Below are 144179 nucleotides of genomic sequence, written 5' to 3' on the forward strand. Positions count from 1 at the left end.
ATGCAACAAGTTCCACTACTTCTCTAGTAGTAGAGAAATTGCCAATTTCAGTCATCGAGTTCCTATGTGCACTACAACTTTCATTTAATCAATTTATCAATGACATCGGCAAAGGAACTCGGAGAAGGTTGGTTCTTGAAAGGAACAACCAGTAAAAAAAAGGTATTGATTTTTAGGAGACTCTCACTCCATTAGCTTGCTTATAAGGTAATTATGTATAATTTTATGTTGATGCACATATGGGACTTAGGTTGTTCCAAACAGAATATGACTTCTTTTTGCCTATAAGGAACAATGTCAAGTTCCTTCTTGAAAAATGATTTTAAAATTACTATTTTTTGTTTTCAAGAGAAACTGATTCATTAGTATATATATTTACAATGATATATATACATAAGTGTAGATCCTAACGAATTTTTTTAAAGGGTTCATGAGCATAAGTGTTTATATTAACATGATGAAGGAACTTTTGAAGAATGATTGAAAATATTCGAGTGTAAGTGAAAGTTTCCATAAGATATGAGGGCATCAAGATGATGGAACTAGCACTCAAGGAACTCGAACATAAATTCATCAAAATTAGTCCAGCACCTCAAAGTAATCATACACATGATAAAAAATTATATAAGGTACATTTTTCTTATTCATATCATATCATGTTTTAATGTGTTATATTGTTTACTTATTAATTTAATTGTACAAGTCTTGAAATGCATTATGTGATTATGCTTTCCTTATGATTTCTTCTATTCATGGACTGTTTAGAGGATCAATACTTAATGAAGCAATGACATGAGCATAACCTAGTCTTTTCTATGAGTTTTGTTGATTTGGAACTCCTATACATATTTAGATAAGGCAATTATGTATGCTTAAAGTAAATGTGTCGCAGTTATATTTTGTGCTGTAAAAGGCATACTCACTTGCCCAAAGAGTATTAGAGGTCTCATAATAGAACTATATGGATGCTATCAAACAAGAAAATCCTAAGTTGCCAAAGAAACAATGGAAGAAACATTGATGGAACTAGGCAAGTAGATTCCCATAAAAATAGTTCTTTATCTTGCTTAATATTTTCAGAGGGAACAAACCTATATTTTAACCAACTTCCACTTATCCACACCATATGTATTTGAAGAACAACATCTTTCCACAAGACTGGTTTGTGTGTTCGTGATTGGGTTGAGCATTATACTACATTCGCAAAGAGTGTTCTATTGTGCCGAGCCATTAGCATTATTCTACAACCTTTGGGTTGTGTGTCCGTGCTAAGTACAATCATACTCTACAATCCAGTATTGTATCTCTACGTTGTATTCTTTATTCCTATCATTAACATTTCATAACTTCGAAGATCCTTATTTCCAAAATTATCATTCCACTCATATCCCGACACTTCAAATATACTACTTCCCACGAGCTCTAAGTTAATATTCATTGATTTGTATGGTTTGATGATACATAAAGAGTTATAAATGGATGGATACATTTTGAGGGGGAAGTTTGTGGAAGAAGTGAGAAGCAAGTTTATTATACTTTATCAATTGATATTTCGAGGGAAATCATTAGATGGAGCTACACTTACAAGCTCCAAAATGAAGAGAGGAATGGTAAGAAACTCTGGGGGAATAAGAGAGGAACAAATGTAAATGATTCATATTTGGTGGTGGAACTCAAGTATATATGAATATATTTTCTCTTTACTGTTGTACTTAAAAACTCTAGGAAAGTGCCACAACGTGTAATGACACCCTTGTTTCAAAAAAAAAAAAAAAGGTATGATGAAAAAAAAAATGAAAAAAAAGAAAAAGAAAAAGAAAAACAAGGGTGATCAAATCTTTATTATTTCCTAGATGACATATGATTCTGAAGACGTTTACTCATGGAATCAGTTGAAAGGGGAACATAAACAAAAATTGAAAAGAACTTGATGAAATACGTTCAAGTTCCTTTTATCAGTGTGTTTCTCAAGGAAAGTTGGTGGTTGAAGAGAAGTGAACTTGATTGGTACATATCATGGTGAACGTGTGTTATGTTTAGAAGAAATTTCAAGATTGTGAGGTAAAGTGATAAACTCTAATGATTGTTAAGAACCTCACTTTGAAAACCTAACTATAGAGCACACTATCTATCTCAAAGTTCCCTCTATTCAAATTGTTCCATAAATTTCTCTCATACTTCTTTGAGCCCGATATTACAATATCATACTCTCTTAATCCATTTTTGACTTTCAAATTTGATCTATGCTTGACTTTAATTTATTATTTGTCAAGTTCCTTCAGTAATTTTAAAGTTGGATCTTTGGATTGTGAATTGGAAATTCGTGTAGCATATGCATCCTTAGTTTGAAAATTGAGCATCTTGAGACTTTTAGGACTAACAAGTGTTTAACCTTTATGGTGGTAATTGTGGCATATAGCAATATGTATATATGATTTACCTAAAGCAAATATGTGTAAGAATGTCCTTTTCGATAATGACAAAAGGGGGAAGATTATGTATAATGCTTATTGTCTAATGTAGTCAAGTCTAAATCCTCTTATGCATGACTTGTTCAATAGTTTCCAGTCTGTATTATTAAGGGGGAATTAATGTACATCTTTAATGTCTAATTTGCGATAAGCATCATTTGTTTGTCATCATCAAAAAGGGGGAATATTGTTGAGTAATATAGTGTTTTGATGATTATGAACAACTGATGATTATCTAACTAATGTGTGTATTGTTTAGATGTGCATAAACAAGTAATGAAGGTTAATAAAGATCATTTAGTTGGAAATTTCTGAAGATATATACAAGAAGAAGTGAAGTTCCTGAAAGGAACTCAAGAAGTGAAGGGAACTTCAGAAGAGAAGTCTAATTATATAAGTATACCATTAGACTTAGAGTTTGTGTCCTTAACTACTGCATACTTGTTTATTAGTTTGGTTTTCTTCATCTTGCTTGTATTGGTTGTCATCACTGACTTTATGGTTTTGATGACAACTAGCAAACGACTAACCTATGTTTGAGTTTCAATATGTATACGAAACAAATATAGGTTTGATGAAGAAACAAACATGAAGAGTTCAAGTCAATAAATCAAGTATCCAAGCTGCAACAAAGTTCTTCAAAGGAACACAAACAGATCAGTTCCTCAGCAGATCCTACGAGGAACAACGAGTATAAAGTTCCTGAGTAGGAACAAGCATGGAGAAGTTCCAGAGGCGGAACTATCAACATGAGGCTCTTGAGTTGGAGCATCATGAAGCATGAAGAAGAAAATAAGAGTTTATTTTCTAGGATTCATGTAAGTATGTAGAAACTTGAATAATTGAGGAACACGGTGCCAAAAGGAACTTGTCGGAACTTATGAGAAATAACGTCAGTTTATCTTCCTAGAATACTCCTAGTTTTAAGGTAATTTTAAGTGTCAATAACGTGGCTTTTAACACTCCTAGTTGTTAGGGATTTACCTTTGACTTTGAGTATTTATCTCCTAGTAAAACTCTATTTATTTATGTTTTTAAAATAAAAGATAATTTTTATAAAATCTTATTTTAGTTAGGATTCTGATTTTTATATCATATATTTATTTATTTATTATTTAAAATTCGTTTTTAATAATGTCCTATTCATTCTAGGATTTGTTTTGAATATCTTTTGTAGTTTAATGTGTTTAAAATTTTATTTTTAATAAATAAAAAATAATTAATCTTTTTGTAAAATAAAATCTGATTGTTAGTTATTTTATTTTAATAAAATTTATTTTTCTATTTTATTAAAATCAGATTTAAAAGGTTTTGTTTTAGAAAATTAAAATCATTGTTTTACGTTGTTTTGGAAAAACTACATTAGTGGAGAAATAATAGGAGATCATGGAAAACCTGATTATGCTTAGCCCTAACTCCATGATTTTCTCTACTGACTAAAGTCATGGGATCATGCCTAAATTGAAGGGCTTAGTGGTTGTTAGTGGAGAAGATTATGGAGAAAGTGGTTGAGGTTTCTTCCTCTATAAAAGGAGAGCTTTCTCATTCATTCAAGGGTGTCTGACTTCTCGGTCATTCCACAGAGTCTGGTTTACGTGGAAGGTAATTAAAGAAGATATATGTGTTCCACGTTTTTTAGTCAGTTCCTGCAGTTCCGAGTTCCTGTCAGTTCCGAGTTCCTTTACAGTTATTCACTCTCTACATATTAGAGTTTAATCAATTATCAAATGTCAATATTTTAAGAGTTGTTCAAGGGTTGAGTGAGCTCTTGTAATGGGTAATTTGTCAAGGGTTTGAGTGAATTCTTGTATAAGTTTTGGGCAGGAACTTGAGTGAGTTCCTGATGTGTATGGGGTAGGAACTTGAGCGAGTTCCGGTTGTATTTGGGTAGGCTTTGAGTGAAGTCTATGAGAAAGAAGCAGAGAGGCTTTGAGTGAAGCAAAAGAGTCAAGAGAGACTTCTAGGGAAGTCAGTGAGAGCGTAGTTGTTTGAGGAACAACTATTGGGAACTTGAGTTCGTAGAGGAACTCAAGTAATGCCCGAGTTCCTTATAGGTTTGTAACTGAGTTGTTGCCCTATAGTGAAAAGATTTTAAGTTGAAATCCCTAGTGGGTCGAGGTTTTCTTTCTAGTTGGGCCTAGAAAGTTTTCTCGTAAAATCTCTCTTGCATTGTTTCTCTACTTGCTTAAAGTTTCTTTATAATTCCGCAAAATTGGCTAGAAAGTTCCATACTACAATTCACCCCCCCTCTTGTAGTGTTCCATCCGAATAACAGTAAATAATATGTATTCCTGGCTTAATGGTTGTTTCCGCATGATTTATGTATTGTCATATGTATCATAACCTAACAGTGGTATCACGACCCCCTTATTATTTTCATAATCTAAATTGCATGAACATGGTTAAATATTACAAATTTTCAAGAATTAAAAGGGGTGATTAATTTTCGTAATTGTTAATTAATTGCAAATTGCGTTTATTTAATTATACGTACGCAGTTTTTCGGCAGTTTCTTCGTTACTCATCCAAATCGAGTGATTTTTGTGTCAATTCCGCATGTAAAAGGCATTCTAAAATTTTGACAAAAAGAGTCTTTTTCTGCCGAACCCAGAATTCTCAAATTCGAAGCCTAACTATGACTTTTCGAAGGTTTTAGTTTTTCGAATGCAAAATTTCGTAAATTTAAGATGTTAAATTAAATATTTGAGATTCTTGTTGATAAATCTTGAATTTTTGATTGACCTACTGTATATGTTTTAACAAGTTTGAATGCCTAGCCTTGTTAATTATGCAATCTAATTTGTAATTATGATTAATTTGTTGAAAATTAGAATAATTTAGAATTAATTTGATTTTCATAATTAATTATAATTTAATTAGAAACCTATGATTAAAAACCACCATAAAAATTGTAAATTTATGATAAATTTTAAATTTTTATGACCTAGACTTGAATCCATGACAATCGGAAATCAATTGAATAATAAATTTTCGATTTTTCGCCCTAAAATTATGAAATTAATATTATTTATTAATTTGTCATTAATTTTAAATATAAATTTTAAATTTTTATGCGATTCGTTCATATAACTTGCACGCACAAAGCAATGGACGCTTCGTGTAACCCTTAAGGGGTGTTGTATAGTGCGGGCATGCGACGACGAGCAAGGGAGCTCGTCGCCCGTGCGGCACGAATGCAATGAGCAAGGCATGGTGCACGAGCACAAGGCAGCAGCCCTGCCTTGTGTCGTGGGCCACGAGCTATGGACGAATGGGCATGGGCGAAAGGCAAGCCATGAGAGTCGCGTGTGGGCAGCAAGCGAGCTGCGCCACAACGCGCACTGCCTCGCGCAAGCGCGCGCAGCCTCGGGCGCAGCGAGCGCAAGCTCGCGTGCCACGAGCGCTGCGCCCAGCGTTGATCGCGCGCAATTGCTCGCGCACAGCGAGCGATGGCTCGCGCGCACAGCGAGCAATGGCTCGCGCGCGCAGCGAGCGCTGGCGAGCGCGCACAGCGAGCGATGGCTCGCGTGCGTCCAGCGCTGGCGCGCGCGCAGCGAGCACCACAGCGTGCGATGGCTTGCGATGGAAGATGCAGCAGCTATGCGACGAGCGCATGGGCTGCGCGCACATGGCCAGCGATGGCTGTGTGCGTGCGGCCCATGGGCGTGCAATGCGTAGGGTGTTTGCGTTGCGATTAAATCGTTTTGAATGTTTAATTTGAAATTTTTCAGTTTACGTAATTTTAATTAATTTTAAAATTAATAATTTAAATTATTTTCTTGGATTTTAATTTTAAATATTGTAATTATAATAAATTTTATTTATTCTAATTATTTTACTAAAATTAAAATCATGAATTAATTTAAATACGACTGAAATTAAATTAAACTTTTTGGATTCAATTATAAATTTATATGAGCTTTAAATTTTAATTAAATTTGTATGTTTCCGGTTAGACTTGAAATACATTTTTATGTTTAAAATTAGTAAAGCATATGAATTTATTGGTTTAAGTGGGAGCCCTTTTAGTCATAAAACTCTTGATTAGGTCTACAAATCCTTAAGGTTAAAACAACTTGATTAGAATTAATAAGAACTGAATAATTGGTAGATTATTGGTGCCCTTGATTAATTGCTGCAAATGTTTACGTGATGCATAATGTGTTTTACTAACCAGCTAAGTGGGCCATTCATGATAATGAATGGGTGAATGGTATATATTGTATATGTACTGTTTTGCAGGTTATGAAGTGACTAGTATGGCCCAAATAGGATAGAAAATATGGTCTGCGTACCATTAATTTGAATGTAATTGGTCTAAAGCACCAAAGTTGTTTTTCAATTCAAATATGGTCTGCGTACCATCAAATAGTTGTAAATAGTTATAGCTTATCCTATTTGAAGAAAATGGTGCCTCCCACGGAGATTTTCAAGACGGACTTTGAAGTCAAAGCTTCAAGATGAAGTCGGGCCATACTAGATCACATTTATCTTATGCATGCTTTAAGTTATTTATTGCTTTAAATATGTCTTAATTATGCATGAGATTGTGGCTTGATTATGTTGCATGATTAAGGATTTTAGTTCACTTAAAATCTAACCAACATAGTAAGAGCCTTAAGTTCCAAACTTAAAAATTGAGTTAAAAGGTGCCATGCCAAAATATACACTTGCTTGGATATCCTTTACATCAATCTAGTAATAGTTTTCGCTCAGCGAGGTGTTACTTATTGGTCCTAAAGGGGCAAGGTACACAAATAATTGTGAGTACACGTTAGTTTTGGTGAAACTCAACGATATAAGTAAGGAGTCCTTTTATGTCGTGGCAAAATCGATAGGTTTACCTAATAAGTTCTTAGACGTACCTATCAACCAAGAATAGTTTCTAGACTATTAGCAAAAGGTTTTTGCTTACCTAAGATGTTTTAGAATTAAGTCGACAAACTGTGCTTAATTCTTCAATGATTTTAAGATCTTGGAATCATTTTATTCACACCTGCCGGAACAATAAATTCGAATAAAATTCTAATAACTTGTTGAAATTGCATGATTGCTTTAATTTTCAACTCATGATAAATGTTTAGACTTTGCATGCTTCAATGTATGTTTTAATTATTGTTTATAATTAAATATCTTGCACTGCAATAAAATCCTTTTAGAAAGGTAACAGTAAATTTCCTCGATTGGTAGTGAATCCAAGAACGATTCACGGAAATGAGAGAAAATGAGCAATTTAAAATATACGTTTCTTTTAGCGACTTTTATGGTTGTTTTCGAGTATCAAAATCGAATGGCAAACCAATTGGTGCTTGTGAAATCAAGATACAATGTAGTTTTGAGATCATAAAGCATTGAGTTTAAACGCTCAGCTTTACCAATGGTTAACAACCTAATATCTTTGTCCATTTAATTCTCGAATGAGTCTAGTCCCTAGACATTCGAATAGATCGATACTTAGAGAACTTTAGAAGCTTTTGGTAAGATCATCTAGTTGAAACTTAATATTCAACATAAATTAAATGGTAAGAACCTTGTTGGGGTGACATTGGACATGTCTAACAAAGTATAAAAGTCAACACTAAAAAATTCAATTCTTAAGACTATAAGAAAGGGTACAAGAAATAGGAAAACGAGGAACAAATGAAAGGAATTTACGATTCCGTTTCTACCTATAAGTTTATGTTTAAAGAGAAGTGACCTAGCAATCAAACTTCCTTGGTATCATATACCGCTTGAGGTTCTTACTTCGGTAAAAACTCAAACAATGGAAGCTAGGCTACACTAATGACCTACAAGTGGGAAATGAAGCATGGCAATGCTACATTAGTTGTAGTGTCATCTAGTTTGTTTTAAAGGCTGGAACTAAATGGCTATTTTGTTCCATAATCGGCATACCTAAATTTCTGCTTCAAACACAGAAAGACTCACATTCAAGAAAAACAAAAACAATGTTTGTTTGTTTATTTGAATGAAATGGTCAATTACAGGTTGAGTCAATATGCTTGATTAAAACAAACAACTCTTTAAAGAACTTTACTAGGTTCAAATCAACCCCTTGATTTGAGTTCCACTAATCTTTGGCATTGTTGCTTAGACCATATCAACAAGTTAACATTCATAAGCTCTATTTTGATGGACTTTTGAAAGTTGATTGATTTCTAGATCATTTTAAGACAACTAGTCTTACTTGTTGAAAGTAACAAAAGATATGAACTATTGTTAGAACGCCTAGACGATAGAGTTCAAAGCTAAAGAAAGGTTTTATGACTTTATTATTTCACATGGATTTGAGTGAATATAGGTTTATTTACTCAAAGTGATATAAGTTTGAATCTGTTTGACTAGTTCAAAAATTCAGAAGTATAAAATCCACTTGGCAAGAAATCATAAAGATCTAGGTTAGATCATGTTGATGATTACTTGAGACCAAATATGATCATCAATGATTGTGTGTTGTAATTTCACAATCTAGGTCCATAAGATATGGCATATCTTAGTTGGAATAATCGAAGTCAAGTAGTACTTGATTCGATTAATGATGAATCATAAAGACTTTTTCTATAATTTCTAAAACAAAATGCTCAACTACCACCAAACTAAACCAAATTCGTCAAAGCTATTGAAAAATAATTTCAGAATATATATCTAAAGAGTTCCTAAACTCAGTGGGAGCTTAGTGTTTGTTATTCAACAAACTAAGGCCCAAGTATAGATATATGTTTCATTGTGATTTATTCAAATGAGACACAAGGATATTGTTTCTACCACAAATTTTTGAGAACATAATGTTTGTTTGCTCGAAATAATGTCCTTTTGGAGATTCGTTTCCAAAATGACAAGTGGGAGAAAATAGACCTCGAAAGTTTTCAAGGCGAACAACAAACATAAATGGACATTCCGGAGGCTTTTCGAAGTGCTTCAAAAACCCGAACTTATTCTTTAAGGACTTTAGAAGTGGCTTTAAAGAATAGACATCTCTTAGAAGACTTTACAAGTGCTTCAAGGAGAACAGAATATTCAAAGGACTTTTAAGTGGCTATTGATATTCTATTGTTTGATGTTCTATACCCAAGTAGGCATAGAGTTCAAGTCACTGGAACTATGAGATTCTTCTATTAGATAGTAAAGAAACATAGAGTTCTGGTCAATGAAACTATGAGATTCTTCTATTAGATAGTGAAGAAACCTACAACTTGCAGTCAAACTATTATCATGTAGATTAATGAGTTTGTGACTTGTAAGAAAGCTATGACGAAACCTAGATTCCCTAAAATGGTTAGAGGCCATATATAGACTCAAATGTTTTAAATGGTTAGAGGCCATAAAACATACTCAATGTTTTGATGACAAAATTGAAATTTTGTTGATTTGCAAGAATAGGTTCACACCTATTGGTTGCAAGTTTGTTTTAAGGATAAAAACCATCAAACATGAAATTGTGTTCACACACAAAGCGAGATTAGTTGCTAAAGGTTACAAGCAAATTCATGGTGTGAATTGTGTTGAAACCTCATGCATAATCATAATGCTCAAGTCTATAATTCAAGCAATGATTGCATATTGGTACATATAGCAATTGGATGACAAAACGTATTCCTCAATCAAATGTTGGAATAAACTATGTACATGGTATGTCATAGGACTTGTGGTTCCAAATAAATGCTTGAAAGAGAAAGCTAGCTTATAAAATCTAAGTACAGATTTAAGCAAGCAATTGGGAATTGGAATTATATTTTAATGAAGCTAATAAGTATTTTAGTTTCATAAAATATACATGATTCTTATAGATATATAAGAAGTTTAGTGGGAGTACATAAAAACTTAATTGGTCCTATGTGTATCACACACATATCTCTCTATTGTAAAATAACATTCAAATGCTAATGACTTAGATTTGAGATTATTCATCAATGATGGACCATGGCGAAACTTAGTACATACTGGGTATTAAGATCTATTTACAAAGATCTTATGATATTGTTTTGGATTAAGTAATGACATTTACTAAATCAAACACGAAAGTCTCCATTGGAGATATTCGACCCATGTGAATAAATCTAAGTAAAGGATGTTTGAACTATGTATAAGCATTTACTAAGTTAAACATCAAAGAGTCTAAATGAGATTCATAACCTATATTATATGTCAAAGAATTTAGCCGAATTTAGTATCTACTGAAACTAGATAAGCTAAAGTTACATGAATAGAATTCAATTGGGAATTATTCTGCAAAAGAATTTATCATGTATGATATAATATGAGGATCGCCAAAAAACGTATCGTATGACTTTAGCCATGACGAACATATACCAATCTCTATTGATCTAAGTAAAGATCAACTAGATTGAGATCAAGAATACTTATGGTACTTGAAAAGGTACATAGGAATAGTTCTTGATTCAAGGAAATAAAGATATGCTAAATAATGATGCTACACACATAAACACTGGCAAAGGATCAAGCAAGACCCTTTGGAGTTAACCATTGATAAGGACGAGTTATAGAGCATCGTGTTTTGAAATGGCAACATGGATTGGAGACCATGAGTTGTTGCGTGGGAAATTAAAATATTAATTTCTATGTTCTAAGATACAGCTGGAAAGTCTTCCACATGTCTGTGAACAGCTTGGATAAGTAAATCCAAACAAAGCATCACTAGCAACCTAAACAGTTGAAGTAAAAGTACTTATTGCCTAAGAAGCAATAAAATAGAGTTGTTTATATTAATGAGTTCTTCATTGAACTTGGGTGGATCACATGTCTGCTAACTTGATGGTTCTTCATTGCAAAATACGTAGAACCACTATCGAAGTAAGAAAGACTAGATCACATAATGAACAAACTCAAAAGATCTTATCATCTTATCTCGAAAAACATTCGATGAAAGGGATATTAAGATTGGCAAAGCATGATAACTAAACCTATGCAACAAGTGAGAAGCAACACTCACATTGTAGCACTGGAAATCAAACATAGCTTTGAAATTCCATGAACTGTTTTAAAGATGGGTTTGAGGCCCATGGTTGTAAAACATTGGGGTTGAACATTTATCATATATGAAATGCATTTTCATATTCCATTTAATCTTGGTTTAGTATTAAATGATGAGTCCCTTCAATTTGACGATATATTCAAGATAGACTGTCAGGACCAGTCCTGTGACTAAGAAATGTCTATCAAGTGAACTTGAATGTCAAAAGTTGAAAATGGTCCCTAGTCGGAGTTTTCTATAAAATTGGACGCATAGAAAACGTTAGACGATTAGAATGCAAGATGACTAGTAGTTCTGTTTCTTGAACTATGTGGACATGGCAATGTCATAATCATTTGCATAGATACTTACTTTGGGAAGACTAGTATCGGACAAGACCTATGAAACTTTACTGTAAGAGATGAAAATCTGTCATAAGTAAATTTCATTAAATTATTAGACACTAAATCCTCAATACCTGAGTGATTTGAGATTACTTGTTTGAGAACTGGTTGCTTTGACGTTGACCAACCGTCGCACCGTAAAAGGAGGCTATAAAGGCAACGCTCAGGTAATCACCTATCAAACGAAGTCTAATCTCAAGATCGCAAGATTGGGATTGTCCTCCCATAAATCGGGATGAGATGCTTAAAAGTTGTACAAGGCCACTCGGAGAGCTAGAAACTGTGAAATGCATGGCCGTGCTCGGATGAATCATAGGCTATGATTATCTGTTTATTTGATCAGTTGAACTCTGAAACCGAGGAACACCTCTGGACATAATAAGGATGACAACTCTTACCTTATGTTCAAGAGCAAGCATCGAGCGACAAAGGAATTATGAAATGCACACTTGTCCCTAAGGACAAGTGGGAGACTGAAAGAAATAATGCCCTTGGTCCAAGTATGCATTCTATGTTAAGTCTAATAAATGCGGTTCAGTATTAATTAACAAGTTAATAATTCAGTGAGATCAAGTGAGCTGAATGCCTAGCTAGAGGTCGCTTCAGTTCAAGTGGAATTAATGATATTAATCCACATCTTACTCTTGACTGAACCCGTAGGGTCACACAAATAGTACGTAAACGGATCAAGTATATAATGGCATTAGATACTCCATCTATGGATATTCGGAATCGACGGATCTTGGTTTCAGTGGGAGCTGAGATCGTCACAGGCAAGAAATGAATACTCCGGAAACGATGATATTGCCGGAAACGGAAATATGGATCGTATCGGAAATATAAATATTATCCAATTCGTAGATGTTGCCGGAAACGGAAACATGGTACGTATCGGAAAATATTATCGGAAATGGAAATATTGCCAGAATCGGAAATATTGCCGGAAACGGAAATATTGTCAGAATCGGAAATATTATCGGAATCGGAAAATAATTCCGGAAACGGAAATATTAAATATTTGTTCGAAACGGAAATTGATTCCGGAATCGGAAATATTAAATATTGTTCGTATCGGAAATGAATTCCGGAACCGGGAATTTAATCGGAAGCGTATCGTACGAATTAGCATCGGACGAGGCATGCCGGACGAAGGCCCAGCACGAAGTCGGGCCATCGCCCAGCAAGCCAAACGCGCGCCCAGCCAAGGCAGCGCCCAGGCCCACCGCAAGGCAGGCCCAGCGCGCGCCAAGGCCATGGCCTCGCTGCGTGGGCTGCTGCTCGCACGCACACGCATGGGCGGCCCTCGTGGCTGCCGTGTGTGTGTGAGTTTGTGTTCATGCATGATTCCTAAAACTATTAGAGTTAGTATATGATTAAATTCCTATTCCTAAAAGGATAAATTAATTAATTAGAGTTCTTGTAGGATTCTAAGTTTAATTAATTCGTGTCCTACTAGGATTCCAATTCCCTTTCCATAACTCTATAAATACGTGCCTAGGGTCACATATTTTCAGAGATTAATTCAAGTATTCAAAGTGAGTTTTGAGAGAAAAATTCAGCCATATTTCTTACCTAAGAGTGCCGAAAATTCTAGTACCTTAAGGGCGATTCTAGTTGGTCAATCTTAAGGCGGATCCGGACGTGCTGTGGACTATCTACGGAGGGACGACACTTGGAGTCCTAAAGACTTGTTCTTGTTCGGTTCGGGCGCAGCTAGGGAAGGCACGCAACAAAGAGTATGCATCTAAATTATGCTATATGATTATGTGTAAATAATATGTATTCCTGGCTTAATGGTTGTTTCCGCATGATTTATGTATTGTCATATGTATCATAACCTAACAGTGTATGCATCTGAATTATACTAAATGATTATGTGTGAATAATATGTTTCCTGGCTTTATGGTTTTTCCGCATGATTTATGTTTTGTCCAACACTTTGACTTTTGTGTACTTCTAGACTCAGTCGAAGTAGGGGAATATGTAGACACCTAAAAAGTGTCTCCCCTAAGTGTAGTATGATCGAACTTGCCCTGATTGTTTAATTGGTCCAGAACTTAAATATGTGGCCCCACACTCGCTAATTGGACAAACAAATTATCTTGTATTTTCATAAAACACTTTATTTGGGCATAGTCCAACTATTAAGCCCTAAAAACAACACGCTTAAACACGGTTTAACCTAATTTCAATGTCGTGTTAATTATTCTTAAAATCTTTCAGGCTTAACCCAATAGAAAGTGTATTACTTCTCTTCAATGTGTGATACGGTTGCTGCTGGTGTGGACCGTTGGTGTCTCCGAATATTCCTAATTAATCATGGTAATATTTTGCTTCTATCTTTGAAAAATATTTCACCGCATCTTGCTAGAAGCATGTGTTTTCATCCTGCAGCAAGCGTATACCACCTACACCAGACGTGCCACACTTGGTCCTAGCGTGCCACGCCTACTCTAGCGTGGCACACCTGTTTGATGGGACATATCACATTTTTTCCCTTATTATTCCTGTTTTGCTATAAGTATGAGTCATTTCGTCAAATTTGATACACTGTTATTTTCATCCTAAGAGGCGGAAAAATCATTTCGTTTCTCTCTCAAATTCATTTCATTCAACAGTGCATTAAAGCTTCATTAGCATTCGTTAATCATTCATAATAATTCATCCCTTAAGTGAGTGCGCCCATACAAGACCCGTTCATTCTTAAGACTTAAACAAACTCGGTAGTAACTCTGAGAACCCTTAAAAAAAAAAATCAAATTTACTCATTTCATTATTTTCATTGTTTACATTTAATTGATGTATTATTATCCTTGTTTGATGTGACTGTTCGTGGTACTAGAAGGCGTATTTATTCATTATTAACATCATTTTTTGGTAGGTTTTAGAAGGTGTAATTAATATGCAATTCGTATGTTAAATATCATTTTCATATACTAAATTTGTTTATTTTTGTAGATCAAATTACACTAGCTGTATATTTCATGCATTATCATTTTTATTGCGACTAACATTGTTTATGTGCACAAGTGAGACCACAAGAAGCAGGTGTGGTGCGCTAGTAGCAAGCACACCACGCCCGCTTTCAGCATGGTCTGCCTGGTACAAGCGTGGCCCTCCCGCCTCTGGCATTGTGCGCTTGAAGCAGGCAAGGCTCGCCTGTTTTTGTGAAGAGCAATTTCTTCATTTTTTATAATTGGGCTGACCTTTTTTATTTCTAATAGGTACAATTCGATAGCAATGTACAATTCTTACACTTAACACAATATTTATCCTAACTTGATTTTATTTTGTAGGTACGATTTAATAAAAGTATACGAATCATGCATATTTATTTATTCTTGCAATTATTAGTTATGTAATAACCCTCTTTTTTGTAGGTTATTTTAATGTTGATTCTTGTCATATTATCATGTTTTGCATCATTTGGTTGTTGTGCATTTATCACCTTTTTAATTGCTAAAGAAGATCTATTAAATGCATTCATGACAAATAAGATAAGTCATGCCAATTGAAATTAGGATATATCTTTGTAATTTGATGCTTAAGTGAAGTGATCACCCGATAATTAGTTCATACACATATATGCTCAGGTACTCCATACATATAGCAAACAGGAAAGGAGATAGGGCCCCCCTTGTCTTAGACCTTTCTTTGTAGAGAAAGCAAGCAAATGCTTGCCATTAATGAGCACATAGTATAACATAGATGTAACACAAGCATGGATCCACCCTATGAACTGACCAGGAAAACCAAGTTCCCGCATAACCATAAAAGGAAAAGGCCACTCTACATAGTCAAAAGCCTTCCTAAGGTTCACCTTGACCATACACCTAGAAGACACATGAGCTCTATTGTAGTGCCTAATCAACTCAGTAGCCACAATGATGTTATCAACTTTTGATTATATTATTTCTTTTAAAAAATTCTTTTTAATAAGTCAGTGATAGCCTAAAAATTACAAATATTCCACAACATTCATGCATTATACAAGACCTAATCTCAAAAAATACATCTATTCCCATTTCATTTATAGCTTTGTTATCTAGGTTGGAATTTGTTAGACCCATGACTCCATGGAGGAAGTTCTGGCCTCAAGTGGCTTGTGTCCATATAGACACACGTGAGTGCCAATACATAATCTTGAGTACCAATACATAATCTTGAGTACCAATATAGAATATGTTAGTACCAATAACACAAAATGACTTGTATTTGCACTTCTTAACAATTTTGCATTTTTAATACTGACATGTTAAAATGGTTGTATTAAAAGGCGTTTCTACTAACGTATGCGTGTCCCAATAAGATTCAAACTTGAGATCTATTAAATGAAAAGTTAATATCTTACTATATTAGCCAACCATAAGATATGATCTTTATTGCACATAAATATATATAACATAGAACACCCAAGCGTATAATATATACCAAACTTTTTACATAATACATACTACACATATGATATTTAAAGTAGCAACCCGGACATCGCCCGGGCACCAAACACTAGCTATAGGTTTAAAAATCGCCCGGGCCTCTCGAGGAAGTCTTTGTAACAAGTGACTTGTGTCCATATGGACACAAGTGAGTACCAATACAGAATTTGGAGTACCAATACAGAATATGTTAGTACCAATAGAAATTATGTGAATACTAATAACACAATATGACTTGTATCGGTGGTACTTCTAAGCAATTTTGTATTTTGTTACTGACATATTTTGTGTTGGTACTCAAGATGATTGTATTTGGATCACGTTGCCACTTGAGGTTTAGAAACCCTCCGAGCCTCTAAGACCTCAGTTTCATTTTAGCTTACTTGCAAATTGCGTCGTTCTCGTGGCATGACACATGACATGAGCCCGAGTTTCAATTTAGCTAACTCCAAAATTACCTCTAATCCCAGCAGAACTTAATCCCAAGAACTCTTCCTTGCTTAACAAATCCTTCGGGAGAACACTAAATTCTTGTGCTGGATGATGCTCCACTGTCGCTGTTCCAAAGAATTGGGTTACAATAACGACTTCAGCAATTCATGTAAGCTCAAAACCTCTCAATCTTTCTTTAAAACTTCTTGTATTTCCTTAGGTTTTAATGGGTTTCCCACTCAGAATTCACCAAAATTGTTAAGTTTCATTGATAATTCTCACCTAGACCATAGAAATCCTAGGCAAAGCTCAACTGGGTCGAGGTTTAATTTAGGGTTTAAGATTCAATGTGTTTCAAATACATTGGGTTTGCCCTCGAAAACCTCGAATTTCATTAATGGTAGGAAGAAGAAATATGGTGGTACTTTACCATCAGTTTTAAGGTCATTAGATTCTGAAGCGGATGTTGGGAAAACCCTTGATTTGTATGTGGGTAAGTTGAGTCCTAAAGAATTGACAGTGATATTGAAAGAGCAGGGATGTTGGGAGAGAGTTATGAGAGTTTTTGATTGGATGAGGTCACAAAAGGATTTCGCGCCGAATGTTATTCACTACAATGTGGTGTTACGGAAGCTCGGTCGAGCTCAGAGATGGGATGAGTTGAGGCTGTGTTGGATTGAAATGGCAAAAGACGGTGTTTTGCCTACGAATAATACTTATAGTATGCTTGTTGATGTGTATGGAAAAGCAGGTCTTGTGGAAGAGTCTCTTTTGTGGATTAAGCATATGAGGGTTCGAGGGATTTTCCCAGATGAGGTGACGATGAGTACGATTGTCAAGGTACTTAAAGATGCTGGAGAGTTTGATAGGGCAGATAGGTTTTATAAGGATTGGTGTTGTGGGAAGATTGATTTACAAGGTTTTGAGTTGGATGATTTTAATGATATTCAATCACAATCTAAGTTGAAATCTTTGAGTTTGAAGCATTTCTTGTCAACAGAACTATTTAAGACAGGAGGGAGGTATTTGCCTTCAAAGGGAGATGTTTTAGAGATGGAAAATACTGTTAGAAAGCCTCAACTTACGGCTACCTTTAATACATTGATTGATTTATATGGCAAGGCTGGTCGTTTGCATGATGCAGCTGATGTTTTCTCTGACATGTTAAAATCGGGGGTTGCACCTGATACAATTACATTCAATACTCTTATTCACACTTGTGGAAGTCATGGGCATTTATCAGAGGCTGAGGCGTTAGTTGACAAGATGGAAGAAAGGGGGATTTTACCAGATACTAAAACTTATAATACTTTGCTTTCTCTCCATGCTCAGGCTGGAAATGTTGATGCTGCCCTGCAATGGTACCAGAAGATTAGAAAGGTTAATCTTTTCCCTGATGTGGTAACACAAAGAGCTGTGCTTCATATATTGTGTGAGAGACAGATGGTTAGCGAAGCTGAAACTGTGATTAGAGAGATAGATAGATGTAATAAACATATTGACGAGCATTCCGTACCAGATATTGTAAAGATGTATGTGAATGCAGGACTGCTTGAGCAAGCAAGAACTATGTTTGAGAAGTGTCTGGTGGATGGAGGATTGTCATCAAAAACATATGCAGCAATTATGGATGTCTATGCTGATAAGGGATTGTGGGCTGAAGCAGAGGACATTTTCCATTCAAAAAGAGACAGTAAAGGGTCGAAGAAGGATGTTTCAGAATACAATGTGCTGATCAAAGCTTTTGGCAAGGCAAAGCTTTATGAGAAGGCCTTTTCAACTTTCAAGAGCATGAGGAATTTTGGAACCTGGCCAGATGAATGCACTTATAATTCTATTATACAAATGTTTTCTGGAGGTGATTTATTGGACCAAGCAAAAGAAGTTTTGATCCAAATGAAGGAAGCTGAATTGAAGCCACACGTGCAGACTTTTTCTGCAATAATTGCTTGCTATGTACGTCTAGGCCTGTTATCTGATGCCATCATTGTCTTCCAAGAAATGGTGAAGGATGGGATTAAACTAAATGAAGTTGTTTATGGGGTTTTAATTAATGGCTTTGCTGAAGCTGGTAGAACAGAAGAAGCTTTATACTACTACCGGATGATGGTTGACGATGGGATTACTGAAAACCAGATCATCCTGACTTCTCTTATTAAGGCATACAGCAAGGGAGGCTACCTAAAGGGGGCCAAAGAGATGTATGAGTCATTGAAACAATTGGAAGGTGGTCCTGATATAGTTGCTTCAAATAGTATGATCAGTCTGTATGCTGATCTTGGTATAGTTTCCGAGGCTAAAGCTATATTTGATAATTTGCGACAAAAAGGACAAGCAGATGGTATCACATTTGCTCTTATAATGAACTTGTACAAGAACATGGGGATGCTTGATGAAGCTGCTGAAGTTGCTGAAGAAATGATACAAGCTGGATTACTCACAGATTGCACTTCATTCACTAAGGTAATGGCATGCTATGCAACAAACGGTCAGCTAGCTAACTGTGGTGAACTGTTATATGAGATGGTCACCCGAAAAATCTTGCCTGACGCTAGTACCTTCAAAGTATTATTTACTGTACTGAAGAAGGGTTGGATGCCAAGTGAAGCAATCCAACAGCTAGAAGCATCTTACCAACAAGGGAAACCTTATGCAAGGCAAGCTGTCATAGCATGTGTTTTCTCAGTTGTAGGGTTGCATGCTTTTGCCATTGAATCATGTGAAGCATTTACAGAGGCCACAAACCTTGATTCTTTTGCATATAATGCAGCAATGTATGCTTATACAGCATGTGGAAATACTGACAAGGCTTTGAATCTCTTTATGAGGATGCAAGATGAGGGGTTTGAACCTGACATTGTTACTTATATTAATCTCGTCAACTGTTATGGAAAATCCAATATGGTTGAAGGAGTTAAACGGATTTACGGTCAATTGAAATATCAAGAGATTGAGGCTAATGAATCTTTAGTCAATTCCATTGTAAATGCTTATAAAAATGCCAACAGGCCTGATCTTGCTGAACTGGTAAGTCAAGAGATGAAATTTGGTTTTGACTTGAATTCTGAGTCTGAAATTGAACTGGATTCTGGGGAAGAAACCTGAATTGTCAACAGCTTGGAATATTATATATGTATGAAGCGATTACTCCACTTGGATTCTTACTGTACAGATGTATTACCTAGCATGATACTTTAGAGTTAGTGAAACATGTGCAGTACGATCAGTTTCCCATCCCCCATTTTCGTTTCAATTTTCAGAAAATTTTGTCAAATGATTTGTAGCAAGATTTAGGTCCTTAATTCCCTTGACATCAAAGAACAAAAAAAGCAAAAAGAAGGGATTTAACATGCTTGTCAGCGTTGTAATAATAGTAATGCTGTAGCATGATTTTTGGAGTATAATATTTAATTTCTGTTGTTTCAGTTAATCTTGCTCCCCCTTTACGCAGTGTGCTGTTTGTAACTGCAATATTCTGCAGAGAGATTCAACAAATTTCCCAGAACCAGTGATCTGCTTGCTTCGTATGTTACTCGGCTTTTCTTTCATCTCTATTACTGGTGCTGACCCTCAACCCTAGCTTGACATCAATGACATGGGCACACAAACTTATCTCTTCAATTCACTAAAAGCATGGAAAGTCTTCTACAAATACTTGAGCCTGACATAAGCACCTAAGTCAAAGTAATAATGTTGCCTGTGTTTTATCTGGGGAAAATTGAAGATTTAAAGAGGAGAATACAAATGATACAGAAGTGTCAATCTGCATATTCACAATGATGTCAAAACAAAATTCAATTTCTCTCAAAAATGTGATAATCACTACCTAAGTACCTGTTTCACCGTTCGACACCCTTCACAGATGCCATTAAAAAACCACAACTTTATCACCATCGCTTAATTGTTTACGAATCAACATTTGAACTTTTAGGCTCCTCTTTCGTGTCACCGAATTAAACTGTCGATATTGCAGTCACTCTCTTTCATGTCACCTATCTGACCAAAACCAAATGCATTTTCAACCCAACTCTTGCCAGGTAACTTTTCTACTCCTCTAACTTCCATCAATTTTCTTATCTTTGTTGCATCAATCCAACGACCATCATATTTGTAAGCATTGATAAGGTGCACATAACTTATATGGTTTTTAGGTTCCAGTTTCATCATTTTTAGTGCAATGCGCTCTACAGCAGCAGAATTTCTGCTGGTTGTACACGCACCCAGAAGAGCTGGCCACAGAGAGGAAGATTCTTTGCATTCAGCTTTTTCTATCAATTCCTCAGCTTCGTTTATCAGCCCAGCTCGACCTAAAAGATCAACCATGCAATTGCAATGCTCAGTTCCAGGTTTGATTCTGTATTCCTCAGTCATAGAGATATAATACTCCCGTCCCTGCTCAACCAAGCCAGCATGACTACAAGCAAAGATGACACCAAGAAAACTAATGTAATCAGGCCGAATACCCTCTTTAACCATCTTATTGAATAACTCGATTGCTTCAACACCTCTACCGTTCTGTGCAAAACCATATATCATTGAGTTCCAAGAAATTAAATTTCTTATACGCATCTGCCTAAACAATCTATGTGCAGAATCAATGCATCCGCATTTTGCATACAGATCAACTAAAGCAGATTCAACAATAACATGTCCCCTCCCACCCTTTCTTATATACTGACAATGAACCTCTTTCCCCTGTTTAACAGCAGACAAGCCCGCACAAGCCCTAATAAGGGTTCCAAAACTGTAAACATCAGGATCCTCCATCATCTTAAAAAGCTTAACAACATTCTCAAATAACCCATTTTGACAGTACCCATTAAGCAAAGCACACCAAGACACTGCATTCCTTTTCCTCATTTTATCAAAGACGCGTTGTGAGTCTTCAACTCGCCCACATTTTCCATACATATCTATCAGGCTACTCTGTGCCACCACATTTCCACAAAGCCCTGCAGTGATAACCCTGGCATGTACTTCTTTCCCTTGCTTCAATCTCTCCAAATTCCCACAAGCTGTCAAAACCGACCCATAAGTAAACTCATCAGGCATTACCTTATGCTCCCTTTGCATCACATAAAAGTATGATAAACCTTCCTCGTACATATCATTCTTTATCAAAGCCGAAATGATCGAAGACCAACAAACAGGGTCTGGTACAGACAATTTATCAAACACATTGCGGGCATACTTCAACCACCCATTCTTACCGTACATATCCATCAACGCACTAGCAATTACATCATTCAACTCAAACCCCCCTCGGAAAACAACCCCATGAAAGCATCTACCTAGCTTAACATCCCCAATTTCAGAACACGCCTTAATTCCAGCAGATAAAGTAAAAGCATTAGCTTCAATACCATCATCCAACATAGCCCAGAAAAATTCAATTGATTTCTGGGGTTTCACCCTTACATACCCAGAAATCATTGAAGTCCAAGATATCACATCTTTAGTACACAATTCATTGAATAAATATGTTGCTAAAATCAAATTCCCGCTCGATTTGAAATACAAAGACAATAAGCTATTACCCACAAGACTGTTTGCAATAAGCCCAGATTTTGTGATGTAACAATGGAGTTGTAAGCCATGATTGAAGCTCTGGATTTTCGTAGCTGTTTGCAGGAGAGATGCATATACTAAGGGTTTTACACCTAAGCTAATTTCTGCTGAATTAGTGGTGTTTAGGACTTTTAGAGATTCGAACAACGAGCCTGATTTGCAGAAGGCGAGGATATGAGATACTTTGGCAGATCGAAGAGATGTACGATTGGGTCTAATGAATAGATTCATGAAATTCAACAGTAATCCACAATGCTCAGAATAAGGGAGGGAATTTTGTATTTCAACAAATTCAAGTTTTCTTGTTTGTTTTTTTTTTAAAATTTTTTTTTTATAATTTATTTTGGCAACGAGACAAACAAGACAAACACAAGTACACTACTTTCCCACAGATTCTCAGGGGCCGTTTGGTTGTAGAGGAGGAAATGAAAAAAAAATGAGAAAGAGAATCAAGAAAAAGGAAAAATTACTTTTAATAATTCAACCTTTGGACGATTTTTCCATTATAAATCCAAGTTTTGGATTATTATCTAATAATCCAACCTTTATACCCTATAGACTTTTATTGCACCAATATGACCTACAACCGGTTGAGAAGGTAAACTTTTATGAAAAAAAATTATATTTTTCCTGCCCCCTTTTTACTCCTCTCTGTTTCTTTTACTGTCTTCTACGGAGTATGTATCAGTTGAGCTCCCTTCTACATTTCACTATTTCAGTCATGGACTAATGGAAGAATACCATCTGTTTCGCCCCTTTATACATTAACCACACCCAAAAATCTCCCCACAAAATACCATAATTTGCTAATATAAAAATAATTATCCAAAAAATAGCCAGACTACACCCATCGGGCCATCACCCTCGCATATCCCCTCTCTTTCTCTCTTGTTCCCCTGCTTTTCTCTCTCCTCCGCAACGCTGTAGCCCCCTATGATCAGCCTCGTCCCCCCCTCCCAGCTACCACCAGCCTTATCAGAAAAGCTACCCCGCCTCCATGAAACATAGACCTGGCCATGGAAGTTGCAGAGAGAGAAATTGAGAAGTCGTTAATGGCGACAACGACGATGACACACAAGAGTTCATAAGATTTTAACTTTCTGCAAATCTAGATGAAGAAGCATCAAAAGCCCAGAAAATCTGAAGAAGCAAAAGGGTGTACTGGGATTTGATTTGATTTGATTCGATTTTAATTTTGATTTTGATATTGTTTTTTTTTTGAGGGGAAATTTTGATTTTGATTTGGATGAATAATGTTTGAGTGATTTTGATTGATACCAAATGCCTGGAGTTTAATTTCATTCACAAATTAGCAAATTTCGAGTATTTAATTTGATATTTGTTTATATTGATTTTGATATGGATAAATAGAGTTTCAGATATATTAAAGGTGGAGGGAGGAAGGACGAAGGACAAAGGAGGAAGGAAAGAAAAATAAAGATTTTTTTTTTAGTTTGCAAATTATCGCGAATGGTTATACGACACGTGGGTAGGTTACCTGCTATATCAGGTTAATGATCGGTAGGGTGCAATAAAAGTTAATGGGGTGCAAAGGTTGGATTATTATATAATAATCAAAAGGTTGAATTATTAACGGAAAATCGTCGAAAGGTTGGATTATTTAAAGTAATTTTTCCCAAGAAAAATGGAATAAAACTGCTTTGTTTAAAAATGGTGTTTGGTTTCTCCATTCTTCTCCCCTCTCTCCCCCAATTAAATTTAAATAATAAATAATATATTACAAACTTTTAGGAAAGACGGTCTAACGGTTAGACCACTTTTATGTATGCACTTTAACTAATTAGTTAACCGCTGAAACCAATTAGTTAAGCTTGAAATTCAATTAGTTAAGCAACGAAACCAATTAGTTATGTAACCGAACCTATTAGTTAAGCACTGAACCAATTAGTTAAACAATGAAACTGATTAGTTAAGCAATGAGATCAATTAGTTAAGATTTTATGAGTTTTAGTTACTAATAAGTTTGTTCGAAAATAATAACTATTCGACTCTTAAATTTAACTATTTCTCTTTATGCCTTAACTATTTTGTTATTCAATTAGTTATGATTTTATTAAATATAGTTATGTTTTACACTAGTTTAGTTAGTATCAAAAAAGTGGTCTAACCGTTAGACGGTATTACACAAAAGCTTTTGATAATATATAATAAATAATAAATAATAAATAATAAATAATACTCCCTCCGTTCCTAAATAAGTGTCCACTTTGGACATTTACGCGGGATTTAATAAAACTGAATTGTGTGTAAGATGTAATGATTGAGAATGTTTTATTTGGGAAAAGGAAAAAATATATAATTGTTTAATGTTAAAGTACAAATAAAAAGGGATGTGGGTATTGAAAAGTGGGGATTGTGTAGAATGTGTAAGAAAAAGTAATAATGATTTATAGAAAAGTGAAAAAAGTGTGGAAAAGTGTAGGGATGTCAATGAGCCGATACGCTCGTGAACAGTTCGTGAACAAGCTTGGTCAAAGCTCGTTCATTAATAAATAAACGAGCTTGAACACAAATTTTAAGCTCGTTTAATAAATGATACTAGCTCGAACAACCTAGTGTTCGGCTCGTTTAGGCTCGCGAACAACTCGTTCATGTTCGTTTCCTAGCTCGTTCGTGTTCGTTTATAAGGTCGTTTATAAGCTCGTTCAAGCTCGTTTATATCAGATTTCTAAAAAGAATATAACTAATTTTTATTTATAGTAAATATAAGTTGCAATTATTTTGTTAGATTTTGATATTTAGAGTATTTTTATTTTAGGAGATTATAATTTATAAAATAGTATTAGTAAGTATGCTATGCTTACTTTTTATTTGGGTTTAATTATGTTTTTATGTTTTATAATTTTTTAAAAATAATATTTCGTTTATTAATATGATCATTTAAATTCGATCTTGCTTGCTTATTAAGGCTCGTTTGTTAAAAGCTCGTTTGTTAAGATTCATTTGTTAATAGCTCGGCTCGGCTCGAGCTTGAACTTAAACAAGCTATAATTAATAATTAATAATTAATAATTAATAATTAATAATTAATAATTAATAATTAATAATTAATAATTAATAATTAATAATTAATAATTAATAATTAATAATTAATAATTAATAATTAATAATTAATAATTAATAATTAATAATTAATAATTAATAATTAATAATTAATAATTAATAATTAATAATTAATAATTAATAATTAATAATTAATAATTAATAATTAGTAATTAGTAATTAGTAATTAGTAATTAGTAATTAGTAATTAGTAATTAGTAATTAGTAATTAGTAATTAGTAATTAGTAATTAGTAATTAGTAATTAGTAATTAGTAATTAGTAATTAGTAATTAGTAATTAGTAATTAGTAATTAGTAATTAGTAATTAGTAATTAGTAATTAGTAATTAGTAATTAGTAATTAGTAATTAGTAATTAGTAATTAGTAATTAGTAATTAGTAATTAGTAATTAATAATTAATAATTAATAATTAATAATTAATAATTAATAATTAATAATTAATAATTAATAATTAATAATCAATAATAATAATCAATAATTAATAATTAATAATTAATAATTAATAATTAATAATTAATAATTAATAATTAATAATTAATAATTAATAATTAATAATTAATAATTAATAATTAATAATTAATAATTAATAATTAATAATTAATAATTAATAATTAATAATTAATAATTAATAATTAATAATTAATAATTAATAATTAATAATTAATAATTAATAATTAATAATTAATAATTAATAATTAATAATTAATATAATAATAATAATTAATAATTAATAATTAATAATTAATAATTAATAATTAATAATTAATAATTAATAATTAATAATTAATAATTAATAATTAATAATTAATAATTAATAATTAATAATTAATAATTAATAATTAATAATAATAATTAATAATTAATAATTAATAATTAATAATTAATAATTAATAATTAATAATTAATAATTAATAATTAATAATTAATAATTAATAATTAATAATTAATAATTAATAATTAATAATTAATAATTAATAATTAATAATTAATAATTAATAATTAATAATTAATAATAATTAATAATTAATAATTAATAATTAATAATTAATAATTAATAATTAATAATTAATAATTAATAATTAATAATTAATAATTAATAATTAATAATTAATAATTAATAATTAATAATTAATAATTAATAATTAATAATTAATAATTAATAATTAATAATTAATAATTAATAATTAATAATTAATAATTAATAATTAATAATTAATAATTAATAATTAATAATTAATAATTAATAATTAATAATTAATAATTAATAATTAATAATTAATAATTAATAATTCATAATTAATAATTAATAATTAATAATTCATAATTCATAATTAATAATTAATAATAATTAATAATTAATAATTCATAATTAATAATAAATAATTCATAATTCATAATTCATAATTAATAATAAATAAATAAATAAATAAATAAAAAATAATTAATAATTAATACTACCAACGTTCCTTAATGTTCTTTACGCTTACTATTTGCACGGACTCCAATGCAATATTTAACGACTTATATATCCATTTCCGTATGTGAAAATATTATAAAAATTTTATATTTTGAAAATACATAACGAGACCAATCTAACAAGATATTACATGATAACGTTTTGATGTATATAACAGTGAGAATCCACGGTCAATGTTTTCATACTTTGGACACATATTCCCAAGCGTAAAGAACATTAAGGGACGGAGGTAGTAATAAATAATAAATGCTTAATATATAATAAGCAATAAATAATAAATAATTAATTAAATAATTAATAATTAATAATAAATAATTTATTTATTATTAATCATTACTTATTTATTATTAATATTTATTATTTGTTATTTATAAATAATTAATAATATTTATTTATTATTAATTATTTATTATTATTATTATTAAATATTATTTATTACTATCTCTATTTCACAATACTTGCAACATTTCTTTTTTCAGTATTCCAACACGCTTCTTTACACATTAATATCTCTAATTGTGTTTAAGTAAATTATAAAAGCTTGATATTTGGAATCCTCGAATTGATATGAATTTAATAAAATTTCACTTGAGTACGGATATGGTCGATGTCGAGGTCGATGTGGTTCTTTCAAGAACTCGTATTCCCACCAAAAGTGGGACCATAAAAATGGTAACAAACAAGAGAAAGATAAAAGTAAGAATGTGACCAATGTATGTTATCAATGTGGAGGAAAAGGTCATTGGTCTCGTACACCAAAACACTTGGTTGAGCTCTATCAACAATCACTGAAGCAAAATGGAAAGAAATTAGAAACAAATCTTGTGTAAGAAGATGGCAAAGGTGATTTTGATTGTAGCCGTACAACTCACCTTGAAGTTGCTGATTTCTTTACCACCCCTGAAGGGAATAATTGAAAGTTTATTGTCATTTAAAGAATTAAACTTTTTTTTTGGATCCATGTTATTTTTTTTTTGGATTTTATTTGTTTGAACTATGATTTTAGACGACATTGTTAAATTTTTATTATTTAATTATTCTTATACATTATTGTCATTTTATTTTATTTGAAGAACATGAATACACCTCAAGTTCAGTTAGCAATGAATGGTGAAGATTTATGTCTAGCAGACATGTGCAACTACTCATACCAAACTGAAAAGCAAGAGATATTTCTCTCATTTGACAATGAAATAAACTAGTGTGAGTAATATATCAAGTAGTACAAAGATAATTTGAAGGGTCCGAAAGAGAAAATATGTTATTGCCTATGGGAACAAAATTTGAAATCATTGATGCATTATACTCTCCCAAGTCTCAAAGAAATTTATTGAGTTTTAAAGATATTCGCCATAATGGATATCACGTTGAGACAATAAGCGAAGAAAATGTTGAATACCTTCACATCACAAGTATTACTCAAGGCACTAAGAATATTTTGGAGAAATTACTTGCATTCTCCACTGGTTTGTACTACACTAAAATCAATACAATTGAAACATATGCTATAGTAAACCAGAAGTTTACAGATAATTTCACTGTTTGGAATGACCGATTGGGCCACCCCGGTTCAATAATGATGCGAAAAATAATTGAAAATTCATGTGGACATTCATTGAAGAACCAAAAGATTATTCCTAATGATTTCTCATGTGCTGCTTGCTCACAAGGCAAATTGATAATACGACCTTCACCAACCAAAATAAATTTTGAAGCTATCAATTTTCTGGAATGTATACAAGGAGATATTTGTGTGCCAATTCACCCGCCGTGTGGAATATTTATATATTTTATGGTTTTAATTGACGCATCGAGTAGATGGTCACATGTATCCTTGTTATCAACTCGCAATCTAACGTTTGTGAGACTACTTGCTAAGTTGATTAGATTACGAGCACATTTTCCAGACTTCCCTATGAAGGCAATTCGTCTTGATAATGCTGGTGAATTCACTTTTCAAGCCTTTGATGATTATTGCATGTCCATTGGGATAAGGGTTGAACATCCTGTAGCTCATGTTCATACACAGATTTGTCTTGTTGAATCATTAATCAAGAGTCTCAGGTTGATTGCTAGACCATTACTTATGAAGTCCAAACTCCCAATCTCTGCTTGGGACATGCTATATTACATGCAGCAGCATTAATTTGCATTAGGCCAACGAGTAATCAAAAGTTCTCCCCATCACAATTGGTTTCTGGTCAGGAACAAAATACTTCCCATCTGAAATTTTTTGGATGTGTTGTATATGTTCCAATTGCTCCACCACAACGTTCTAATATGGGTCCTCAAAGAAGGTTAGGAGTAGATGTAAGATTTGAATCTCCATCAATAATTAAATATCTAGAGCCATCAACAGGGGATCTATTTTAAGGCTCGATTTACAGACTGTCATTTTAATGAGTCAGTCTTTCCAACATTAGGGGGATAAAATAAACAACTAGAGAAGGAAATCAGTTGGAATGAATTATCATTGTCTCATCTATCCTCTTACTAAGCAATGTGAGTTAGAAGTACAAAAGATAATTCATTTACAAAGTTTAGCAAATCAATTTCCAGACCCAAATAGAGTGACCAAGTCACATATACCAGCTGTAAATGCTCCAATTAAAATTAATGTCTCAGCAGGACAATATCAACTGCTAGTGAGTCTACCGCACGCCTGAAGCGTGGTAGACCTATTGGTTCCAAAGATAAGAATCCTCGGAAAAGAAAAAGAGCGGCGATTGATAATGGCCAGACCGAGGAAGTAAAGAATTTTGAAGGATCTCCAGAAGAGACTTTAGACATGAATAAAGAAGAAATTCAGGTACCTGACAATGAAGAGATCTTAACTAATTATGTCATGACTAGAATAAAATGGAACCGAAACAAAATCGACGTCGATGAAATTTTCGCATGCAATGTAGCAGTTGATGTTATGGATGAAAATGAGGATCAAGAACCGAATTCGATTGAATAGTGTACACAAAGAAATTATTGGCCAAAATGGAAGGAAGCAAGTGAGGCAGAATTAAAATCTCTTGCAAAGAGAGAAGTACTATGGACTAGTGGCCCGTACACCAAAAGGTGTAAAACTAGTGGGACATAAATGAGTCTTTGTGCAAAAGAAGAATAAGGATGGTGAAATTTTGAGATACAAAGCACGTTTTGTTGCACTAGGATTCTCACAAAAACCTGGAATTGATTATAAAGAAACTTACTCTCTTGTGGTGGATGCAACTACTTTCAGATTTCTTATCAGTTTGGCAATAAGATAAGGACTTGATTTATGTTTGATGGATGTAGTCACAGCCTACTTGCATGGGCCACTGGAAAATGACATTTATATGAAAGTGCCGGAAGGATTTAAACTTCCAGAAGCAGCAAATTCTAGTTCTCGAGAACATTACTGCATAAAATTAAATAGATCTCTTTATTGATTGAAACAATAAAGGCGTATGTGGCCAAAGAGACCCTTAAGAAAAGACCCATTGGTTGAGATAACGGGTCTCTTTAATATAAGAAACCCAATATTAGAGATAACGGGTCTCTAATTACAGAAATTACCCACAATTTATCTGCGAAAAATAAGATGGAAAAAACGAGAGACCCCTTATTTTAAATAACAGGTCTCTAATTTATCAAAGGGCCCACATTTTTTGGACAGAAAATCAAAAGGGGGAAATGTGAGACCCGTTAGTTTAGATAAAAGGTCTCCTGTGTACCCTGGGCCCACAAAGCCAATTTACGAGAAAATCATGAGAGCCCTTATTTGATACCGGGTCTCTTTCGTTTCCTTCTTTCGCATCTTCCAACAACCTTGTTCCATTAGAAAACATTAGAAAAAAATGAAACCCAGAGCTTTTCCTTCCATCTCTTCCTCTGCACTTCCCCTCTAGATCTGGAAACCCGATTGAGAAAATAATCTGCGATAATGGCGCCTCATTACTTGAAAGAACCTGGAAGCGAGCATCCAGAGTTCAGCAAGCTACACTCTCGCAGATCCAAACCGGAAGAACCTTTTCCAGGTCTGTAATTTTTTAGTTTCAATATCCGATTTTGTGATGTTTTGTTGATTTCATTTGAATTAAGTTCATGTTGATTTAGTTGCTATTGTGTTGCGTTTTTTTCTTATTTGTTCTGGATTTCACGGAATTTAAGGTTTTTTTACTTGCACGGTTATGTTTTGTGAGATTAGGGTTTTTAGGGATCGTTCTTCGGGAGGATTTGAGGGGAATTAGGATTTCAGATTGGTTAAAAGCTTCGTGGGTGTAAAGGCAATCTAGGTAATAATCGGAAAATGAAGAATTGCGGCTAAGGTTGTGTGTTCTGCGAAATTAGTAATTGTTATTTTCATGTGGGATTTTCGATTTTAATTTGTAATTGTTGTTACAAAGTTAGGTTTTTCTTTCTTTCTGAATTTTTCAAATTCAATTTCAACTACAAAGTTAGGTTTTTTCTTTTATGAGTTTCTACAAATTTCTAATTGACTATGTGAAATTGTGGCTTTAGTCGAATTTGAATTCTTCATGCTTGTCAACTGTCAATTGGATGTTTTAGATTCATTTGAAGTATTCATGCCAGAATTCTAATCTTTATGTCGACTCTACCACAAAAAAGTTAGTAGGAAAATCAGATTTCGTCTGATGACTTGTAGTTTCTAAATGGTGTGGATGTCATGCTTAATGGTGTTGGTGTCATGCTAAATTTGTTTAGAGGGATTAATTTTTCTTGTGGTGTGTGATGCCCAACCTGGCTTCTTTCATGAACATAATTAAGATTCAGTATAGTTTTTCTGGTTTGGAAACATCAGGTTACTTGCTGCGCCTCATAATTTATAGTGTAGTAACCGTACCACATGACTGAGAGCTGAAACATTAAATGTTCTGAACCCTAAGGCAGTCAAATAATATGAATTAAGCCATAGATGTTTGGTTATATGCCTCATCATATGTCCTTAAACTGAGTGTAGTAGCTTAGAGTTCCACAACTTTAGCATTGTTTAAAATTTAGCTCTCGACAAATCATATAATTAAGAACTTATTCTATCCTTCCTTTAAGACAATGGATTTGGTATGCTATGTCTGATTTCCAACAATTTATTTTGGGTTTTAAACATGGCTTCAGAGAAGATAATGAGATAGGTGGTGCACGAATGAGATTGAGGCCTTACGAGCAACTCAAGTGCTGAAGGAAAAGCTTTAGATGAGGTATATATTCTGAGATACTTTGTCATATTTTTTTATTTAACCTCATTTGTTACTTTTCCATGATCTTCAGCTAAGTCTATATGCATTGTGTATTACTTTATGTATTCTCCCCCCTTGTACAACTCAAAATGAACTACGAAAAGTTAGATGAGAAACTTACAGTCACTGAAAACTTCCTGTAACTAAGGTATTTATGTCGATTTTCAGATGTTAACTAAGGTTTCATGCAAGTAAAAGGAACCAAAGAAAGTGACAGTGGTTGTGTTTGGGAACTGATCAAAATGCATAATCTAGAAATGAAGAAAGTAGCTGACGAGAAGAAGGATGCTTTGGCTGCACAGTTTGTAGCTGAAGCAGCCCTTAGGAGGCTACACACAAACAACAAGGAGGAGGATCTTCTACCAATTGATTCGATCATCGATCCTCTTGAAGCTGACATCAAAATTTACAAGAATGAGGTACTTACTACAAGTAGAAATAATTTTAGTATCAACTGATGGCCTGCTAGATACTTATATTGAATTCTAAGATCTGTCTTCTTTGGCAGATTGCAACTTTGCTAGAGGATAAGAAAGCTATGGAACGTCATACAAAGTCAAAAGAAGCAGTTGTCCTTGAGACAAGGAAAATCTTGAGGAGTTGAGGATATATAAAACCAAAACCTCGAGTTAAGGAGACAGATCGAAATCTACCTGGAAGAGAACAAAATACTCGAAAAGACCAACCATCAGAAAGTCATAGAGGTTGAAAAGCTTAGCCAGGCGATTCAGGAACTTGAGGAGGTCGTTTTGGCTGGTGGGGGCTACTGCTAATGTTGTTATAGAAACGCAAAATCTCTGAGCTCAATGTAAGATATAATACTTTGACTAACAGAAGGTTATAAATTGCATCCAGTTTCTCACTTTTGTTTGATGTTCTCAATTTTCATAATATATGATTTGCTGGAATATTTATTGGTGGTGAGTGTGTTACGATTTAATTTCTCTTTTATACTCTTTACTGTAAAGAATAATAAACTAGTTCAATGTCTCAAGATAGAGTAGTTTTTCTAATGTCTGATCATAAATTATCTTTGGTGATATTTAGGAGGAGAAGATAATTCGTGAGGGGGAGCTTGCACGAGCTAAGGTGTCAGCAAACAGAGTGGCAACTGTAGTTGGCTAATGAATGGAAAGACGGGGTTGATAAGGTAATTCCAGTGAAGCAATGGGTTGAAGAACATAGGGTTTTGCAAGTATACAACTCCCTGTACATGGAATTCCTCTTATCGACCATATAATCTCAGTCAAACAAATGACACATGTATGCCAATTTTCAAGCAGAGATGAAGCGTTTAAAGGACAAACTAGCAGTGACTGAAAAAACTGCAAAGGCAGAATCATAGATGAAGGTAAATAAATTAGCTAACTCTAACTTACTGATATTTTTATTGGTTAGATCAAGTTGGAGAAGGAAAGGAGATCCCCTAGTTCACCAAAATGGTCATCAATGAGTATGTATTAAACTGGAGTTTTTTCATTTTCCTTAGCTTTTGACATCAATTTTTGCATTACTTGTTTATATTCCGATTTTCTGAAATGATATAGAGAGTATAGAGTATGTTTTAAACCGGAGTTCTTTCATTTTCCTTAGCTTCTGATATCATTTTTTGCATTAATTGTTTATATGCATATTTCTGAATTGATACAGAATATAGAGATATGTACCTGTGATCTTTGCAATATTAGTATGCCACAACTTTCTTCTTCCTAGAACTGGTTATGATCCTACTGCATTCTTCTTCCTAGTACTGCATTATCTTCACATGTTCTAAAACTACCAATCGTCTTGTCGTATGATTTTCATATTGGTGATTATGGATAATATGTACGCGTGTAACTGAATTCCTTACAATAATCAGTTTATATGAAATTCCACACTTTAGCTGCACTCTGTAAAAGAAAAATCGGGAGTACAATTTCTCCCTTTGTTTTGAAAAATATATCACCACATGCAATTCTTTACTAAGCTCATTTGTTCCTCCAAAAGAATCTCGGTTACTCAAAACTTCCCAGTTAATTTTATACACTATATTGAAAGGTTCCCTGGTAAGTGGGTCAGTTTTATCTATAAATTTTCCTTAGTTGGTTCAAGGGCTGGTAAATTGGCACTTACGTCAGTATTTCTACAACTTTTGTAATGGCGGTCCTCTCACATGTGTAGCTTTATTGATTAAAGGTGTGCGGCATAGCACCTTGATGTCCTGCCGTTAAGGAATTCACTGTTGTAGATGATAATCAAATGTTCTTAAATTCTTCTAGCATGCTTCTTTTGTCTGTTAATTTCTTGTCCTTATAGATCTTTCTCCATTGTGTCTTTCAGATAAAATGGTCTATGACAGGAGAGAAACAAACCAAGATTCTACGATTTAATATAATTTCGCATACAAGGGACATGAAAGGTTTGTTGCTAGCTGGTTATTATGTGGAATATATTTGTTATAAGTTCCTTTAACTTTTCTTATATGAATTATGTGACATATCTTTTGTAACTTTTGATGCGTTTAAACAAATTGATGGAAGTAAATTTGAGGGAACTAAGGAGGGTTCTGATGGATGGTGGAGCGTGGAAGAACTTTTCATAACTGGCGGCCTCAAAGAATAGGTGGTGGACTAGGAATAAATGGAGTTGGAGGTGATATGCTTGTGCTCGCATTGCTAATGATGATTATTGTCAATTTGTTTAATATTGTCACAATTATGTAGATTTTTGAGCTTTATTATATTTTGGAGATTATAATTGATGTAAAGTAGAAAATAATTTTTTTTGGTAATTGTAAGAATTATTTTGGAATTTATTAAATGGTTAAATGCTGATTTTTTTAGGCCGAAAAATGGTTTATTTATGCTGTTTTTTTTTTAATAAAAATTAATGAAAGAGACCCGTTAGGTATAAAATGGGGTCTCTCGAGTTCAATAATAAAAAATAGTAGAATATTCAAAGAGACCCTTTATCCTACTTATGGGGTCTGAATTGTTAAATATAAAAATATTAAAAAAATTCAAAGAGACCTCCTATCTTACATATGGGGTCTCAGTTTGTTGGATAAAGTAATATTAAGAAAATCGAAGAGACCCCATATGTTAAATATGGGATCTGAATTTTTTTACAAGCATACCCCATTTCTCTAAAACGGGTCTCTTCCCCTTATATATTATTTTTTGTATGGTTAACATAACAGACCCCTTTTCTTAAATAAAGGGTCTCTCGTTTTAACAAAGAGACTCCCTCTAGATGGGGGGTCTCTTTATAAAAGAGACCCCCCCATCTAGAGACCCCCTTAAATGGGGTCTCTTAGGCCATTTTGGACGGGTCTCTTTGCCCATTTTTGTAGTAGTGTCTCTTTATTGATTGAAACAATAAAGGCGTATGTGGTATAATTTCCTGAGTGAGTACTTGGTAAAAGAAGGCTATAAGATATGGGGCAGGACTTTCACAGAATTTTTAATAATTCAATGTTTCAAGTCGTAGGACGTAGGGTATTTCAAGTTTAGCATTCAAATGTACATAATCGAGGTATAATTAATCATGAATTCAAAACGGCTCCCTAATAGGTTGGATTGTAAAAAATTAAGTCATTTGGTACACACATAATTTTTCATACTTTAGTTGGATTTTGAGTTTTTTACATTTTGTCAAAACAATTTATTAAACTCGTAAAAATCCAAATTTCGTAAACTTTGTAAAAACGGACTGAAAATAATCATTACACACTTTCATTTGGCCCTATATCTTGTTATCAATAATGTATTATGTCATCTTCAAAGTATGTCATCTTCAAAGTTCAAATACCAACTTTTTAAATGGTTTCCATTTTCAATATCTTAGTGTGTAAGATTTGACTATTTCACGTTTAAATGAAGGGAATTTCCTTAAATATGGTCCCATTAAACCGTGAATCCGTGATATATTTCCCTCAAACAACAAGATCAATCCCATACTTAACAAGGAAGTTGTCTTAAGTACATGCAGTTGTCATTTCATGTGTCCTTCACTCCCTCCCAATTAATTGCAAGTTAGTATCCGTCTTCATCATGTCCACTAGTCCAGCCGTCCCTCCTATATTCGTCTTCCAATTACGAATATTTTTTTGGTACGTTTTTTTTGTCCTGAAATACTAAACTCAGGCCCGGTCCTGATATTTTATGGGTCCGGGTGAATCATAAGAACAAGGCCTCTTATATTGTTATAATATATAGAGTACATTACATATACTAACTAGGTAAGATGCTATGTTTCCTTCATTTTTTTTTAATAATTCAAAGTGAATAGTACTCCATCTGTATTTTAAAAAAAGATACATTTTCCTTAAACGACTGTATTTTAAAAAGAGACACACTTTCCTTTTTTAACATATTTTGATCCTCTCTTCCACTATGTTAATATTTCTCTTTTTCTTGTAGTCCTCACACTTACTCACATCATCTTTTTACTATAATAAATAATTCACACAATACCCCACTTTCATCTTATTTTAAGACATTCAACTCACTATCCTAAAAGTATGTGCCGATCAAATTATATTTCTTTTCAAAATACGGAGGGGGTATATGTATTTTAAATAGAGTGTAAACCCAAAATATTTTTGAAAATAGAAATAATATTATGTGCTACGTATTCCCTAAGAATCATTTTCCATAAATACAAAATACACTCCATATAAATTTTAAAAAATCAAGAAGCAATTATATTGGAGATTTAGAGTCACTAAGAAAATCACCTAAAAAATCAAAGACAAAACAACTCTTCTTATCAAGTTATCGACAAAAGAAGCACATGTTATACTAGTAATTCTCGTAAGACCAATATATAGTAATACACTGTTAAGAAGGAAGATAAAAACAAAAACAAAAAAAACAGTTGGTAAATGAATACAATTATACAAGACAAATTATACTACGGGTCGTGATAGAGAATAGAATTCTCTTTAATTTGGATATAAATTATACACTTATAGTTACATTAAGTGTAAGAACTATGACTAATAAGAACAATAATTAGAACAAGCTTATCTGTAACAATGTCGTGGCGTGACACCAATCACTGCCCTAAAGTCGAATTTGCCCCGCTAAGTACACGCGGACTCGTAGCAACCGACCCCCAGGGATACACGACTCCAATCCTTCGGTGTACGACGAAGAACTAGATTGAGAACACCCTTAAGCAATGCCCAGAACAATGGTGGTTTTGTGTTTTCATTTCGGAGAAGAGGAAGATATTATTTTTCTGTGTGTATTTATCTGGAAGGGAATGTCGTGTTTTATAGCCAAAACGGTTAAGCTAAAAACGGAAGCACAATCAATTAGTCCTTGATTGATTCCGTAACTGAAGCAATAAATCGGAATAATATCTTTGACGGAAATCAAATCGTCAAAGAAAATCAATTAACCGTTACGTCAATCTTGCAAAGATTACGTGACCAAAAATAATAACGGTTAAGAAAAAGGAGCCCCATCCACACCCGCGAACGCACCGCGCCACTGCCCTCGCCCGGCCCAGCGCGCGTGTGGTTACTAGTCCCACCTCTCTAGTCTTCTAACAAATCATTAAAGGGTAGTGGGATATTTAAATAAGGAAGCATGTGGGTTTTTTATCAATGTGGAACAATTGAGTTTTTATTCTTTTGAAGCATCACTTGAAGAGGAAAACTCCAACATTAAGTATTCTAATATAATTAGGATTAATATTTGTAACACTATAAATATGAACAATATACTCCAATTCAGGGAGTTTTTGCAATATCCAACAGAATGCTAAACAATATGGAATAATGCTCCTCTTAAAATTTAATGGGCTACAAGCCACAGACTATGCAAATGAAAATATTCATTGCAGGATTACGCTAGCTGTACTGTAAGTATGCAATTCCTTAACTTGCATATTAGAATTAATTATATACTTTTGTATGTTAATGTAAAATACAAAATCATGTCCTTTATCATATATTGTTTCATGGAACAACTTAATTAACTAACACTAGTTAAATTGGTGGGGAACTCACCTTATGACTTATCTCTATCATATAAAAGAACAGCTGAGGTTAATATAGTAAATTAACTTTTCGTGTCCCCAAATTAAATGTCCAAAATACCCTCCTCATCTACACAGCTCATTCAATCTGAGGAGCGTACATTCAACCCTTCCTCCCCGTTTTCCTCCCGTTTTCTCTCTCCTTGGATCTTCTTCGTCTTCCTCAAATCCTCTCATCCCGAATAGAATCGTCTACCCTTCCTTCGTTCATTCCCATCCTCTCTAGCCCTAAAAAAAACCCCAAATTTCGAAAACCCTCCCCGCAGCAAAACCTCAATCCCAAACTCTAACCCTAAATCAATGTCGATCAGCTTGAGAAAAGCCACCACTCGGCTACCTTCCAAAGTAAACCGAGTTCTATATGTTCGAAATCTTCCCTTCAACATCACCAGCGAAGAGATGTACGACATCACCAGCGAAGAGAAGTACAGAGCAATTCGCCAAATTCAACATCACCAGAGAAGAGAAGTACGACATAGGTGAATAATAGTATATGAAATTCTTGATTGCTTGGGTATTTTGTAAATTAGGTTGAATTGGTTTGTTAATATGTGATTTGTTGAAATGTCTTTGTTTCATTTTGACTAATCCCAATTTCTGGAAATTTGCTGATTAGTCTTTGATTTCCCTGCATTTTGGGAGTTTAATTTCTTCAGTAGAAGTTACCTGCTCAAATTTCAGCCTTCCTATTTTCCTCCTAAGTGAATTAGCGATTTCGATTGCTATGATTTGATATTTTAATTTCGCTGCAATTTCAATTTGTTTGATCGTAATAATTTTGCTAATTTTGGCTATTTTTCATGACAATTTATGCGTCTTTTGCCGTTGAAAATTTTCAAAATAGTTATTTGGAATAATTAGGTTGAGATGATTGTCACGAGTTTATCTTTGAAGCTATCAATCATGGACTAAAATCGTGAAATGCTGTTTCTTAATTTGATTCCAGACTTAATAATCATAGACATCCAAGACTTATGATAATTTTTTCTGTATTTTGAGGCTTATGGAATGCTGTAAATCTTTAGAGTGTATCCATGACTTCTTTTTTTCAGAGTTGAAGAATGATCTGGGTTGTCTTCGCATAATTGAATTTTTGATTGAATTTTGGGGATTACTTTCCAGGTTCGTTCTTTTTCTTTATATTGTTTTCAATTTATGATTTTTTTTAATTGATTTGAACTACTACTCTTGAATCTCTCCAAAAAACCCGATTTCAAAACCCTAATTTTACGTTTCCGTCACTAAATTCTCTCAATTTTGATGTTTCAGGTGTTTCGTTCGACCATTCAGATAAAGAGCTTTTCTGCCTGGTGAAGTGGTATTCTTCTTTTACTCCGCCCTGTAAATTCATACTTTAGTGTGCTTCAATTTTAATTTCTCGACTTTTGCTTTCTCGGTTCGAATTTTTATTTTTATTTCATATTGTAATTTGTTTGATTTTGGTCTGACAATGGAGTTTTTTTATGTAACAGGCGAATATGCCGGCGAAATTGAACCAGTGTAAGCTTGATGCTCGCCGTGAACAATGCCTTTCGCAAGGTACTGCATTCATTTTCTTTTCTATTTTTAATATTTTACAGTTCTGTATTTTTCATGCAAAAAGTAAATTGGAATCTTGCATCCACTAATTATCTAGAGCTTGCTCTCTTTTTTTCTTTCACAATGAATTTCCTGGGCCCTTTGATTGTATTGGCATATCTTTCAATTTATTGTGACTGTCAGGAAGACGTAGAATAACCTTGGTTATTATGGGTGCTTCATATGTAACCATATCTAACTTGGATGTTGGATAACCTTTATTTTTGGTTGTTTCTGGTTGGTAGTCTTTGCGATGATCAGTTGGAAAGTGTATATATGCCTGCTTGCTATGGTTGTTTTATTATTAATGAAACTTGCAAGTGTCCTGTTTATTTCAGTTCCCAAATGGACAGTTCGTTAAGTTAACAAACGATTACAATGTAATATGATTTGTTTATATCTCATTGTAATATTTCTTTACTTTGTGTGGTAGTATTACAATGCAATATGATCTGTTTGCAGATTGTTTCTATTGGTGAGACAATGGAATCGTTCATGGAGCTTCAGACTTTTGAAGATAGGATTTTGAGGAAATTGGCATACTCACATGTATGGAATTCCTGGTAATGTCCATCCTCAGTCTACTCTTCTCGCAGTGTTTGTTGGATGCACTTTATTAAAACTGTCCAGGCTTCAACAAAGTAGGAAGTCTATGAACCACCAAACATCTAAATAGACCCAGTTATAGGTAGCCAGACTAGATGGAGGGGGGAGGGAATGTGTTCTTGCAGGTAAGACTAACTTAACTTCTAGATCATTTTCTTAGCCAAAGCCAAATGGGCATAAAATCCTTGAGATAACTGGAACACAAAGACCATTACAATGCCTGAGAATTTGGGAAACTTCCAGGATTTAAAATATGATCCAAATTTGTTGTTTTATGAAATTTTTGGAATTTAATGGATAAATATGAGTTCTTATTTTCGTCAAACATGGAGTAATCTGATCTGGGGTTTGTAGTAATTTGATTTTTGGATGATTGATTGGCTTATTGGATGGTTCTTAGCTCGCGTACTTTTCAAGAAATCCGATATAGATTCTAGAACTATAACTCTATGAATGAAACACTGATTTTGAATTTATAATTCTTTTCTTGCATCATACATGTCTTATACCACATTGCTGAAATTTCTGTATGCTACCATGTTAAACCGCGTACTTCATAGAAATATGATGTCGCCAGAATACTGCAGCTGTTAAGACTCTATTTCTGCAATGCAGTTCATTTCATTTAACAGAATTGCCGAATCTTTTTACAAAAAAGCATAACACAATCAGAATATTTACCTTGCAGTCACTAACAGCTGTTGTTTATTCTGATGAAACAGAGAGCAGGTTGCGTAGGTTGTACTATGGCTATCATGAAGAATGTTTTAAGGTATCTTCCGGTGAGTTTCTATTGCTTCAACTGTTGTAGGAGCTTACAACTCCAATGTAATACAGGTGAAGTTTATTAAAAGTTTGTAAACTAGAATTATGAGTTTGCACTTAGGCTGAGACTACTTTGTTTCTCCAACAACAGATTTACATTGATGCAACCAGTGTGTCTGATAATCTGATAATCTATAAACCAGTTTGTCTGTTATTAAGGTATTGACTAATTTAAACCTGGTCCATTTGACAGTGTATCAGATCTCCTTGATTTTATTAGTCCTGATCATGATCCTAAGGGCGGAGATGCTCAGAAGAAACATAGGTGTTCAAAGGTATCTGTTCTGTCGTTATAACTATGTCGAATGACTTAACTTACTCTTTCTGATTAGATTTGTGCATTATAATTACTTATGTGTCTGTAGACTGACTTCACATAGTTCTTAAATGCACTATGCGATATTCGTGTAGTTAGATATTACTCCCCCTTTTAATTTTATTTTGCACATAAACAATCGAGTTTATCACCTGTATATTGTATCACCTGTATATTTCCATAACGCTATATTGTTTATTTTCTTTGTTATGTATGATGATTTTACCCTAATGCATCTCCAAGCCTTTGTCTATCTGTCTACCACCCTTTCTAACATTTCCAACTTACTGGACAGGGATTCTTTTATGAAGCATTTTATGGAGAAATGAGCTTGAACGAGGATCACTTCAAACGGATAGAAGCAGCGGCAACAAAAGGAGGAACTCAAGAAATCTTACCATGAGCTTGAAGGGGTCTTCTCCACCCAAGAAATCAAGAACTCGAGTTCAATCGAAGAAAACTCTTACTGCATCAATGGCTTCAAAGGCAATTTCCTACAAAGAAGTTGCCATGTCACCCCCATGAACTATCTTCAAGCCTGTGTAGCAGAAGGAAGAAGTAACTAATGCAGAAGAAATCCAGAAAGTTCCTGAAACTTCTTACAAAGTAGTCAGTCCAGTAGGACTGAAGGTAACAGGCATACCAGGCTTCAACACACCAGTCTCAACACGTCCTACATGCACAGTTCCAATACCTCCAATCTAATAACCTTAATTTTTTAATATGAACTTTGTGAACATATTTTTATCTAATTTTATATTTAGTGGTTGTAATACAATTTAAACTTTTTATATAATCCGCACGTATCGCTTCCTTCTATTTTAAGTTTTTTGTCATATAAGGTTACGAGTATGGTATGACCCCCTATCGCAAAATATGAACTTTGCGAATGATTTAGTGCTTAATATTTGTAAAATTCTGAACGCACCGCACGCATCGCGTGCATAAAATACTAGTAAATTACATAGTCGAGCCTAATCAACAGACTAATACTTAGAAGTGGCTCAAACATAGACGATTGTGTTCATCTTACCTAATTAAACAAATCAAACAACTTAATAATTATAATTCTAATTTCTCAGCGGACATGCGCAACGCATGCGTGCCTCTAACTAGTACAATTCCTCTGTTCATTAAATATTATACCATTTTGCTACTCACACTAAGATTATGGCCATTTTTTCTGAATTATACGTAAGAAAAATTATAGTCATGTGGAGTCATGTTAGATTCGTATGGATATATATATTTACTAAATATCAATTTTGTTTTAATACTTGATACTTAAATAATTTAAGATATTAAAAGTCAAATGAATACGTTAGATGAGTAAAAATCAACCATGATACGATATTTAAGGAAAATAAGAACTTAGCAAGAGTAGGCCCCCAGTGGGAGGGAGTATTGAAGTGTTGACCGCAAAAATGTTTCCACTCAGCCCATGCAGAAAAGGCGTCATTAACTATGGCTGGCTGACTGGTGATGTCATCAATCAATCTTACTCTTTCAAGTTCCCATACCGCAAAATGTAATAAGCAAGTAGCAACTGCCAACTTTGAATCTATCTAAAAAACAACTGCCAACTTAATTGCATAAATGCAACTTTTATGCCTCTATAAATACTCTACTCCAATTCCGTGTGTCTCATAACATCTTCAACAACAACTATTACTAGTAGCAAACCCAATTAATATTTCATCCCAACCAACAAACCTTCCCCTGCTTTTACAATATCATCAAAAAAAGAAAGAAGCTAACATAACTAAAGCAGCACAAATAAAAGTACAGATTAGTTGTACTACCTTTTGAAGAAAATAAGCGAGAAAGAAAATGGTGTGTTTTTGCTTCCTAGTAGATCAAAAGCGTCAAGTAAGGAAATCAAAACCAGCTGCGGGGACGTGTTCACGGTGCGGTGGCGGTGCTAGCGTTGCCGATATGAAGACAGCCACTAGGTTTTGTCATGTCCCCTTTTACTGGAAGTCTTGGAGAGCTATTATGTGTACCTTTTGTGGATCAATCCTCAAGTCTTACCATTGAAATTCTAATTTTTTTTTTTTTTTTTATACTTATCTCTTGTAACATGGATTCGTTATATATAATAATAAAAAACATTCTTTTTATTTCATCTTCTCCCTTTTTATGGATTTTTTTTTTTTAATTCCTCCGTATTTCTTTTGAGATTTTTGTAGCTGTTTTAATAGGGGAACTTGATCCAGGCTTTTGGGCAGCTTTTACGCTAGTTTGGGGACTATATTTGTGCGCGTAATTTAGTGTTCCATGTATGACGTATCTACTCTCTCTGTCCCTTTTTATTTTCACACTAATTTTTGAATTCTGGCAATGCTCCGGATTATTACGCGAATAACAATTAATTATTATAAGTTTTAATAAAATTATGTTTGAATTTCTTTTCACTAGATTATTTTTCAGTATATTAGTATTAATTTTGCAAACATAACATGTAAGATATCATCAAAAGTCTTGCACGCACAAGGTGTGCGATAAATTTATTGTACATCAAGATAACTTCTACACAGTTTTTTGTAACTTTTACCTAGTTTTGTGTAAATATGTTTTGATTCACTTTTACTCCGTATATTATTAAAAAAAAATTGATAGATAAACATTTTGAAAGTTAAAAGCAAAATTTGAAAAACATAATCCAATATTTGACCGTTCTTCTAAAAACTATATCTTCTTTGAGTAACTCTGGAATAATCCAAGCTTTGGATTTTATCTTCCATAAACAATCCTTAACCGATTGGTGACCAACAAAATAGGTAAATATGACACGTGTCTCTCTTTAGTTGGTCTAATTCCTTTAATTTTAATTTAACCACAAAATCCTTTTAATTTCTAAAAATTTATAATTATTTATGGAAGATAAACCTCAAAACTTGTATTAATCCAGAATTACTCAAAGATGATACTGATTTTTGAAGAGCGGTCAAATCACTACAAGAATTTGTATCTTTAACGACAACCTAATTACGACGGGTCAAAAATCCCGTCGCAAAAGCCTTTTGCGACGGGGCTAACAACCAAACAATGACGGGAATAACCGTCGCAAATGTCTTTTACGACAGGTTTACGACAGATTTACGACGGATTTACGATGGGATTTTCTATTAACGACGGCCCCCTTTTATGACGGGTTCGCGACAGGAAATCCCGTCGTTAATCAACGATTATTGGCCTTTCGCGACGGGATTTCCCGTCGTTAATAGTACAATTTCTTGTAGTGAATGTTGGATTATTTTTTACAAATTTTCCGAGTTAGAATGATTAATTTTATACATTACTATTGATTTTGGAGAAATATTTTTATTAAAATGACAATTTTTTTTACTAAAAGCTACAATTTTACATATATAAAGGTAACTTTTAAGCATTTTGACTCAACTTTTAATCCGGTGTACGATATTTATTGTACATCACTTGTAAATAAGAATTTGTGAAATATCATAGCTTAATTGGATAATGTTCTTGTGTTAAAGTGGAGGTCGTGGTTTCAAATCTTCTGCAAATCATCTATCTCATTTGTAAATGAAAGTGGCATAGATTGATAGCATGGATTTACGGATTGAGGGAGAGCACGAGACATTTATAGAAACTCCATATATAATATAGATATTTCATTTTCGATGTCCCTTTTTAATTTTTACTTTTGAGATATTTCTTTTACGACTCGGATTATATTGTAACATACGTAACTCTAATATTCTGTCCAAAATCGTGTCAAGTGATTATTTTAATTCAATCAAGTTTATTGAGGCATTGAAACTCTCTCACTTTTCCTATTGGGAATTAAATCTTTCATACTTGCCCAACGTAATATTTTTATAAAAGTAAAAGTATTATTAAAACATAATTTATATTATATTGGTCAAATAAAAAAAGAATGGTTATCCGCATTAATTATTTGTTAAATCACGTACATGACACCAAACGTAAAGATTAAAAAGGGACGGAGGGAGTGACAATAGTACGGTTAATGGTAAGAGAAAATAAGGGAATTTGAAGTTGGCACGACATAGAATCCGTCGATGATGGAGCATCTCGAATTTGTAGATGATCGATTGATCGGCGAAGGAAAAAGATGAATAAGAAGTTGGTTTTACCTCGCATTGGAGTTGGTGTTGTTGTACTTGCGGTGGTGGAGGATGGTTGTGCGGGTAGAGAAGGTGAAGCACGGTGGTGCTTAATTGGTTGGTCCCTATGGAGTTTCTCATGCGAATGGTCATGCACGGCGGTTAATGACCCGACAATCATCAGGACTTTTGGAGTGTGTAGTGGGTGGAGGAAGCTATTTGTCGTTGTTGTTGGTGTTTTCATTTCGATTTAGTTATTCTTGGTTTTAGTTAAGCATTGTATTATTTTAGATACATTTTTGTTATATTTAGTTATGAAATGAAATAGTTTAGTTAATTTATTTTTTTCTGAATTTTTATTTTAGTTATACTTTTGTCTTACTTAGTTCAGAAATAAAATGGTATAGTTGAATTTTTCTCAATTTAAGTCGATTATTGCTTTGGTTATAATTAAATTGGGATCTAAGAGATCTGTTATAACTTAGAACCGGTCTTTTAGGTGATACTATGACTACATAATAAACCTAAGAGTCCAGTGCTTTGAAACAACCGACCTCCTAAATTTTTGGGTGCGGATTAACTCCCGTGTTCAATTCAAATCTAAGTGACCATATATTTTTCTTTTTGGTTCTACTACGAGGAGTTCCCACCGTCTTTGGCAATGTAATCTCTTGTGGGAGTTTGCATGGGTACCTCGATGGGTAGCATCCTCCCAGTTGAGATTTTTTCCATTCCCAAAGCTCGAACCCGACACCACTCATGACAACCCGAATTGGTAGCATATATTTAAATAACTAGTCTATAAGAGTTATTCGTTTCACCATTCATATGAAACCCGTAGAGAATAATTGAAATAATTTTGTAGGTATTTGATTGTAAAACATATGTTTATTACTTTAGGACGATACTTTTTTTACTATATAATTGTGCGTTATGGACAATGGTGACATAACACCCTAAAAATCCTGATACGCCACTGTCGAGAACTTTGGGGGGAAAAAAAACAGGCTCCGCCAATGCTAGGATCGGGCCTGAACCAATATACTTCATACACCATTATAGGCGCCCCCTTTGACTTTTTACACGAAGCCGGCCATTCCTTTACATTAAATGTACGTTTAATATTATGCAGAGATGAATATCATACTTCTCAAACGTGTATTGGTTATCAGTGTACGGAGTATGTATCAAGAATAAAAGAACAAGTAGTGCCCATTTCATGCATCTAGATAACACATTGAATGAAAGGGCGGACTATTTCCATAATTTTGACTTTAAAATTGGAAAAAGTCAATACCGTGGTCTAGTGCCAAGTGTACAGCATGCCCATGCTAAAGAAATTAATAAAGTGATTTATTTTTTCTAACGTAAGTTAAAGCGTCCTGTCAAGTCGGAATCTTAATGTGTCAACTCGGTATGGGTTAGTGGGATAGAAACTTTAAGGGAGCGGGTAAAGATATAAGGGAATCCGACGTAGGATAAAATATTAGTAAAGTCTGGCTCAACATGTATGTGTCAATTGGGTGCCTTATTGGCTACTTTATCTTTTTTGCGTGGACCATTATGCCACCTCATTAGGTGGTCCTTTTAATACTTTTAGGCCTACGAAAGGTTCTTTCCTTGTCTGGCCCAAAGCCCAAGTAAGAATACTGATTATTAGTTTTCTCAACATTTATTTTTTCAGTGTTCTTATGCAGCAGCAGTTTGGAGCCTAGTGTTGCATGAGCTGCATTGTAGTAGGCATCCTTGTCAGTGGGATGAGGAAGTTGCCTTTGCTATTAAAATGTGCATGAAGCAGGATAATAGAAGCAAGTTATATGGTAGTTTCTTTTGTGAAGTTGTTCATGGAATTTGGATGCATAGAAACAACATGATTTTCAATGGTGTGAAGCTTAGCGGTACTGCTCTATTTAGAGATATATCCTTTAGAGTTGTTGTTACGTGTTCTGACAGTATGCAAAACATGATTTGTATTATGCAAAACAAGCTTGCAGGGCAGTCGGGTCCTAACAATATTGAAATCGAAGATGAAGTGCTGGAGAAGATAAGACTCCACCCGAGAGACACTTAAGAGCAGATGCTGAAACAATCTTAGAGGAGAATCTTGACTTTCCCCTGTCAGTCGAATAGCTTAAAGAAATCTTGGTCGGGTTCAAGGAGCATATGCTAAAAGATGAACTTAGGTACATTCGTTTCCAGTCTTATGGGACAAGGGCATTTCGAAATGGTACGGCTAGGTCTAATGTCTGGCGGCCAGATTAATCTAGAAGTATTGAACTAGACAGGCGACTCGACTGGACAAGAGTGCTCCATAATCAATCGAGACCTCGACGAAATCTAGATTATGCCCTCCCGCGCAGAGCCAATGCCGTCAAGAAGAACTTCCATTAAGAATGACAAACCCCTTAACTGTCAGACACTAGTTCAACTCTCGTCATGGGCGATGAACTTTTGCCCCTCATTCTCGACAACCTACTCGGACATACTTGAGTCAAACGGTCAATGATCAGAGGCGACAACCCTACCCGAGGAAGCAAGATCTCATCTATACTATTCAGGAAGGTGTACCTAACTTGATACTAGCTAGGATATGCCACTCCCTTCTATACAGATATCATGAATTCTCCCTAAGGAGCCCAAGATCAAACCACCATCTATAGATACTTATAAAGGGACCACCGATCCCGACGTTCATATACTGTCCTATCGGCATTATATGTATGTTCAGGGAACCACAGAAACCACCTGGTGCAAGTACTTTTCATCCACCTTAAAAGGGGCTGCCTCGAAGTGGTTTGAAAAGTTGTCGGCCATTAACATCTTCGCCGAATTGGAAATGTTCTTTTATACCAGATTCATGGCCTACAAGGAAGAGAATAAGACGAGCATGTATTTAGGAAGCATTCAACAAGGAAGTATGAGTCCCTTATGAGTTACGTTCCTCGCTTTGATCTAGAATCCAGATAAATCCCAGATCTTCCGGACGGGGTAGCATTCGACAAATTCTTTCGGGGTCTCAAGAAGGGATCCTTCAAGTTTGACCTTGTCAAAAAAGTGTGAGGATTATGGCTGAAGTACTAATGTTTGGTGGTGTCTCCTTTCGAAATTCAATGTACAAAGCCGTAAGGGCACCTTTTTTATTGAATTTCGATTTTCAAATTTTCAAAAACAGATATGATTAACGTCACTAAAGCGGTGTTTAATGGCTCTTTACGTAAAAAGTTGGTGTATATTATACGCTTCAATGTTCCAAGTTATATTTATTTGCAATAAAGATCATATTTAATAGTTAGTTAAGATAATACGATGTAGATATTAACTTTTCGTGTGATAGGTCCCATGTTCGAATCTTGTTGCGATAAAGTTTTGATGTGTGTTATATGTGGTATATATTCCTTGATAAGTAGATTGCGTGGCATATTTTAGTTATTAGAGAGAGTTCCACGTATCACGCATATGTTATTAGAGGTGCCTTTAAATATATTAGTATAGATACCAATCACGTATTTGATATCCCATAAAAGGAATTTAACAAGCTATACAAAACATAATGCTCAACACAATAGCTTTATCCTCTACATAAATGCATCATTTCAATTACACCCGATTTATATATTTATTTTGCCTAGGGCTGCAAACGAGTCGAGCTAAGCTTGTTCGAGCTAAGCTTGATAAGGATTTTCACTGTTCGAGCTTGTCTCGAGCTTAACCGAGCTTTGTAATTTGTTGTTCAAACTTTGTTCGCTAAGCATTAGGATGTCTCGAGCTCGGCTCGAGCTCGCTCGTTTAGCTCGAGCTTGAACCTGAGTTCGATCTCGAGCTAAACAAGCTTCATTCGAGCTTAATAAACGAGCTATGAGAAATCATCAAATTGATTTAAATCATATAACCAAGGAGAAACTTCACAAAACAGATGTGTGACTGAAGTATTCCATGAGATATTGTAGTGCATGATAGATTCTCTTCCGTTTTATACATGTCTTGACATTTAAGAGTCATATTTTTTATTAAAAAAAAAACTTATATTTTATTCCATTATATCATTTTTTCGAGATTGAGCGAGTTATAAACGAGCTTATAAACTAGTAATTAATGAGCTATAAACAAGTGCTCGTGAACATTAACGAGCCGAACGTAATGTTGTTCGAGCTTGGCTCGTTTACTTATCGAGCCTAGAATATTTGTTCAAACTCGTTGATTAATGAATAAACGAGCTTTGACCGAGCTTGTTTGCGAGTTGTTAGCGAACATATCGGCTCATTTGCAGCCCTAATTTTGCCGATATTTTATGTCTTTTCGGATTAATCTACATACCCCAAAAAAATAAAGCTTAAACAACAGAAAATCGCTAAACAAAAATTGAACTTGCATATTTAAACCCTTAACACTAACATACCCAGTAAAAATCAACTCAATTATTGAGGAAAAATTTTGCAGCAGACAAGTACATACAGTACATACGTTTCATAATTCGTGTGAATTTTCTGCAATTTCCACGTTGGTGTAGCTCTTGCAAGCCGCTTGATTCTTTGACAATGGAGAATTTCGAGTTAAAGAGGAAGATGAATCGAGCGAGAAAGGAGATTTTTTTGGTACCAGGAACGCCATCGTTTCCTTGTGTGTTGGAAAGCCAAGGTTATCTTTCTCATGCTTGTGAGTAGTGCGAGGCCCATATTTAACTCACATTTGGTTAACAATGACCAAAATTCTTATTTCAAGTCCCAAATGGCGAGTAAATAAAACACAGGTCCTAACTAGTGATTAAAACCAAAAGATAGGTCCTTATTTTGGGCTTAACTCCAAAATTCATAAGGTAAGCAAAGCATAACGAACACATAGGGCATATCCAAACTGCAGCATCAGGAGACTACTTCACCTCATACATCACTCAAGGGGAAGATTGGCAATGGAAAAGGGGAAAAAAAAACATGTGTTGGTGACATTATTTGCTCAAAATCCATTAAAACAAAAGATATTAAAACGAACATACAGTATGCTGCCCTAATTTCCTCCAACAGAACCAGTAGACCAGGCAACATCATGCAAACAAATTATGGTAATTTCAAAGTACAAGGAGAAGCAACACTAATTTTAGACAATAATAAATTTAGTGTCAACATTTCAAATTGTCAAAAATCCATTTCTTCACATTTGTTTACTCCAAAAGCTATCTAACCAGCAACAATTTGGAATGCCAGAAATATCCACCTGGTTGAACAGTTTCGAGTGCTGACTTTATTGCAAAAGCGTTTTGAGGGTCATGAATGAATGTTCTACTGTGAAGCCTCCAGCAACTTCTGTTGTATAGCAGAGTAAGAACAACAATCAGTAAATTATATGAGGCAAATGTTTATCCAATAAACAAGTACGGTGTATATCAGATCCACACTTGCAGAATCTGAACAACAGGCTACATTTTATTAGGAGTCGCCGAGTCATTTTCAGATAATCAATTAAAATACAAGAACTACCTTCACCACATTGTACAACTCAACCTTCCATAAGTTTATCGTCAACAAGGAATCGAGTTAATAGTATCAATAACAGTGCATTTGTATAGGGTAATATGGAGGAAAAGGGAGCAAAGAGAACGACAAAGGGATTGATTCTCTCTTGTGTGGATGTGATCATGTGATTTGGGGAGAAGGGAATTGGAGGGATTCATATTCCTTCCTTTTATGTAAACCAAATCTTTCTAATGTTGGAAAGATTTGGAAGGAATATACAAGCTCACTTTTACCCTCGCCTTGCCACTTGCTTTTATCTCTTCTGCCTTCTTCTCCCACTAATGCGGAAACTTCCAAATTTATCTTACAAAATATAGTGCCCTATTATTTTGTGACAGCTTAAAACAGAAAGGGAATACTACAGAATAAGTTGAGAAACTATTGTTTCTTAGCATGCTTAAGATTGTTTCACATGAAAGGTCAGATATCATCGAATGAATGAATCAAGATGACTCCCATGCATATCCTAGCAAGCAGCGATTTGGATCTCAAAAATATAAAGAAAAATACCTCCTCGGTTTTGCCTTTTCCCCTAGTAAAGAACTTGTAACTTCCACCGATAGCCAATGCCCATCCAGTGAGAGATACAATGACAAACTGCAGAATACAACATAAACTCAAGTTAATGGAGGAAAAGGAACATCTCATGATCAAAGGTCAAACAAATCAGCAGAAGATAAACAAATTTTATTTCCATTGGGTTTTTTTGTCACTATTCTTGTCTTCCACACATGTCGAAGAATATATTGGCACAATTGGAAGGCCTCTCTTAAGATATCCTTCCCTGTCCAGTGTCCACCACATAATGATTCATCTTGCCTTATCTTCCTCGTAGTTAAAAAATGATGGACCAAACACAGAATAAAGACTTTTCCTATACAGAAAATACATAACTTTTGGGCCTGCCCGGTAGAGCTGAGCCACTTTCAAAAAAAATTACAGGAACATCAATTGTTTGACCACTCACTACTCTGAATGTGGTCCGCTGGTCAGGGCTAGGTGGTGTTCCCCCAGATTAATTTATCAGATAAACTTTCCAAAAAAAATTGAAAATTAGCAGCAGGCCTGTCGATCATAGTTTGTAAGAGGTGATCTGTAAAAGCCACTCTGGTAGCCCTTGACCAGAAAACATTATAAAGTGCTATAATTGAACACTTCAAGCAGCATCTAGTATCTAGTAAATAAAACAAAACGACGTGAATACCCCTGACGAAAATTTTAAGGTTATTTTTGGTCAGGGTTCATGGAGTTATGCAAGGGTTTCGGCCAAGATTAAAAAAAACACCTATCATCTGCGAAGCAGAACCCAGCTCAAACATTATGACCCATCCCGTATACTGCTCTACCTACCTTGAGATCACAACTTCAACATAATATTACAATGTAAAATCATTATACAAACATTGTAAAATGAAACTTTGGTAAGAATGTAAGATAAACGAAAGCGAAAACAGGCAGAGTAAAAACCAACTATGTTCGTCCAAGTGTCCAACAGCTTCTCTTGACTTAAAAGTTCAGATCATCCCAAACACTATATGAAGGTGCATCTCTGAAACGTCATAAATGGTACTACACCAAGTCAACAACCAGTTACTAAAATAGATATTTAACTGGAGGTGGTGAGAGGCATTGTTCCGAATACTTGCTCTAAGAAAATGGGACAACTAACATAAACATGTCCGTTACCTAACTGTCCTATACATATCACTGCATTTAAACACCACCTCCCCAACCAACTTTATCCCGTCTTTTTTGTAACCAAACATTACTATTTCAAAAGAAGGGCGAAGTGCTGCCAATTCGGACATTTTGAGCATCCCAATGGAAATATTCTCTCCATGCAAGACATAAATTGAGGGGCCGTATTGTTAATGTTAACTAGTCCGAATCAACCATACAGACTTTAAAATGTCTACTTGGCTATTAACAAATAGCCTTAATGATCCTATCTGGGATTAAAATCAAGAGTTTGTTAAGAGATAAATCAGATAACAATTAACAAGTCCACTGCAGAAGCAGAGTAGAAGACTATCAGAAAACAGGTGGGGCGATAAAGAGAAGGAGAATGTAATTCTATGGATAATTGGATACATTCAGTTTGTTCAAGAAATTCAAATCAAAATCAGTAAATAAGCTGCTCCAATATCATCACATGTTAGGCGGTTTTCAACAATTGACTATCATCAAACATAAAACTGAAGAACCAAACCAGAACAGGCAACACGGCAATTTATAAGTAACTTCCGTAATTATTTACATTTAAACATACGAAGAACATCACTTCAGGCTTGGTAATAGAAGTACAAAAGAAAGATATATAATACTCCAGATTAGAGACTCACGTGTTCTTCCTTCCAGTTACCAGGATTCTTTGGTTCTTGCCAGCAGTTTACCTTTTGTGGCCCATGTTCTGCAATGGATCATACAAGCACATCATGAAACACATACATAAAAATTTAGAAGCTGACAACAATTTATAAGTGGCAATGGATTTTTGTGGTCTATTCCAGTGTACTTCTCACTTATCTTGAATTACAAAACCAAAGACATATCAACGTTTAAGTCAGGAAACCAGGTAACTAATTATCATGAGAAGATTGCGATTCAACATGAAAAGAAGGATTTTGAGAAAATATTCATAACTAAACACACATCGTAGCAAACTCTATAGTCAAAATCAAGTCGTGTTTCCTTGATATGAAACTTAAGTTTACTTGTCATTTATGGCAACAACTCACTATGCATTGTAAAAGTGACACTTACAAGTTACAACTGCTCGAATACGAAAGACGGCCAGAAACGTAAAGGATTGTTCTAAACAAGGGTTTCAATAAGTATTCAATGTAGTTAATCTAATTTACCCTAGTGGCCTAGCTCTTCAAATTGTTCAACAATAAGCCTGCCATCTGTGATGTGTGATATCTAATAAAGACACAAACACCAACCCAATAAGAGGAAAATATACTACAAATAAAAACCTTCTGATATGAGGTTCAACATCAAAAAGCTACATTTCACATTCTTCTTTGCTTAATATAAATATTTAACTGGAATGTGGATCCCCCAAATAGCTTAGGTAAAATTTGAAGGTGGACTTGGATCAAATTCGGTCTTCATTTACCTTTACGGCTCTCTCTACATCAAAATAAATCCAAACTCAACTAAAAACCAAACAAAATAAAGACTTTAGGAAGATTCAGTTTACGTTTGTTGCAATAATTGATGCGATTAAAAAACACACCTAAATTATAAAATTCACGATCATCATACATATTGCACTAAATATTCTACCAAATACCACGATTATTCAGACCGGATTGACTTTTTCTTCTAAAAATCACCGAAAAACAATGAAACTACAAATTCCGAACCCTAAAACACGTAGGTAATAGCAAGATCGAATTAAATCAAATCGAAATAAACAAATGATTTGTAAATCGAAATATTGGAATAAAATTGCAAGGACATTTATAAGAGAGTGAAAAATTACCGGCCGCGCCAGCAAAACCACGGCGTTGAACTAGCCGAGGAAGGGGTGGTTGAGCGGAGGAGATCCGGGTGATGGATGCAGCTTGACGAGCAGCCGCCACAATACGAGCCGCCATGGCTGTTGAGGAGAGAGAAAGAAGGAGAGAACTTCGAAAGAGAAGTGTCGAAGGGAGGAGAGACCGAGTGAGGAGATGGAGAGGGCGGTGAGATTTACGGTGGTTCACGTTCTAACCTCAAAGTGAGGGGGTATTTTATTTCCATCAACAAAAATGAGGGGTGTAGTGATGGACGGTTATGATTGTGCAATGTTTGCTTAGTAGGATTTGTCCATGTCAGCTGAACCAGATGATTTAAATTACACAAATTCTTATTTACAAAGGGTGTACAATAAATATTGTACATCTAAGTAAAAGTTAACACAAAATGCTTAAAAGTTAAGCTTATATAGGTAAAAGTTATTAAACTTTTAGTGATAAGTTTTTTCATTTTAGTAAAACGTATTTCTTCAAAATCACTAATAATGTATAAAATTAACCATTTAAACCTTTAATATGTTTTCTATCAACTATTTTTTTACTAATATAAAAGTTAATCAAAACTAGGTTAAAGTTCCAAAAAAATAGGTAAAAGTTATCTTGGTGTACAATAAATTTATTGTACACCTTGTGCGCGCAAGACCTTTTGTTTAAATTAACAAGTGTATTTTACAAACTTTTATTTAAGCCAGGGAGCTTATGTTATCAGCTCCAGCTGCACTCACACAATAATTCGGAAAATTATTAACCCACACTCTTTATCCAAAATCTGATTGGAAATGGGTCAAGGTGTGAGCGAAATCTCGAGGGAGGCTACATCGCTGGTAACCAGCGGCACAATTACCCCATACCCAGGGTAAAATGGTAATTTCATCTCATGAGTTGAAAAGTCAAACAAAGTACTACATATGGGCAACAATGACAGTAATTAGTACAGCAATGACAGTATTTTAATACAACAATGACAGTATTTATGCATACGATGACAATACTTATATAACACTTGTATACATACTTTTACCCATTCATTTAATATGCAACTCTTTTATCCATTCATTTAAGTGGTCTCTTTACTTTTTATATTTCATTACAGTTGTATACATAATTTCCTTTTTTTGGGTGATTGTGACAGTATTTTAATACAACAATGACAGTATATATACAACAATGACAATACTTTTATTAGAAATGACAGTATATAACAAGTTAACAACACTTTTACACATTTATTTAAAGGTGGGCCATGTTTCCAAAAAATTTTAATTTTTTAAAGTGGGTATGGGGTCCTTATTTCGCTGGTTACCAGCGATGTAGACAACCTCCGAAATCTCAAAGTTGGAAATGGGTCAAGGTGTGAGCGGCATTGTTACCACTATGCTTATTAAATGACCAACTAATATCATCAAAAGATGAACAATAATAAAAAATAAGAAAATTTAACAATATTAATCCCAACTATGAGTGGTCTTCTAATATTAATCCCAATTAATAATTATTCCAAAATAATCCTAATTATTTACTTTCCCTTCTTTAAACAGTCTTATTGAATTTAAAACCCCTTAGTGCCGGTAAGTTTATTAACTATGGGTCCCACCCTCTTTTTTCTTCTTCTTCCACCCTCTTCGTTCTTCTTGTTACTGTATTACGGAGTATAACATAACGACAGATTCTTCCTTCATTGAATTTGAAGCTCTCTCTTCTTCTTCTTCCTTTTCTATTTTCCTTTTCATGAATCGGATTGTGGGCAAACAATTGTTTAAAGAAATTTAAGTAATTTAATTATGAATTCTGAATTTTAGGGCTAATAATTCCTTTTTATTTTGCTTTTCAAGAATCGGGACGGTGGGTTTGTCATATGGGAACAAGAGCTCATAGAGGAGCGTGTGAAGGATCAAATTGCACCCGAGAAGAGTGAATTGAAAGAGAAAGTAGCAAAATTGAAGGTCACAAAAAAGGCTCTGCAGCAAATGGTTATTGAATTAGCAGTGCGCAAATCCTCATTGTTCCGTCACTAGTGGATAAAGATGAGAACCAGAGTCACGAGAAGACCATAAATTTGTCAATGGACCCTTCTTATTCGCGTTGTTGATAAGAATAATGCTGGGAAGTGACCTTTGAATTGCGGGGGACTGTTTTTTTTTCTTTTCAGTTGTGATGTTTGTAATGTATGGCAAGTAGTGGTCGACTGGTCGTAAAGTTAGTTGATTGGGTTATAATCTTAACTAGTACAGAGTAACTAATTGTATTGAACAAGATCCATTTCAAATGAATTGCAATAATCTTTCGTACCTGATTGTATCAATGAATTACTATGATTTTGTGTTTGACAAAATGTTGGAAAAAACCCAAAACCAGGAAATACATTCAAATAATGACAGGTGCACTAGCAGATGGTTTTATTGAAGATAAAACATAACCAAACTAATTATTCCAATATAAACCTCCTAGATCAAACCAAATAAATAAACTTGTCTAGAATAGTTGGAGCTAACAGACAATAAATGCGAAGTACTAATTATATGCTTGCATATAATATGTTTGATTAATGGTGATTGTGGGTAAAGAGAAAAGGAAGAATAAACTGTTAAGGAATTGTAGATACCTTTCATTACTACTTGACACAATTATATATACATGCATGGTTACTGGCAATTAAACAAACTATAGCATTATATATGCTTCAATACAGACAAATAAACCTTCAAGTCCAGTTGGTTTATTTGTCTGTATTGAAGCATATATTTACATATTTAACAACTCTACAAATACACTGCAAGTCTTTCATTACATATTTAACAACTCTACAAATACATTGCAAGTCATTCCCACCTGCAACAACTTGAATGAAAACAAAAGATGCATTCCAGGAAAAAATTGCAGCAGGGGCCAGGATTACACATATCGCGAACCATACTACAAAAAATTGCAACATTGTCTATTCTTTTGGACACTCTTAAGCAGATCAAATCAGTATCATCCTCAAGATCGTAGCAAAGTTTTCAAATTTCCTATATTTTAGATAGAAATTGTACCACAAAGATTGATCTCATCTACTAATTTATTAATAAAAAGGGCTGAAAATGTTCAACTAACACACTAATAATTTATGTAATTAAGTGCATCTTTCCGAATAGTACAGGGATTTTTACTAGGAAATGAAAATAGCAGGAAAATAAAAAGTCAGTGCAAGTCAACTATGGTAACTCAACAGCAGCAACCTGATAAACAAACTGACAATCATGCTTGCCAGTACCTATGAGCAGAACAAAACATGTATTTGCACCTGCAGAAAAACCAGTCAAACCAACACGCCTACAACATGTCAAACATCTACTTGGACTTGATTTCTTGGCCTGAGAAGGTTGTCCAACCAAGAAGCAAACCTGAAAAACCAACAGATCTAAATAGCAGAAACAACATAAACAACAAAGACCACGACAAAATATACGACAAAAGGTTACCATGATTAACTTTTAGGAACTTTTACAATCATCAAAGTTTATCCAAACTACCATCATGAAAGTGTTACCAAAATATCATCCTCAAAGTTAACTTAAGTCAAGGTACGACTTACAAAATATACGACTAGACTAAAGATATGACTAACTTAGAAAAGTCAATATAAAAATAGATTAAGTGAATATGAGGCAAAGTTCACGGTGGTGGTGTTGTTGCAACAAAAGAAGTTTGGGAGCAGCTTCCAACGAAAGAATTTCCATCAGTGTCAACTATGACTCCAACACCGATGGCTCTTCCTCTCCCCGAGTTTCCTCCTCTACTCCCTCTCCCTCCTCTCCCTCCTCTACTGCCTCTTCCTCCTCTATTGTCTCTTCCTCCTCCTCTACTTCCTCTTCCACCTCTAATCACTCTCCCCCCTCTACCTGTTCTTGTCGGTTCTGCTGTCGCGTCATGATGAGCAATATTTGTTGCAGTTGCTCTGCTACAGGTTGTTGCTGTTGTAGTTGATATTGCTGTTGCTGCATTTGTTACTGATGTTGTTGTAGTTGTAGGTACTGTTGTTGTTGCATTGTTGCTTGCATCTCCATTTTTCCTCGGTCTGCCTCTTGGTCTTTTTGCAGAGGGTTCAACAACCTTATCCTTTTCAGGACACCTCCTCTTGTTGTGGTTCACGGACCTGCAAACACTACAACTCATTTGCACTCCATGCTTTGTTAACTTTCCTGATTTTTTAGGATCTTCATGAGGCCCCCTTCTTCTATTGATCCTCGGTCTCCCAGGACCAATTTTGATCGGTGGTGGATCAAGAGGCAACTCAACCTTTGGCCAATGCCTTTCTCCGGTACATGGACTAATTGTTCCACTATATATGTTCAGAAATGTGTTCCTCTTATACCAACCATGAACATAGTCTTCCGCGTTATTATGCAAATAAAATATGGCGGCCACCGCATGACGACATGGTATACCACTCAAATCCCACTTCTTACAGGTACAACTTTTGGCATCCAAGTCAACAGACAATGTATCCATGTAGTAGCTCACTTGGAATAAATTCGGGCCCGAGGGAAGAACCATACAATTTGCTGCATGTTCTTTTTCCTTCTCCAATTTCTGTTGAACCCTTGGACAGATGGCTGATGTCCTCTTTTCACCTTCTTCCCTCTTCAAAACCATCCGTTGCATTACAGCTGATCTAATGTCTTCAAGCATGTATATCAGATGCTTGTTTCTAGCCTTAATGATGTATCCATTCCAAGTTTCAGCCATGTTACTAAGGATAACATCACATTTGGTGTCAGGCTTGACAAAGGCCCTGCAGAACAGTTTGGGTTGGTACGATTTGAACGACACAACTGCCCCCGGATCAACTTGCTCCATTTCTTCAATTGCATCATCGTAGTCAGCTTCATTGTATGCCTTTGCACATTTCCAGAACAATAGCTTCATTTCATCTCCCTTGAAGTTCTTATGCCAATTTGCAAAGATATGTCTCGCACAATGTCGATGCTCTGCTTCGGGCAACTCTTGTGCAACTGCATTCAGAATCCCCTGACAAATACATTCACATAAGTACTTAGCATATTTAGGTTAACTTTCTTGAATTAGTACTTAGCAGATATAGGAGAGAGCAGATTTAGGACTTAGCATATTAGGACTAAGATTCTACGAAGATTTTACTGATATGGCAAACTGAAAGTAAAACAGAAAAATAGAAAAATAGAAATAAAAATCAAAAGAAAACAAAAACATAAAGTATAACAGAAAAATAGAAAAATACAAATACAAATCAAAAGAAAACAAAAACATAAAGTATAACAGAAAAATAGAAAAATACAAATACAAATCAAAAGAAAAAAAACATAAAGTAGAACAGAAAATGAAGGGGAATGTAAAACAAAAGAGAAATTCAATAAAATATGTCTCGTACGTACCTGATGTTCATCTGAGATGATTGTCCATCCTGCCCCATCATTTTCTCCTAATGCTATCTTCAAATGACTAACAAACCATTGCCAAGAGTCATTATTTTCACCTTCTACAACAGCCCAAGCCAATGGGTACATTTGCTCATTCGCATCCCGACCAACTGCAGACAGAAGCATTCCACCCAGAAATGTTTTCAAAAAGCAACCATCCACACATAAAACCTTCCTACAACCAACCCACCCTTGTTTCACACCATCAAAACAACAGAACAACCTCTGGAATGTAGGGGAGTTTGTTTTAGGATCGGTTTCAAGTTTAAAGTAAGTATTAGGATTCAACTGTTTAAGAGCTTCTAAGTACCTCCCCACCTTGGTGTAATGCTCCTTCATTGAGCCATGAAGCATTCTATGAGCATGGTACTTAACCCTGTAAGCAAACCATCTGCTCACAAGCACTTTGTATGCTCTCCGCACTGTTTCACAAATCTCAGCGGCAGGCCAATGAGGTCGAGATTTGAAGATTTCCAGAAATTGTTTAGCTAGCCAAGTAGTCTTCAACTGTCGATTTGCCTTCATGTTTCTAGTGCAAGTGTGTTGGTGATCAACAGATTTCACCACAAAACATGCCCTTGAACTTTCCCAACTTGCATACATTCTAAATGGACAACCAGGGATGCACCTCACACCTAACCGTTGTTGTCTATTTTTATCACTAACAGAAAACGTCAGATTCCTACCTTGTGCTATAGCATATCTAGCTACACAATCCCTAAATTCAACTCTATTAGGAAATCTAATACCAACAGTCCACCTCAACTCAGTGAAATCAGTGCTAGCATTAACTACGACTGTCTTAGATCTCCTCCTTTTACCAGAGAAATCATCATCCTCACTCTCGCCCGGTGTATGAATTTCATCCTCACTTTCCTCGTACTCACTACATAAATCATCAGATTGGTGAGTTGTACCTTGTTGTGGTTGTGGTTGTGCTTGTGCTTGTGCTTGTGGAGATGCAACCTGACCTAAAAGCTTCCCATCTTCAACATCATTCTGAAGTTGCCTAGCTATCTTCAAAATATCAGCATTCCAAGATCGAAGATTCTTCCGTGATTCCTTATACTCATCATCTTCCGTGTCCCCATCTGAATGTATTACATCTTCAACCAAAGCCTCTTCAATTTCTTGAGCAGCCAATGCATCACAACTTCCTTCTAACTCATCTTTCCACTCATCGCCAATATCATCATATGTGCAGTCATCTACCTCATACTCCTCATCAGCATCATATTCATTGTCAAGTTCATAAGCTGGATATGTTTCTTTTTCTTGTTGTGCAACAACCACATTCAACTCATCCAGATTACTTTGTGAAAGTTGAGCACTTTTTGAGGGAGGGGCTTTCATATTGGTATTATTTTGTGGGGCTCTTTTAGGAGTTAATTTCTTTACTACTTCAGGAGAGGGAGTTGGGTGAATCCCAACTACAAGTAACTGTAAAAATCTAGGTACTTCAACACTAGGCACCACATAACAATCTACACACCTCATTTCCTTTGCATACTCCATCAATACCCTACAATCAGCGTCTGTGAACACCCTCTTCAGTCCCTTTTCATAGCTCGTGGTACGAGGTTCCATGTAATATACATGATCGACCTCCTTCAAAACCTTACCACACTTTTCCACTAACTCCACCAAATACCACCAACACATTTCATCAGTATCAACTTCAAATGTCTTATACCCCCCTCCTACAAATTCCAACACAGAACCCTTCTTCTTAAAAGAACCCGAATGCCAAATTTTCAAAGTGATTAATTTTCCCGCCTCCTGTGTATTAAGTAGTTTATTAATATATTAGAAGGCTAATTAACAACAATGACTAAAATATTAGAAAATCTTATCACCCACAAGAATGAAAACTAATTAAAAACTAGTCACGATTAATTAAAATTTAAAAATTATGTCAGATGTTTAATGTAATATTTCCAAACAATTGTCTATGAATCATAAGAATTCCAAATCCCACTTCATATTCCTCAATATTTCAGTCACAAAGATTCAAACTTTATTACATGAACGAATTACTCACAAAATTTCCAACTGCTTTCTTAATTTATTCAATTATGCTTAATCAACCACAATTATCATTCACAAACTTACCATCATTGAGATTCGTTCACCCAGCAGATTCGTTCAATAATAATTGAAGGTCGTAATTTCACCCAACAACACCTTTAATTATGCGTCAAATCTTCCTGCACAAAGGGAAGATTCGTAAATTGGCTTGACAATGAAAAGTGAAAAGAGAGAGTGACTCAAGTTTCAACAACTTACACAATAATGAAGACAAACGAAAAATGACGAGGAGAAAATTTTACTCATGGGAGGACCATGGAGTTATACAGAGAAAGTATGAAAACCGAAGTAGAGGAGAGAGGGGTTCACGTTCGAAATTACTGAAGGAAGGAGGAGGGGAGATTTTAGGTAACTGGTCGTAAAGGTAACCTGTTAACCTAGAGTGTTTAAAGAAGGGAAAGTAAGTAATTAGGATTATTTTGAAATAATTATTAATTGGGATTAATATTAGAAGACCACTCATAGTTGAGATTAATATTGTTAAATTTTCCTAAAAAATATCGTCAATCACCAATGTGTAGCTGCTGCTACCCTTCGATCCACCCCGCAACGCTTGTATGACAGAGAGACAATCACTCTCCACAACCACTCTATTACAACCCACTTTTGGTGTATGTTTTAGTATAATGTAATAGATAGATAGATACTTCCTTCGTTCTTGAATACTTCCAACATTTGTGTTTACACGTAGTTGTAGAACATTTTGTACGGAATAGGTGATAAATAGAAATGAATAAATTAACCCAAGTACTATATGCAGTACAAAGAAACCCAATGAAGAACACCTTAACAATACTTAAAATTTTAGTTGACCAAAATACCCTTTATGTTACACATTTACTCCGTGTACTTCTGTACTGTATAATGGCCCTGTTTGGCAACTAGCGATTAGTTCTTAGCGGTAGCGGATTGTATTAGCAGTTTTGACTAGCTGTTGTACTAGCTTGTTTGACTAGCTGATTGTAATAGCTAGTTGTGTAGAAGTGTTTGGTAAATAGCTGGTATATGAAAGTTGTTTGAATTGTGTAAAATTACTAATAAGGACATGGACTTATTTAATTATAGAGAATTAGTAATTGCTAAATATATAGATATGTATGGTTAGATTTTTTTGGAATAAAATGTAGTAACATGAAAAATAACTACTACGTAAACAATATTCCTATAAAATTGAAAATGTAATTGTGGAGACTTGTGGGAAGCAAAAGTGGTTGAAGCAGATGTCGTGCTCTTGGGGCTGCAGTTGGCGACGGAGCGTGGATATGATAATGTGGTTGTGGAGAGTGACTGTGTGAATGAGATCAATGCAATTCGTGAGCACGAGGAATGGCAGAGCCATTTCCACTTTGTTTTAGATGCCTAAATATCATGTTTCCAATTCTTTTTCTAATATTTCTTAGTCTTTTGTTGGTAGAAGTAGTAATATTGTTGCCCACGAAGTAGTAATATTGTTGCTCACAAATCTTGAAGTTATGAACCTCGTGGCCCGGCCCAAGTCAAATAAAATAAAATAATCAAAAAGTCCACCGTTAGCCCCCTTCGTGCAAAAATAAGCCCAAAGCCCAAAATTTTGGCCTTGAAATAAAACGAAGCAAAAACCGCACAATCATGTGCATCGTGGGCTAGGCAAGCGCCCAGCCCATCGGAGCGCAGTGCAGTCGCACCATGGCACCCACGCGAAGGCACAAGGCCCAGCTCGCAGGCACGAGGGCGCTGCAGCGCATAGGCATTCGCGCCTAGCTGCTGCTGCTGCTCTCGTCGCTGCTCAGTGCCTCAGCCCAGCTCCCGCTGGCCTTGGCTTGTGGCGTACCGCGAGCTCGCTCGAGGGCTTCGCCCAGCTCTGCGCGCACCCATTGCTTTGTCGCACCAAGCATGCAACGCACACAAGGCTAGCGCCTATGCTGCCTTTGTGTGCACGCTTCCCCTTTCGTCTCGCACGGGCAGCAGCCCTTGCTTCGTGCAAGCGGCTTGCTGTCCGATTATTATTATAAAAAAAAAAAAATCAATTTCTCATATCCAAAACTAAAATTGCACGATTTTTTTTTTCATAATATTAACAAAATTAATCGTTTTAATTACGAAAAATAATGTATTAGGTGATTTTATTAAATTTCAAACAATCCAATTCGTGAAATTTATAAATCTTGGCTAACATATATTCAAATTTAACGTATGATGAACATCAATAAAAATTTGAATGATTTTGATAATTCAATCCAAAACTTTAAATCGTTCTAAACATTTAAAAATTAGATTTTTATCAAATTTGGTTTAGGTGATCGATTAAAGTTAACGAATCCAATCAAAATTTTAATCCATAAATTTTTAAATATTCCATTTGAACATGAAATCATATTCCCCTTTTCACCTAAATAAATTTTCAGATCTAACCAATTAATAAAATTAATTTTTGATCTAAAATTCATTAAATTAGGTAAAAATGAAATTAGGGTTCATAGTTATTATTCATGAACGAAAAAATTACCATAACTTCATAATATTCCCAAGAACGGTAGGGAAATATTTTAATTAATTCCGAGTTCATTAGGTCAGGCAATTAATTGAAAAAATTTCCAAATTTAATGATTTAATTTATTAATTAAAAAAAAGGCCCAAAAACTCGAACTTCGGGGCCTGTTTTTGAGATTCTGTTCACATGACTTGATCTTAAAACACCGTTTTCAATCAGATTAGGGTCAGAAAAATCGAATTTCCGACATTTGACGAATTCAGAATCACTTTTTACGACTTATCCAATAATCCGGAAATTCACGAAAAAATTCAGAAAAAATCGACAATAATCACAAAGATATAAAACATGATAATAAGTACTTTGAATACATGTAGATCATGATACCACTATAGGGGTTTACAGTTAAATACATAACATGATAGCGGAATAACCCCAAAGCCAGGAAGCATGTATAAAGTACAAATTAAGCAATACTTACGTTTGTAGCGTGTTTTCTTTAGTTCAACGAATCACGAGCACGAACAAGAACTCCAGATGTCGTTCCTCTACTTGGTTCACCGACATGTTCAGATCCGTCTTGAGATCGATGGCTTAGAAGTCACTCAAGATAGTTTTCTTTTGGGAAGAACACTTCTAACGGAGGCACTGAGAGAATTAGGGTTTATCTGTTTTAAGGTTAGAAACTGATTAGGGTTGCGTGTTGTATGGAAAAACATGTATTGGATTAATGTTATAACCTTTTGGTTATAACACTAACCGACCAAGCCACAAAGGGCAAGAACCGGCCAGCAATCATCGCACAAGCCCATACGCGCACAGCCACACAGGCGTTGGGCCTTGGGCCGCGCTGTGTGCGCTGCTGCTGCTGATCCGTGCACGCGCTCGCGCCCAGCCAAAGGCTTGGGCCTCGCTTGTACGCGCTGGCGCACTGCTGCGCCTGATGGGCCTTGTGCGCTTGCGCGCTTGGCTCGTTGGGCCGACAACGTTGCCTTCAATTCTCGTATTTGCGTCCAATGCCTTACGGTGATTATTTATCGTATAGTACTTGACGATCCAATGTCGTACTACATGATTATTCTTTTCGCCTAGCTTACGAATATATGCAATACGATATACGATTCCGATCCAACGTCATATCATATATTTATGTTTTTCCGAACTAGTTTTCCGGAAAGCTATTAAATGAATTTCCGATTCATTTAATCCGATGATCTGTTACATGTCAATGGTGTGACATTATAGGTTCAGCCAAGAGTAAGTTGTGAACCTAATATAGATTAGAACTCACTGATCGGAAGCATTGCTCCAGCCAGCTGTTCCGATCACTTGATCTCACTGAATTAATTGTTCGTAATTAATCTGAACCTTGGTATTAGACTAATACACATTGGGTGAAGGACATGTTTCCTTCAAACCTAACCTAATCTTTACCTTTACCGTTAAGATCGGCGTGACCGACACTACAAAACGGCGGCGACAAGGAAAGCTTTGGTATTAACGAACTCTAAAATCCCAGGAAACTAGAGAAACAACCCAAAAACAGAGGAAAACCATAAACAAGAATCTCTTACCCCGAACTTTACCTTTACCGGTGAGATTATCAACGGCGGCGTTCGGGTTGCTTCATAGTAGGACCCAAAGTTGATTACCTCAACGAACTACTCCCTACTTCGAGCAAGCTAGGCTGAGGTGAAACACAAAAAGTTGCTAACCGAAACCGCCTACTAGATCGGCTTCGAAAATTACAAGATCCGGCAAGACAAAGCACCCTTTCTACTTGGACGTTGCAAGGTATTATTCTATGTCTTTTCCCATATCATTAATCTTATTGGTTTCACATTCCAATTTCAATTTGATCACACTCTAAACTATCTTATTTTTTTGTTTCGGAATTCCTGTACCTCATAACATAACCAGAAATTTAAATTAAAAGGTATAAAAAGTGGCTAGAAAATGGATCTGGTGAAGCACCACCCGCACCCAAACGGTCATGTAATTGCAATTAAATTCTTCAGCATGTCACTTAATGTAAGATCTCACTCAAAATTCAGGGGCCGGGTTCAGGTCTTACCAAGTCATGTGGGGGAACTCAGGCATCTCGCAAGTTCTAGCCAGTCACCTCTTACAGTAATTCCCAACTACTGAGTGACAACACCAACTAAATAAAATTGAGAAAGACAAGAAAGGAAAGAGAAATGAAACTGTAAAATACAAGAAGATGAAGAAGTTACATAATTTGGCTTAAGGCTTAGAAAACAATGTTTAGGGAGTTATACTGTCCAAAAAATTGTGTATACATCTTTAATCAATGGTACAAGAACAATAAACTAGATGATCGTTGCTAATGTGAAATGAACCTACCAAGCACCTCCTGTTTTACAAAATCTCGGGCCTTTTGAGGCGAGATCAGTGAACATTACACTGTTGGAGTATAGGATGGTCATAATCAACATATTTTTCCCAAAGTGGTTTGTACTTTTCAATGCCAATCTTCAACCACGGCTTTGAGTTGCCGTTATAGTGCAGTACAGCCCCCTTCGCTATCAACTTCGGGTCAACATTCGTATATCCCAATCCCAATATGTGCCATGAAGGATTTAATGGCTCTGTCAACCCATAGAAAGTCAGCAATCCCGGTGGAAGAGTTCCCAATTTCCATAAAGTCCGGTCTATGTTCTTTTCCTGCCAGTAGTGATATATTCCCGTAACATTTCTGTTCCTCCATTCTACCAGGTCAAAGATGTTCATGCCGAATGCCCACCCACATGCATCAGGGTCAAAATGTGACCGTATAAGAGGGTGAGAATAGTTCAAGTACTTGTGATACCGATGAAATGTTTCCATACATGTCTCAACCGCCCCATTTACATTGCCATTCAGATCAAGGGAGAAAAGTGGAGAGAGATCTTTTTGGACAACAACATCATCATCAAGGAAAACTACCTTCTTCAGCGCTGGATAAACTTCTGGGATATAGAACCTGATGTGGTTAAGCATTGAAAGGTACTTAGGGTTTCGGAACTTTATTGGTGTTTTGTTGTCGTCGTTGTTGCCTGAGAAGTAATAGTTTTTAGTCTCTGAATCTTGGAGCTGCTTAAGGACTGGGACATAGGAAGCATTAAGCCAACTAAAATCCTCAATCTTTTGAACCTCAACTGTTACTCCACGGAAATCAGTCATGGAAAACCAAGCCTTCATAGGTGCATAATTAACCTCATCAGTTACAAGATGGAATACAACCTTTTCCGGATGTTCAGAGTTCACAGCAGTGGAATTTATGACAACCGATGTCGCAAGGATGTTGTCAGAGAAGACACAGAAATGATAAAGGCTGTTATCTACGAGTTTCCTGACATTTAATTTTTTTTCAGCAAGCCTTTTCTGCGCATCCTGATTTCTAAACCATTCACTTGCCAGCCTAACACCAAGACAATAGAGGCTTTTTGGGATTTCCTCAGCAGCTATTTGCCCATATTTCGAACTTTTATCACTCACCGTACTCATTTGTTCTTCAAGAGACTGAATTTTGGCCTTTAATCTCATAATCATGGTAGCACTGTCATAGTGAAGTTGCTGAGCTTGGTAAAGCAGAAGTGCCATGTCCTTGATTGCTGTTTCTGACTCCCTAATTGTCAATGGGCTTCGTCTCGTGGCAGCATTAGAAAGGAGAATCTGTGAGTTGCGAATTTGAGCACTCAACTCCCATGCAAATTGAAGATTGTTGCTTTCTTTAGATATCACAACAAGCGATTTAGCTAAAGCAATTTGATCATTAAGCTGCCTTGTTAGCGAAGTTGGGCTCAACATCTCCTCCGTAACATTAAGGCCTTCTAAAATTTTATCTTGCCTGAAAGACCTCTGCATAACACATAGGAGCAGGCCCAAATTAGATTAAGACAGCTAGATTTTCACAATAATAATGACTGCACAGACAAATAAAAGAAGCAGAAGGTACAATAAACACATGAAATAGAAGGAAACATATAACACAAACCAAATATAGCAACTATTCCATCAATAAATAAACATGCTGACTAAACAACAGCATACTGACCAAAGTCTGGGCTCACAGAACCTCAGAAAGTTCTAGTTGGCAGATATATTGCTCACACCGTTCAAAATATATTGACCAAACTAACACGAAATCCCTAAATAACCTGAAATACTCCTTCAGATGGATGCTAGAAGCTTAATTCACAAATAAAAAAGAACATGAAGACTGGTCAAATCACTAAGAAAATAAATAATTTATCTGAAGATGCAGAGTTGAGTATCCATTCTAAACGCATGAATAAAAAAATCCAGTGTTAAACATAAATGGCAAAATTAACCCCACAGATGAAAATTTCTAAAAATTTAGAAGAGGAACTATGATTAGCCAGAGTACAAATTTGTCATAGCTAAATCCACTATTGGGGGTTTAGGGTTCATGACCACATCCTAAATGTTCTTATCCAGCCAAGAATAAAAGAGTTTAGCAGCAGCTTTTCAAAAAGGATCCACGCTTAAACAGAAATTACAGAAAAGTAAATGCATCTATCTCCCTAACTCTAAAAACTACAAAGTTCATCCACCAAAACTAGTGCCAGCAACCAGATGAGCACATTTGTCAATCAGGTTGAAGTGCACCACCAGCTGTATATCCAAAAGACAATTAACTATCACATAGTCTACATGACTACATCTGCAGACTAATATGGGACTGCAACATCATCAGTTTCAAGTACAAGTTAGAAAATAGACAGAAAAGGCACAAATATGGATCTAAACACGAAATCAGAAAAGCATTCTACCAAACTAGCTATCATTTCATCCATTGTGTTCAGCTTACCTCAACAACAGCTTACCTCAACAAACATTTTCAGCAGGAAAATGTCCCTTATCTTACTTTGTCTTATCACTTGTCTAATGTATCCATGTTAGACACTCGATACTTGAACAATATAATACTTGCTCAACACTTCAATTATTTGTACAAAAGAAAAATTAAAAAGAGAGAGAAAGAGGAGAAAATTATGTGATATATTCTCCTAGATAGGCTTGAAGGACTTGTTCTTTTCACTTGAATCAAGGTGTTCTAACATGAATACTTCCTCCGTTCCAATATTATTTCACCATGTAGGTCATGTCAAAGAATTTTGGTAGTGGTAAAAAGAAGAGAGAGAAAGACAAAACTACAAACTTGCCCATGTGATTGCAAACATTAAATAAATCAAGAAGGGTCAAGATGTAAGGGTATATTGAATATTTGTGGTGTGAAAGCAACTATTTTATTTCCTAAAATGGAAATGGTATAATATTTATGAAACTTACTTAAAAGGTAAATGGTGCAATAATATTGGAATGGAGGAAGTATTAAAGTTCTGATCTAGTGTAGTTTGAAACTTTTAAGACTAGTCTGGTACTCTGGTGTAATCTCTTGATTTGACTAAATTTTATCCGTACTCGTACACTAATCTATAAGAGAAAAAACAAATATCAATTGCATTCTTGTTAAACTAGTATTAATGTGTACTTCACAAATATCTAATGTTCATAATAATTATTAATAAAGAAGTTAAAAATATTTCACAATAAACAAACTAATCTATAAGAAAACACATTACCAATTGCATTCTTGTTAAACTAGTATTAATGTGTACTTCACAAATCATAATAATTATTAATAAAGAAGTTAAAAATATTTCACAATAAGCAAACTAATCTATAAGAAAAAAAAACATTACCAATTTCATTCTTGTTAAACTCGTATTAATGTGTACTTTGCAAATACCTAATGTTCATAATAATTATTAATAACGAAGTTAAAAATATTTCACAATAAGCAAACTAATCTATAAGAAAAAACATTACCAATTTCATTCTTGTTAAACTCGTATTAATGTGTACTTTGCAATATCTAATGTTCATAATAATTATTAATACATAAGTTAAAAATATTTCCAAATAAGCAAATGCAAATAGTTTCCCTTTGTTTGGTTAATTACCAGAAACGTTATGGAAAAAAAAGGAACACGGAAGTGGAAGGGAGAGGATGTTTGGGAGGAGAGGAAAAGGAGGTACGAAGTAGGGAAGACATTCCTTGCAAAAGGAAAATGTTTTCCACCCTTGAAGAGCTATTCTTTTCCGTTTGGGGAATTATTTTCCACCCCTTAACAAACCAAATAAAAGAAAAATGGCATTTTCCTAGAAAATGTTTTATGTCAAAACAAGCAAGCGAAGCCTATAACTTGAAAACTACTCATCATTAGAAGGATATTCTGCTTCTATAAAAGATAAATTTCAGCTCTCGGCTATCCAACTATTGGTCTCATCCTTGACTTCAATGATTACCGAGAGGGATATGGTCATTCGAAGTATGACTTACTATGTACCCTCCCAGCCGGCTCCGAATGCACAGACATGCACCCCCAACTATACAAAACTTTAGCTCTATTTCACATAGAAGTGTACAACTTACATGTATCCTCTCTATCGTCCACATCATCACCACATAGTTCTTGATGTTTTTACAACTATGATGTTAGGTGATGAGGACATGATAGCCGCATGTTATCCACATTGCTTGTGACAGTGGTTTTGCGGCCTCTAAGATTTAAAATCATGGCCTGGTTGTGCACTTGTAAATCGTTGTACCAATTGTAGGTTTTTTTAGTTTTCAAGTTGGTGATTTAAATAAATTACTCTTACAAAGCAAGCAATTCAAAGGGACGGACATTATGGTTTTAGTCAAAGAAAGCACGTTCTATAGAGACAAAAAGAAGAACAATTGAAGAAACTGGAAATTTAAAGGATTTTTGTACAACTTAAAGACTAGATTTCTAGCACCGGTTAAGACTAAGCCCAATGGAGTAACTACGAGGCTTATATTTGATCAAAATTACAGAATTGTGGTTTGGTTATTGCTGTGATTCAATTTAAGTATGCTTGATACTTATTATTAGGTTTATTCCCATTATTGTATGATTTTGGATAACCTAGCAAGGATTGAAAGACGAAATGTTAGCTTGGGAAATATAATCTCTTGAAATAAACGATTACTTTAGGCAATGAAACTAGTAACAAGTTGATAAGGATCAAACTGGATTACTTAAAGATCTCAATGGGCCTATTTTAAAAACTGCCATAAAACAAAAGAAAAATTGAGCAGAATACACTTTTAGGACTTGGATTAGAGCCCCCTCAAAGTAACATCAAACTCCAAAGTTTGGGTATGATTATGCAACGTGATGATTGCTTGAATTCTAGGTTTTGATGCAGTGGCTTGGTTGTTTGCTTGCTGATTGCTGTAGTAGTACTTCAAAAATTTTGTCATTTAAATCTATTAATTACTGGTTGCTTATACGGTTTATATACCCTATTTTGAGAGGTCTAGATAGATTAAACACAAACACAACTACACAAGTCACCGAGCAATCGACCCATACTTACCATGCACATGTACTTAGCTCCCAATTTTAGAACACAAAATGGAGAACTCCTACTACTCTTGCATTACTTGCATATAGGGTGTTAACAGGCAGAGTTGTGAGCGAACTACCACAAGCTCGGCTTGGCTCGAAAATGTAGGCAAGGCTCGCTCAAGCTCGGAGCTCGTTGAGCATTGAAATTGAGCTCTACTCGGGCTTGAGTTATGCTTAGCTTGAGCTCGGCTTGCGATATTTACTTCAGTAAAGCCAAAAATAATAAATTACAGGTTATGATCTGCAAGGTGCAAGGAATAATCAGCAAGGCCCAATGATTCCATCGCGCTCTTTGCAAATTTACATTATTCTAATTCTATGTGTTTGTTTTTATATGCATCCCAAGATCCCATCTTGTTACACTCAACCAATATAGGTCTAAAAAATAGAATCACGTTGTGTACCCCTCTCCTCTCTCTGTCTACTATTATGATTGAATGCAATCTCGCCTTGTTATTTTCCTGTTGTTTTTCTCTCTCTCGCTCTTCAATTTATAACCAAGGACAAAAGTTGCAAACACTCATCTATTAAATGCTCTTAGTCTGAGTTAGAGCATAAGCAGCAGACGCAAAATACAAATTGTTAAAGCCTTAATGTTAGTATGCAAATATACTTAGAAACATATTATACCTTTAAGATTAAAATCAATAACTGCAAATTTTATAAAGGATAAAGTCCCTGAATTAGCTAACCACTTTCAAAGTTATCATATAAAGTAAAAAAAAAACATTTACATATTAAAACTATTTTAATCTACAGTTGATCACGTTCACGAGTTTCGAGATGAGCCAAGTATAGCTCGAGATGGCTTGTTATAGCCAAACCTTGAACAGTTCACGTTATCAACCCCTACTTGCATATATCCACAAATTGAACTGATCATTACTATGCCCTAGGTCTCAACCAACAATATGCAAAGGTAACAAGCAAGATGACATTGTTTAGTGTGGAAATCCCAAAGATGCAATCTTGTCTTGATCACTCAATTAATGGTTGAGTTGAAACCATACAAGGAAGAAATGGTTACTGAAAGACTATGAAGGATACAAGGAACCCCTGTCATAAGAAGTACTCTGTATCAAGTAAACAGGATTTTATATTTCACAAGTACACAGACAATATATCTGTTAACAGAAACTGTATGTTAGTCAATATCCAACCACCACCATCAACGGTCAGCTACTGAGCTTGTAACTCGGAGCATAGCAGGCAAACCACAAGGATCTGCCTTTAAGATGATGCAGATCAAATCCAACTTCTATGCAAACATCTCAACGTCCAGCAGGCAAAATGCAGACCTAATCCAACTTATGAGGAAATGTCTTGGCATTCCAATGAATAAATTGAACTAAATACCTCCCCAACTCCCTCAATCCTCAAGGAGTCCTAAAGCATGATCCATAATCTAAAACAAACAAACAGACATTCCCAAATCCAACTGAATCATGTCATACACTCAACTAAATTTGACCCAACAACCATTCTTCTAATCTTCACCATCAATAACACATGCCGTACCAAAAATCTGGGATTAAACTCGTCTATATTATTGTCATTTGTGGGTCTCAATACACTCTACAAACTCCCCCTAAAAAGAATAATTAATACGGTAACCATAACAACCCCAAAAATCATCAAACCCATACAAAAAATTTCGCAATTCAAATCATTTCATGGATTATCCAGATGCACTCTACAGATGAATTATAGATCAACAACTAAAACACCCAAAAAAAACCAGCAATCGATGATTGAAATTGCAAAAACCCAAATGCTAAGAAGTCGAACTTATCAGCAAAAACAAACCAACTAAGGGGAAAAAAATACTAAACAAAATCCAGAAAATGTTACCTTTGCCAAAGCAGGCTTTGACATGGGTTGATTATCTTTGCTGAGAAGAACAACGAAAAACAGCAAAACCACCAATCCACACAACACTAACCATATGAGATTGGAGTACCGCCGCTTATGCTGCCGCCCAAAGCTGGTGTTTCTCCGCCTCATTATATATTGTAAAATTAAAAATAATAAGTCGGAGAAAATGTACTGGAAAATGTTTCACTAAATTACCAATCTGTTGGGGTAGTAACAATGAAAAAATCAAAGGGATCAAGAAACCAACTGAAAGATCTCAGAAAACGAAAGAGCATTCTTGCAACTGATTTGAATTCAATTGAATTAAGGAAGGGTTTGTAATAGAATTGAATATGAAAAGGTAGATCTTTAGAGTTTGATTGCTGTGAAATTGGTGTTAATCACATTATACTGGTTGGCAGAGCGCACTCTCTCTCTCTGCGCTGACATGTCTTAGCTTGGCCGTCGGCGGTCATATCATTGCATTCATTCTCTCCCAATTTCCTTCTTCTAAAACGACTTCTTTCAAACACGTACTCCGTAACATTGAAAGAGCAATGCTACTAGTCGTCCTACTTCTTCTAGTACGGTTGTCATGATTGAATTGACTCGAAACCGAGATGACCTAACCCGATTGAAATTTGAAGTTGGATTAACGGGAACGATTTATTAAAGTAAGGTTCTTTTAAAACTTATGTTACGTTGGAATAAAACTTATTTACCAAGTAAGATCGGAGCGACGTTCGGTTTTTATAAAAAAAAATAAAAAAATCCAGACCCGTTATTTGAAACGTCGATTATACTCATTAAATCCGCTACCTGAAATAGCGGTTTAACCTGGTATAACCGCTATCCAAGATATTAATTTCACTTTCAACCTTTGGGAGAAGGCCTCTCCTCTCTTCCCTAACACCACTCCACCACCGGACCACGACTGTAATACCTCTTCTTTTTATTAAATTATAAATATATTTATTATAAATTATTTTTAATTGAATTTTTAATTCAAGTTGCACTTAAATGTTTATTTAAATTAGAAATATTTTATTATTTCTATTTTGTGAAGCAAAATATTTTAAAAATAAAATAGGCGACATGTTTCTATTTTTAGAAGAGAAAAGAATTTAATACGCACGTTTAAAAACAAATTAGAAGCAACATCATTAAATTTCAAATCAAGGGCACTCACGTCTTATCCATCATTAAACCCAAACCAAAAACCTACAAATAGTAGTGTCATGACTCAAAATCTCACAAACCTAAAAACCCTAAATTTTTCCTCTCTCTCTTCTCTCCTCTCCTTTCGGTTCTCACTCTCCCGCACGTACCCTCTCCTTCGTTGTCCCGACTGCGACCAAAAACCATCCCACCAATAGCCCCGGTTGCGACCAGTCAGCCCCACCCACGACCTAGGCGATGATGCCCAGTGAAAGAAATGGGTCCTTCACCCAAGGTGATTTGTGTAATACCTCGTATTTTTCGTAATTTATAAATATATTTTAATGTATTTATAAAGATTTTTATGTATTTAATTACATTTAATGTGATTTAAATGCATTTTATTTTTAAATAATTTAATTATTAATTATTACGAAAACCGAATTTTTATTAAATAAATTAAACGAATTTATTTTTTCGGGAATTGTTGGGTCGTATTTCGAAAACTATTTTAATTCTAATCCAAGCCCAATCCAATTCCGTTGGCAAACCCAACAAGGCTTGCAAGAAACTAAGTTTAATTAAATCTCTTAACAAGCCCAACTCAAAACCCTAAAACCTAGCCCACTAGGGAAGGGGAAACTATAAATACAACCCTCCCTCTCATTAATCCCCACATTAAAATTCAGAATTTACTCCTCTCTCTCTCTCCTCCCTTTCGGCTCTTTCTCTCTCCTTCGTCCGCCCTTATTCCTTCGGCCGCAAGCAAGCAAGCCCCTCGTGCCTTGCTCGCTACCCACCCAGCGCACAAACCCGTGCACCCCTTGCCTCGCCTTGTGTGTGCAGTCGTGCCTTCGTGCACACTCGTTGCCCGTGCCTCACGCACACACTCCTCCTCTCCCTCTCGCTCACCCTCGCACACACGTGCACGTTGATGTGCGCTGCTGCTGTTGTTGTGCCGAGCGGAGCCCAGCGCCCAGTGCTCGCCCCGCTCGCCAGCGCTGCCAGCGTGCCTTGCGCGATGTTGCTGCGACGAGGCCGTGTGCTCGTGCGCCCTTGCCGAGTGCTCTGCTGCTTTGTGCTCGCTGCCCACCCGCAACACGAGTCGTGTTGTGTGGGTTGTCGTCGATGTTGATCGATTTCCATACTCCGTATACTATTAACTTTTTTTCTAAATTCCGTTTTTAAATTATTAAATTATTATTGTTTTGGATTATTTAAACTGCTGGGAACGGTTATGAACACCGTGTTTTAATGTTTTCGTATTTGAATTGATGAGATTTATTTTAACTACACGAACTATTATTTTCAGATTTAGTAATTAATTGAAGTGTCAATTTTTATAGTTAAAACATGGTTTTATTGATGACCTATTGATAGGATTTTAATTCCAATTGTTTAGGCGATTGATTCACATAATTTAATGACGATTTAAATTATGAGAATCAAACTTAATTTTCAGATTTAATAAAAGGCCGTAAAGTGTTGATTTTTAATGATTTTAAAGGCCAAAAGTCAATGTTTTGTACTAGGACTTTAATTAACCAATTGAGACTATTAAATTGTTAAAGAAAGATTAATTTCTAATTAAAAAAAAGGTTTTAGAATCTTAAATAGTTGCTGGAAATTTAGTAAACATGGATAATAATTAAGTTTCTCCATTTTGTTTATAGGAGGTGATTTCTAGCTTTGAGTCGTGAGTGGCCCCCGTACTTAGATATTCGAGGTACGTACATGACTAGGGTGACCACCTATTCCATGAGGATTATATGATGTGTATTGATTGTGAATCATGTGAACTTAAAGTGTTGAGAATTCATGTTTGATGTGTGAACAAGCATGTTGTGAATTATTATTGAATCTATGAGTTCCTTTGTCAACAATCATGTTATGGGCTTTTATAATCGTTGAATTATGTCAAGCATGTTGTTCAAGTTGATATGTATGTATGAGTGTTTCACATGCAAGTTATTATGAGTATGCTATTGTACGGGATGTCTAGCATACTTTGAGCCTATTGAATTTGCCTCAGTGCATCGTTTATTCTACCGCCGAGTAGAATACATTTAAGAATTTTATGTGAATTGAACTAAGGACTATTCGTGCTAAGGGCACACCCCGCTTATTAACTGGAAATGTCGGGTTATCTCAACAGTGTTTTGAGAAGGAACAATAGGAGTAAATTCACTTGAGTCCTATGTTTGATCACAAGTCCTAAAGGATTAAAATGAAGAGTCATTGTTTAACTGTTTAATTGTTTGCATGTTATGTTTATGTTGAGTCTTGAGTCGCCTTGAACATAACATACTAATTAACGTAAGGTGTAACCCGAATGAGCTTCAAAACTCTTGGAACGTATATACCTTGAGTATGAACAATGGGGGGAGTCGCGTCGGAGAAACTCGTACTCCTTGAATGATACAAGACGTTGTTTCATTCTTTTGGTTATTGCTTATATGAGCAGGAATTCCGTCGGTATGGTTGATAAGCGACATTTTTGTCGCTCTAAACCTCTATTTTCATATCTTTTATCTAGTTTTTGTTCTTATTTTATCCTTTATCTTATGATTTTTACTTCTATTTCTAGTTTTAGGTTAACTCCTAATAATTCCTAGTTTAGATCATTTTCCTTAGTTTTATTTCGTTTTTATTCGTTTATTTTATTTTTGTAGGAACTTGGACGGATTTAAAGGAGTTTCTAGCAAATTTCATGTTTACAGAGCGGTGCGCCCGCACCCAAAGTGGTGCACCCGCACAGGAAGGGAAATGTCTTTTTTGCTATTTCCTGCAAAAATCATGTTTGTAGAGCGGTGCACCCGCACCCAAATTGGTGCACCTGTTAGGTTATGATACATATGACAATACATAAATCATGCGGAAACAACCATTAAGCCAGGAATACATATTATTTACACATAATCATATAGCATAATTTAGATGCATACTCTTTGTTGCGTGCCTTCCCTAGCTGCGCCCGAACCGAACAAGAACAAGTCTTTAGGACTCCAAGTGTCGTCCCTCCGTAGATAGTCCACAGCACGTCCGGATCCGCCTTAAGATTGACCAACTAGAATCGCCCTTAAGGTACTAGAATTTTCGGCACTCTTAGGTAAGAAATATGACTGAATTTTTCTCTCAAAACTCACTTTGAATACTTGAATTTTATTTTTGAAAATATGTGACCCTAGGCACGTATTTATAGAGTTATGGAAAGGGAATTGGAATCCTAGTAGGATACGAATTAATTAAACTTAGAATCCTATAAGAACTCTAATTAATTAATTTATCCTTTTAGGAATAGGAATTTAATCATATACTAATTCTAATAGTTTTAGGAATCGTGCATGAACACAAACTCACACACACACACGGCAGCCACGAGGGCCGCCCATGCGTGCGTGCGAGCAGCAGCCCACGCAGCGAGGCCCATGGCCTTAGGCGCGCGCTGGGCCTGCCTTGCGGTGGGCCTGGGCGCTGCCTTGGCTGGGCGCGCGTTTGGCTTGCTGGGCGATGGCCCGACTTCGTGCTGGGCCTTCGTCCGGCAGGCCTCGTCCGATGCTAATTCGTACGATACGCTTCCGATTAAATTCCCGGTTCCGGAATTCATTTCCGATACGAACAATATTTAATATTTCCGATTCCGGAATCAATTTCCGTTTCGAACAAATATTTAATATTTCCGTTTCCGGAATTATTTTCCGATTCCGATAATATTTCCGATTCTGACAATATTTCCGTTTCCGGCAATATTTCCGATTCTGGTAATGTTTCCATTTCCGATAATATTTTCCGATACGTACCATGTTTCCGTTTCCGGCAACATCTACGACTTGGATAATATTTATATTTCCGATACGATCCATATTTCCGTTTCCGGCAATATCATCGTTTCCGGAGTATTCATTTCTTGCCTGTGACGATCTCAGCTCCCACTGAAACCAAGATCCGTCGATTCCGAATATCCATAGATGGAGTATCTAATGCCATTAGATACTTGATCCGTTTACGTACTATTTGTGTGACCCTACGGGTTCAGTCAAGAGTAAGCCGTGGATTAATATTATTAATTCCACTTGAACTGAAGCGGCCTCTAGCTAGGCATTCAGCTCACTTGATCTCACTGAATTATTAACTTGTTAATTAATACTGAACCGCATTTATTAGACTTAACATAGAATGCATACTTGGACCAAGGGCATTATTTCCTTCAGCACCCGCACAGGAAGGGAAATGCCTTTTTTGCTGTTTCTTGCAAAAATCATGTTTGTAGAGCGGTGCACCCGCACCCAAATTGGTGCGCCCGCACAGGAAGGGAAGTGCTTTTTTAGCTGTTTTTAGAAGCTTCTATTCTTTGCCAAATCGAGCTTTCCAACATGGTGCGCCCGCACCCAAGGTAGTGCGCCCGCACCACCTGCGTGTTCTCTAGCACGGTGCGCCCGCACTTCTTCTGGTGCGCCCGCACTGCCTGCATTTGGAGTATATATATAGCGCGACTGTTGCTACGAAGGGGGTGTGCTGATTTTTAGGGCGAGCAGCGTTTCAAGCCGCGAGCCGTGGCGATTAAGAGCAGCTTCATTAGGGTAGCTTAGGATAGATTAGAATTAGATTTTAGGCTTTAATTCCACTAGATTAAACACTTTAATTCTTGTTTTTGTTCTTCAAATTCTTAGCCTAGTTCCTCAAATTTTCAGATTTGTTCTTCAAGTTCTCAACATTTTTGGGTTTCAATTTCAAGCTTCATTGGTATAATTCCTTTACTTCTCTCTTTAATTTGTTCTTAGATCCTTTAAATGCTTCATTAATTTCGTCCTTGCTTTTATTTCATTGTTGAATCTTAGATTTAGTTTCATATTTTGAATTTTCTTGATTTTTCCCCCAATTTTGATATTTGAATTTTCTGAATTTTGTTGATTCAATTAGTTTCATTAATTCAAATAGTTTCATGATTAGGATTAGTTTTAGTTTAATTTTGATGTTAATTGAGTAGTCTTAGTCTAGAGGTTAGGTTGAAGCCTTGGGAATGAATTTGGGGAAATTATAGGGAAATTCATGATTGATGTTGTGATTAAATGTGAGTTGATGATAGGATTTTCCATGACTAATTAGTTAGTAGTTGCAAATGTTAATTGATTAGAATTGATTGGAATGCATAGTTTAGGTTTGGCAAGACACTGTGAACCTCTTTTATGCAAGTGAATAGTAGGTCTTATATGCAAGTGGTCTAGTTGAGGATTATGCGAAAGCTTTTCCATAGATTAGATGCTTCGCGTGCTCTATCCGAGAGGTGGCGAGCACGTCATTAGTTTCTATTCCCATTTGCATCAAGTCTTTGCATTAATCATGATTGTTTTGACCTTGTTCTTCTCTTAATTCAATTTTCATTGCCGATTCCCGAAATCTCTAGAATTTCTTTACTTGTTCATATTTCATATTCTTGCTTTCATTAGATTAATACAAAAATTTATTTTCCATTCGAATTAGCTTTTGAACATATTAGATTGAAAAGTCAACATATCCATTCTCTTGGGACGATCCCGAACTTGCCGCTATAATCAATATAGTTGGTTAGTTAATTTTCTTATAAATTTTGTTTGATTAGGTGGTTTCCGTATAACGACGCGAAAATCGCCTGTCAATGGTCCGACTGTCGGTAGAAAGCACGACCTTAATTATTTGGTGCTTGGTTGGCTCCCAACACCCCCAATTTCCCTCAGTGGTTTTTGTTATTATATTTTACCCGTTCGAAGCTAATTCTTATTAATAGGTGAGTTAAGAGTCGTGTCAAGTATCGAGTCTGTCTCCATGATTAATTATTTATTAAATGGCTTTTGCATGTGGATTACTATATTGTTGAGTGAAGCATGTTAGACTAGGATTTCAACTAGCTTGTTCGTACTCAGCTTTGGCTGACTTCGTGCTTCATGTCTTTCGGTCATGGCCTTCGCCTTAATGACCCTATGATGATCCATCATTGCATTTGCGTTGTTGGGGAGTAGTTTTCAATAAGCAGGTTCGTAGAGATAACTTGCGGGAGAAGTTATCATGGGAATTGTGTTGAGAGACTATTTAATCTTCCGTATTTATAAACTCTACTATTATTTCTAGTCATGACTACTATTACTACTACTTAATTTAATTATACTTTAGTTAATGGATTTTAAACTTTTTAATGCCTTGGTTTTTGGGCCTTAATGGTTCCAGGTTGTGATTGGTCATTAACTATTTATTATGATTTGAAAGTTAGTTAAATTCCGCTGCGTAATTCTGGTAAATAGCCTTAGCCGTTATCACGGTGGCGGTAATATCTTGGTAATTCTTTTATATTAGTCGAAAAAGGGAATTATAAATATAAGGAATTATCAGGGTGTTACAATTTGGTCCAATACTAAGGTTCCGATTAATTACGGAATAATTAATTCAGTGAGATCAAGTGATCGAAACAGCTAGTTGGAGCATTGCTTCCGATCAATGAGTTCTAATCCTTGTTATTCTCACATCTTACTCTTGACTTAACTTACAAGGTCACACCAATGGCATAAAACAGATCGCCGAATTAAATGAATCGGAAATTCATTTAATGACTTTTCGAGAAATTAGGCCGGAAAACATAAATATACGATAAGCCGTTGGATCGGAATCGTATTACGTATATTCGTAAGCTAGGCTAAACATATAATCGTATCGCACGACATTGGATCGTCAAAAACGATACGATAAATAATTGTCGTAAGGCATTAAAACGCAAGACGAGAGTTGCACCCCACGAGCCGAGTTGCGCGAAGCACTCAATGCCCATGGGCGGGTGAGCGTTGCGTGCAAGGAAACAACAACAGCCAGCCCATGGTTGTGCTATGCGCGCGCGAGTCAATCAAAGCAGCAACGCAACAACGCTGCACGACTAGCTGGGTTGGGCGTAGCCCATGGCCCAGTAGCGTGCTAGTGTGTGCGTGTGGGTGTGCGGGCCAGCTGAGGCCTTTGTGCTTTAGTCGGTTAGCACACATATCATTAGGTTATTCTAATAACCTAATATGCTAAGGTTTTCCAGATAAATGGCATCAACAAAACCCTAGCACACCTTGAGATTTCCAATTCTCTCTGTGCGCCTCCATAGTGTGTTCATCCCAAAAAGCCTAAACCCTTGACTAAAGATCTAAGCTATCAATACTCAAGGCGGATCTGCACGTGTCGGTGGACGTTTATAGAGGAATTACGTTTGGAGTTCCCGTTCGTGTTCGTAGACTAATTCGGGAGTACACGCTACAAAAGTATGTATTGCTTAAACTATACTTTTTACATGGATCCTGAATTCGAGATTATTCCTCTTATATGTTACTCCCTCAGTCCCATATTACTTGTTACACTTTCCTTTTTCGTCTATCCCAGATTACTTGTTACACTTCTAAATTAGGAAAGGCCCCATAATTATTATATTGTCTCTCTCTTCCAACTAGAAAAGGTTTTGTCTCCACACTCTCTTTCATTCAATTAAAAAAATACCCACTAACTCCTATCACATCTACTTTTTCAATAAAATAACAATTGATAACCAAACAACCACTTATCACCTAAAATTTTGTGAAAGATAAGTGTAACGAGTAATGTGGGACAGAGGGAGTAATTAGATCGACTGTAAATCCCATCAGTGGTATCATGAGCTTCATGTATTCAAAGTATTTTTTAGCAATTTTTCATGTTTTGAATCTGGTTGAATTTTCTGTATTTTTTTTCTTTTCGAATATTTTTTTCGGATTATTGGATGAATCGTGAAAAAACTGTTGTTTCCGAAAAGTATCGGATTTTCTATTTTTATGAGCCAAAATTGATTGGAATCGACATTCTAAGTTGAAATCATGGGATCAGATCTGCAACATTCAGCCCCGAAGTATGATTTTTTAGGCGTTTTTCGTGTTTAAAGAATTAAAACGTGAAATTTTACGGCTTTTGAAAATTAATTATAATTTCAACTCGACTTATAATTATTATATTTTTTCCTACTGGTTGTTTATGATTATTATGAGGTTTTAAAATTTAATTCGTTCATGAATATTGATTATAAACCCTAATTCTGAAAACCCTAAATTAATGATTTTTATGATCGAAAATTAATTTTATTAATTGGTTAAATCTGGAATTTTGTTAAGGCGAGTAGGGAAATATGATTTCATGTTTAAATGGTCATTTAAAAATTCAAGGATTAAAGTTTTGATTAGATTCGTTAATTTTAATAATTCACCTAAACCAAATTTGATCAAAATCTAAAATTTAAATGTTTAGAACTATTTAAATGTTTGGATTGGTTTATCTAATGTATTCAACTTTTTGTTGATAATAATAGTTCGTTAAGTTTGAATAATTGTTAGCCTAGATTTATAAATTTCATAAATTTGATTGTTTAAAATTTTAATAAATCACTCACTTTAATTATTTTTCGTAATTAAAAACGATTGGAATTGTTAAAATTATGAATAATTAAAATCATGCAAATTTTGTTTCGTAACATTGAATTGGATTTTGATGTTCGATTGGACGAGCAAGCCACTTGCATGAGGGCGATAGATGTTGTCCAAGTGTGTGTGGTGCGTAGAGCATGGCCTAATGTCATGGTTGTGGGGAGCGCATGTCACAAGTAAGACTGCAAGCATGCTCACAGGAAATATAGAGGAAGCCGTTCTGCTGCTTGAAGAAGGTAAACAAGTAACTTTTGATAGTTGATGAGTTTACATAATCTGAGCTATTGACAACCATAAATAGCCCCTTCCACGTTGTGTGGATATGTTTGTGTGTGCGTGGATGGTTGTACTTCGAGAATTCATGTATATGCGTATGTGATAACTATTGCCACAGTGACACTGAGTATTTCTTCTATTTGGTCAACAGATATTCTACTTAGATCGATTGAACAGGCCTCCTCTGTCTTAGAACAAGTTTACAAGGATAGGCGTTTGGACAACTGAGCATGTCTCCCTGGTTAGAGGTTTGGACAAGAAGGAAACTGACGACTATAGAAAGCTTTCGGGGAGTTGATCCTTTACAATAAATCACAAAATTATATTCATGTCGCAAACTTATTTCGTTTAATCTTTATGGAATTCTATAATGTTTATTGTGGCAGTCATTGGACGTTGCATATGGGGAACCACATCCCCGTCTTGCCAGAGACAAAATTACACCCAACTCGTTGGAAGATGAGGATTGCTAGGAAACGAGGCTGGTTTCTAATGTATAATTCATCTACAATTGTATTTTTATACATTTTATAAACCGTTCGAGAATTGATATATTCATATTTTATAGTGTTTTTACCCCCGTCCCTTAGTACTTTTTGATCTCAAATGAGCTCTTCGGAGCGATTTTTAGTACTAATGTGCTCCTTGTAGTGTGTTTGTAGTTTCAGGTTCATCATTGTAGGAATTAGCATATTTTTGTGCATTTCCTACTCATTTGAATCAATACAAGAGATTATGTACTTTCGAAAGCACAAACATTAAGTTGGAAAAGTTTTGAAGCAAAGCGAATAACGAAAGAAGTAGAAAATTGACTATAGTCCACTATTTTAATCATAACTCAAGTTCTACAACTCCAAATGAAGTAATTCTAATTGGGTTGGATTCTAGACTTCAATAGCTTTCCAACAAGTGGTCACTCGCCTAATTCCGACGAATAACGAAGGAGATATGGCGTTTTGAAGATTGAGGATCGTGCAGTTTCGACACGCGCCCGATCGGGCGTGCTTAGCCCGATCCGGATCGGGCGGTCATTCTGAGCGCTGTTCTAGGCATTTCGCAACCGCCCGATCGGGCGGAATTTCGCCTGATCGGGCCGACTATCGAGCAGTTCGCCCGATCGGGCGAAGCGCCGCCCGATCGGGCGACGCCAACCCCAAATGCTTTTTCGCGTTTTTTTTCTTTCCGGTTTTTGGCTTGTATTTTGGGCAAACTATAAATACTAGCCCTTTTATTTTTAGTAGACATCTTAATTTCTAGTATTAGACCCTTAGTTTATTTTCTCTTAATCTAGTTTTCTCTCAAATTTGTTCCAAGCACTTATTTTTAGCTTCAATCAAAGCTCCAATTTTTAGTTCATCCTTTTGTTCTACATTTAGGTATTGCTTTCTATTTTGCTTTATTAATTACTTTTGATCATGTTTTCCATTATGTTGATTACTTTGTTATTTTTTATTTGTTATGATGCTTGAGTAATTTATTTTCTAGGGTTTGGGGATCCTTGAATAACATGAAGGGATATTGAATAATTGTGATTGTTGGCATTGTAATTAATTCCTATTGATTGGTTTATTTCACTATACAATTAGATTTGCGCAGGTTTAATTGTGGTAGTTATGCAATATCAAATTAAGATTCGAGAGATGCAATTTGATGTTTAGGCTTGTGTCAATAGGTGGAATTAGAGTTAATACGTAGCGAGAGCCCGTTAATTCTAAGTCTATGATTAGTATCGACTTGAGAGAGCATGCTAGTCTAATTAATTACTTTGTTGATTATCGTGATTGTTTATTGTCCTGGATTGTGATTTGTTGGCGAACCTATACCCTAGATTCCTTAATATCTTGATTCTTAATTGTTTAATTATCGTAGTAGTCTTAGCAAACCATCAAACCAACTCTTGTTCCCAATAGTCTAGTCTGATTGATTAATAGTAGAAAGAACATTGTTTCTCTGTGGATTCGACCCTGACTTCCCTTGCTACCTAGCTAGTGGACTTAGGTTATTTTTTATTAGGTGATACGACTTAAGCCTGTCAAATTTTGGCGCCGTTGCCGGGGAAACGGTTTAATTTTCTGCTATTAATTTTATGATTTAGATTATTTTCTTGAGTCTCTTAGAACTTCCAGTTCTATGAGACCATGTATATATTTTATTTTCTTAAGATTATTTTTTTTAATTTTTTTTTCAACTTTTATTATTTTATATTATATATTTTTTTCCCCTAAAAAAATGGATTATTATTCTTTCCCTCAATTCGTAAATGAGCCTTTTTGGGTGTATTTCGATAGGCTAAATGATTTTATTGGTTACCACAATTTTAATCTTTGGGATTCTTGTGGTTTTGCTTATGGTGGTTTAAATGAGTATACAAGGAATGTGATAGAAAGTAGATTTAATGGTGATTTTCGAGCCTTGTCTTTGGATGATATGTGGGATTACTATATGTGGTTTGCAAGGGATTTGTATGAGCGTGAAATGGCCATTCATGTTACATGTGCTAATCCAAATTATGAGCATAATCTACATGTTTCTACCCCCTCTCCCTTGAATGCTTGTTATAATGAGGTGCATTCTAATGTTTATGATAATCATGTCTATTCTGATGATTTATCTAACCCTTTCATGGATATTAATGCTTTGCCTCATGATTCCACAGTTGCTTCTCCCGTGTATTATTGTGAACCCTTGCCCAATCCTGTTCAACCCGTATCAGAAAGCAAAGATAGCTTCTTAGAGGAATTAAGAAGATTAAACTCTGAGATTGAGATTCAGTGTACTAGATCTCAAGAGGCTACTAATGAGATTATTAAAGCTAGTAAGGCAACTCTTGAGAGATTTAGAAAAATTCAAGAAATTATTGAAAATAATGATTCGAGTTGTGTTGGGGATGGGGGTCAACTGAGTGAACCCATAGGCAACCAAGAGTGGGAGGAACTTATAACAGAGGTTGAGGATGAGTTGGAGGATGATGATGTGACTGTTAGATCAATGGATGAAGGATTTGATGAAACTGAAAATCCATATGTTATAGAGCAAGTCCATGAGGAAGTTGAAGTTGATAAAACCCTTGTTGTTGTGTCAAACCCTACCCCTCATATTCCAAGTCCAAGAAGGGTTATTCTTAGCCCCGTTTACACCGTCTCACTCCCCTTCTCTTTCCCCATAAAACCTTTGTGTTAGTTTCGTGGAGTTCCACAAGAGGGGGGGTGAATTGATTTTTGCAGTTTTATAAAATTATATGCGATAAGGAACAGAAACAGCAAAATAGAGCAAGCACAATTTAGCGTGGAAAACTCTCTAGGCCCAATAGAGAGAAAAAAACCACGGCCCCCTTGGGGACTTAAACACTTCTACTAATTAGGCAAAACAACTCAGTTTCTTTACAAGCCTAATCTACTCGGGCCACAATCTGTAAATCACCTCAGATTACAGATGACTAGGAACAACCCCTCGTTGTTCCCTTCTCCCTATGAAACAATCCCTCAATTGTTCCAACTCACTGATCTCTCTTGAGATCTTTCACTCTTGCTCTAGTAAGCCTGACTCAGGCTTAACATACATCAATTCAACTTTAATAAAATACGGAATAAATAAAAACTAAAGTAGATACGAAGATACAAGACCTACCAACCAATACTGCTCTAACTGGGAACAGGAACAGACTCTTAAAAATAAAGACTTTAAAGGTGATACCTGAAAGCTCCGGTTAATGCTAATGAGTCTGATAAAGAACTCGAGATGATCTTTTTGGTATATTTATAGTGATTCTGTGATTTACCCTAGAATCCTAGATTCCTAATTCTAATCAAATTAGGACTCTCTTAAAGATAGAATTCCATTAAGAAACTATTTAATCTTTAAACAGGTTTTACACCTATTCGGATTCTACTTACCATATACCTAAAGATTTTAGTCATCTTCGAACTCTTTCCAAAGATTATCTTTAATTGTTACCGAGTTAATTTAATCATATTAAAACTTCTTTTAATACGGATAATCATTTGGTCTTACACCTAGTATATTATGCTAACTCTAAGAACTTAGGTGATGACTCTTTAAGACTACTGTTCCCAGACCTAGCAGTATGATCGATATAATAACCTTGTACCTTTTCGTATTTACCATATACTTCCTAATGCTTCATAGAAGCTTAATTCTTGCAGCTTCATTTGTAGTCTTTGACTTTGTCAACTTGTTCTATTTCTGCTTCACGGATTAATTTGACTTGTTCTCTTTCCTTCAAGGCTGCTTCATTTGTCAATCCATATTGAGAGTAGCTCTTTCACTTATAGACCTGTCATTCTAGATTATAGAATGTAAGCACAAATAAGCTTGTCATCATCAAAACTCAGGGATCAACAATTTCCCCCTTTTTGATGATGACAACCTTTCAACTTGACTGACAACATAACATGGTGATGAGCATGGAAACAGACGTTTCAAAACTAGAGCTTGAACCATGTATGAGAAAAATCAGAATGAACCAAGTTGCCAATATAGGAATCTCTTCCCCCTTTGGAATGATCAAAAAGAGGGGATGTGAAAAACGATATAAAGAAGGAAAGAATGCAGAATAATATTACCCTCCCAAACAGTGAACCTCATTGCAGCTCAAGTCGGTCAACGAGTTTGACCGCACCCCTGCAAGCAAAACTTAGGCAAAAACAGCATATAAAACAAGAAATGTAAGTACCCTGCAAGTTAGTGAGATCAAACCATCAGAACGTAGGAAAAGCGCGCTAATTAAAATTAGCCATGATAAACCCAGCGCAGCAACACAAAACACAATGTTCAAGTTTCAAACACCAAACACCAAAAAAATATTGTTTTATAGGTAACAGGAAGGGGGAATTTTTGTAGTAAGGATTTGGCAGGATCAGGGGTGAGGAGTGGCAGGATCATCTTCAGCAACTTCTTCAGTATGGACCACCTCCTCCTGGATCATATCAGCTAACCTCTCTGTCATATCATTGAAGAATTGAGCTTGATCCACCTGCACCTAAACCATCAGCTCCTGAAGTGACTTGATTGAGGCTTGAATGGCAATGTTGTCCTGCTGTAGCTGATCCACCTTGTCCATTAATAAGTTGAGTGTGGTGTCATGTGATGGTGCCGCAGACTGGGTTTCTCCATCCTTCTCTGAATCAGAGACATCAACATGGTACGCTGATGGAGGAACACCCTTGGAGGAGCTAGCAATGCGACGACTGCGCCTAATAGGAGGGTTAGAAGCGGGTGAATGATGAAGAGACTGTGATTTTGCAGGAACCAGAAGGGGGGATCTTTCTTTAGGCCTCAAATCAACTGGCCCTCCCTCCGAGTTCCCTCCTTTGACCATACAAGGAAACACAGTCTCACCTTCTTCTTCGGACACATCGTCCTCTTCCTCTATCTCCTCACCTTCTTCTTCCTCAAGCTGAGCTTGGTCACCTGGTCCCATCTTCCCCACGCAGACAACACCATCTACGACCCTCAGACTAATCCCATTTAGACAGGCTCGAGACAGGATATGGGCTTGGGTAAGGGGCTCAGAGGTGTAAGAGGTAAGATCAACTCCCATTTTTCTCATGATAAAGGTGAGAAGAGACCCATAGCCAATGAAGTTATTTTGGGAAATGCAGTGGGTGAGGTGGGCGATGAAAATAGCAGGAAAGTTAATTTGATGTTGATTTTCAAGGAGATAGATATAGATTAGATCGAGTCTGCTAGCTAAGGCCCGTTTGTCTGTATGAGGAACCAGACCCCTGCGGACCACATTGAATAGAACCTTTTGAAAAGGGGTGAGAGACGACTGGTTAAGGGCCTTTGGTATCTTCCCTGGTCCCCCAAAGTACGAGTAGACTTCTTTCATTGTAGTGCTCCCTAGTTCAATTTGACCCTTCCCCTTATAATACACTTCTTCCCCCAAAACAGGAACCTTAAACCATGATCCCAATTTTTCAGCTGTAAACCTAATTTTTGTCCCATTGACACTGGACTGACAGACCCCTTCAGAATACACAAAATTCGAACAAAATTCCCCCATAGCTTCTAGGAACATGCAGGTATTTGAACAGACTTCAAACAAAAACGTCCACCCTTGTGACTCTAGACATTCCAATAGTTCGACAAACCCTACTTCCCTACACCAAGCAAAATCGACACTTAACCCTTGAAGCATGCGATCATTAGGAAAGAAATGATACCTAGGTTCCTCTGGTTTGACTTTCTTCTCCATCGGTGGTTGGAGTTCCCCCTGAGCAGGTGCTGGCTGCTCCTTCTTCACGAAGAACTTTCTTTTTGTAGTCAATTTCGCAGCAGACTTGGAAGCTGGTTGCTTAGTTGGAGGTTTTGGGGCCATGTTATCAGTGGGTGGTGGTGGAATAGTTTGAAGGGGAACGGCGGTGATAATCGGAATTGAGGGAGAATGAGGGTTTGTGGAATTTGGAAAGGTGAGGTGGTAGAGGGTCATAATTATATAGGAGAGGTGGTTGACGAGAAATGAGGAGTGATAAGGATGAGGGTTTGAATTTCAAAATTCCGGGAAGTGTGAGGGGTTTGATCTGATGCTGCTTAACTTTATAGGCGAAGAATTTGGAATGTGAAGGGTTTTGGTGTTGGGAATTGGTGTGTGTGGGAAGCGTGTGTAAGTGAACAAAATGAAAAGTCATGCATGCACCGGGTTCATATGATTCATTGAACCAAAAATATGCTTTCCATTCATTTTTGATTTTCCCACACTAATGCAAAATAAATACAAGTCAAGTGATTAGTGTAATTACCTTAGTGATGCACAGACGTGACTGTGGTAATACACAGCTGGGTTTTGCAACAAGATTGTATTTGTTAGTCCATTCAAGAATATTTAAACATAAAAAACCTTTTTTTTTAAAAAAAAAAAAAAAAATCATTCAAGTAAGGTTAGAGAAACATATTGGCTCAAAGTATCACTTAATTTTAATCATACCAAGTTCTAACCTCAGTTTGTCGTGTCTGTCCCTATTCAAGGGTTTTGTTAAGATGTCAGCTACTTGGTCTTCAGTGGGACAGAATTCAAGTTTTACCAATTCCTTTTCGACATAATCTTTTAGAAAGTGATGCCTGATATGTATGTGCTTGACCCTTGAATGATGAACCGGATCTTTGGATATACAGATGGCACTTGTGTTGTCACATAGTATGGGAACACACTTTAGTTTCATGCCAAAGTCCCTTAGTTGTTGCTTGATCCATAACATTTGGGAACAACATGATGCAACTGCAACATATTCGGCTTCTGTTGTAGATAGAGCAACCGTGTTCTGTTTCTTAGATGCCCATGAGACTGCACATGCTCCAAGGAACTGGACCATTCCTGATGTGCTTTTCCTGTTAACTAGATCACCTGCATAATCAGCATCTGTGTACCCTTTGAGGTCAAAATGATCATAGTTAGGATACCATAAACATAAATCGTCAGTGCCCTTTAAGTATCTAAGAATCCTTTTGACTGCTGTAAGATGAGATTCTTTAGGGTTAGATTGAAAACGAGCACAAACACCTACACTGAAGGCAATATCTGGCCTGCTTGCAGTAAGATAAAGTAGTGAACCAATCATACCTCTGTACCTTGTTTGATCTACGCTTTTACCTTCTTGATCCTCATCTAGCCTTGTGGTTGTTCCCATGGGTGTATGATTGCTTTTTGCTAACTCCATTCCATACTTCTTTATGAGATCCTTGATATATTTCTGTTGGTGAATCATGATTCCTTGTTCCGTTTGCTTAATTTGAAGACCTAGGAAGAAGTTTAGTTCTCCCATCATGCTCATTTGAAATTCTTGCTGCATCAAGTCAGAAAATTCTTTGCATAGATCCTCATTAGTAGCACCAAATATAATATCATCAACATATATTTGTACAATTAGTATGTCTGTGTTTCTTGATTTAAGAAACAGGGTTCTGTCAACCTTACCTCGATTGAATTTATTGTCTAAGAGAAAATGAGAGAGACGTTCATACCAGGCTCTTGGGGCTTGTTTTAGTCCATACAATGCCTTGTCTAGCTTATACACATGTGAGGGATATTCTAGATCTTCAAATCCAGGTGGTTGTTCCACATAAACTTCTTCTTTAAGATATCCGTTTAGGAACGCACATTTTACATCCATTTGATAGAGTTTGAAACCCATGTATGAGGCAAATGCTATGAGTATGCGTATTGCTTCCATTCTAGCTACTGGGGCAAAAGTTTCTTCGAAGTCTATCCCTTCTTGTTGATTGTACCCTTTGACAACCAATCTGGCTTTGTTCCTGGTTATAGTTGCATGTTCGTCTTGTTTGTTTCGGAATACCCACTTTAATCCTATTACTCGATTGTTCAGAGGTGTAGGCTCAAGGTGCCATACTTTATTCCTTTCGAATTCATTGAGTTCCTCCTGCATGGCAATGATCCAATCAGAGTCAGTTAGTGCCTCTTTATAATTTTTAGGTTCAATCATGGATAAATAAGCATAGAAAGCACAAAAGTTTTTAAGTTGTGATCTTGTTGTTGTTCCTCGTCCTAGCTCACTAATTATTTGGTTAAGTGGATGTGAACTTTGATGTTTCCAAGGTCTTGGTTGGAATGGTGTTGTGACTTCTTCAGTACGCTGCTCCTCTTGTTCATTAGTCTCTGTATGATCATCAGCTTGTATCTGTTCCACTTCAGTTGTGCCTCCTTCAGGTGTTTCGTCATTCTGAGCTTGTTCTTCTATTTGAGCAGTTTTTCTTATTTCTTCGTCTTCTGTTTCTCTTGTAAGTCCTAGTTCAAATTTTCCATCAGTGGCTGTACCTGTAGCAAAGTTTTGGGAATCAGTTTCATCAAATATAATATGAATGCTTTCTTCCATACACATGGTCCTTTTGTTGAATACTCGATATGCTTTGCTATTTATGGCATATCCTAGGATTATGGCTTCATCACTTCGTGCGTCAAATTTTCCCAGTTGATCCTTTCCATTGTTGTGGACGAAACATTTACATCCAAAGGTTCTTAGATGTGTTATTGAGGGTTTTCTTCCTTTGTACGGTTCATATGGGGTTTTATTTTTGATGGCTCTAATTATCACTCGATTAAGTATGTAGCATGCAGTATTTAGAGCTTCAGCCCAGAAACTTTTGGGGAGTCCACTAGCAATCAGCATCGTCCTTGTCATGTCTTCAAGAGTTCGGTTCTTCCTTTCTACCACTCCGTTTTGTTGAGGTGTTCTAGGAGCAGAGAAATTATGATCTATTCCTGAGTTTTTACATAGATCGTCAAATCTTTTGTTTTGGAATTCTGTACCGTGATCTGATCTGATGTGGACCAGTTTATGATTGCTTTGTCGTTGGACTTTAGATGCGAAGGCCAAGAATTCTTCAAATGTTTCTTCCTTGTTGGCTAGGAAAATTACCCATGTGTATCTTGAGAAGTCATCCACAATCACTAGCACATACTTCTTTCCACTCCTGCTTTGAGTTCTCATTGGTCCACATAAGTCCATGTGGATTAGCTCAAGTGGTCTTGTTGTGCTGATTATTCCCTTAGATTTGAAAGATGTTCTAACCTGCTTTCCTCTGATACAGGCATCGCAGGCTGACAGTTTTGCAAACTTTGTATTCGGAAGACCTGTAACTAGATTTTTCGAACTTAGCTTGTTCATTAGAGAAAAACTAGCATGACCAAATCTTTTGTGCCATAACAATGGATCATCTTCAATAACACTGAGGCAGGTCAGATTGGAGTGAGGAATAGAGTTGAGGTTGACCACATATGTGTTCCCTTTTCTTTGTCCCTCTAAGATTACTGCTTCAGTGTTACTGTTGATAATTTTACATTTATTCGAAGAGAACTTTGCATAATTTCCTTTATCACAGAATTGAGAAATGCTTAACAAACTATGTCCTAGACCTTCAACTAAAAATACATTATCGATGGAGTGAGACTTTGACTTACCGACCTTACCAATGCCAATAATGTTACCTTTCTTATTATCGCCAAAAGTCACAGTTCCACCTTCATAGGTCGTGAGTGAGAGAAATCTGTTTCTATCTCCTGTCATATGCTTGGAACAACCACTGTCTAGGTACCATGTGTTGTTCCCCCTCACTTCGACCTGCATAATGAATTTAGTTAGAGTTTTTAGGAACCCAGCATAGCTTGGGTTCCTTGCTTGGAATCAAATCGCTTTTCTTTACCCATTTAGTTTTGACGAGATCCATATTCTTTTCCAAGCCCCTTTGATTTTTAGGACATGTGACTCTATAATGACCAATTAGCCCACAAAAGGTGCAAACAATATCACTGTAGAGATCTACTCTGGTTTTTCTATGGTGACGTTTTTTGTGGTTGAAGCCTAAACCTTCGGTGCGTTTGGTTCTAGCTTCCTCTATCCATTTTGGTGTTCCTTCTATTCTGTGTCTGGTCTTTTTAGCCAATTCTCCCTCTAGGTAGGTTTTTTCTTGGTGGACTTTGACTAAGTCTAGTTGGATTTTTTCTAGTTCCTTTTTATAGAGGGTTTTAGTCTTGGAAATTTCTAGATCAATCAGTTCTTGTTTTAGCCAGGAATTTTCGTTCCTCAAAGCCTCATAGGTTTCTTTTATTTGAAGGTTCTGATCAAACAGGTTGAAGAAACGGTTATCAATATCTATGTTGGTGATTTTTGACCATTCTAATTCTTCAGTGAGTTTTTTAATGGTGGACTTATGTTCTTTTTCAGATTCTTGTTTTTCTTTTAAGAGATCCTCATAATCGCATGTGAGACAAGACAGTAAGTCAAATATTTCTAGTTTAGACATAGAATCAAGTTTGCTTTTAATTTGAAAAAGACTTGCCTGGAATTTGTCTGACTCAGAATATGAACCATCTTCTTCATGATCAGCTACAAGACACAGGTGAGCAATTTCCTCATTAGGTTGCTCCTGTTCTTCATCTGAGGATGAGTCACCCCATGCAGCAATCATAGCTTTCCTCACATCAGTCTTTGAAAAGGAGTTTCTGTTGTCTCGGAATCTTTCTTTGGGAGTTTCTTTTCCTTTCCCTTTTTCTTGTTCCCATAGTGGGCAGTCCCTAATACGGTGTTCCAAGTTCCCACATTTGTGACATCCATTGTCAGTTTTGGAGAATTTCCTATTTGGTTTGCCTCGATGATCTCCCTCTTTGTAGTTCCTAAACATCCTTCTGAACCTTCTAGCAAATAGAGCAGTTTCCTCATCTTCCTCTGAGTTTTCATCGTTTTCAGTTTTTAGAGCCAGTGCTTTGTTTCTTGGGTTCTCAGAGGTTCTAGCATTTAGTTGTAGCTCATGGGTTAAGAGAGATCCAGCAAGTTGTTCCAGGTTGAACTTTGTAAAGTCCTTAGTTTCCTGTAGGGCAGTAACCTTGGCCATCCAAGGATCTTGAGGAAGACTTCTTAGTACCTTTCTCACTTGTTCCTCGGGAGTTATGATTTTTCCCAGAGAATTTAGTTCATTGATGATATTTGTGAATCGAGTTATCATGTCTTGAATTGATTCAGAAGTCTTCATTGAGAATAATTCATATTGGTGCATCAGGAGATCAATTTTTGATCTTTTGACTTCGTTTGTTCCTTCATGGGTAACTTGGAGCAGATCCCAAATTTGTTTTGCATTTTTGCAACCCATTACTCGATTATGCTCGTTTGGACCAAGCCCACAGTGAAGGATCTTTACAGCCATGGCATTAAGCTCAAGTTTCTCGTAGTCTGCTTTGTCAAATTCTGTTATAGGTTTAGGAACAGTTTCTCCAGAGGTGGTCAATTTGGTGACTTGGAAGTCTCCTACTTCAATGACTCTCCAAACTTGGTAATTTTCAGCCTTGATGAAAATTTCCATTCTATTCCTCCAGTAGGAGTAGTACTTTCCACTAAACATGGGTGGTCTTTGGGTAGAGTACCCCTCTTCTAGTTTCTCCGTAGTATTCATTGTTCCAGAATCGTTTTTCCCGTCAGAGTTACCTGCAGTAAAGGGTTCTGGCTCTGATACCAATTGTTAGTTTCGTGGAGTTCCACAAGAGGGGGGGTGAATTGATTTTTGCAGTTTTATAAAATTATATGCGATAAGGAACAGAAACAGCAAAATAGAGCAAGCACAATTTAGCGTGGAAAACTCTCTAGGCCCAATAGAGAGAAAAAAACCACGGCCCCCTTGGGGACTTAAACACTTCTACTAATTAGGCAAAACAACTCAGTTTCTTTACAAGCCTAATCTACTCGGGCCACAATATGTAAATCACCTCAGATTACAGATGACTAGGAACAACCCCTCGTTGTTCCCTTCTCCCTATGAAACAATCCCTCAATTGTTCCAACTCACTGATCTCTCTTGAGATCTTTCACTCTTGCTCTAGTAAGCCTGACTCAGGCTTAACATACATCAATTCAACTTTAATAAAATACGGAATAAATAAAAACTAAAGTAGATACGAAGATACAAGACCTACCAACCAATACTGCTCTAACTGGGAACAGGAACAGACTCTTAAAAATAAAGACTTTAAAGGTGATACCTGAAAGCTCCGGTTAATGCTAATGAGTCTGATAAAGAACTCGAGATGATCTTTTTGGTATATTTATAGTGATTCTGTGATTTACCCTAGAATCCTAGATTCCTAATTCTAATCAAATTAGGACTCTCTTAAAGATAGAATTCCATTAAGAAACTATTTAATCTTTAAACAGGTTTTACACCTATTCGGATTCTACTTACCATATACCTAAAGATTTTAGTCATCTTCGAACTCTTTCCAAAGATTATCTTTAATTGTTACCGAGTTAATTTAATCATATTAAAACTTCTTCTAATACGGATAATCATTTGGTCTTACACCTAGTATATTATGCTAACTCTAAGAACTTAGGGGATGACTCTTTAAGACTACTGTTCCCAGACCTAGCAGTATGATCGATATAATAACCTTGTACCTTTTCGTATTTACCATATACTTCCTAATGCTTCATAGAAGCTTAATTCTTGCAGCTTCATTTGTAGTCCTTGACTTTGTCAACTTGTTCTATTTCTGCTTCACGGATTAATTTGACTTGTTCTCTTTCCTTCAAGGCTGCTTCATTTGTCAATCCATATTGAGAGTAGCTCTTTCACTTATAGACCTGTCATTCTAGATTATAGAATGTAAGCACAAATAAGCTTGTCATCATCAAAACTCAGGGATCAACACTTTGCTTGAGGATCTTCCTCCTCGCCACGAAAATCAAAAGCCCAATGACCCAATAGAGTATGTTCCTTTTTGTGAATCTTTTGCAGATACTTATAGTACTTACAAAGAAGAGGTGGATGCTTTGCAGACAGCTCTATATGGTGAAGAGCCTGTCCACCATGAATTCCAAAACACAGAGAGAGTTATTTCATTGATCATTGAGGTTGAAGAATCAATAGTCCGCAAAAACAACTTCCATAAGGAGAGTATGCCTACTTTCTCTTTTCCTTCCTTTTCTTATTCTTCTTTTATTATTGTTTTTTCTTTTTGTTTTTCTTCCTTTAGGCATCCTACTCCTTACTGGCATAGAGCTCATTCGGACTTTATGCAAATGTTGTTGTTGATTATCGTGCATGTCTTGTTGCACGAAAGATGTGCGAGTGCGCATGACAAGCTTCTACGCTCGTTGGTTGGTTATTTACTAACCAATCGCTTTGCGGGAGGCACATAAGAGTTGGAGCCGAAGGGGTTCAATGAAGATTGAGACCCTTGATCTCCACTCTTTCAAGCACTGAGGACATTGCTGAGTTTGGCTTGGGAGAGGTATGTGTTATTGCTTTCTAGAGTAGTTTATCGCTTTTGAAATTAAAAAAAAAAAAGAACAAAAGTACGTTCCGATGAATACAAAATCATGCTTCCCTGTGCCCCTTGATTGAAATGTGTTGATTCTTGGTTTTTGATGACGAGAATTGTTGATATGTTGGCCATGATTTAATATTCGACTATTTTGGTGCCTTTGCATGAGTCAACTTTGACCAACTATTTGTGAACTTGGTGCTTGGCTAGTTGATTTGGTTAGAAATGTGTGATAGCTTCCTGGTGTGTCATTGATTTTGAGTATTGGTTTGCAACTGTTAGTAATATTTTATGACTCGTATACATGCACATTGAGGAGGACGAAGGCGTTTCTCTATTTAGGTAGCCTTCAGATGAAATTAGATACATTTGTTCCCTCTTTTATGCCCATGTTGTTTCTTGTGCCCCTTTATTCGGTGACTACCCATATTACAAGCCCATGAAATCCCCATTGGTTACTAGTCCCACGCCTAGCTTGGGGGAGCTAATAGTAAGTGAGGTGAGGGAGTTGTAGTGTGTTACATTTTGAGCACAAATTGGGTGTTAAAAAAGGAAATAAGGGAATTCTTCTTATCTTGTATGTTGTTTGAAAAGAAAAAAAAAATGAAGAGTGAAAGAGATGAGAAGGATGGGAAATGTGAAGGCCTCCAAAAAGAAAAAAAAAAAAAAAAGAATTCGAGCAAGAAAAGAAAAGAAAATTTCATTATGCTCGAAAAATTTCAAAGCATTAATTCACTCAAGTATTGTAATTTCTTATCTTTATGAGTGATTGATTATAATTGTGAAAGAAGGCAAGAAAGCATGGTGTAGTTTGTTTGTTGTTTCATCATGTGTTGAGTGGGAGAGTTGTGGTCATCTCTTGTGATTGATCATGGGTTTTGCTAGGATTTATGCTCCCCAAAGCCAAGGCTTTAAGCTCACATTTACCCAAATTTACCGCACCCTTACCTAAGCCTAACATTACAAGCTTTGAAGACCTTCCGACCTTTGTGCATAGAGTCATATTAATGTGAAAGTAGTTGTTTATCAATGCAAGTTATGGCATGACATATTCCGAGTCGACTATTAGGTTGAGTTCATGTTCTTTTAAACACACGAGTGTTGTGAGTTTGGGAGGGCATTGTTCACATACATATTGGGAGGAGAGCGAACAGGTACATCTTTTACCCGCCACATAAATGAGTGAAGAGTGTGTGAGCACTAGTCTTGAATTCCATTGTGCACTTGTGGTTCGCTCTGCGTGACGATTGTTAGGGAGGATTTGTAGTCGAATGGATTTGATTGGTTGGCATTGATGCATGCTTGTTGAATTTTACCTTGAATCGTATCAATTGTTTTGAGATGTGTTTGGGGTGAAGTTGATTTATGTATTCATCGATGATTTCTTTGCTTAGGTACAAGAAAAGATCTAGCTTGGGGGAGTTTGATATGTTCATATTTTATAGTTTTTTTACCCCCGTCCCTTAGTACTTTTTGATCTCAAATGAGCTCTTCGGAGCGATTTTTAGTACTAATGTGCTCCTTGTAGTGTGTTTGTAGTTTCAGGTTCATCATTGTAGGAATTAGCATATTTTTGTGCATTTCCTACTCATTTGAATCAATACAAGAGATTATGTACTTTCGAGAGCACAAACATTAAGTTGGAAAAGTTTTGAAGCAAAGCGAATAACGAAAGAAGTAGAAAATTGACTATAGTCCACTATTTTAATCATAACTCAAGTTCTACAACTCCAAATGAAGTAATTCCAATTGGATTGGATTTTAGACTTCAATAGCTTTCCAACAAGTGGTCACTCGCCTAATTCCGACGAATAACGAAGGAGATATGGCGTTTTGAAGATTGAGGATCGTGCAGTTTCGACACGCGCCCGATCGGGCGGGCTTCGCCCGATCCGGATCGGGCGGTCATTCTGAGCGCTGTTCTAGGCATTTCGCAACCGCCCGATCGGGCGGAATTTCGCCTGATCGGGCCGACTATCGAGCAGTTCGCCCGATCGGGCGAAGCGCCGCCTGATCGGGCGACGCCAACCCCAAATGCTTTTTCGCGTTTTTTTTCTTTCCGGTTTTTGGCTTGTATTTTGGGCAAACTATAAATACTAGCCCTTTTATTTTTAGTAGACATCTTAATTTCTAGTATTAGACCCTTAGTTTATTTTCTCTTAATCTAGTTTTCTCTCAAATTTGTTCCAAGCACTTATTTTTAGCTTCAATCAAAGCTCCAATTTTTAGTTCATCCTTTTGTTCTACATTTAGGTATTGCTTTCTATTTTGCTTTATTAATTACTTTTGATCATGTTTTCCATTATGTTGATTACTTTGTTATTTGTTATTTGTTATTATGCTTGAGTAATTTATTTTCTAGGGTTTGGGGATCCTTGAATAACATGAAGGGATATTGAATAATTGTGATTGTTGGCATTGTAATTAATTCCTATTGATTGGTTTATTTCACTATACAATTAGATTTGCGCAGGTTTAATTGTGGTAGTTATGCAATATCAAATTAAGATTCGAGAGATGCAATTTGATGTTTAGGCTTGTGTCAATAGGTGGAATTAGAGTTAATACGTAGCGAGAGCCCGTTAATTCTAAGTCTATGATTAGTATCGACTTGAGAGAGCATGCTAGTCTAATTAATTACTTTGTTGATTATCGTGATTGTTTATTGTCCTGGATTGTGATTTGTTGGCGAACCTATACCCTAGATTCCTTAATATCTTGATTCTTAATTGTTTAATTATCGTAGTAGTCTTAGCAAACCATCAAACCAACTCTTGTTCCCAATAGTCTAGTCTGATTGATTAATAGTAGAAAGAACACTGTTTCTCTGTGGATTCGACCCTGACTTCCCTTGCTACCTAGCTAGTGGACTTAGGTTATTTTTTATTAGGTGATACGACTTAAGCCTATCAAGAATACACACTAACATTGGGTCATGTTTCAGGTTTTGAATTTGATCACACCTTACATAGAGAGGCTGGATGAGAAGATTGATAAGTTGCAAACGGCCCAGGACAACACACAACCCTTTGGCTTTCCCATACATGAACGGTTCCCTATACAATCTCCGGTTCAAAACTTTGCTGAGAATATACCAGATCTTGGTTTGAATCATCCATTCACGTCTCCTACTTGACTGTCTCCCCCACATACATCGATGCAGTCAAGTCCAAGGATGGTCAATCCAACCTCGCATACGATCCAAGAAGATGGAAATTGTCGACGATTTGTTGCACATTGACAATCAGAATCACGTATTAGTTTTTGATGTCATTGAAAATGTTGCAAATGAATCTCTCCAATCCGTATTAGAACAAGATAATCAACCGTGTGAGGGGACCGAAGGTGAGAAAGGGCCCAAGGATCATGAGATGGGCGGCGAGGATGACCCTGTCAATATTGAGGAGTTGAATTAGGCAGCTGTTGGAGTAGGAACAAAAAGGAGGAGTTTAGGCCACCGAACTATTGTTCCATCTGTAGCTGTATTTTCTGGAAATTTCGTGCCTGACACTAACCAAAGGGTCACAGGTCCTGTGAATGACATAACTTCCTTCGTTAAGAGATGGAAAGATTTGCGAGACGAAGCTAAGTAAGTTAACTGGCCACCTTCTGAAGTATGTGATCCCATCTAATACCTTAACTAACCAGTTCTACCTCATGTTTCGCAGTCCAGGACAAGTAATGATTCAATGCGATGGGAGGAGTGCAAGCCAGCTAGAGAGACTGCTATGGGGTTCTGCATACAAGAGAGAGGGCCAGTGCTGAATATGTAAGGATGGTTGCGCAGATGTATATGAAAAAGTGGGCTATGGACTACGAAGGCATGAGTCGGAGAATTAAGCTTGACCCTATTTTTGCGGTACGGCTACAATGGAATTATTAATTAATTTTTTACAGTAGAGAAGTATTTACTTTATACGTAATTGTTAGGTTATGATACATATGACAATTCATAAATCATGCGGAAAAATCATTTAGCCAGGAATACATATTATTTACACATAATCATATAGCATAGTTTAGATGCATACTCTTTGTTGCGTGCCTTCCCTAGCTGCGCCCGAACCGAACAAGAACAAGTCTTTAGGACTCCAAGTGTCGTCCCTCCGTAGATAGTCCACAGCACGTCCGGATCCGCCTTAAGATTGACCAACTAGAATCGCCCTTAAGGTACTAAAGAATTTCGGCACTTATAGTCAAGAAATGTGTCTGAATTTTCTCTCAAAAACTCACTTTGAATACTTGAATAATCTATGAAAATATGTGACCCTAGGCACTTATTTATAGAGTTATGGAAAGGGTTTTGGAATCCTATTAGGATACTAATTTATTTAATTATAACCCTACTAGGACTCTAATTAAATAATCATTATCTAATAGTTTTAGGATTTAATCACACTTTGAATCCTGATTGCTTCAGGATTCCCGCACAAGCAATGCACGAGCACCGTACACCCGCGCAAGCCTTGCGGCCCACGCTAGGCGCACAGCGCTCGGCCCACTGCTGTGCTCCGCGCGCGCGCCCAAGGCCTTGGCTGGGCCTGGCCTTGCGCTGGGCCTGGTCGAGGCTTTGGCGTGCGCTGGTGTGCGTTGGCTCGCTGGGCGACGGCCTGGCTTCGTGCTGGGCCTTCGTCTAGCGGGCCTCGTCCGATGCTAATTCGTACGATACGCTTCCGATTAAATTCCCGATTCCGGAATTCATTTCCGATACGAACAATATTTAATATTTCCGATTCCGGAATCAATTTCCGTTTCGAACAAATATTTAATATTTCCGTTTCCGGAATTATTTTCCGATTCCGATAATATTTCCGATTCTGACAATATTTCCGTTTCCGGCAATATTTCCGATTCTGGCAATATTTCCATTTCCGATAATATTTTCGATACGTACCATGTTTCCGTTTCCGGCAACATCTACGACTTGGATAATATTTATATTTCCGATACGATCCATATTTCCGTTTCCGGCAATATCATCGTTTCCGGAGTATTCATTTCTTGCCTGTGACGATCTCAGCTCCCACTGAAACCAAGATCCGTCGATTCCGAATATCCATAGATGGAGTATCTAATGCCATTAAATACTTGATCCGTTTACATACTATTTGTGTGACCCTACGGGTTCAGTCAAGAGTAAGCTGTGGATTAATATCATTAATTCCACTTGAACTGAAGCGGCCTCTAGCTAGGCATTCAGCTCACTTGATCTCACTGAATTATTAACTTGTTAATTAATACTGAACCGCATTTATTAGACTTAACATAGAATGCATACTTGGACCAAGGGCATTATTTCCTTCAGTCTCCCACTTGTCCTTAGGGACAAGTGTGCATTTCCTAATTCCTTTGTCGCTCGATGCTTGCTCTTGAACATAAGGTAAGAGTTGTCATCCTTATTATGTCCAGAGGTGTTCCTCGGTTTCAGAGTTCAACTGATCAAATAAACAGATAATCATAGCCTATGATTCATCCGAGCACGGCCATGCATTTCACAGTTTCTAGCTCTCCGAGTGGCCTTGTACAACTTTTAAGCATCTCATCCCGATTTATGGGAGGACAATCCCAATCTTGCGATCTTGAGATTAGACTTCGTTTGATAGGTGATTACCTGAGCGTTGCCTTTATTTACTCCTTTTACGGTGCGACGGTTGGTCAACGTCAAAGCAACCAGTTCTCAAACAAGTAATCTCAAATCACTCAGGTATTGAGGATTTAGTGTCTAATAATTTTAATGAAATTTACTTATGACAGATTTTCATCTCTTACAGTAAAGTTTCATAGGTCTTGTCCGATACTAGTCTTCCCAAAGTAAGTATCTACGCAAATGATTATGACATTGCCATGTCCACATAGTTCAAGAAACAGAACTACTAGTCATCTTGCATTCTAATCGTCTAACGTTTTCTATGCGTCCAATTTTATAGAAAACTCCGACTAGGGACCATTTTCAACCTTTGACATTCAAGTTCACTTGATAGACATTTCTTAGTCACAGGACTGGTCCTGACAGTCTATCTTGAATATATCGTCAAATTGAAGGGACCCATCATTTAATAAACCACAAATTAAATGGAAAAATGAATTCTTTTCATTTATTATGAATGATTAACCAATAATGTTTTACAAAGATTTAAACTCTAAAACTTTAAAACATTAAACAGAGACATCAAAGCCATTCTCCAATATGCTTGATTCCCATAGCTGCAGTGTGCGAGTTGTGCTTCGCCTGCGGCAGAGGTTTAGTCAATGGATCTGATATGTTGTCATCAGTTCCAATTTTGCTTATCTCGACTTCTTTTCTTTCAACGAACTCTCGTAGAAGGTGAAATCTACGAAGTACATGCTTGACTCTCTGGTGGTGTCTAGGCTCCTTTGCCTGTGCAATAGCTCCGTTATTGTCACAATACAGGGCTATTGGTCCTTTAATGGAGGGGACTACACCAAGTTCTCCTATGAACTTCCTTAGCTATATAGCTTCCTTTGCTGCTTCATGTGCAGCAATGTACTCCGCTTCAGTTGTAGAATCCGCAATGGTGCTTTGCTTAGCACTTTTCCAGCTTACTGCTCCTCCGTTGAGGCAGAAGACAAACCCAGACTGTGATCTGAAATCATCTTTGTCGGTTTGGAAACTTGCGTCCGTATAGCCTTTAACAATTGATTCATCATCTCCACCATAGACCAGGAAGTCATCTTTGTGCCTTTTCAGGTACTTCAGAATATTCTTGGCAGCAGTCCAATGCGCCTCTCCTGGGTCTGACTGGTATCTGCTCGTAGCACTGAGTGCGTACGCAACATCCGGGCGTGTACATATCATAGCATACATTATTGAACCAATCAATGATGAATATGGAATCCCATTCATTCGTCTACGCTCATCAAGTGTTTTTGGGCACTGAGTCTTGCTTAGAGTCATTCCATGAGACATGGGTAGGTAGCCTCGCTTGGAGTCCGCCATCTTGAACCTATCAAGCACCTTATTGATATAAGTGCTTTGACTAAGTCCAATCATCCTTTTAGATCTATCTCTGTAAATCTTGATGCCCAATATGTACTGTGCTTCTCCTAGATCCTTCATCGAAAAAACATTTCCCAAGCCAAATCTTGACAGAGTTCAACATAGGAATGTCATTTCCGATAAGTAATATGTCGTCGACATATAATACTAGGAAAGCAATTTTTGCTCCCACTGACCTTCTTGTATACACAAGATTCGTCTGCGTTCTTGATGAAACCAAAGTCACTGATTGCTTCATCAAAACGTATATTCCAGCTCCTGGATGCCTGCTTCAATCCGTAGATTGACTTCTTTAGCTTGCATACCTTTTTAGCATTCTTTGGATCCTCAAAACCTTCAGGCTGTGTCATAAACACAGTTTCTGTTAAAACGCCGTTTAAGAAAGCAGTTTTGACATCCATCTGCCATATTTCGTAATCGTAATATGCAGCGATTGCTAACATTATCCGAATAGACTTTAGCATTGCAACTGGTGAAAAGGTTTCATCGTAATCCACATCGTGGACTTGCCTGTAACCTTTTGCAACCAATCTAGCTTTGAAAACTTCAAGTTTCCCATCCTTGTCCTTTTTCAGTTTGAAAACCCATTTGCTTCCAATGGCTTGGTAGCCATCTGGCAAATCGACCAAATCCCATACTTGGTTTTCAGACATGGAGTCTAATTCAGATTGCATGGCTTCTTGCCATTGCTTGGAGCTAGGGCTCGTCATAGCTTGTTTGTAAGTCGCAGGTTCATCACTTTCAAGTAATAGAACGTCATAGCTCTCGTTCGTCAAAATACCTAAGTACCTTTCCGGTTGAGATCTATATCTTTGCGATCTACGCGGGGTAACATTTCTAGATTGACCATGATTCTCACCAGATTCTTCTAAAGATCTCTGAGTTTCATCCTGAATGTCATCTTGAGCATTCTCTAGAGTTTGTTGTTCGACTCGAATTTCTTCGAGGTCTACTTTTCTCCCACTTGTCATTTTGGAAATGTGATCTTTCTCCAAAAAGACACCATCTCGAGCAACAAACACCTTGTTCTCAGATGTATTGTAGAAGTAATACCCCTTTGTTTCCTTTGGATAGCCCACAAGGATGCATTTGTCAGATTTTGGATGAAGTTTGTCTGAAATTAATCGTTTGACGTATACTTCACATCCCCAAATCTTAAGAAAAGACACATTTGGAGGCTTTCCAAACCATAATTCGTATGGAGTCTTTTCGACAGCTTTAGACGGAGCTCTATTTATAGTGAGTGCAGCTGTATTTAGTGCATGTCCCCAAAATTCTAATGGAAGTTCGGCCTGACCCATCATTGACCTGACCATGTCTAGCAAGGTTCTGTTCCTCCGTTCCGACACACCGTTCCATTGTGGTGTTCCAGGAGGAGTCAATTCTGATAGAATTCCACATTCTTTCAGATGGTCATCAAATTCATAGCTCAGATATTCACCGCCTCTATCAGACCGCAGTGCCTTAATCTTCTTGCCTAATTGATTCTCTACTTCACTCTGAAATTCCTTGAATTTGTCAAAGGATTCAGACTTATGCTTCATTAGGTAGACATAACCATACCTACTGAAGTCATCAGTGAAAGTGATAAAGTAGCTGAAACCACCTCTAGCATTTGTACTCATTGGTCCACATACATCTGTATGGATTAAACCCAATAGTTCATTTGCTCTTTCTCCAATTTTAGAGAAAGGTTGCTTTGTCATTTTGCCAAGTAAACATGATTCGCATTTACCATAATCCTCTAAGTCAAATGGTTCTAGAATTCCTTCCTTTTGAAGTCTTTCTAAGCGTTTCAAGTTTATATGGCCTAATCGACAATGCCACAGATAGGTGAGATCTGAATCATCCTTTTTGGCCTTTTTGGTATTTATGTTATATACTTGTTTGTCGTGATCTAATAAATAAAGTCCATTGACTAATCTAGCAGATCCATAAAACATCTCTTTAAAATAAAACGAACAACTATTGTCTTTTATTAAAAAGGAAAATCCCTTAGCATCTAAGCAAGAAACTGAAATGATGTTTTTAGTAAGACTTGGAACATGGAAACATTCTTCCAGTTCCAAAACTAGCCCGGAGGGCAACGACAAATAGTAAGTTCCTACAGCTAATGCAGCAATCCGTGCTCCATTTCCCACTCGTAGGTCGACTTCACCCTTGCTTAACTTTCTACTTCTTCTTAGTCCCTGTGGATTGGAACATAAGTGTGAGCCACAACCTGTATCTAATACCCAAGAAGTTGAATTAGCAAGTATACAGTCTATAACGAAAATACCTGAAGATGGAACGACTGTTCCGTTCTTCTGATCTTCCTTTAGCTTCAAGCAATCTCTCTTCCAATGCCTCTTCTTCTTGCAGTAGAAGCATTCGGATTCAGAAGTGGGTTTACTGACCTTCCTCTTTACAGATTTGGCGCCAGTTTGCTTAGTTGGGCTGGCCTTGTTGCCACCTTTCTTAGCATTCCTCTTCTTTCCAGATTTCTTGAACTTGCCCCCACGCACCATAAGCACATCCTGCTTATCACTTTTGAGCGTCTTTTCAGCGGTCTTGAGCATACCGTGAAGCTCAGTGAGCGTTTTGTCCAGACTATTCATACTGTAGTTCAGTTTGAACTGATCATACCCGCTATGAAGAGAATGGAGGATGGTGTCTATAGCCATTTCCTGAGAAAATTGCTGATCCAGCCGACTCATATTCTCAATGAGTCCAATCATTTTGAGAACATGTGGACTTACGGGCTCGCCTTTCTTAAGCTTGGTCTCAAGAATTTGCCTATGAGTCTCGAATCTTTCGACTCGAGCCAGATCTTGGAACATGTTCTTCAACTCACTGATGATTGTGAAAGCATCTGAGTTGATGAACGTTTTCTGCAGATCCGCACTCATGGTGGCGAGCATTAGACATTTCACATCCTTGTTGGCATCAATCCAACGATTGAGGGCTGCCTGAGTGACCCCGTCGCCTGCGGCTTCGGGCATCGCCTCATCTAGGACATACTCCTTTTCTTCCTGCATAAGAACTATTTGCAAGTTCCTTTGCCAGTCAAGGAAGTTTTTCCCGTTCAACTTCTCCTTTTCGAGAATTGATCGAATGTTGAATGAATTGTTGTTTGCCATATTAAAAACTACAATTGAAAAGAATAAACAAATAAATAACCATTCACAGTTTCTCTTAATAAACTTAAATCCTAGCATACATGCATAATTCAATGTTTATTAAGCATTTTATTCAAGTTATGTGTTCCGGCAGGTGTGAATAAAATGATTCCAAGATCCTAAAATCATTGAAGAACTAAGCACAGTTTGTCGACTTAATCCTAGAACATCTTAGGTAAGCAAAAGCCTTTTGCTAATAGTCTAGAAACTATTCTTGGTTGATAGGTACGTCTAAGAACTTATTAGGTAAACCTATCGATTTTGCCACGACATAAAAGGACTCCTTACTTATATCGTTGAGTTTCACCAAAACTAACATGTACTCACAATTATTTGTGTACCTTGCCCCTTTAGGACCAATAAGTAACACCTCGCTGAGCGAAAACTATTACTAGATTGATGTAAAGGATATCCAAGCAAGTGTATATTTTGGCATGGCACCTTTTAACTCAATTTTTAAGTTTGGAACTTAAGGCTCTTACTATGTTGGTTAGATTTTAAGTGAACTAAAATCCTTAATCATGCAACATAATCAAGCCACAATCTTATGCATAATTAAGACATATTTAAAGCAATAAATAACTTAAAGCATGCATAAGATAAATGTGATCTAGTATGGCCCGACTTCATCTTGAAGCTTTGACTTCAAAGTCCGTCTTGAAAATCTTCGTGGGAGGCACCATTTTCTTCAAATAGGATAAGCTATAATTAAAACTAATTACAACTATTTGATGGTACGCAGACCATATTTGAATTGAAAAACAACTTTGGTACTTTAGACCAATTACATTCAAATTAATGGTGCGCAGACCATATTTTCTATCCTATTTGGGCCATACTAGTCACTTCATAACCTGCAAAACAGTACATATACAATATATACCATTCACCCATTCATTATCATGAATGGCCCACATAGCTGGTTAGTAAAACACATTATGCATCACGTAAACATTTGCAGCAATTAATCAAGGGCACCAATAATCTACCAATTACTCAGTCCTTATTAATTCTAATCAAGTTGTTTTAACCTTAAGGATTTGTAGACCTAATCAAGAGTTTATGACTAAAAGGGCTCCCACTTAAACCAATAAATTCATATGCTTTACTAATTTTAAACATAAAAATGTATTTCTAGTCTAACCGGAAACATACAAATTTAATTAAAATTTAAAGCTCATATGAATTTATAATTGAATCCAAAAGGTTTAATTTAATTTCAGTCGTATTTAAATTAATTCATGATTTTAATTTTAGTAAAATAATTAGAATAAATAGAATTTATTATAATTACAATATTCAAAATTAAAATCCAAGAAAATAATTTAAATTATTAATTTTAAAATTAATTAAGATTACGTAAACTGAAAACTTCAAATTAAACATTCAAAACGATCTAATCGCAACGCAAACACCCTACGCATCGCACGCCCATGGGCCACACGCACATAGCCATCGCTGGCCATGTGCGCGCAGCCCATGCGCTCGTCGCATAGCTGCTGCATCTTCCCATCGCAAGCCATCGCACAAGTGGTGCTCGCTGCGCGCGCCAGCGCTCGACGTACGCGAGCCATCGCTCGCTGTGCGCGCTCGCCAGCGCTTGCTGCGCGCGCTCCAGCGCTTGATGCACGCGAGCCATCGCTCGCTGTGCGCGAGCAATTGCACGCTGCGCGCGATCAGCGCTGGGCGCAGCGCTCGTGGCACGCGAGCTTGCGCTCGCTGCGCGCGAGGCAGTGCGCGTTGTGGCGCAGCTCGCTTGCTGCCCACACGCGACTGCCATGCCTTGCCTTCGCCCATGCCCATTCATCCATAGCTCGTGGCCCACGACACAAGGCAGGGCTGCTGCCTTGTGCTCGTGCACCATGCCCCTGCTCATTGCATTCGTGCCGCACGGGCGACGAGCTCCCTTGCTCGTCGTCGCATGCCCGCACTATACAACACCCCTTAAGGGTAACACGAAGCGTCCATTGCTTTGTGCGTGCAAGTTATATGAACGAATCGCATAAAAAATTTAAAATTTATATTTAAAATTAATGACAAATTAATAAATAATATTAATTTCATAATTTTAGGGCGAAAAATCGAAAATTTATTATTCAATTGATTTCCGATTATTATGGATTCAAGCCTAGGTCATAAAAATTTAAAATTTATCATAAATTTACAATTTTTTATGGTGGTTTTTAATCATAGGTTTCTAATTAAATTATAATTAATTCTGAAAATCAAATTAATTCTAAATTTTTTTAATTTTCAACAAATTAATCATAATTACAAATTAGATTGCATAATTAACAAGACTAGGCATTCAAACTTGTTAAACATATACAGTAGGTCAATCAAAAATTCAAGATTTATCAACAAGAATCGCAAATATTTAATTTAACATCTTAAATTTACGAAATTTTGCATTCGAAAAACTAAAACCTTCGAAAATTCATAGTTAGGCTTCGAATTTGAGAATTCTGGGTTCGGCAGAAAAATACTATTTTTGTCAAAATTTTAGAATGCCTTTTACATGCGGAATTGACACAAAAATCACTCGATTTGGATGAGTAACGAAGAAACTGCCGAAAAACTGCGTACGTATAATTAAATAAACGCAATTTGCAATTAATTAACAATTACGAAAATTAATCACCCCTTTTAATTCTTGCAAATTTGTAATATTTAACCATGTTCATGCAATTTAGATTATGAAAATAATAAGAGGCTCGTGATACCACTGTTAGGTTATGATACATATGACAATTCATAAATCATGCGGAAAAACCATTTAGCCAGGAATACATATTATTTACACATAATCATATAGCATAGTTTAGATGCATACTCTTTGTTGCGTGCCTTCCCTAGCTGCGCCCGAACCGAACAAGAACAAGTCTTTAGGACTCCAAGTGTCGTCCCTCCGTAGATAGTCCACAGCACGTCCGGATTCGCCTTAAGATTGACCAACTAGAATCGCCCTTAAGGTACTAAAGAATTTCGGCACTTATAGTCAAGAAATGTGTCTGAATTTTCTCTCAAAAACTCACTTTGAATACTTGAATAATCTATGAAAATATGTGACCCTAGGCACTTATTTATAGAGCTATGGAAAGGGTTTTGGAATCCTATTAGGATACTAATTTATTTAATTATAACCCTACTAGGACTCTAATTAAATAATCATTATCTAATAGTTTTAGGATTTAATCACACTTTGAATCCTGATTGCTTCAGGATTCCCGCACAAGCAATGCACGAGCACCGTACACCCGCGCAAGCCTTGCGGCCCACGCTAGGCGCACAGCGCTCGGCCCACTGCTGTGCTCCGCGCGCGCGCCCAAGGCCTTGGCTGGGCCTGGCCTTGCGCTGGGCCTGGTCGAGGCTTTGGCGTGCGCTGGTGTGCGTTGGCTCGCTGGGCGACGGCCTGGCTTCGTGCTGGGCCTTCGTCTAGCGGGCCTCGTCCGATGCTAATTCGTACGATACGCTTCCGATTAAATTCCCGATTCCGGAATTCATTTCTGATACGAACAATATTTAATATTTCCGATTCCGGAATCAATTTCCGTTTCGAACAAATATTTAATATTTCCGTTTCCGGAATTATTTTCCGATTCCGATAATATTTCCGATTCTGACAATATTTCCGTTTCCGGCAATATTTCCGATTCTGGCAATATTTCCATTTCCGATAATATTTTCCGATACGTACCATGTTTCCGTTTCCGGCAACATCTACGACTTGGATAATATTTATATTTCCGATACGATCCATATTTCCGTTTCCGGCAATATCATCGTTTCCGGAGTATTCATTTCTTGCCTGTGACGATCTCAGTTCCCACTGAAACCAAGATCCGTCGATTCCGAATATCCATAGATGGAGTATCTAATGCCATTAAATACTTGATCCGTTTACGTACTATTTGTGTGACCCTACGGGTTCAGTCAAGAGTAAGCTGTGGATTAATATCATTAATTCCACTTGAACTGAAGCGGCCTCTAGCTAGGCATTCAGCTCACTTGATCTCACTGAATTATTAACTTGTTAATTAATACTGAACCGCATTTATTAGACTTAACATAGAATGCATACTTGGACCAAGGGCATTATTTCCTTCAGTAATACCATACCACATTCTATTCATATATTGCACATGTTTTAATATTACAGATACAAATGCGGATAATTACGAATAAAGATCCTATCGAACATTTGGCAAAGAAGCACGGCAAAGAGTTTTGTGACATTACTGCATCACAAATATGTGTGGTAGGATCTTTATCCTTGATTTAACATTCTATAATCACGTGTTTTTTGAAAACTTGAGTATCTATTAATTCATTGGTAATGTGATGAATCAGATTTTTGTTCCTGTGTTGGACGACGACCATTGGTGGTGTGCTGCATTTGAGTTGAAGGACAAGACAATGCAGTTCATGGATACCATGTACCCCAACCCCGAAGAGAAGCACAAGTCCATTTTGAACAATATGGTATGTCACTTCCAAAGTTTTTACATCTAGTGTCAACTACTAGTTCCAATTTCTGTGATTGATGTTCAGAAATGCTTTAAATCACAGATACCGCCCATCGACACGATGTTAAATGTCCATGACCCCCAGTGGGAACTAGGCACACTGGGTAGTTGGGGAAGACAACTAGTCGAGCTTATGAACAACACCGACAAGTATGTGAACTAGTGGACTGATTTTACGAATTTATTCTAAAATTTGTCCCTTTTTAATCACAACTGGCTTTTTTGTAGTCATAGCTGCGGGGTACTTATGTTGGGCTGGATAAAGTGATCGGCTGCTCGTATTGTATAAAAATATGGAATGGTAAGTGCTTTTGTATTTAGCTGGCGATTTGTAACTGAAGCTCCGAACTCTGATTTACCGTTCATTCTTCATTGTAGGAGAATATTGTTGTGGCATGCAAAGCGCTGTTAATGGACGACTTTCTCTCGGATTTTAATGAAGCAAAGGATGAAGCATTGTCCGCAATCAGCTGTACTTGAAATCTGGCATCTGCTATGTAGTCGGATTATTAAGTTGTTCCCCAACTATTAGTCGGATTATTTAGTGGTTTGTATTCGGATGTTTTACTGCTTTTGGATAATTTACTTCTTTTGAATTGTTATTAAGGCCTAAACCTCCTACCTTAAGGCCTTTGGGAGTTTATTTACATATTAAGCCTTTGGCAGTTAGTGGGCTTTAGTATTTGATTTTTGGACCAGTTTGTTTACTATTTTGGTACATCCAACACTGAAATTCAACCCTATTCAGTTGGTAATATAACTAGTAGGAAGTCAACGTGGTACCAAAGTTGACCACGCACAACACACACATGTGGTAAATAAACATGTGTATAATTTTATTGGTTCCCAAAATTGGAAGTCAATGTGGTACCAAAGATGACCACACAACACACACATGTGGGAAATAAAAATGTGTACAATTTTATTGGTTCCCAAATTAAAATGGTTCCCAAAATTGATCAATTCGAAGTCAATTTTATCAGAGTTGACCTTTTATATTATATTGTACCAAAGTCTTTACCAAAACTGTTGATGTGGTACCAAAATCTACACCAAAATGTAAGATATTTTGGTGTAAATGTACCAAAATCTTCACCAAAACTGTTGGTGTAAATGTACCAAATTTGACCAAATTCGTAGTAAATGTACCAAAGTTGACCAAATGTATTCCCAGGCAAAAAACAAATATACTCCTTAAATTCCCCAAAAAAAAAAATCCACCTGTTCATTCATTTGGATTTCCACAATGATTTCCCTTAGAAATTTTAGGGTAACTCAAGCTGCTACTCTGTTACTCAAGACCGTATGATTTTCCGGGTAATATGTAAAACAAAATATTCCATAAAGAAGTTCAATTCAGAGATATTATCCACCTTAACATTTTGATAAATTAACTAAAGTATCCGACTAAAACCAAGTATTACACTTCAGTCTACAATCCAAATGCTAACTAACTGGAATCCAAATGCAACATAGTTTCCCAACAACTGAAACTGTAATCCAAATAAACAATCATGGGCTACAACATGGGATAAACACGACCTTGCCTCCCACAAATAAGGTCGTACACTTCGAATTTCCTCACATTCATATCGCACAAGATGTCATCAACCACAAGTGCTATCCTTGCATCCTCTATTGCACCATGATTATAGCAAATAAAGGTGATGATAAATTTAGACTATTGTTTTACAAATCACACACAACGGAACACTGCTAGCATCATACACAGAATGAACGTACCGGGTTGAATTTGGCTGATATTTTGTTGCGTTGGACTATGTCCTTTATCCATGATATCATTACGACAGAATTTGACATACCGCATGACCAATATTGGACATTTATCAAACCAAAAAATCCCTAAAAACACCACCAACTTATATTTACGCAAAATATTGTGTTGGGTTACTTACTCATCGCTCGGTGGGACAGAAACAAGATCAACCCCCCATCCATTCAGTCCATCCTTTACCCATGACTCGTCTTTAGAGTAAAACAACATGTCCAAGTACTCCGCCTACAAGATTAACAAGTCAATCAAATATATGAAATATATGCGAAAATTATTAATTGTTATTACATAACAATCTTTACCATGTGGCTAATCAAACGACCGTGCTCTGCCAACGGCTCGTCTATTGTAAGATCAAGCACCCAAATCCGCTTATCCTTCATGGATAATACAACACAATACCATCGTTTATGCGGTGGAAGAGTGAAGTACATGTACAACACGGGTAGTACAACCTAGCATAAATTGCGAAATGGGATTGCTTAGTAAAATTTATACCACTAATTTGATAAATTTAGAGACAATACCACTATTATAATTAATTGAGTTAGTATGCATACCACAAACATTTTACGGATGACGAGATTTTCAAAGGGGGCATCATATGGAGCTATAACAGACTGAGGGGGGTCGTTTGTTTGTACCTTAACCTGCCACAATTAGAATGGAGCTCAAGATACGTTTAAATACAACTGGATCATGATAACATACATGTGATTTTTGTCTGAATACTTAACCCGAAACCAGGATCAAGCATTACACTACGGCATCTACCGGCACCCAATGCTGCCTTCCACCTGCTAGTATACATCTTCCTAGCCAATCTGACATATTCCCTCCCGCATACTCATCCATTGCTACCATTCGATACATCTGATATTGTCTTAGACATAAACCATCGAATTCAATCAACCCTGGTCCTTCGCCACTGGAAATATTAGTCAATTGAAGAATAATCAACCATCACATTCCTGGTTCAAAACCCTACACAAACCCCTTCTAATTTACTAAATCATCGGGGTAACAAATAAACAAATACAATTTGACATTTACTTGCTAGTTCCCCGCCACTCCTTGATGAAAGAAATCAATTCCTTCTCCATATTAGTCCGACTCTTCCAGGAGATCCTAAGAACTGGAACTCCCTTTAGAAATTCAGTGGTGATTAGCTGTGCACAATAGATAAGTATTTCAACAATATAATTCTCTAAGATAACATTATATCTTTGACATTAGTGTACAAAAATGTATCGGCTTCTGAGCAGGAGAGTGTGCTTCAGTTTGTAGCACAGTCACAACTTTCGTAGGGACAGAACAATCAGAGGAAGAGGGAGTCATAAATCCAAGAACATCTGATGAAATCGCAGAAGAAGGACCCGCTGATAGACCAACACCGTGGCCCGGGGGTAGAGGATCACTTGCCAAAACTAGAGAGACTGTAGTGGAAGGCGGAAGGAACCCATAGCCACGGGTGCCAAAACCCCCAGCTGAACAAAATGAAGCTGGTGCATAACCCACCCGCGACGGAACGCCAAACTGCTGTGTAGTGGTCGTAGGGATTGTGGCCGGCATAATTGTTTGTATACCTCCGAGAGCAGGGCCACCAGCCACACCAGCCACAATCCCACCACTTATACCTCCACTCCGAGTCTCCTTAGGGCCACTATCTTGATCCCTCAACCCTAGTAATCTTGACAAATCAAGTTTGATACTTCTTAAAACCTCTCCTTGCTTCTGCATTTGCTCCTCGATTCTCTCAAATCGGGTTGTTAAACCATTCAAAACCTATACAATTATTTCCAAGCTCCACAATGAGAAAATCTAATTCGGGATGGATTCTTATAAACTAATTAAACCAAAATAAATTAGACATAATAGAACTAACCTCTTTTCCAATGTAAGAACCCCGCATATCTCTTGACAGTTGAGGATGGTGTCTCTCGCCGTAAGCAACATCAACAGACTTGTTGTAGAACATCAAAATCAAACATCAGTCCACATATTAATGAATCATTATACTACTGACTCAATACATACACAACAGGAAGATTTGGTATTCCCTCTCACCTAAGTTCTTCCATAGTCACCTCCAACATTTTGGACCAAATCTTTAGCCACTCTAAACAGAACGTGCACCAATCATATGAATTTGACTCTGGAGCTACCGATGCGGTAGGTAACAACCTCCCTGCCAAGGTAAACCCGTCCGTGCTGGGGCACAATACCAACTCCAGTATAACAATCATAAATGCTATTCTGAATTCAAACTCCTCCTCTTTTTTTACAATTGGGACAAGAGTACCCACCGTCTTACCCTGCCCATCCCTCATCTCAACTGCATATTCCCAAGCCTTCTGAACAGAAGCTCCACCACTATCCCCATACATCTTAACAATATGGTTTGCTATCTCCCTATGGCGCGTATCTAGGTTGCCATTAAGGGACGGTACAGGTTCTTTACCAATAGGCAGCCCCAAAACACAGTTAAATTGGATGGGATCTAGGGCAATTCCATATCGCCCCCACCATAGAATACCCCATTAGCACCATATACCCTGGTCACTAACCAATAGGCAAATTCTGGGGATAGTTTACGGAGTTTCAGGTTCAGGAAGGCTCCAAACCCCATTTGTTTAACAACTTCCTGCGACTGTCATCCAATAGTGACAACAACTTTTAAAAGACCTCCAGCCTATCATTCTCCAACACTGGCTGCATAAATTGGGATACAAGTGTCAAGTTAACTGGCCATAGAAAACAAAGAACTATTAACAAGTTTAAATCAAAGATAAAACTATGCATTACTCCGCATTTCCTCAGCCTGGTCGATACAACCGTCCCCGATTTCTTCACCTCGGCACCTATACTCAACTAAGATGCATAAAAAAATGGCGTTCAATCAAAGTCATGTAACAACACTCAATAGACATATAATCTAATTAATGTACATTCATTCAAAAACTAGATATCCATGATAAAATAGGAAGTAAACAATGCAAACAAACCTTCGGTCTAATAGTAGCGGTTAAGTTATGAATACTAACAACGTCCTCCTCATCGTTACTCTCTGTACGTTGCTCCTCCTCTCCACTGCTCTCAGTATCTGATCAATGAAGAGCTTAATTTTATTATGAACATTAACCAGATGATTATTATGAACAAACAAATAAACAAGATAGAACAAATAATTCAACAAAAAAGAACAAACAATATAAAAAAACATAAAATTTCAGAAAAAAGAACAAACAATACAACAATTATGAACAATCTAATATATATATATATATAAAGGGGAGTTTTTTGGAGAACATTTAGAGCGTCCACGTAGGATTTTCACGTCATCACATGTTATTAACTTATTAATTAATTAAATAAAGAATATTAGAGTCTTGCCATGATTGACCACTTAATAAGATAAGATGATAGATAATATGATAAGATAGATTCCAACTAAAATTTATCCTACTTCTCTTCAACCTTTTTATATATATACATATAAGCTTTTGATGGGAATTTATCCTACTTCCTTTCTACGTTTTTGTGATAAAATATGCAATGTGACGCAATGTGGTGTTAATTATACCCCGGGGACAGATGAGATTATTATCCAGTGTTGTTATTTTTGGGTGTCTGTTTATTGTTTCAGAACATGAGTGGATGAAGCTTAAGGTGTGAATTCTGATTCGTGGGAAACAGTTGATATGTTGTGTTGTTTCTTTGATGGTTTTTCTGTGACACATCTTGCTCGTCTAAGTTTATATGCTTTGTTCTCATAAATCTCTTTATGGGCTATTGGCATATCACACATTTTTGGTCAATCATGATTTTGCTATGTCTATAAACTTAAATGCCCATGTCTTGAGTAGTTATCGTATTTGTGTTTTGTATTAGGTTCATATGTATTAGAAAGCGTTGTTTAGTTTTGATACGTAGTATAGCGGACTATTTTGGATGGGCATGCGTTATTTCCATGTCATCAAATCTCTGAATAATATATTTCAGATTATTAAAATTAAAATAGATAAATAAGCACCTAATAAAAGATAATAAGAGATAATTTTTACTAAGAATAAAAAAGATAAATAAGTACTAAGTAAATAACAGAAAAAAATACAATTATCCTATTTAAAAAAATAAGATAGAATTACAAATAGTGAATTTTCACAAAGACAAAATACCATTGGGAGTGGATAGAATAGTTAACGAAGAAAAGTAGATATAATTACAATTCTTCATTCTATACAATTGCATACGTATGCATATCCTTAATAGAGTTTATGTGACCATTCTATACAATTCTTCATTCTATACCATTACATACTTATGCATATTCGTTATAGAGATTATGCATATTCGTAATACTATAAAACACTCTATGCCTAGATAATTATCAAATATGTAATAGAGTTTTATTTATATTAAACCTTCAATATTTGGATTAATTCATATCATAAATTTAAATCATAATAACTATTATTAAGCATACAATAGAATTCTACTCACTACAAGAATTTGTATCTATAACGACAACCTAATTACGACGGGTAAAAAATCCCGTCGCAAAAGCCTTTTGCGACGGGGCTAACAACCAAACAATGACGGGAATTACCGTCACAAATGTCTTTTACGACGGGTTTACGACGGATTTACGACGGGATTTCTATTAACGACGGCCCCCTTTTATGACGGGTTCGCGACAGGAAATCCCGTCGTTAATCAACGATTATTGGTCTTTCGCGACGGGATTCCCCGTCGTTAATAGTATAATTTCTTGTAGTGACTTTCTATTATACTTATAATTTATAAAATACCTATTTCTATACGATGATATGTATGAAAATTGACAAACCCGTGCATCGCACGGGCTTCAATACTAGTTTTATGATAAATCTAAAAAATAACATGAAACAACAAAAAATACAGCAAGAAAGAACAATCAATACATGCATGTTGTTCTTTGGGTATAGCAGTTAGGGGTTAGTCTCAAGTGGCTAATAGATGAAGGTACATGTTCGTTTGTTGAGCCCAATTGTTATTATTATTATCCCGTGGCGTATCATTCTCTCTTAAGAGAGAAAATTCTGTTGTTCCAAATCTTTGAATACCCAAATTGAAGTCATAGTTTGAAAAAGTAAACCATAAACGCCCATCATTTTGATTTTTGAAACCCTATACATATATTTTCTCCTTTTTATGGGTCTTGATTCAACACGCTACCATTTGGACGATTTGACTCAGTTCAAGGTCCCCACATATATTTTTTTTCTTCTGGATTTTATGTTTCTGGGTTTGCTGATTAATTCATCTTATTAGTTTATGTATCTCCAAATTTCTTGGGTAATTCATTGCGGAAATTGTTGTTGATTAAAGTGGTTATATTGAGGTTTAGGGTGGTCTGTGGAAGGATGTACATATAAAAGTGAGGGTTCAATTGATAGAGCATGGGGTGTGTAAGTAGTAAGCCTAAGACAGTTAGAGATGGTGGTGGAATCTCTGGGCAGAGAGTACCAAGTAAGAGAATATCTCGGACGTCTTCGAGCAGAGAAGGAGGTCCGCAAATGATGAATAGAAGTGATAGTAGAACGTCGTTGATTGATAGGAAAAGTAGCAATTCGATTCGAATATGTGACGATCGTTCTGAGAAGAGTAGAGTAAAACCTGAAGGTGTTTTGGTTGATCAATCGGAAATCAGGGTGGTCCCTAAAGCTTGGGAAGGGGAGCAAGTTGCAGCTGGTTGGCCTTCTTGGCTTGTTACAGCTGCTGCTGATACTATCACTGGCTGGATTCCTCGGCGTTCAGACTCTTTCCAGAGATTGGGAAAAGTATGCATTTTCTTCCCAATTTACTCTTCTTCCTACTTTCTCACTTTTTTTTATTTGTGTAATTTAGTTCGAATGTTGATAAAACAATGGCAATTATCAAAGGTTTATTTGTTTCTTAATTTTTTTTATTGTGATCATATTATGAGAGTAATCATGTGAGAACTAGTGTTAATCATAGGCATTAAACTCAATCTCATATAAGAATGATTAAGCCTCTATGTTTTTACTTAAAAAATAAAGTTTGAGGAGAAATTAGTTCAGGTAAACTCAGGTAAGGATGTACATTTCACAATTTCAAATATTTTCAGATAAGGTGTAGTAGCTTAGTCCAACAAGTTTAGATAAAAGGTTTTAATGTGAAAAAAATGAAGCCTAAATACGTTCTCTTATATACAAATACGTTTACTTTAGAGGCATTGTTGTCCATATAAAATTTCATTGAAGAGGAGAGAAGAACTCCCGAGAAACAGGTTTGAGAAGCTACATTTTGGCGCTTCGTTTCTACGTGTTTATTACTTTAATGACCCCTAGAAGCTCTTTCGGGATTCTAGAGAAGCTGAAGTCATTTTCATTTATTCCCCTGTTTGGGCCAGCTTTTGTTTCTCAATTGGAGAAGCACTTTGAGAAACTTGGCCAAACAGTCACTTAGAGCTTCCAATCAGTACATTAGAGTGCATCTACGTGCCCCGCCATATTGAGTCTTAAGTCTTAAGTGTGTAGTTATAAGTCATGCTCCCAAAAGCATAGCTGTCCGATATGTCTGGTTTGCAAAGTTCGTTCATTACAAGTCATATAGGATAATTTCTTATTGTGTAGATATCTTATTGGCAATTAATAACGCCTAAGTGAGATATTCTCTGTTATTTTACATACTTTTTGATGAATAATCTATCCAATTGTGTTATTTGTTCTGTTATTTGCTTACTAAAACCAGAAGACTATCTTCCTGTTATTGTTTGTACATATTGGTAACAACAGGGGAATCGTGCAAATGTAATTGACAGTGTAATTGTGTCCGTTCTTGCAGATTGGGGAGGGGACTTATAGTAGTGTTTACAAGGCCCGGGATCTTATTCACGGCAAGATTGTTGCTTTAAAAAGAGTACGTTTTGATAATCTTGATCAAGAGAGTGTGAAGTTCATGTCAAGAGAAATTCTTATACTACGTAGACTGGATCATCCTAATGTAATTAAATTGGAAGGCCTAATTGCATCTACCACGTCTACTAGCTTATACCTTATATTTGAGTACATGGAGCATGATCTTACAGGCATTGCATCACTTCCAGGCCTGAAGTTCACAGAGCCGCAGGTACCTACATTTCAACTATTTGCTTGTGTAATTGCATTTTTTATGTCTGATACTTGCTGTATTTATAAAATCTCAGGTCACATAGATTTTCTTGTCAGGTAAAATGTTTTATGCAGCAGCTTCTGTCTGGCCTTGAATATTGTCATAGCCATGGTGTATTGCATCGGGACATAAAGGGCTCAAATCTCTTGATTAATGATAGTGGCACCTTGAAAATTGCGGATTTCGGGTTGGCAACTTTCTTCGATCCTCAAAAGAGCCTACCGTTAACAAGCCGGGTGGTAACTTTATGGTATCGACCACCTGAACTTTTACTTGGAGCCATTCATTATGGGATTTCAGTAGATTTATGGAGTGCTGGTTGCATTTTTGGAGAATTATATGCTGGAAAGCCCATCATGCCTGGAAGAACAGAGGTAACTTGTTTATTGGAATATAAATTCATTATCACTGGTTTTAAATACTATTTGACCTGTGGCCATATCTAATTTTGTTTGTATTTGGATAAAAGCACCATTCTTCTCATTTTCCTGAACTGTGTATGGAAGCTTGTTGACAATTGCCTATTTTGATCGTAAATGTTGTCAAAAACTGAACCTTACTGACTAGTGAAGTTGTTTTTTTTTTTGACAAGTAAGAGAGAAAATATATAGATCACCAAACAACTATTACAACCTAGACAGAATGACCAAGGAAGGACCAAGGCCAAACTGACCAAACAACTTAGACTCACTGCAGTCACACCAGATTCTAAGACACAACAAGCCTACTTACAAAGCAAGTAACCAATCTCTATCAGTTTCACTAATTTTCTTGCTGCTAATCTTTAAGATTCTGTTCTTGACATCAAACTTGAGGGCTTGCATAAGACACCGTGGGAACATCATGCTCCCAAACTGCAAAGTTCCTAGCTTTCCATACTTGATAAAGAACACCTGCCACAGCTGCATAGTAAACCTTCTTCCTGAAAGCTTGTCTGCAATAGGTTCTGAACCAATAGAGAAAGGTTCTTTTCATCCTAATGCTCAGCCAGGCTAGGATATCAGCAAGACATTCCTTGCTGTAAGAGCATTCGAAGAACAGGTGTGAGCTAGTTTCTGGAGCTCCACCACAGATTGCACATAAATTATTGACACCAATTCCATATGGAAAACAGTCTAGCTTTTATTTTGAGCCTATCCAGTAAAGCCAACCACAGAGTGAATATGTGTTTAGGAATAGAGAACCTTTTCCAAACATATCTGGCTCAGGAAGTTTTAGCAACTTGACCCTTAAGAGCATGGTACATCCCTTTGATAGAGCACTTGGTTGCTGATAGCCAAGAAGTAGAATGCAAATTATCAGAACACATTTGCTTGACCATGCACATGTATTTGACAGCCCAACTGGCAGCCAGAGATGGGTTATACTGCTGCCAGTTCTTAGACTTAATATTTAGAGCATGAACCCACTTAACCCATAGGTTACTTGTTTCTGTTCAACTGCCCATGCTAGTTTACCAATAGTTGCTTGGTTCCAGATTGCCAGATTTCTAAACCCAAGGCCACCATGATCTTTATCATGACACAACTTATCCCAACTAACATTGCCAGGTCTACTGTCATCATACTCTCCAAACCAGAGATAAGATCTACAGATTGCACATTGATTTTCCTTATAACAGAAGCAGGGATTAGGATGATCTGCCCCCAGTAAACACTTAAGCTCATTGCACTCTTCTTGCAAAAGAGAGATGTCTGGAGCTCCAGACCTTGATTCTTGCCACCATTTGGTTCCTTTATCTGGTATATAAGCAGCTACAATGTTCAAAAACCATTTACGCGCTGGTTGAGCTTACAAGTGTTAGTGCACTTACAGCCCTTCAGGTAGAGGTGGTTATTGGATGAGACGGGTCAGTATCAAGCCAATTAGGGGTCCACAAATAATTGTTATAGACCCCTTTTCCACATTTAAGTTAGGAAGCTGCTAATCTTCGGCTTCCCGCACCTCAATATCCTTAGATAACTGTCAGTCTTTGAGTCTTCAAGCCTTCAAGGTGTTGATTCACCATGGTTTTACACCCTAACTTACATCGAAGGAATTGGTTTTGCACAACTGTAGTGGTCTGGATTTGTTGAAAGCTTAAAGAGTGAAAGGATTTCCAAGGCTTAAGTATTTGGAACTTATATTTCTTGATTTCTGATGCGAAAGAGTAAAACTGTTAACAGGTAGGATGTAATTCATCAAGAAACGCAGGATATTTCCAATGAAGACGAGAGCAAATTAAGCAGATTGCCGATGAGAGTGAATTCTGACGAGAAATTCGGGAGATTGCCAATTTAGTTATTATAGAGTAGGCTGTAGAAAAGGATGTGAAAGCAAAGAGAGAAAATTGGTAGGTCCCTGTCCTTGTTTATGTTTGGTTGAAGAAATTAGGGGAGAGAGAGCGGAGAAAAAATACGAAAGCTCAGCCCTATTAAGTTAATCTATATTTCAAGCTTGACAAGGACCAATCCTATAATTATACTATATTGGCGATTCTCTTTTGTGCGTACACAATAAGGATATGCGAGGGTTTAAACCCAGTATGAACAAGCCCAACCTTAATTGTCCAATGGCCACCCTGTCCAAAAAGGTATTAAACCATCTCTACATACATCGTAAATTGTGGTTTGTGAAAAATAAAAAAGAATTCTTGGCGATTTTTGCAAAGCGACTTAAGTAATGTGAGGGACTATAGAAAGTTTTGAAGATGCAAACTAGTTAAAATTTTAATTTTGCAATGCTGCTTGAGTACAAATTTGGTTAATATGTTAGTAAACTTAATTTTAGAGTAGTTTAAGTCGAAAATTTTATTTTTTTAATAATTTAATTATAATAAACTTTGTACACTAAAAATGGTGCATTAAGCTAGAAAGTCACAAGATTTTTAACTAGAAGAAAAAAAACTTTGACTATGAAAGATTGCAATACTTTTTATTAAATTACTTTTTTATAGCTCTAGAAAAATATACATGAAAAAGCGTAGGGTATAATTTATTCTTCATAATAAATTTATTAAACGCATAAATCGAGCATTAAGGTTTTTAAATTAATAAGCATGACTTATACGAATTATATTTTAAAAATACTCTGTGAACATAAGTACATAGCCACTTGTGTTGTTGGAGTAGTTGTTAGAGTTCTACTACATTAAACATGACTCCGATGTTAGCATTTGTTGATTTTTTTGTATGAAAACATTAATTGTTAAAGTATGGCTATGACTTGGCGCCATTCAAATGCAAACTAACTGTGACATGTGGCAGGATGTCATATTGTCATATATTGCGATTGTGTTTTAATAATATTATAAATATAAATGTTTTGTTTCCGTACCAAAACATTCAATGAGTTACAAGTAGAGTTTGATATGGAACATGGGAAGTAGCTTCGACATTCTTGTCAAAGTTGTCATGGTAAAGTGACCGCTAGTCTTTGCCATTTAGAGTGCCTTTTTTTTTTCTCCCTTTTTTGTGTAATTATGTTGCACCAGAATGCATTGTGTAGGATAAAAGCACATGTGACTTGTACATTGTGACTACTTATAACTTAACTCTTCTCTTTTCTTAAATAGAAATGCTGATTTAGGTTGGCTATGTTAATAGGTTGAACAATTGCACAAGATTTTCAAACTTTGTGGTTCTCCACCTGAAGAATACTGGGAAAAATCAAAACTACCCCATTCAACAGCTTTTAAACCTCAAAGGCCTTATCGAAGACGTGTTGCTGAGAGATTCCAGGACATTTCTGCTCCTGCATTGGCTCTTATTGAGACTTTACTTTCTATAGATCCTGCCTCTCGCGGGACTGCTACTTCTGCTCTTGATAGTGAGGTACGTAATATTTGAAACCTATACATTGACGGTAATTTGAATCCTGATAATCTTTGGAAATTAGGATCTGGTAACGAGGTTAAGGGATGATCTGTTTGCAATCATGCTTGAAATTGAAACTGACCAGGAATCGACCTAGGTTTAGTTTTTTCAATACTGCTTTCTTTTCCTTCTTTACCCATGTGCTCAATCTTTCCTTTTGCTGACCAGGAATCTCAATATATCGAAGTTTTATGAATAGCCATGTAGAAGTTTATAACAAACAACACAACACTTACTGCTGATGCATTAAACTCATTGTCTTGTATAGAAAATAGAAGGGCATTTTTGTTAGAAGACGTGTTCACTACACCAATCCTATCTATAATTATGACTTAAAATGGGTGTTGCTCACTTTGTTTGGTTGATTATTGGTCAATATTCATTATGTCATTCTTCTTTTGTATAATACATTTGTACATAGATACAAAAAAAAAAAGAAAAAGAAGAGGGGGCTGCTGGGTTATGGAGAGTAAAAGGAAGGTAGGAGGGGTCACTGCTTAGGCTGTTTGGGATGCATGTGGTTGCCCCGTTATGTCTCCGACAATAGGTTATACGATTCTCATGCTTAACTGTTTGAAAGGTAAATGATACTCTCATACTCTAGATACTCCTGTAATTCTGTAAAGGATAGTGGGAAAGTTGTAGGGGATAAACACCTAGGAAAAAACAAAAGTGGTTACACTTGTTCGAACAGCATGCAGATGGCAATTTTGAGTGAGGTGTCAACTTATATTTAGGTTCATCAAATTCTGTTCTTCAGGTTGACCAGGATGAGTCTCTGGGTGAAGAAGATTATTATTTCATGAAGGTTCGTTGCTAGGAGAACTTAGGAGATGAGGTTCCCATATCTTGTGCTTGCCAATGGTGGATTAGTGTCAAATTGTTCATTGAATATGTACCTTCAACGGATAGTCTGGGAAGCAATATGAAGTCCTTAGGCTGTGTAGGTGTTAGTCCTCTACTCCTCTTGACGAAGGTACCAAAGAGAATGGCTCGTTGTTGGATGGGAGCAGGGTGGTAGTTTAAACTCGTTGTGCAAAGACCAATAGACATGGAGTGACAATTTGTAAAGGAAATTAGGAGTGAAAAGTTAGCAATGTATAAAAAAAAACTCAAGACGCATTAAGATGCCTTATGAGCGCCTCAATGCGCCTTGGTGCACCTCGTCGAAGTGAGACACCCAATGAACCGTAAGAAAATATGTTCAAAAACTATTGAGCTGTGCACCTCAATGCGCCTCTTTGAAATGGGTTGCCTAGACCACAAAAGCGCATGACCCCTGACTCCTTGCCTCAGTGCCTAGGCGCGCTTTAGGGGGGCTTTTTTAAACATTGGCAGTTAGTAGATCGTATGAGGAGAGCTCCTAGGCTTGTTGCACAAACTCAAGGGAGACAAATTGAAAGATAATTATCTTTGTGATATGCGTATCTCTGTGTTTTTCTTGTATTCCTAGTACTATAATAGTTAATACAATAATGTAATTTTCTTAGGCCTTGGAAGGTTGTTGGAGAAGGGAGTTTCGGGAGGTTTGACTAGAGGTTTCAAGGTGGGTAGAGAGGAGATTCCGGTATCCCATTTACAATATGTTGATGACGCTCTGCTAGATTAGGCGTTGGAAGGTTGTTGGATAAGGGAGTTTCGGGAGGTTTGACTAGAGGTTTCAAGATGGGTAGAGAGGAGATTCCGGTATCCCATTTGCAATATGTTGACGACGCTGTGCTAGATTATAAAATTTTAAAATCGTACTAGCTTTGCTACAAGTGTGAGGGGGTATTTTGTTTAAGAATCAATCTCACTAAATGCAGTTTGGCTATATAAATCTTGCATTACCTGTGGAAATATGGCCTTCAAGTTATTTGAACTTGCCTCTCCGCAGTAATCCGGGGTCATTATTTCAAAGATTTTAAAAAGGTCATTATTGTCTCTCTCTTTCAAAATCCCGGCTGCTATTACACCTAATATTGAGAGGTTGAAGTGGGGTTTTTCTTATGGTCAGGGGCAGGGGAGTCTCGGAAAGATCATCTTGTAAGATGGGATTTAGTATGCCGTCCGAAGTAAGAGGGTCGCTTAGGGTTTGGAAGGATGATTTCAAAAAATGATGTTTGGTGGGTAATATTGGTGGATGTTTCCTCTTCAATGCAGGCCTCTTTAATGCAATGTCATCAAAAGCATGTAAGAGTTATGTCAAAATGGGTGGGGTCCTCAAGATGTTCGGGTGACTCACAACTGCCCATAGATTTTTTTTTTTGCAGGTTTCGACTCTGTAAAGCCATTGGTGAGGTTCAAAATAAGGAATGTAAGCAGTTCAGTTATAGGAAGGTGTCTGAATAGGCGAGCAGCCTCTCTGTGGCCGTTTTTTATTCCCCTTTCAGCTTATCTTCTATCCATAATGCTCCACTGTAGAGTTTTAAAAATGGCAATGCGTGGGACTTGCACTTGATGAGACTACCCCATGATTATATAGGAGCTCATTTCTATGTATAACCTTTTAGATATCAATTAAAGGATGTGGAGGATTTAAGAGCTTGGAATTGTGGATAGGAGATTCCTCAGGGGTTTTTCATGTAAATCTTCTATCATTCTTTGACTCGTTCCCCTGGATATCCGCTTTTTCGTTAGGGAACTTCATTTGGAAGGGTCAATACGAATTTAATGCTCCAAAAGCGGCAGCAAGGAGCAAGTCTACCAACTGACATTTGCTTGTGTTGTCGGGCTAATAATGACTCAGTGCTCACATAATCACATGCCTTTTCTATGAATTAACATAACTTGTGCATCAATAATGGCAGAAAATAGGAACAAGAAGATGATTTGATTAATGAAGTGAAAATACAGCAAAGTGTAAATGATGTTCAAGCTTTATTCTCTCCCAAACGAACTCTTAAAAGCTCAATACAATTCTCATCAATATTCAACATGATTTCTTTATCTCTAATGCTTAGTTTAAAAAAGCGCGCCTTGGGCGCACCTAGGCGCAAGGCTCACCTAGGCTCAGCCTTCGGCGCCTTGAGCTCTCCCGGCTCACTGATGTCAACTAGGCGCGCGCCTTCGTGCGCCTTAGGTAAGGCGCAAGGCGCAACGCCCTGTGCGCCTTCAGTCTTCAGACGCAGTAAGATGACGTGGATCTTTTATTTACATTTTTTTTTTCTTTTTTAATGATATAAACACACCCCATGTGACCTATCAACGGTCATATCTCTACAACCTTAGCTTTTTGGGTAGTGGAAGTAGCATAAAATGAGTAATTTTCATATTTCCAGCTTGTAATTACCATGGAAGGTTCTAATTTTGGCACTCTATCGACCCGATCACGCAATGCTTATGAACCGGCAAGAAAATATGGCACTCCAATAGAAATATGTTGTTTTGAGTGTAAATTGTGTTAATTTTTTTCTATACCAAATTTTAAGGTTTATTAGAAAATTATGTGCGCCTTGTATCCAAAAGGCGCGCGCCTGAGCCTTGCGCCTTGCGCCTAGGCTCCATGGCCCTTGTGCGCCTTAGTGCGCCTAGAGCCTTTTTAAACTAAGCTCTAATGTGCTCTATGTGTGACAATTCTTCCCTAACTACTGCTTAACTTAGTCCCAAAGCTACTCACAACTAACCTATAAAGATACTACCTAAAGTGCCCCTTCCCGTAATAATGATTCGTAGCAGTCTTCCTTCACTATGATATGGTTTGCTACAATTGGAAATGATTCTTTTCTTGGGTCAGACCTCGAGTGTACAGGAATGGCTGTGAATTCACTTTGCAGGGTTTATCACGAAAAGGGAAAAAGTTGCTTCCGCAGAATGGGATAATGGCTATTTTGTGGGAGTAGAATCGTCGTGTATTTAATGGTGTTGCTGCCCCACATGATCTATTGTGGGATAGAGTAACTTATTAGCTTCTTTATGGGCTAAGGCTCTCGGGCTTTCCAAATTACTCTATTGGAGACATACAAAGTATTGGCTAACTTGTAGTTCTGAGGATACCTTTTCCTGATGTACTTTTACTTTGGTTTCTGCAGTTTTAGTAATATTCTTTTACTTGAAAAAAAAATGTAATTTTGTTACCATTCAATTTTTTTTTCATATCATAGTAACCACTTGAACCTCCCTTGGCCAGACAACAGTGAATTACATAAGTTGATATCGAGGTAAAATTTATTTCACTAAATAATGGTATAAGTCTTATAACCTTATTGTTAAATTTGCCGAATTTTAAATTATTAAGGGTAGGGGTTCATTCTAGTTTTGGAGAAAGCATGAACAACGGATTAAAGTTTTTACAAAGTAATTTGAATTAGTTTGGTAACTTTTAAATTAGTAATAAATTAGGACATCCTTATATTGTGAATGAGTTGAATTCATAGTGTATTTAAGCATTATGCCTAAGAGGATCAGGAACCATGGGGAACCTACTTAAATTAGGACTTTCTTAGGCAGGAATAGCTTTCCCCCTTAACTTAACAGCCCATCTTCACATCCTTAATGATGTCCTAATCAGGGCCGTCGTAAACATTTTGGAGGCCCTGTTCTAAGGTTGTCCAAATTTTTAAAATAGGGCCCCTAAACCGAAAAAAATGCAATAATCAAAATATTACTTTATAAACATTACAATTTATTCCTACAAATTGAACAAAAAAATAAACAAAATTTTATTTAGAAATCACAGCCCTACTCGGATCGGCTCATCAACTGCTCCAACTCTTTAGCCGGTTGAAAAATTACTTGTCTGCTCCTAACCTTTATCTTCAAATTAAAAGAAAGAAAAATAAACCAGCAAATAAGAAACGAAATTAAAAGAATAAAAATACAACAGCATGAATATTGAACAATTCAACCTAAAAAGCGAAACTAAAAACAAAAAAAATTGTAATTTCATAAACTAATACTCACCAAATTGTACCTGTGCCTCTGCCATGATTGTTCTTCCTCTTCAACAAATTCCCAAATATCACTCCTTTCCATTCTGGGCAAATAGAGAATCCAAATGATTAATTGATAATTAAGAATGGCGAATTGCAATAAAAAATGGAGAAAGAAAATCCCCAGTCTAATTTTTTAAAGGATGAATAATCTAACTGTTTGATATGAAAATAGATGGTTATTTACAAAAAAAATCGGATTTAATTCTTCCATTGATAACAAATTCAAGAGAAAATATCATTGAATTGAATACCTAATTAGACGAATTCTTCCTTTGAATTCAAGAGAATGATGGAAAGTTGTTGATTAGAATATAAGATTGAAATCAGATGATTGTAATTGGGAATTTGGGATATTATTGGAAACAAAGAGTAATTTGGGGGAGATGAAGAGTATTAGCATTGAATTTTCTTGAAAAACAAAGCGTCAATTTTGGGAGTTAAAAATGTTGAAAACTAAAGAAGTAAAGAACTGATACGGATTACGGAGTATCAGATTAATTTTTTTTTTTTTTTAAATATGTATGTTGGGCTTGAAAATGGGCCCTCTTGTTTTCGGTGGCCCTGTGCTGTTGACCAGGATGCACAGGGCCACCACCGGGCCTGGTCCTAATTGGGGATCTTTGACGGTCACGTCTCCGGCAACGGTGGACTTAGGTCTTTTGGTTGTTTGAAATATGAACGATAAGATTGCTTTGTGAGTTTTGTCTTATTCAAGCTTTTACTTTTATTATACATTTTTTGTTGTTGAAAAAAGTCTAAAGAAAACATTGAGATCGTATCATCTGAGATATAAAAAACCTTCGAAACTGTATGCTTACATTAAAGTATATAAATTGACCTTCACACTTCCTTTGTTTTTAGCTCTACTGTTTCAACTTTCATGTTTGCCGACGCACAATTTTGACCACAAATATCTTTGAGAATCTATTATTAGAACTTCTCAAAAGTTGATGTTTAAAAATATACTGAAATCCAATTACATGTTACAAGATGACATTAGTTTATACTCTGTATAAATTAGTAAAAGATGGTCAAATGAGGTAAGTGAATAATGCAGAAGTCTAAAAAGAGGTAGAAATAAGAAAAACCAGAGGAAACTTACATTATCATTTATCTTTAGAATCATATATTAAAATCAGTTTGTGAACCGAATGATTAACTACGACGGGTTATGATCCCAAAATATTTACCCCAAAAGCACACCCCACGAGTTGCAAATTAGACCGATCACGAATTGCATTCTCGCCCATTTGGCATGCCAAAGCATGCAAGCGGACCATGAATTAGTTTCTGTCCTGGACTGTTGCCTGGATGCCTTTTCAGTTGTCTGTCAGTCTAAGAACTCAATCTCTTAATTGAGAATTACTGCCTGTCTTGCACCCTTATTTCACCCTCCTTTGTTCTCACATGCCTTTTATCATATGAATGGTCTGTAGGGCTTGGCTATACTTTTCTCTCTATCTTGCTTTGGCTCTTTATGTAGCTCTTGTATCTTCTTCAGTTGGCGATTTGTTTCAAATTTACTCCCATTATGTTATTTTATTTAATTTATTAACCGTTTAATTTGCAGTTTTTTACTTCAGAGCCCCTTGCTTGTGATCCATCAACCTTGCCTAAATATCCTCCTAGCAAAGAGATAGATGCAAGAAGACGGGAGGAAGAAATCAGAAGGTACTGTAGCTCATAATTGTTTAACTACTGTCCCTTGCGTAATAATCTTAATTCTTAATGAACTATTTACGTACTTGCAATGATTTAGAGATTGACCTTCCCCCAACCCCGAAGTTAAAGAAAAGGAAATTTTGGTGAATGGAGGGGGAAAAAGAAAATTGTGATACTCTTGTGTTCATGTGAGGAGTCAATCGAGAACATGAATGGCCAGAAATTAGGGTTATTGGCTATTTAGCACATAAACAACTCGGATTTCAGAGACGGGAAAACCTCAGGTCCTAGCCATTACCGAGCTTCATTAGCACGGAAACAGGGAAACCTCATGTCCAGGAATTTTCGGTGCTTTCTAGGTTATTAGCTGATTTGTGTACTATATTCCTGTTACATCAAATTTGAGAACGCTTGGACAAGGTGCTTAAAGTTTGATGGAGATGGCTCATGAATGATAAACAGTTCATGAAACTAGAAGTTATTACGGTTCTTGGGCTATTTCTCCCACTCGTCACAACCACAAGTCGGTATCTGTATCTCTTGAAAAAAGAATTAGTTTCGGCCTTCTTGTGATCTCATGAGAGGAGCCGAGGAAGAGGTTTTAGGACAATGCAATAACAACTTTCCGAAAACTGGCTAGCAAGCCATTTTCATAGTAGTGTTTTATTAAGGAGAGGACGGGGAGTGGGTGGGTATTTGTGTTTATAGAGCATGAAGAAAATATAAGTAGAATTTAAAAAAAAGCTCTTAGATCAAAGTATTAGACAGTCATCATAATCCAACCTGAAGAACTCACACTATTTAAAAGTTCAGAGAGGATGTGACTTGTAAGTCTAAATCATACTCACTAACAATTAGATGAGATAAGACTTCAAGAAGGAAAGCAAGGAGAAAAAATCTTCCCTAGGTTAGATGAGACAGAAAATGACAGGGAGTGGGATGGAGTTATTGATTTGCTGCTTGACCGAAATGCAATATCATCAACAAAAGATAGTTGCGTCATGTTTTCAAATACATGTCTTCTTCATTATAGTTATTTTTCTCTCTTCAGGTTTTACTCAATGTTAGTTATCATCTCCGAAAGGAAGAATGAAATCCACAAAAATCAATTTCTAGTCATCTAATTAAAATTTATGAAAAGAAAATTTGTCAATTACTACCTAGATTGTTAGAGAATAGAGAGTTTGTCAATTATTACCTAGGTTGTTAAAGGTTGTCAATTACTACCTACCTTTCTAAAAATTGATGTCAGTTGCTACCTTAGTCCATATTTTGACCAATTAGTGCACTAATGACATCATAAATTAACCATTAGTTATAATTTAATCATTTTAACTAATTAATTAATAACATTAAAATCCCAAAAAAATTCCCCAAATTAAATCCCAAAAAATTACCCGAAATAAATAAAATTAAAAAAATCCCGAAATTACCAAAAATAACCGGGATTTAAGTTGGGTATTTTTTTTTCTGGGATTGATCATTTTGGATTTTTTACGAAATTACCCAATTTTTTCAAAAAATAATCCATCCCGGAAATATTCCCAAGAAAAGAAGTCGATTTTTAGTTTTATTTATTTATTTTGGGCAATCGGGTAATTTTTGGGATTTAAGTTTGAGAATTTTATTTTATTTTAATTTTTATTAATTAATTAAAATGATTACATTATAACTAAGGGTTAATTATGATGTCATTAGTGGATTAATTGGCCGGAATATGGACTAAGGTAGCAATTGACATCAATTTTAGAAATGTAGGTAGTATTGACAACTTGTAACAAACTAGGTAGTAACTGACAAACTCCCTAAAAACCTAGGTAGTAGTTGACAAATTTTCCTTTCTTAAAATACAAATTTCTAAATATCAGGAGTAAGTCTGACGATGAGATAGAGGGAAGAGGATGGAAGTGAGTATGAGATGAAGGAACTGAGAAGCTGCTACAATCATTAATTTGAAAATAAAAATAGTAGGTAACAAATTTCTCAGAAGGAAAAAATGGAGGATGAAAACCTTCTGGAAAAAAGTGATAGGGAAGGGAGGTGAAAGAATCGGGTGATTAGCTGTGAATGTGTGGTTGGGTGTGGTAATAGAAAGTTGTAGTAAGTGTATAAAGGCAATTTCGTTTAGGCCATGTTTTAGAAGGCCTGAGGTGCACCAAGGTGCAAAGGGTACCTGGAGCCTAGACGCAAGGCAAAGGCACGCTCCATTTTTATACAAGGCAAACTTTATTGTTGCAGACTTCCTGTAAATGAGTTCCTTATTTTATGTTCAATGGAATAGGGTTTTAAAAAATAAATTTTAAAAATATTGGCCCACAGCCCATTGTGTAGTACTCACGTTAAATTGAAAAGGGAGAGAAATTGGGATCACATGAGTCTATTCATCTCTAGGAGAATAGAAAAAGAAAAAAGAAAAAAGAAAATAGCCTGTTCCATCTCTGTTTGCTGAGCAAGAGAAAGACAAATAAGGTGAATGGAAATGGAAACAAAAGTAAAGAGACAACAGAGAACAAACACAATGGAGAAAGACGGATACAAGAGAAGATGCAGAAAGTAGATGAGGTGAGGCACATATTACTATGAGAGAGAAGTGAACTGAATTGAATAAACTAGACCAAAAACCACCAGAAAAGTCTCGTCGGCAACCTTTGTCATAGCCAACAACCACCAATTTTCCAATTGCTTCACAACCCGTGAATTAGGGTTTTCTATGGTTAGGGCTTTCAATTTTGCGGTTAAATTAAGGTAAATTCTTTCAATTAAGAGTTCTTTTCTTGAATTTGCACCTTACAGACTATCTAAGGTTTGATTTTAAACTTTTATGGTCTGTATTTTTATAATAATTTTGACTCATCACTTTCACTCGCACTTGAACATTAGGCGGCCTGAGGGAGTGTGCCTAACAAGGCTGATGCATTTGGCCCGCTCCTTGGGGCACCTTGGGCGCACTTTTTAAAACTAAGGGCTCGTTCGGTATCACTACGAGCAACTACTTTTTATGGTTTTCGTACTTTTTATTACTCTCTTACGAGCAACTACGTTTTATGGTTTTTGTAGTTTTGTCCTTGATTAGTCTTTAACTTCTATTTTAAGAAAAACCCCACAATTATTTTGGTACATCTCTTCCACTCTTAGTTTAAAAAAGCGCGCCCAAGGCGCACCTAGGCGCAAGGCTCACCTAGGCTCAGCCTTCGGCGCCTTGAGCTCTCCAGGCTCACTGATGTCAACCAGGCGCGCGCCTTCGTGCGCCTTAGGTAAGGCGCAAGGCGCAACGCCTTGTGCGCCTTCAGTCTTCAGACGCAGTAAGATGACGTGGATCTTTTATTTACATTTTTTTTTCTTTTTTAATGATATAAACACACCCGATGTGACCTATCAACGGTCATATCTCTACAACCTTAGCTTTTTAGGTAGTGGAAGTAGCATAAAATGAGTAATTTTCATATTTCCAGCTTGTAATTACCATGGAAGGTTCTAATTCTGGCACACCATCGACCCGATCACGCAATGCTTATGAACCGGCAAGAAAATATGGCACTCCAATAGAAATATGTTGTTTTGAGTGTAAATTGTGTTAATTTTTTTCTATACCAAATTTTAAGGTTTATTAGAAAATTATGTGCGCCTTGTATCCAAAAGGCGCGCGCCTGAGCCTTGCGCCTTGCGCCTAGGCTCCATGGCCCTTGTGCGCCTTAGTGCGCCTAGAGCCTTTTTAAACTAAGCTTCCACTACATACTTTCTCATATTTGATTAAAATAATACTCCATTATCTTTTATCACATCTACTTTTTAATAAAATAATATCACTATCTATTTTCCCATCTACTTTTCCTGTAAAATAATATGTGATAATCAAAGAACTTATCTCTTAGAATTCCGTGTGCTAATAAGTATCAAAACTAATATGGGACAAAGGGAGTATAGTTTTCTAAAAATCAGAAAAGTGGAAACAAAATCCAATAACGAACGAGGTCTAAGCTATTAGATTGAATAACTTCATGTTTTTCTTCCAAATCTTTCCACTTCTGAAGAAATATTCCTTATTAGACTCCAAAGCTTGTGAAATCTACCTTCACCTCCAAGTAGAATCCAGGTCGAGATATATTCAAACTAGTTTAAAACAGTGAATTGTTTCACAAGCTGTTTATGCTCTTGGTCCCATCACCACGTACAATTTTTCTGTTCGAAGAAGGGGGGAGGGGTGTTTGGAAACAATGTTTGTGACCTCCATTTTTTAGTTGTATCCTTCAAATTCTTCTAAGTTACTATAGCAACAAAAACAAAAGAGAAATCAAAGGAGGAGGGGGGAGACAGAGGGAGAGAGATAGAGGGAGGGAGGGGGTGCGGAAAAAGGGAGATGCGGAAAAAATTGTAGTAAAGAGAATAAATTAAAAGTAAGTAGAACTCAAAGAAAGATGTAAGCGGAAAATGAGTAGAATTCAATACCACTTTGACTTTTTGCGCTGTTACGCATTCTACTTTGGCCTTAGGTTTTACTTATATAATAAAACAAATATTATCATGTAAAATGTTATTGGAAGTACATTTTTAAAATATTGGATTACTTTTTTTTATTGATCGGTAGTTAAGGCCTTAAAAATATAAATGGTCAAAGTTGTGTATTTTAAAATGGTACAACTAAAAGAAACAGAGGAAAACATTTACCGAGCGCATGAGCAATATGCTAATTTAGTTTTCTGATAAAAATTACTTTTAAATTTATTGGTCCACATTGTGCTTTGTTGGTTAACATTGTTCTAATTTCCGAAATGTTGATAATTCGAATTAGTTGACTTGGATTTAATACTTCAAATTAAAAATTTATTGGCCATAGTTAATTACCTGTTCTACTTTTGTCCTCTCCGGACAAACAAAAAAATTTCTCTATCTACCGCTCTGTAAATTTTACATTTGAAATTTGGCATTAGTATTGCTATTTTCCCTAGTGGTGAATGCACCTCTAGAGTTGCAAATAATTTTCCTGGAATCCCGATGCTCTTATGAATACCTATTACATTTAGTTTGTGGTTTGATCACTATAGACTCGAGAATGCGATTTTGATTTTGTGTGTGTGTGTTTTCTTTGTGTTTCACTACCATGAAGTATGTAACAGCATTTTTGTTTTTTTGTTGTTGTTATGTACTGTTTATTTTGGTGCCACTGTGTGAATGAGTTGAACTGCAGTGGGCTTGATCGCATTTGATTCTGAAGCATTCGTAGATATATTAACTCATTAAGTTAGGTTGGATTGTTGGAAGAAATATGGGAAAGGAAGATTATCCGTATTTTATTTGCTTTTCCATTATAATGCTTTTGTGTAGTTCATGGATGACAAGATCTTTTTCAGTTTCTTTGTTAGTAATGGTTTTAATGTGTTATTATGTTGAGGCTATGCTGGAATGCATTTTTTCCAATTAGCCTCCTGAAAATTTCTAGCCCTCATTAGGTGTGTTTATTAGTGCAATATTCTCAGCTCAAACTTGTTAGCTGCATATTTAATATGTTATTATGTTGAGGCCATTCTATCATTTTGTGATGCAGGTTATGCTGGAATGCAATTTTTCCAATTAGCCTCCTGAAAATTTCTAGCCCTCATTAGGTGTCTTTATTAGTGCGATGTTCTCATCTCAAACTTGTTAGCTGCATATTTAAAGTGCTTAAGTTTGTCCAAAGTTTTGATAATAGACAGCTCCGTCTTTTGCTGTATATTTGGTTTCACATAGCTTGCAATCTTCAGTATCACGTTCCCTCCTTTCTTAAGTATGATTTCTATTATAATTGTGTTTTCTATGTTTTCTTTGTTGTGTTGCAGGCGTCAAGCTTCAGAAGGCAGGCATGACAAGGCTGACCATGGAAGGCAAGGCTCACAAGAATCAGCTACTGTATCGGCCAAGGTGAATGCTGAATTTGTTTCATCATTGCAGGTATAATAGCAGTTTGTCTGTCCTTGAGTTTTAAGCATGATTACATTCATAATTTTGTGGGCTAAGTATTCTCTTGTCCATTTTGAACTGGTGCTGAACTTGCATTTCTGACTCTTTTTGGCTGTTCAATGAACTCGTCTAATCACATAAGAGAAGTATACAAACATGAGAATAAGACTAACAAAAATTTTAACATGGCTGAAAGCCTGAAACCCCTTTAATATACTCCGTGTATATTTTTTAGGGGTTACAAGTTGTCCTGCAGAAGTATTAAGAAAGTATAGTTGAATGTTATATAACAATGAGGCAAGTGGGGGTAGTTAACAATAAATAAATAGAAAAAAGCAAGTGGGATGTAAAAGTTACCAAAAGTGGAATTGTTTATGATGTTTACGGGCCCATAGAAGAGTAGGATATAATAAACAATGGCAGAGTGGTCGTATAATTTAACAAAATGGACCTGTAAGTCTGTAACTCCTAATAAAATACGGTCGGTAGTAATTGTAACTCCTAAAAAATACGGAGGGAACAAAGTACTTCCTCAACTCTTTTGTAGTTGACGCACTTCATTTTGGCGCACATATTAAGGAAGGGTGGCAAAGAAAGATGATAGACATAAATACCTCTACCCACTAACCCACCAGCCATTCTCTTTAACAAATTGAGAGAGAAACCCACACTACCATCGACAAGATTCATCAATGTCACACCAGTCCCATTTTCCCATCGCCACCTATACCACTTATCCTGCACCGCCACCGTCGTTTACACCATTACCAACAACACACCATCTACAACACCACACGTCACTGATGACCACTTTAGCAAAAAAATCAAAATCAACACCAAATCTTAGAAAAATAAAGAAAAATACCACATCTGTGAATAGTAGTTTGAAACACTTTTTTCTTTTTTTTTTTGGAAGAATTCGAGCCTATACTATCTCCACTTGCCTAGTTTGAAATAAAGAAAAGAGAGGAGAGAGAAAATTCATCATTCACCAACCACCGCCGCACATAAGTAACATAACATTCTTTTACAAAGTCAAAGACATGGAGGTCGAATTTGGCTAAGGTGGTTTCAGATGTGGAACCTCCGACCAACTTCGGCCACCACCACCACGGCCTCAATTTTGGTGAATTTCGTCTAGTGGTTGCACCATGGTTGTGAAGCTTATTTTGTTGGTGGTGGAGGCCAGGAAGAGGGAAGGAGGGAGAAGGTGGACGACAGTGAGAAGGAGAGAAATGGTGGGATGTTCTAGTGTTAGGGATTGAAAATATTTATAGGTGGAGGAAGTGGTAGCCATGGAGATCAAAGTAACGGAGGGAGGGTTTCCATGGGGAATATGTGAAGCTCGGTTGGAAGGTAAGAAAGATGAAAAAGAAACGGCAGTTGGTAGTCAAATTATATAGAGTAATAAATTTGGAGGCATTATGTAGGGTAAGTAATTAAATATTGGTAGTATGGTGGAGAGGGTAAGGGTAAATGAGAATATTACATTATAAAACTTACGAAAATAGGAAAGTGTGTCAATTACAAAGAACTTTTTGAAAAGGAAAGTGAGTCAACTTAAAAAATAACGGAGGAAAGAATTAATTTCTCAATCTCTAGCTAGTGTTTGATGTTATCCTTCCATGACCTCATCTTTGACTTCCTCTAGAAACGACTCCCACAGCAACTCTCACATCAACTTTCTTGCATTTGGGTTTTTGTTGATGGTGGTAATATTTCTTGAAAACACACCTGTCATACACATTTTAAATCTTACCCTTAAAAAGGACATATGGCTTGTCAAATGGTCCTAGAAACAAGGGTTGGTCAGGCCCAAAAAATCATTAAGGCCCAAGAAGAAAAGTAAGAACAACAGCCAAAGACAAGCAAAGCCCAAGACTGCAAACCTAGCGCCAGTCACACCAAGGGAGACTCGAGGACCAGGTCAAGAAGAGGGGAAGTGGACGTGTGGCCATGAACTGCCTCATACTCGGAAATTCCTCCCCACTACGGCAGTTAAGGGAGATAACTCCCATCTCTCCATAACCGCCCACCGCAAAATTGGAAATAACGGCGATCGAAGTAAAAAACATCAACAACTCAGAACATTTCTAAATTTCCTTAGCTTTTTAGTTTTCTAGCTTTGTCACGTAGTTAGCCCTAGGCTTCTACAGAAGCATAGCGTAGTTCTTAGTGTCCCTATGTATTGAAGAACTCAAGTTATCAGCGTTAGTGTACTTTTCCAAGCATTCATGGAAGTAACATCCTCGTGATTTAATGTTTGTCCAGTTTTTCTTACATAACAAAACAATGATATTTTATCTTTGTTTGCTGTTAATTTTACGCATTTCATTTTGCATTAATTAATACTTGTTGGGCTCAATTTGGTAGTTTCCTAAGAAATTACTCGTTAGCAAGGCCTCCAAACGTAAGAGGTCAACCGTCCCCTATGGGCATTACCCTTGGGCACCTTGATCACCCTACACGATAAGGTGATATTGCTTGTTTGTTGTTAGCATCAACAACACCTCTCATTTAATTGTCCCTTTTGTATTATTGCAAATTCTAGTGAATTAGCAACTATAGTGTACATGGAAAACCATATTGCAAATTTTAGTTAATTAGCAATCATATAATGCACATGGAACAAAAATGTCCAAGTTATAACCAGTTTGATGTAGACTAAGAGCATGTACACTGGGGGCTCTTGGAGTGACCCTCCAAGGAGAAGGAAAATAAGAGTTAGCTAGAGCCAACTCTACTCCAACATTGGGGACTTTTAGTGGCTCTTGAGTAGCTTTCCATGGAGAGCCATTTAAGGGTAGCTCTTGGCCAAGAGTCATTTCATTTATTTGGAGAGCTAGCTCTATCTACCATAGCATGAGCTACATGACATGTGTCCACGACTCTTTAATTTTTTATGGGACCACAATTAGGTGTATGGTTTTTTTTTTGGAGGGGGCTCTTCAGGATGTCCGGTAGAGAGATAGTAGTAAAGAGAGTGTGGAGAGCCACCCTTAAATGCACATTCCCTAATAACATGTAAAACAAGGAAATACCTCCATCTTTATAACTTGAATGTCCTTATTGATACCTTGGTACTAAGTGAGGTTCGTTACTTAATGGTTTAATTGTGATTCCAATATAGAATGCACGAGAAAGACAATTTTACTAGGAAATGTCAAGGGTCCAATTGAAATAGGATATGTTTCATCGTAGAAGTTTCAGGTTTTAAAAAGGCAATATGTTTAGCGGTAGATAGTTAGTTACCTGCATCATCATTATACTGAACGTTTGTGGAAGTAAAATAAAAATAAAAATTAGAGGGGACATTTTGAACAATGTAGCTTAATTGGGTCATGCCTTTTAGCATGAGGGAGAACAAATTTGCTAATTGCTAGTATGAAATGCCACCTGATTGTGTGACCTTACTGCCGAATGGATTTATCAAGAAAATTTACGACCCTGCTATTCAGGTCTCTGTAACGATCTTCAAATATTTAGTATTTTTGAAATTAATTATTGCTTCCTCCAATTTTGTATGAGCACATTCTTAGGTATTACATAGTAATTGTGCAAATCATGTTGCATGCATTATATACATGGAAGGAAACTGGGTCTATTTTCTTTTGTAGTTCAACCTTTTCCTGTTCTTCACTTTTTTTCTTTCTCCAGATTTTCTGTTTGACTAGCCCATATGTACCCTTGCTTATTATACCTCAACTCATTTGCAGAAAAGGAAGAGTCAATCCCAATCGAAGCCTCAAAATGGGTTATTCAGGCCTCCTCATGAACAATTTTCTTCCGGTCCTCTACTTGGTTCCACAGGAAATTCAGAAGCTGTCAAAGAAGTGAGTAAAGAGATATTTGACCGCCTTCACCAGAGAGGCATGTATTCAGGACAATCAACTCGGGTGGGTGGATGGTCAAATGGTGAAAGGAAACTGAATGACCCTCCATCATTTTCAAAGCTACCCAATTTAACAACTTCATCTAGTATGGTACCGAGCAGGACTTCAGCTGTTAACGATAACCGCCGAAAATACGGCCTTTCACAAAATAAAAAGGTACCCGGTGCAGCAGATAGATTTTCAGGGCCTATTAATGGAATGGAGGGAGTAAACGATGATGATTGGTTGCATTTCTCTGGAAGTACGGCGAGTTCTCATCAGCTAGAAGAAAATACACGTGGAAGGAGATCAACATCGGTAAGTTTCCAGGCCTTTTCTGACTTTACATCTAGTCTGAGCATAAACTGCATACATAATTTGTTTGATAATCGTGCACGTATTGAATGTGGTTGGAGTTGAGCCTTCATAAATGGAAAGCCCCTAAATTTTTCTTGAAAGTGCATTTTCGTACTTCTGCCTGGCCACTTATGTATTTTTCTTTGTATCCAGCATAGTCTTGCACCTGACAATGACAGAATTCATCTATCCGGCCCATTACTCCGCCCTTCAAAAGATCTCGATCAGATGCTTAAAGAGCATGATCGGCGGATTCAAGAGGCAGCCCGTCGTGCTCGCCATGACAAGTTTAAGCACAGCAAAGTGCTGGCTAGGTGATTAGGTTAATTGATTGATGTCTTTGTGGTTTTAGAGCGTGCTGAAACTACAGCAACTTATAGCTTTATTCAAACTTCCATGTAAATACGCACATAGCACATGTATATGTATTTTGGGGTAATATCAGTCTCATAGTTACGCAATGTTTTCTTTCATGTAATCGTTAGTAATGTATATTGCAAGTCTTGAAAGAAGTCCTCATTCTTGTCCTTTCTAACTGCGTTGCATTTGGTCTGTATAGTTTCGTATGTGTTGTCCTTAACCGGCAAATTTCTTGGAAACGTGCTTATGGTTGTTTCTCACCTGCGCTTGATTTATCTTTCTGGAACAGGGGTAGATACTTTGGCCTTTTGCTAGATTATTGCTAGTATGCGTAGATGGGTTGAATGTTCAAATTATTGTATCATTCATTCATTTGGAATAACAAGCAAAAAGCCGCAATAAGTGGGGCCAAAAAATAGCGGCAAAAAAAATAGTGTATCATTATTTAACGTCCGTGTATGCTAAAATCGCCCGCATTTTTAATATAAAAGTCGGTTGTACCCTTGTAAAAATTAACCCCGCTTGCGAGAAACTCTGGCAGCTTGCACCTCCGGCCAACCACCATCTTCATCATTACCTTCTTCATAACAGGGTGAGCCTCTTACCTTCTTCATCTTCCCGCTCAATTTTTCACCTCAATTCCATTGAAATTAATTTTGTGGGAAATTCATCTTAAGAGGAAAGTCGCCGAAAATTCATTTGAAGAAGAGGAAAGCGACATGTACGTTTTGGAGATGACATGTACATTTTGGTGACGTACATTAAGGGAAGGAGAAGATTATGGCTTCGTCGTAGACCAAGTCGGAGAAGATGAACAAGTAAATAAATAAAATCAAATTGGGTTTAATGTTTGATTAGTTTGTTGACAAATGATTAGTTGGTTTAATTATTGGGTAAAGATTTGATCAGTTTACTACTCCGTAATAGTTTGTCTTTCTCCAATTAGTTTATTAGAGCATCTCCAATGGTTGTAGCTAGGAACTAGCTTGAAATTTATAAATGTTTCAAGCTAATAGCTAGACCATTGGAGTGAAAATAACAAATTAGCTTTGCCAAGCAAATTAGCTTAAACAAGCTAATTTGCTTGACAACTAGCTCTCAAAATTGCCAAATAATTAATTGACAAGTGGACAAGTGGAATAAATTTAAATAACAAGCTAGTTGCTAGCCATTGGGGCCCAAATTAGCTAGACAATAAAATAGCTTGAAATCTTATGTGGAATGATAAGCTAATTGTCAAATTAGCTTACCATTGTGGATGCTCTTAGTTTATTAGATTAGATCCCGTGCACGCACGGATTTTTATAATTTTTTCACAAAATATTTAACTGAAGATCTCCCAAGTTACTGCATAGTTCTAACATTTTTAACATACTCGTTTAAATTTTTTCATCTAATGTGCATATTTAAAACGGATATTTCATGAAATGCCCTCGAGTTTTTCCATAATTCACCAAACGCCCATCAAGTTTCAATAATTCATAAAATACCCCTCACAATTTGTACAAATACCCAACATACCCTTACTAATAACGGACCGTTAGTCTGCCGTTAGCCAAGTTTTCAATTCACCCAAATGCCCCTATTCTGAAACTTATTTCACCAAATGTCCCTATTGTGAAACTTTTTTCACCAAATGCCCCAAACTTAAATATAGCTATTTTGATGTTTCAGCGACTAGTTTTTGTGTTTGAAAGGTAGTTGTTGGTCACGGTCGACTATAAAAGCCCCTTTGCTGAATGGTTCTTGTAAGTTAGATGTTATTTTGATTTGCTTTGCTAATTTCATAAGATTTTTGTCATGAATTTTCTTTCAAAATCATCATCCACACCCAATGAGTCCACATATATATTAGAGTACCTACCAAATTTTGTTATTGTGGTAGGAAATTTGTCATTCGAAGTTCTAATACAACACTCAATCCACAAAGGTTGTACTACAAGTGTGATCCTTGAAACAATCTGAGATGGTGAAAGGGAGTAGTTGAGCAAAAAAACAAGGGGCAACAACACGAA

The 144179-nt window shown here is 36.2% G+C and overlaps 7 protein-coding genes, 2 long non-coding RNA genes and 1 pseudogene across 12 annotated transcripts; 5 read left to right on the top strand and 5 right to left on the bottom strand.

The window, feature by feature from the left end:
- The first annotated feature begins 16456 nt into the window (after nt 1-16456).
- LOC110776116 (pentatricopeptide repeat-containing protein At1g73710) lies at nt 16457-20144 on the top strand. Its single transcript, XM_021980674.2, has one exon. It carries the CDS (start codon nt 16823-16825, stop codon nt 19817-19819), a length of 2997 nt encoding a protein of 998 aa, XP_021836366.1. The 5' UTR covers nt 16457-16822; the 3' UTR covers nt 19820-20144.
- Nucleotides 20145-20491: 347 nt separating this feature from the next.
- Nucleotides 20492-22860, bottom strand: LOC110776117 (pentatricopeptide repeat-containing protein At1g03540). The gene has a single exon (XM_021980675.2). It carries the CDS (start codon nt 22511-22513, stop codon nt 20660-20662), a length of 1854 nt encoding a protein of 617 aa, XP_021836367.1. The 5' UTR covers nt 22514-22860; the 3' UTR covers nt 20492-20659.
- Nucleotides 22861-30616: 7756 nt separating this feature from the next.
- LOC130467062 (microtubule-associated protein 70-5-like) lies at nt 30617-34892 on the top strand (annotated as a pseudogene).
- Nucleotides 34893-36000: 1108 nt separating this feature from the next.
- LOC130467988 (uncharacterized) lies at nt 36001-42250 on the top strand. 3 transcript variants are annotated; one of them, XR_008928203.1, is made up of 8 exons: nt 36001-38574; nt 39106-39228; nt 39376-39424; nt 39579-39645; nt 40147-40247; nt 41013-41072; nt 41309-41390; nt 41727-42250. It is a non-coding gene; the product is annotated as an uncharacterized lncRNA (long non-coding RNA). The 3 variants fall into 3 exon arrangements; XR_008928202.1 differs by having other exon boundaries at nt 36414-38574; nt 39159-39228; XR_008928201.1 differs by having other exon boundaries at nt 36524-38585; nt 39159-39228.
- An 819-nt stretch (nt 42251-43069) lies between these two features.
- Nucleotides 43070-43556, top strand: LOC110776118 (uncharacterized). Its single transcript, XM_021980677.2, has one exon. It carries the CDS (start codon nt 43262-43264, stop codon nt 43466-43468), a length of 207 nt encoding a protein of 68 aa, XP_021836369.1. The 5' UTR covers nt 43070-43261; the 3' UTR covers nt 43469-43556.
- Nucleotides 43557-50453: 6897 nt separating this feature from the next.
- On the bottom strand, nt 50454-54777 carry LOC110776119 (uncharacterized). Its single transcript, XM_021980678.2, has 4 exons — nt 54520-54777; nt 53372-53439; nt 51540-51626; nt 50454-50819 (listed from the first exon to the last, which is right to left on the bottom strand). Exons 1-4 carry the CDS (start codon nt 54632-54634, stop codon nt 50796-50798), a joined length of 294 nt encoding a protein of 97 aa, XP_021836370.1. The 5' UTR covers nt 54635-54777; the 3' UTR covers nt 50454-50795.
- A 3219-nt stretch (nt 54778-57996) lies between these two features.
- LOC110789603 (uncharacterized) lies at nt 57997-62438 on the bottom strand. The gene is made up of 4 exons (XM_056835535.1): nt 62278-62438; nt 62104-62198; nt 59947-61770; nt 57997-59563 (listed from the first exon to the last, which is right to left on the bottom strand). Exons 2-4 carry the CDS (start codon nt 62107-62109, stop codon nt 58208-58210), a joined length of 3186 nt encoding a protein of 1061 aa, XP_056691513.1. The 5' UTR covers nt 62110-62198; nt 62278-62438; the 3' UTR covers nt 57997-58207.
- A 4300-nt stretch (nt 62439-66738) lies between these two features.
- Nucleotides 66739-74451, bottom strand: LOC110776114 (probable galacturonosyltransferase 10). Its single transcript, XM_021980673.2, has 2 exons — nt 73867-74451; nt 66739-68410 (listed from the first exon to the last, which is right to left on the bottom strand). The coding sequence occupies exons 1-2, from the start codon at nt 74017-74019 to the stop codon at nt 66959-66961; spliced, it is 1605 nt and encodes a 534-aa protein (XP_021836365.1). The 5' UTR covers nt 74020-74451; the 3' UTR covers nt 66739-66958.
- Nucleotides 74452-119087: 44636 nt separating this feature from the next.
- On the top strand, nt 119088-142339 carry LOC110778411 (probable serine/threonine-protein kinase At1g54610). 2 transcript variants are annotated; one of them, XM_021982972.2, is made up of 8 exons: nt 119088-119858; nt 120886-121170; nt 121269-121586; nt 124797-125024; nt 131550-131650; nt 137455-137566; nt 141292-141765; nt 141958-142339. In XM_021982972.2, exons 1-8 carry the CDS (start codon nt 119478-119480, stop codon nt 142120-142122), a joined length of 2064 nt encoding a protein of 687 aa, XP_021838664.1. In that variant the 5' UTR covers nt 119088-119477; the 3' UTR covers nt 142123-142339. The 2 variants fall into 2 exon arrangements, with proteins under 2 accessions (XP_021838664.1, XP_056693217.1); XM_056837239.1 differs by having other exon boundaries at nt 119101-119858; nt 137455-137536.
- On the bottom strand, nt 129668-130510 carry LOC130467989 (uncharacterized). The gene is made up of 3 exons (XR_008928204.1): nt 130231-130510; nt 129948-130020; nt 129668-129800 (listed from the first exon to the last, which is right to left on the bottom strand). It is a non-coding gene; the product is annotated as an uncharacterized lncRNA (long non-coding RNA).
- Nucleotides 142340-144179: the final 1840 nt, after the last annotated feature.

This window comes from Spinacia oleracea, chromosome 2 (genome assembly GCF_020520425.1).
Source record: "Spinacia oleracea cultivar Varoflay chromosome 2, BTI_SOV_V1, whole genome shotgun sequence".
Taxonomy (NCBI): domain Eukaryota; kingdom Viridiplantae; phylum Streptophyta; class Magnoliopsida; order Caryophyllales; family Amaranthaceae; genus Spinacia; species Spinacia oleracea.

Coding starts and splice junctions, on each gene's coding strand:
- LOC110776116 (XM_021980674.2), top strand. CDS start 16,823: ATGATGCTCCACTGTCGCTGTTCCAAAGAATTGGGTTACAATAACGAC.
- LOC110776117 (XM_021980675.2), bottom strand. CDS start 22,513: ATGAATCTATTCATTAGACCCAATCGTACATCTCTTCGATCTGCCAAA.
- LOC110776118 (XM_021980677.2), top strand. CDS start 43,262: ATGGTGTGTTTTTGCTTCCTAGTAGATCAAAAGCGTCAAGTAAGGAAA.
- LOC110776119 (XM_021980678.2), bottom strand. CDS start 54,634: ATGGCGGCTCGTATTGTGGCGGCTGCTCGTCAAGCTGCATCCATCACC. Junction 51,627..53,371: donor GTAACTGGAAGGAAGAACAC/GTGAGTCTCTAA, acceptor TGTATTCTGCAG/TTTGTCATTGTATCTCTCAC. Junction 50,820..51,539: donor GAAAAGGCAAAACCGAGGAG/GTATTTTTCTTT, acceptor GCTATACAACAG/AAGTTGCTGGAGGCTTCACA.
- LOC110789603 (XM_056835535.1), bottom strand. Junction 59,564..59,946: donor TCATCTCAGATGAACATCAG/GTACGTACGAGA, acceptor TGTATTTGTCAG/GGGATTCTGAATGCAGTTGC.
- LOC110776114 (XM_021980673.2), bottom strand. CDS start 74,019: ATGAGGCGGAGAAACACCAGCTTTGGGCGGCAGCATAAGCGGCGGTAC. Junction 68,411..73,866: donor CAAAGCCTGCTTTGGCAAAG/GTAACATTTTCT, acceptor TGTGTTATGCAG/AGGTCTTTCAGGCAAGATAA.
- LOC110778411 (XM_021982972.2), top strand. CDS start 119,478: ATGGGGTGTGTAAGTAGTAAGCCTAAGACAGTTAGAGATGGTGGTGGA. Junction 121,171..121,268: donor TGAAGTTCACAGAGCCGCAG/GTACCTACATTT, acceptor TTTTCTTGTCAG/GTAAAATGTTTTATGCAGCA. Junction 131,651..137,454: donor CGGGAGGAAGAAATCAGAAG/GTACTGTAGCTC, acceptor GTTGTGTTGCAG/GCGTCAAGCTTCAGAAGGCA.